The sequence below is a fragment of the Hemicordylus capensis genome, chromosome 1, assembly GCF_027244095.1.
Source record: "Hemicordylus capensis ecotype Gifberg chromosome 1, rHemCap1.1.pri, whole genome shotgun sequence".
In the NCBI taxonomy this organism is placed as follows: Eukaryota; Metazoa; Chordata; class Lepidosauria; order Squamata; family Cordylidae; genus Hemicordylus; species Hemicordylus capensis.
The window spans coordinates 144,051,722-144,173,617 of record NC_069657.1 but is presented as its reverse complement, the minus strand read 5'-3'; the positions used below and the strand labels follow the sequence as shown (position 1 = coordinate 144,173,617).

At 45.3% G+C, this 121,896-nt stretch overlaps 4 protein-coding genes and 1 long non-coding RNA gene across 9 annotated transcripts; 3 read left to right on the top strand and 2 right to left on the bottom strand.

Moving 5' to 3' along the window:
* The first annotated feature begins 2,945 nt into the window (after nucleotides 1-2,945).
* Nucleotides 2,946-3,878, top strand: LOC128338946 (olfactory receptor 1009-like). Its single transcript, XM_053282217.1, has one exon. It carries the CDS (start codon nucleotides 2,949-2,951, stop codon nucleotides 3,876-3,878), a length of 930 nt encoding a protein of 309 aa, XP_053138192.1. The 5' UTR covers nucleotides 2,946-2,948.
* A 6,931-nt stretch (nucleotides 3,879-10,809) lies between these two features.
* On the top strand, nucleotides 10,810-70,317 carry LRRC55 (leucine rich repeat containing 55). 4 transcript variants are annotated; one of them, XM_053263375.1, is made up of 4 exons: nucleotides 10,869-10,924; nucleotides 50,320-50,447; nucleotides 51,127-52,815; nucleotides 58,682-70,317. In XM_053263375.1, the coding sequence occupies exons 3-4, from the start codon at nucleotides 52,146-52,148 to the stop codon at nucleotides 58,915-58,917; spliced, it is 906 nt and encodes a 301-aa protein (XP_053119350.1). In that variant the 5' UTR covers nucleotides 10,869-10,924; nucleotides 50,320-50,447; nucleotides 51,127-52,145; the 3' UTR covers nucleotides 58,918-70,317. The 4 variants fall into 4 exon arrangements, 3 of the variants coding, with proteins under 3 accessions (XP_053119361.1, XP_053119350.1, XP_053119339.1); XM_053263386.1 differs by lacking the exon at nucleotides 50,320-50,447 and having other exon boundaries at nucleotides 10,810-10,924; XM_053263364.1 differs by lacking the exons at nucleotides 10,869-10,924; nucleotides 50,320-50,447 and adding an exon at nucleotides 49,533-50,049.
* Nucleotides 10,826-24,982, top strand: LOC128330443 (olfactory receptor 1009-like). 2 transcript variants are annotated; one of them, XM_053263342.1, is made up of 3 exons: nucleotides 13,223-13,797; nucleotides 16,287-16,297; nucleotides 23,531-24,982. In XM_053263342.1, exons 1-3 carry the CDS (start codon nucleotides 13,223-13,225, stop codon nucleotides 24,466-24,468), a joined length of 1,524 nt encoding a protein of 507 aa, XP_053119317.1. In that variant the 3' UTR covers nucleotides 24,469-24,982. The 2 variants fall into 2 exon arrangements, with proteins under 2 accessions (XP_053119325.1, XP_053119317.1); XM_053263350.1 differs by lacking the exons at nucleotides 13,223-13,797; nucleotides 16,287-16,297 and adding an exon at nucleotides 10,826-10,924 and having other exon boundaries at nucleotides 23,522-24,982.
* On the bottom strand, nucleotides 67,553-73,597 carry LOC128330455 (uncharacterized). The gene is made up of 3 exons (XR_008310098.1): nucleotides 73,465-73,597; nucleotides 72,607-72,739; nucleotides 67,553-68,271 (listed from the first exon to the last, which is right to left on the bottom strand). It is a non-coding gene; the product is annotated as an uncharacterized LOC128330455 (long non-coding RNA).
* A 44,521-nt stretch (nucleotides 73,598-118,118) lies between these two features.
* Nucleotides 118,119-121,469, bottom strand: APLNR (apelin receptor). The gene has a single exon (XM_053283770.1). It carries the CDS (start codon nucleotides 121,315-121,317, stop codon nucleotides 120,199-120,201), a length of 1,119 nt encoding a protein of 372 aa, XP_053139745.1. The 5' UTR covers nucleotides 121,318-121,469; the 3' UTR covers nucleotides 118,119-120,198.
* Nucleotides 121,470-121,896: the final 427 nt, after the last annotated feature.

Genomic DNA, 121,896 nt, shown 5'->3' with positions numbered 1-121,896 from the left:
AGGGCTCTTGCAAGGATAATGGTGCAAGTGGTGTGAGGAAAGAGTTAAAATGTCATTTCCATGCTGAAAGTGAGTGATCTATGCCAAAAAGGCATGAGTGCACAGGGCACACCCCCTCGATGATTGTGGACTATGGTTGCCACTTCACTGATGCCCTGATGCCATGCACATGATTTCGCGACACACGCAATACAATACTTGGATGTAGCCTCGATGGACCATAAGAACAGCCCTGCTGGATTAGGCCAAAGGCTCATCTAGTACAGCATCCTGTTTCACACAGTGGCCCACCAGTCCCTCTGCTCAGAAGCCAGAGGTTGCGAAACCGTGGTTGAACAATCGATTGCATGGTGATTTCTGGGTTCACAGATTAACCACAGGTTTGTCTATCCGAGGTTTCATGCTATGTCCGAATATGCCCTATGAGTCACAGGAAGGCTCGTTTCTATGAGGTAAGATGAATCTATACCCTGGAGCCTAGATTCCAATTCCACAATCCAGCACAGATTTAGGCATACTTAGGTCTGTTGCTATCAGTGGGTTTCAGCACAATCAGCTCGCAACTGAATTATAAGTTCTTTGTACCAGATGAGTCATCCATACTCACCTACTTTCTAAGCAATGTTTCTATTTTGAAATAGTATTTTCAAATGATTTCTCAGGAGAATTAATTTCTATACCCAAAGGCATGAAGATAATTGTACTTGCTGAAAGTCAGTCAGTTCAAACTCTCGATATAAAGTCCCTTCAAAATAGCACACACCCTAAATGATCTTAAGGTGCTGCTCATAACAGGTAGTGCAGTGATAGTCAAGAATCTGTAAGTGTCATAACAACACAGTCATTCAGCCATCTTCTCTGTCTTATCACTGGAAATTGCACCCATGACAGAGTATGAAGCAAATAACAGAGAGATTCAACTTCATGCCTAGCTTCATCAATGAACCAGAACAAATTGAATACAAGAATTTCAAAATAACTGGAAGAGGAAAACATGCTAGCAGGATATAGGAGAATTGGTAGGTGAAAGAGCATTTCTAGTTTTTAATTTAAATTACACTTTATCACAGATAGCCAGGTACCCAAGAGACAAAGAGCAAGCACATTGTTCTTCTGTGTCCATCTCTACAAACTTTTTACTTCCCCCCGTCCCTTGCCAAATCAGATGAACAGGAGGAAAAAAGGTGGAAGCTCTTTGCTCCTTTCTGTCCTCCCCTACAGTCCTGCCCTGCCCTTCAGCTCAGCTGGCCTAGGTCAATTTATATCAAAGAGATTGTAAGTACAAAAAGGTAAGTGTCTTGATGAGAAACATCAATCAGATGAGAACGTTTGCAAGGAATGATTTTGTATCAAAGTGTACAGGTAACTGTTGAAGAGAAGATGAGACCATATCTGTAAAATATGTCATTGATGAAATAATGGCCGACATCCAGACTAGCAAAGTGTTCATGCAGCAATGTTGTCCTGGTGCTATGAGGGAGGGGTGATTTCCATCAATCTCCCCTTTCCCCTGAAGTTGTGGTCCACATAAATATGTACCTGAGGGCTACACAGCCCTCAGTGGTGACTTCAGAGGGCAGGAGAGATTGATGAAAACTGCTCCTCCCCCTTAGCACCAGTTCAACATTGGCAGCATCAGCACTTCATTAGTCTGAATGTCTGTCATCATCATCATTGTCATCGTTATTGTTTATAGTCTACTTTTCAGCAGCAAAAAAAATTCTCAAAGTGATTTACATAGGGGAAAAATAAAACAAAGATGACCCTTGCTCCCTTAGGGCTCACAATATAAAAATGAACACAAGGTAGACACCAGCAACATCCACTGGGAGGGATGCTGTGGTTAAATGGAAACTATTACTTTCCCACTGCTAAATAGAAGAGAACCACTACTTTTAAAGGTGCCTATCTATACCTTACTTTTAAAAGAGGGGCTGTACTCAGGTTTAGGGGTGTGCAAATTGATTCGAATTTGAATCAATTCAACTCAAATCTAGGTGGTTCGAGTGATTCGAATTCAAATCGGATCACCCCTTTAAAAGGCAATTTGATTCAAATTCAAATTGAATTTTTGAAATTTGATTCAAATTCTATTTGAGAGCATTTGGCAATTTTAAAAAACCATTCAGGCCCCCAGGTGGTTTAAAAAGGCACCAAATCAAATTTTTGGACCAGATTTGAATTGGATTCAATTTCTAAATGAATTGAAAAATTTGTTTCATGCACATCTCTACTCAGGCTTACTTTTAAAATGAAAGCATGAACAAGTCACACAAAAACACATACACATATAAGCAAACACGTATATGCTGCAAAGAGGGCTGTGCAAGTGGTCTTCCACTCAAGCAACTCCTGCAACTCCCACCTACACAATGCTTTTAAAATGTTAATCACATGACAGAGGAACAATGCTCAGATTGTCACCTGTAAAGCCACATACAATGCATGTAGCCTACCCAGTGTGAGGAGTAGAATGACTATCTGGCATGTACTGGGAATGTGTTTGAGGTGAAACGAACCAACCTCTTAAATCCATAAGAGCAATACAAGAATGACTTGTTCAATCTCTGAGTCTTTTGAAAAGTCATTCTTGTATTTCCCCCTCTCCTAATTGCCAGAGAAACTACAACCATATCTGTGTTTCTTTTTAGGCACATGCAATTCACCATTTTCTTTTACATTAAAGCTAAGAATTACCCAAATTCAGCTCTAAAAAGATGTACTGTATCTAAAAGAGAGGTTCATTGTCACACCTTCTCAAGAAGCTTATTCTCGTACTTCAGGGCAACAGCTATAAAGGTCTTTTTCCTAAAAGTTGCTGGTAGTTTTTCCCTTATTGAGGAGAGCTAGAGCAGAGCCTTCCACCAGATCTGTGTGGGTGAGAAGGAACAAATTAGAAGTATATAATTGTTTCTTTTTCTTCTGCACAGTTACAAGAAGATGTGACAATGGAAAATCATACCACAGTGGATGAATTCATTTTTACCGGATTCACTGACTCTTCAAAACTGCAGATTCCTCTCTTCACATTCTTCCTGGTGGTATATGTTATCACCCTCACTGGAAATCTTGGGGTGATCCTTTTAATAAGTGTTAGCTCACAACTTCACACCCCTATGTATTTCTTCCTTAGCAACCTGTCCTTGGTAGATGTCTGCTACTCCACAGTTGTCACACCCAAAATGCTGATGGACTTGGTTATGAGCAGAAAGGTGATTTCATTGACTGGATGTGCTGTACAAATGTGGTTTTTTGGTCTTTTTTTAGCCACGGAATGTTTTCTCTTGGCAGCAATGGCTTATGATCGGTATGTTGCCATTTCCAAACCCCTGCTCTATTCAGTAGTTATGTCACGAAGAGTCTGTGCCCAGCTGGTAATCACCCCCTATCTCGTAGGAGTGTTGAATGCCACAACACACACAGCCTTATCTTTTCAGTTAATCTTCTGCAATGCCAACATAATCAACCATTTCTTTTGTGACATCCCTGCAGTCATAGCACTCTCCTGTTCTGATACCCAACTCAACAATATGGTGCTTTTTGGTCTGTCTTGCACTTTTGGCATTGTGAGTACCTCTATGATCATTGTTTCTTATATATACATTGTTAGTGCCATCCTGAAAATTCATTCCAATGCAGGCAGGCGCAAAGCTTTCTCTACCTGCTCCACCCACCTCACAGTTGTGTCTATCTTTTATGGAACGCTCTTCTTCATATATGTGCGTCCCAGCTCCAATTCATCAATAGATGAGGACAAAATGGTCGCCATGTTCTACACAGTGATGATCCCTATGCTGAACCCCTTGATCTACAGTCTTAGAAACAAAGAGGTGAAAGACGCAGTGAGGCGACTGATCAGAGGGAAAAACCTCTCATAGAACAGAAAATTTAAAAACTCCCATTTTTCCCTCATGGAAAGTAAGTTAGGAATGCATCCAGATGTCAAAGAAAGAATTGATGCTTTCAATGCATTTGTTAGAGTATTTCAGTTCCATTCAGCACATAATTATGTTGGAAACATTTTGACATAAAAATGGAAAATTTTAAATAAAGGGTCTTGAATTGTCCAGCAAACTGCAGGAAATCTGCCTTTTAATTGTTTAATTTCTTGTTTATCGTTGTATGTATCATTACTTTTAGATTATAACAAAAAGAGTAAATCTATCTAATATTAAATCCTACAGGAAACCTGGTATGAAGAAGGGTACATAGGCTGATTGATTGTTAGACTAAATCAAGAAAAGCAGAAAACCACTGTCACTACCAGAACTCTTCTTTATGACTAGGCGTTCTGTTAATCTCAGTGGTACACATTGTTTTTTCTTACTGGTATCTACATTTTCAACTGCTCATTTGCATCAATACAAAAGACACAACATATTGCTCACAAGCTGAGGCTATTCTCATGTGCACCCTAACCCAGGCTTGCTCTGGTGGCTTTTGTGGAATCTACAACCTTACTCAAATGACTGTCATTTGCACAGCTTAACAAAGAGGGTACTGGGAAGACCAAATATATGATTTATTTATCCACAAATGGAACATAGGAAGCTGCCACATACTGAGTCAGACCATTGGTCTATCTAGCTCAGTATTGTCTTCACAGACTGGCAGCGGCTTCTCCAAGGTTTCAGGCAGGAATCTCTCTGTCTCAGCCCTATCTTGGAGAAGGCAGGGAAGGAACTTGAAACCTTCTGCTCTTCCCAGAGCGGCTCCATCCCCTAAGGGAAATATCTTACAGTGCTCACACATCAAGTCTCCCATTCATATGCAACCAGGGCAGACCCTGCTTAGCTAAGGGGACAAGTCATGCTTGCTACCACAAGACCAGCTCTCTTCCCATAAGAGAGATGATTGCATAGATTTAGAGCACCTGCTGGGAGAAGCTTTATTCTGTTTGAAAGTCAAGCCTAAGAAGTTTTCACAATCCTGATGAGAGCCTAGGTAGGAAAGAGAGATACACTTATAGTCAGAGGGAGTGGACCCCTCCCTTTCCTCATTGCCTTTCCACAGTGGCTGTGGTAAGCTACTGTGGGTTACCACAGCCACTATGGTAACACCACAGCTGCTGAAGACTCTTTGAGCATTGATCTGCTATGTGGTTCCTGGGACTGCACAGCAACTCATAGCACTAGGGATGTGCGGACCAGACTGGCAGTCCGGTCCAGGGGTTCAGGGGTTCGTGGTCGAACCACCCACCCACCCCAGTTCTGTCGGACTGGAACCGGACCGCTGGGTCCAGTCCAGCAGGTCCGCAAACTTGAAAAAAAAATTAAGTTCATGAAGTACCTGTAGCCCCTCCGGGGGGCTTGCTGAGGCTGGCAGGGGGAGAGGGAACCCGCGCGGACACCACCACCACCCTGCAGCCTCAGCAAGCCCCCCAGAGGGGCTACAGGTACTTCATTAACTTTAAAAAAAAAAAAGTTCTCGGACCGGTCTGGGACCAGATCAGACCGGGGGGGGGGTTCAATGGGGGGCCGGACCAGACTGGCCCAGTTCTATTCGAGGCCTCAAACCGAACTGGGCCAGGCGGTTCCGTGCACACCCCTACATAGCACAACTGGGCCCAGTGCCTGCTGAAAGATATGGTACTCCTCCTACATTTAACTGGCTTTTGCATGCCCACTAAGGCTGATCTGCCAATGACATCTGGTTCCACATTACATTATCTATTTTTTCAGCTGTATCATTAATGTGGTCTGAAGTAATTTCTGCACTAGAAACAGAGGATCTTTAAAAAAAAAAAAGATGAGAGTGGGGCTAGGAATGAATTAGCTCTTGAGATCAACAGATGTGAACTGGAATTTTTAAACAAGGTATGCTTCGTTCTCAGAGCAGAGTCAACACTGTATAAATAAATGTATAATAATGTGTTTATTCTTATTCCATATCATGTCTATCTGTTTTCGGGGAGCGGGGGGGGGCCTGGTCTATGTGTTGTGCCAGTATTTTTAGACCTAAAATTAGCACATCAGTGAGACACATGAAGAACAGAGGCTGGCAGAAGGGGGTGGGATAGTTGCCAAGCTATACTTTTCATGAAAGCTGTGGGAACACCATCACAACTGTTGTGGCAGCATGCAGTTGAGAAAGGGGAGGATAAATTTAGAATTGGTCCCTTATGAGGAAATGTGAAGTAGTCACCTTAGGCAATTTGGGAGGCACCAGAGGTGTGGCAAAATGCTCCCCTGCTCCCTCACCTACCTATCTCTACCATCTGCCAGCACCAGAGAAGCTCTTTGATGAGTGGCAGCATAGTCACCACTCAGCAACAAAGAGCCACTTTGAGATGGTCCTCCACCACCACCACCACCTCCTCTTCCTGGGAGGCAGGAGCATGAGCATTGAGCCAGGAAAAGGACGTAATGGCAGAGTGGGGGAGGGAGGTGTTTGCTCACACTGTTATGCATGCATCTAGCAAAATAGCAGCTGATACTGCCATAAACAGAAAAAGGAGGTGCATTTGGGTGAGGAGGTACATTTGGCACTTTGCCTCAGGCATGTTGTGGTCATGAGCTGCCATCAGTTCTAGGGATGTGCAAACCAGTTCGAATTCGAACCAGTTTGGTTCGACGGTTCCAATTCGGACCAAACTGGGCATTGGGTTTCCAATGCTGGTCCGAATTCAAACTGATCAAGCCTGGTTCAGTTCAAGCTGGTTTGAATGGGCTCAAGCCAGTTCGGAGCCTCTAGGGTCCATTTTAGGTCTTGTCTTCCATTTTGTGATACTTGTTTTGCTAGTTTGCATTGGCCGAGCTATTGCTTCTGTGATTGGCCAGAAAAGTCTGGCTCTGTGGTAGGCTGTGTACTGTGCCATTGCTTGAGAGCTGGCACCCTATTGGCCAGGGGGGGAGGGCAAAGGTGGGGGCTCCCAAAGGAGGGAGTTTCAAATCATATATAAAGCCAAGCCTCTGGCCTTGCAAATCACTCTGGTTGCAGTTGCTGCTTGGCTTTCTTCTGGGCCTCTGCAGTGCTCTGTAGCTGCCGGTGAGTCTGCCTTGCAGAGCTTTTTTTCTCCCATCCGCTGTTCCCTTGCCTTTTCTCTCTGTCCTGCCTGCTTTAAACCTTCTTTTCCCACTGTTCTGTGTGTTTTATTTTTTTATCCCCTGTGTCTCTGTCTCTCTCTCCCGCTCTCCTCTGGGCCAGGAAGACCCACCCAGGCCTTTGGGCCTGAGGCCTCTGGCCCAGCCATTTATTATTTCTCCAACCCCATCCCCCCGCCACATGTCCTGTATTGCTTTTCTGTTTCTCTCTCTGTGTGTGTCCAAGTCCCTTTAAACCTTATGTTCTGTGTGTGTATTTCTGCATTTAATTTTTCTATCCCCCTGAGTGTCTCTCTCTATCTCCCCTCTCCTCTGTGCCGAGGGGCTCACCCAGGCCTTTGTGCCTGAGGCCTCTGACCCATTCATTTATTATTTCTCCAAACCCATCCTGCCCACCTGTCCTGTATTGTTTTTATGTTTCTCTCTTTCTCTGCCCCAGTACCTTTAAAACCCATGCTCCCATTCCCACAGCCTTACCACCAGCCTTTTAATTTATTTTCTAAGTGTTTATTTTAAGTTGTTTGGGCGGGTGAGTTGCTGAAAAGCTTCTCATTCTGCCCTTCCCCTTGTCCCCAGCTGTGCCAGCCTGTGCCGCTCTGTGCTGTGTGCCAGCTTCTGCTGCCACTGGTCTCGGATTCCTTCCCTTCTTTTTTGTCCTTTGATCAGTGTGTACAGCAGAAGATTCTGGACGAAGAGGGGTGAGTCTTTACTTTCTGTTGTCCTCTTTTCCCCCTAGTGGTTTTTAAATAGGGCCTCCTTTTGCATTTGGGTGTGGGGAGGGATATTTTCTGTGTTTTTTCTTTGCAGGTTGTTTCTTGTTTTTACAGGTGTCCCCCTCCCAATTGTGTAGTAGTTTATTGATAGCTTTTTTTGTTTTTATTGTATTGCATTGTTGTGGGTGGGTGGGCATTTGTTAAAAGGTGTTTATATTAAAGTGGGTCTGGGGGTATGGCAGGGCTGGCCTCAACTCCCCCCCCCCCCAGGCACCCCCAAGTTGATAGGATTTTTTGTTCTTTATTCAGGAACTTTTATAAATATTTTTTGCCTCCATTGGAAAGCATTGGGAGAGTCTATCCCATTCATAGAACATTGTGTACTATAACCTTAATTACTTCATTGCTATGAACTGTGAACTCAGAGGTCACAGCAATGAAGTAATTAAGGCCAGTAGATGATATTTGTGAATTAGAAGTGTCTCAATGTTTTCCAATGGAAGCAAAAAAAAATTATAAAAATTCCTGATTAATAATAATAATAATAATTATTATTATTATTTGATTTCTATACCACCCTTCCAAAAATGGCTCAGGGCAGTTTACACAGAGAAATAATAAATGAATAAGATGGATCCCTGTCCCCAAAGGGCTCACAATCTAAAAGAAACACAAGACAGACACCAGCAACAGTCACTGGAGGTAGTGTGCTGGGGGTGGATAGGGCCAGTTGCTCTCCCCCTGCTAAATAAAGAGAATCACCACATTAAAAGGTGCCTTTTTGCCAAGTTCGAAGGGGTTAACTTGAATAAAGAACAATAAATCCTATCAACTTGGGGGTGGCTGGGGGGAGTTGAGGCTGGCCCTGCCATGCCCCCAGACCCACTTTGGGGTGCCCTGGAGCCCCTCAAAGGGGGGTGGAGCTGCCTCAAATTTTCATTATTCCCTATGGGAGGAAGTAAAAAAAAATGAAAAAACCTCAAAAATTAAGCAATAATCACAGAAGTGTCTGATTGCCTTGGGGTTTGATGGGTGGTAGGCACCCCTGGGTGCCTACCACTCATCCCACTTTTGTGCCCCTAGGTGCTCTGCATGGGTTATAATGGGCCAGTTTGAGTCCTCGTTATACCTTTTAGAACTTTCGAGTTGGGTTCAAATTCAAACTGAACCAAAGGGGGGTTCGATCAAAACCCAAACCAAACCTGCTCATCCTGGTTCAAAGCCGGTTTGAATTTGAACCGAACCAGGCAAACTGGTTTTGTGCACATCCCTAATCAGTTCTAGATGATAAAGAGGATATTTCACCTGAGATGGTGTTACCTGAGCAAATGACCATTGACACGGATAGTGAAAGAGACAAAGGTTTATTTCTCAGCGCTGAGGACAACCCCTGGTGCCTTTTGGCAAAAGTCCAAGGAGCGTACCTCTTACAGACTAACAAGAGTTTATAAAGATTTTCCTCCACCCCTAGGCATCAACATTCAGCCCCAAAGAACCAATCAGTTCATTACATTCGTACATATGCTTGCATAGAGGCTGGACTTTGCGCTCTAAGTTTCTAAGTTTCTATTTCACAGCAGAGAGATAATTAATTAATAGGAGAAGCCTTCACATTCCTAGAACAATACAGTTACTATTCAGGGGAGCCTATCTCTCCCCGCTGCTGCAAACCCCCACTTATTCTGCTCTGGGCAGATAGCTGACCCAACACTTTCGTTTGGTCTGTACTTTTCCATCCCACAGAGGCACTGACTTGCAAACACACTTTCTACAAAGCAATTACAAAGCAGCTTTCTATTAATGCTACACATGTCACAATGGGAAGCCATCATAACTATTGGACTGGCCAGCCACACTGGCATAGAGATATTTCATAGGAGAAAAAAATGGTGGTGTTTAATTGCATAGATGTGCCAGGTCATGGAGAAAGAGTTCTATGTTGTCCATGAGGAAAGCTGCAAGCAAAGACTAGAGTTTGCTTTGGCAGTTGGTGCTTTTTGGAATCAGACTCTGAAATATCTTGCATAGCCTTGCATAGTCTAGCTGTAAGGGCTACTGTTTGCCATCTATTTCTTCTTTGTATACAAACATAAATCAGGCTTTTACCAAAGATTCAAGATATTCCATTGCTTTCTTCTGTACATAAACTGCTAAAATCCATCCCCTGGGGAAGGCCAATCACTTTGCATGCAGAAGAAACCAGAAGTATGTAGAGAACAGTTATGAATTTGAGTATATGGCACTGGTCTAGGTGCACCAATAGCTTGCGTCGCAAGGCAGCTTCATATGCTTTTCCTCAAAGAAGCCTTGCAGGGACATTTAATCATTACAGGGCCTGTTCATACAACCTTGCAGCTGCAGTTTTAACGAGAAGTTTGACTGGTACTAAGCCTCAACTGAACCCCTGCAAATTAGGCATCTGAAAATGTCAGTTCATTATTCCCCAAAACCATGGTCTCCCTACGTGTTTGACCAGATGCTTGATGAAATAGAAAGGTGATCCACTCTCACCACAAATCAGACTTTTAAAATCATTTGACTAAGTATGCTTTTTTCTTTGCATAATTTGCATAAAGTGGGAGCTGGCTTTGATGTACTACATTGTCCAAACCATCTCATTGACTTCCAAAACAGGGCCCATATTAGCCTCATCAGAAGAAACATACACACATGTTCCTCCAGTGCTGTACAATAATAACCGTTCAATTACACAAGCTTTTGTATCTTTGATATATTTGTTATTGGGAGCCAACGTCTATATTTTTCCCCATGGACATTAGCAGTACAGCGTGTGCAATGGAGGTAGAGTTGATCTGAGGTAGAATCGATACATTTTAGAACAGCTAAAAAAATCTTTTCTGCACAGTTCTGCTTCCTAATACAAGGCACATAGAGAACTGCAACTGCCACATGAGCCTTCAAATACTTCAGAGACCACAACTTGAATTCCCAGAAGAAGGTCTTGTGTCATGGGAACACTTTAATTATATCTCCTCTAGAAATTGCTGCAGCAATAAAAGCAAGTAGCAAGGTGCAAGTGTTCAACGTCAAATGATGTACTCTCCATCTGAACACAGACATGTTTGAGAAAGGAGTTTTAGAATAAATGAGGGAATGAAGAATGAGGGAATGAGATTGCAAAACCATCAGAACATGCATAGGCTACAGGTAATTCCTGGTTTGTACTATATATTGTACTATATTAGGAGAAGGAATGTGTGCAGTTGGAGACAGCTGGTGTTTTGCATCCTTCTGTTGTATGCAAATATTCTATATGTGTCACTGCAATGAACAGGGCAGGTACTACTGCTGGTGAATATATCATACTTATTCCACAGTGTCCTAACTTTGAAAATATTGACTTCAAATGTGAACATCCTGAGTCAGACTTGAGATGGTTTACTACATGTAACCTATCTCTCTACACCCATACATGTAAGGCTCAGTGGGGGCAAACAAGCTGAAATTTAATCTGGATTAGACAAGTGCTCTGGGTTGGTAAAACTGTTCATCCAAAGAGTGAGGTAAATTTGGTCTTGGATGGGGTCACACTCCTCCTGAAAGAAAAAGTCCACAGCTTTGGGGTGCTTTTGGACCCAGCACTGTCCTTGGAGGTATAGGTGGCAGTTGCAGCGGTGTGCAGAAGTGCTTTTTACCTGCTACAGTGGTACATCATCTGTGACCCTACTTGGAGAAGTCAGACCTGAACTTAGTCACTCATGGCTTTGGTGACATTCAGATTGAATAATTGAAACATGCTCTGCCTGGGGTTGACCGTGAAGATAGTTCAGAAGTTTCAGCTGGTCCAGAATGATGCTGCAAGGATGTTCATGGGTACAGTCATTTTACGAGTGTTACACCCATCCGACGGCAGCTGCACTGATTACCAGTCTGCTTCTGGGCTAGATTCAAAGTGCTGGCCTTGACATTTAAAGCCCTACATGGCTTGGGACCAGGGTATCTGTGGGACTGCATTTGCCCATATGAACCTGCCAGGGTCCTCCATTTGGCATCTCAGATCCTGCTCACGGCCCTACCACTAAAAGAGAACTGGTTGGCAGGGCTAGAGCCAGGGCCTTTTCGGTTTTGGCCCCCTGACTTTTGAACACCCTCCTGGAAGAGCTTCTCCATGCTCCCTCCCTCAGTGCTTTTAAAAAACAATTAGGCACATCTTTTTAGAGAGGCTTTCTAATGTTTTATTTACTGCTTATATCTGGTAGGTTTTTAAGCTTTTTATTTCTTCGTTTTTAGCTTTTTACTAATAACTCTTAATATGAAACTTTTAAAAGTGATTTTAAATGCAGTTTTAGCTTTTATGTAGTTTAGGTCTTTTAACTTGTTATATATATATATATATATATATATATATATATATATATATATATATAACCTATTTTATTAATGTTGTGAGATGCCTCTAGCAGTAGCGTACTAGAGAGATGGGGTATAAATAAACAACAAGAAGCACATTAATAATAATATAGGTGGTGTTGGGTAGGGAAGCACTACCCTGCACAAGTAGCTCACACACCCTCCACTTGCTCCCCCATTGCTGAATTCCTCCGGTTACTTAAAGGAAAGATACTTTTCACATACTCTGATTTTTTTTTTTAATGATCATCAATCAACATATATGAAATGCATTTATATACAGAAAGAACAGTTCCCTATGGACTGTTGTATTTAGGATGGGAGCATTAATGTGAAATATGGCATTGTTATCTTTAAGAAATCTAACATGTAGGACAAAGCCCACCCTCAGAAATGCAGTTTTCCATTCCATACCTGTCCACATTTTTATTTTATTTTAATGCGACTTGCTAAAATTGTTTTTTCTACCATGATGCGGGGGATCAAGTGAATAAATCGCTTATGACAAAAGCTGACATGCATCTTTGGTTTCTGAATGATTCAGCATATATGTGCAGATCTTAGTTCAGACTGTGCTGTAAAATAAGAGCAGTGTTGCCCTTTATGCAATGTGTATGTGTTGTCGTGGCTGTCTTAGTGATGCACTGGTATTCCATGCATCAGATATGTAAAGATCAAAAGGCCATCCCTGGAACTTCCTTTGAGGACAGATCCAGTCTTGTTAAGCTGCAGCAATTCTAATGGGCAGCTGGAGTTTTGGTTGTTACCTGTTTGCCATTAACAGAGTCATTCCTCCCCACTGCATCTGGCTGAAGGCAGCATTAGCCATTGCATTGATACCATTAGTAGCTTTCAAAACTCAGAACACACGGTTTTATTAGCTCCATAACGGATACAGGAGGACACAGATAAAAACTTTCCCACACAGCTCAACCAGCAACCAGATGCCAGAATCTTAGTATGATTTGAATAAAAGCATGGCAGTCATAATATCCAGAAGCACTCCCAGATTCAACATTTGATATTATTTGTAGTCTCTGTCTATGTTATTTTATTACAGAAATTACTTCTCTTTTCTACACAGAACAAAGAGAAATGTCAATGGAAAATCACACCATGGTGCATATGTTCATCTTTTGGGGGTTCAGTGACTCTCCAGAGCTGCAGCTCCCACTCTTCATATCCTTCCTAGTGGTCTACCTCATCACCTTGGTAGGGAATCTGGGGATGATCCTATTAATCAGGTTTGATTCCCGACTCCACACTCCCATGTACTTCTTCCTCAGCAACCTGTCCTTTGTGGACCTCTGCTATTCTTCTGTGGTCACCCCCAAGATCTTGATAGATTTGGTAGTAGAAAGCAAAACTATTTCCTTGGCCGGATGTGCAGCACAGATGTGCGTTTTTTGTTTCTTTGTAGCCACAGAATGTCTTGTTTTGGCAACAATGGCTTATGATCGATACGTGGCTATTTCTAGCCCACTGCTGTATACAGTCATTATGTCTAGGAAAGTTTGTGCCCAGCTGCTGGCAGCTCCGTATCTTTTTGGGCTACTAAATGCTGCTACCCACACAAGCTTGACTTTCCAGTTAACCTTCTGCAAGTCCACCATCCACCATTTCTTCTGTGACATTCCTGCAGTGATATCACTCTCCTGCTCCGATACAAGGTTCAACATGAAAGTGCTTTTTGGTCTCTCCTGCACACTTGGTACTCTCAGCAGCTCTATTGTCATCATATCTTACATCTACATCCTCAGTGCCATCCTGAGGATCCACTCCAGTGAGGGAAGACGCAAGGCTTTCTCCACCTGCTCATTCCATCTCACTGCTGTTTCTCTTTTCTTTGGGACCCTTTTCTTTATATACGTGCGCCCCAGTTCTGGCTCATCAGTACAAGAAGACATGATGGTCTCTGTGTTCTACACTGTGGTGATCCCCATGTTAAATCCCTTGATCTATAGCCTAAGAAACAAAGAGGTGAAAGATGCAGTGAAGAGAGTGTTCAGAGGGAAACATTTCTCTTGATAAACATTTGTTTCCTTCTGCCAAAAAGTAGATTTTGCCGATCATTTGTATTTATAATATTTCAATTCCATACACTGCTATGCACTGCCTCTTTAAGAGCCAAGCCCAGAAGGCCTCAAAATAAGACCAACCACCGATCTGCAGCCCCACCTCCCTTGTGTGCACCACACTTCTTCATCTGCCAACTCCATCGTTCGGGGCAGCCAGGCTGTTAAACTTGCATATCGCCACTGGTTTTAAACAGGCAGTAGCGAGGGAGGTGACTCCATGAGAACAGAGCTTTTAACTTTGCTAGACGGATGTCTGTAGATGGAAGGCATGAAGTGGAAGAGATCAAGAGAGAATGCGTCTGTCTAGGGAAGCTAGAAGCTACGTTCCTGCCGGGTTACCTCATTGCCAATCTTTAAAATCCCAGATGCATAGAAGGTTACAGCAGCATGCAAGGGCAGCATGTGTGATGAAGGTGACCACCCACTGACACTGGCTCAGCCTGACCAGTAGGTGGGGGTGAACAGGAAGGGAAGGTAGCAAAATGTTGAGGAGCTGCAGTAGTAGCTGGCAGGTGAGGTGATGCCCACAGGTGATGACGGCTAGGGCAGGATACCCACACCACCTCATGGCACAGGCACTGCCTGAGGTCATTGCCTCACCTGGCCTCGTAGATGAGCCACCCCTGAGAAAAGCAGGCAGTTATCCAGTGCACCTACTGAGCTGAGCTTGGTGGTGTTGAGTGTACTGTTCCCATTGGGGGGCAGGGAGGCACTCCTTAACTCAGACACTGCTTATCCTAGGGATGGCTCAAGAGTCCAGCAGCTGCTTTTACTAGAAAAAAGCAGCTTCGAGGCAAGCTATGGAGTGACAAAGGCTGTTGGACATTTTACCCATCCCTCATGCACCACTTCTCTGTTCCAAATCCCTCCCCAGCCCCCTTTTCCCCTGCAGCTTTCAAGATGTATTTTTCAAATGGCAAACACACATTCTGAAGCATTCCAGAGGGTAAGGGGCTCAGGGACCATTTATTTATTTAATCATTCATTTGTTCATTCGTTCATTCATTCATTCATTCGATTTCTAATAGCTCGGGGCAGTTTACACAGAGAAATAATAAATAAATAAGGTGGACCCTTGTCCCCAAAGGGCTCATAATCTAAAAAGAAACATAAGATAGACACCAGCAACAGTCACTGGAGGTACTGTTCTGGGAGTGGATAGGGCCAGTTACTCTCCACCTGCTAAATAAAGAGAATCACCACATTAAAAGGTGCCTCTTTGCCAAGTTAGGAGGGGTAAAAGTAGAGAATCTGTGGGTAGCAAAGGGTTAAGCATGCACACACACACACACACACACATACACACTTGCAAGTAAGTCTCTGCTCTAAATTCCCCTCCAAAAGCTGCTGTTCCTCAAGACCTTTAGTTACCGCCGCTGGCTCTACATGTATACATGTAGTTAAGTCCCCAAAGGGGCAAACTCGTGTGTAGGTTAGGTTGGGTATGGTGGAAAATATATGAAGGATTTTTGTAATTTGTATTGAACATAAGTATTTGTAAACAAAAGAGAAGTTAATAAACTGTATGTAAGATAAAATAGTTAACTATGTACTTCGTTGTTGTTGTTGTTACTGCTTAACTATTAATAGGGTTTTTTTAAAAAAATCTCCAAGGAGGAGGGAGAAGAATCTACAATGGTCTGATAAGAAAAAGGGGAAACAGAACAAAATCAGGGAAGTTAAGGCAGGGGGCCTGGAAGTGCTTTTAAAGTGTAGGGGCCCAAAGCAATGAGGACATAATGGCTGCTGTGCAACTATGCATCAAACAACTTTTTAAAAAAACATTACTTTGAGAACAATAAAATTGCCACTTTTTTCTTATAAAATGTTTATGTATTTCATATATATTCACACACACACACACACACACACACACAAAATCAGGTGAACCTGGGGTGTGATGGGGACTTCCTGGCAGCCACAGGAAGAAGGGGAAGAAAGGCAACTGGGTGTGTGACCATCTCCCAAACAGAGCAGAACAGCAAGGCTTGGGTAGGGATCATGCCCTGCTGTTTGCTGCCCAACCACCCCAATGGTGACTGAGCTAGCCAGTCCTCTCCTCCTCCTCTTACTCACAGAAGGTGGAAGGAGAGTGTATGAGCCACTTAGGACAACTGAAGTACTCCACTTCTCTTTCTGCAAGCAGGAAAGGGGGGAAAGCAGGCAAGGGCCAACAGACTGTGTGGGGCAGGACAAGTCTACAGCCACCCCCACCTCCAAGCCTGCTGTCTGAGGTGACCACTTCAGCCTGCTTCATGCTAGGGGAGCCTTTGGGGACTGGGGGAGAACAAGACTTATCTTAAGAAAGGTGGAGGAAAGGAAGAGCGAGGAACATATCTGTGTCTGTTTTGTTCTCTTCCTTCCTAGATCTTTTGGCATTAGAGACACGTCTCTATCTATCTATGTGCATTTTTTTTCATCCTTTAAGTTTGGAACCTAACTAGCTTCTTTCCCAACTGCAGACACAGCACACTTCATCCAGAAATAGCCAAGGCCTACACAACAGCCACTTAATGAGCTACATTCCTATGCATATTTATCTAGGAGTAAAGCCTACTGAACTCAGTGGCACTTACTTCTGAGTAAATATGCATATGATGGACAGTAAGATTAGCTGAAGCCTGTTGGAACTAGGACCCTGGCAGCATCAGCTCTCAGCTGCAATGTCTCATAGTGACTACCGGGGGGTGGGGACCTAGCTTTTATATGGATAAAAGTGCTGGACTCCTCCCCTCTTTGTCCTCATTTTGTCTCTCCAGAGATGGCTGTTTGTTTTGGTCTCTCTCTTCAGCCATGAGCTACAGCTGAAATTAAGCTGCAAGCTTTTTCACATTTGTTTGTAACCTTTTCTTTAAATAAATCTCTGTAGTTCTTCAGTACTAAAGAACTGTCTCAAGACCTCTTGCTTTGCTGCTTTCTCACCAAACTGTTTTTGCTGTGCTATTTGGGGACTGAACGGCCATTTTTCCCCTACAAAGCCTACCTTATTCAAAATGTGAGGGTCAGGAGCATAGCTATAATTCAACAAGGGGAGAGGGGGACAATTGTCCCTGGGTCCTTGGGGGGGGGACCTGCCAGCTGAGTGATAGCTTGCACTTCACTCTTCCCTTCCTGATTCTGAGGAGGAAGAGGCGGGAGGACTCCAGCAGACAGCAAATGGGTCCAATTAAATTAAAATTTACATTTGAATGCAATCTCAGCCAAGGCAAACTCAATCACTCTGAGCTCTCCTCTGAACCTTCGCTTTCTCTCCTACACATGATCTCTACACACAATAGCTCTCTGTGGGGTCTATCTATACAACAATTTATTGAATACAAATTGCAACAAGAGATTTTCTGGGGAATCCAAATGACATTTAAACACATTATGCAATTTCTTAGCACCATCTGCTGGTCATTTGCTGAAAACTGGTGAAAAAACCCTCCTTTTTTAATAATACTGTACTAAAATATCAATGCTCACCAAATATTACTGTTTCTGGAAAACATGGAAGGTTATTTGTTCAGTATATTTCTTGCCTGCTTTATGTTCTCTAAAAACATCAAAGAAGATACATCATAAAAACTATCTCAACATTATGATTAAACACAGAACACTTAAAAAGCATTTCATCAACATTCCAAATGCCTTCTGAAAAAGGCTCTCAGGGGTGTTTTGCAGATTACACGCTGCCACATGTCCCATAAGTGCCCCTCCGTATTGCCAGTGTTTTGACATTGTGCTTGCTGCGCTGTCAGCAGGGTGCCATCCATATTTCCAATGCCTTGTTTCAAATTTTAATGATGTATTATGGATCTATTATGTGGTAATAGTGTTGCAGGAACATAGCCATATTTTTCCGTGGTAGGGAGGCTTACAACAGAGTTTATGCATTGCAGCATGTCGCAGTTTGGACAGTTCCTCTCCCATACACACACCTGTGCTTACTTCCTCCGCCCCCGCCCCACCCCCCCACCCCCACCGCAGGAAGAGAAACAGACAGGAAGAAATCTTGGCTTTCCCTTCCTTTCCTCCCCACAGATCCCAAACCCCACACCTCCCTCCTCCTCCGCTTGCTTCCTAGATAATAAAACTAGAGCTTGTCAACACAGAAGGGGAGGGGTGATGGGGGGAGGGAGGAAATCAGAGGAGTATTATTATTATTCCACAGGGTTATTTTATGCAGTCCCTTTTAAAGTTGATACTTTGCCCAGAGACACATACTGGTGCAGGTGAGCAGATTTCTGAATCCAACCCTTTCTTGTGCACTTTTACTGAAGAGGAAGCCCATTGAACTAAATTATTGACTTCTGTGCAATCCAGCTTGCACACTACAAGGCAAAGGGAGGGAGGGAGAACAGTCACTTACTTAAAAGGAAGCCCATTGAACTGAATCATGATTCATTTACTTCTTTGCAATCCCACAGTCCTCACTGGAGGCGTATTCACCTCCCCTCCTTGACACCGCCTCCTCCCTCCTATCTATCTATCTATCTATCTATCTATCTATTTATTTATTTCTCTGGAGGTGTGCCAGTTCCTGTCTTTCCCCCTTCCTGGCTCGCCACAGGATTCCCTTTTGCTCCCCGCCCCAAGCAGTTCCCTTGTTTTGTCACTCCAAACGATCTCTTCATGCACCCCACTCCCCCTTTTCTTTTTTAAATTTCCCCTGCTTATTGCATGCACAAAACTGGAATGATGCAAGACAAGGTTAAGAACATAGGAACATAAGAACAGCCCTGCTGGATCAGGCCCATGGCCCATCTGGTCCAGCATCCTGTTTCACACAGTGGCCCACCAGATGCCGCTGGAAGCCACAGACAGGAGTTGAGGGCATGCCCTCTCTCCTGCCATTACTCCCCTGCAACTGGTACTCAGAGGCACCCTGCCCTTGAGGCTGGAGGTGGCCCACAGCCCTCTGACTAGTAGCCATTGTTAGACCTCTCCTCCATGAAGTCATCCAAACCCCTCTTAAAGCCATCCAGGTTGTTGGCTGTCACCACATCCTGTGGCAGAGAGTTCCACAAGTGGATCACGCGTTGTGTGAAAAAGTACTTCCATTTGTTGGTCCTAGACCTCCTGGCAATCAATTTCATGGAGTGACTCCTGGTTCTAGTGTTGTGTGAGAGGGGAAAAAATCTCTCTCTCTCCACTTTTTCCATGCCATGCATGATTTTATAGACCTCTATCATGTCTCCCCGCAGACGTCTTTTTTCTAAACTAAAACGCCCCAGGTGTTGTAGTCTTGCCTCATAAGAAAGGTGCTCTAGCTCCCTGATCATCTTGGTTGCCCTCTTCTGTACCTTCTCCAGTTCAACAATGTCCTTTTTAAGATGTGGTGACCAGAATTGTACGCAGTACTCCAAGTGTGGTCGCACCATAGTTTTGTATAAGGGCATTATAATGTTAGCTGTTTTATTTTCAATCCCCTTTCTAATGATCCCTAGCATGGAATTTGCCTTTTTCACAGCTGCCGCACATTGAGTCAACACTTTCAATGAGCTGTCAACAACAACCCCAAGATCCCTCTCCTGCACAGTCACTGACAGCTCGGATCCCATCAGCATATACTTGAAGTTGGGGTTTTTTGTCCCAATGTGCATCACTTTACACTTGCTAACATTGAACCGCATTTGCCATTTTGTCACCCACTCCCCCAGTTTGGAGAGATCCTTTTGGAGCTGCTCACAATCCGTTTCGGATTTCACTACCCGGAAGAGTTTGGTATCATCTGCAAATTTGGCCACATCGCTGCTTACCCCTGCTTCTAGATCATTTATGAATAAATTAAAAAGCACCGGTCCCAGTACAGATCCCTGGGGGACCCCACTTCTTACTTCCCTCCATTGTGAAAACTCTCCATTTATACCTACCCTCTGTTTCCTGTCTTTCAACCAGTTAGCAATCCACACATGTACTTGTCCCCTTATCCCATGACCGCTAAGTTTCCTCTGGAGTCTTTGATGAGGAACTTTGTCAAAAGCTTTTTGGAAGTCCAGGTAGACTATGTCAACTGGATCACCTTGATCCACACACTCGTTGACACTCTCAAAGAAGTCTAAAAGGTTGGTGGGCAAGATTTACCTTTGCGGAAGCCATGCTGGCTCACTCCGAGCAGGGCCTGTTCTTCTAGGTGCTTTACAATTTTATCATTGAGGATGCTTTCCATCAATTTGCCCGGAACAGACGTTAGGCTAACCAGCCTGTAATTCCCCGGACGCCCCTGGATCCCTTTTTGAAAATCGGTGTTACATTTGCTACTCTCCAGGCCTCTGGTACAGAGCCCAATTTCAGGGATAAGTTAAATATTTTAGCAAGGAGGTCGGCAATTTCACATTTGAGTTCTTTGAGGACTCTTGGATGGATGCCATCCGGCCCTGGTGATTTGTTAGCTTTCAGTTTTTCCAAACAGTTTAGAACATCATCCCTTGTCACTTCTATCTGACTCAGCTCTCTATCCTCCATCCCTAAAAAGCCTGGTTCAGGAACAGGCATATGCTCAGTATCCTCTGCCGTGAAGACAGACGCAAAGAACTCATTCAGTTTCTCTGCAACTTCCATATCCTCCTTAATAATCCCTTTCACTCCCTCATTGTCTAATGGCCCAACCGCCTCCCTGGCAGGTTTCCTGCTTCTGATGTACTTAAAGAAGTTTTTGTTATTCCCCATGATACTTTTGGCTAAATGTTCCTCAAACTCTCTTTTTGCCTCCCTTATTGTCACCTTGCATTTCTTTTGCCAGAGTTTGTGTTCCTTTCTGTTCTCTTCGTTTGGACAGGCCTTCCAATTTCGGAAGGAAGTCTTCTTCCCTTTTATGGCTTCTTTGACAGTACCCGTTAACCACGCTGGCATCCTCCTGGACTTAGTGGTACCTTTCCTCCTTTTGGGTATACAAGCTGACTGGGCTTCTAGTATTGTGGTTTTGAGTAAACGCCATGCATTCTGGAGCGAAGTGACTCTCCTGATTTCCCCCCTCAGCTTTCTTTTCACCATACTCCTCATTTTGGAGAAGTTTCCTCTTCTGAAATTCAAAATGTCTGTGTTTGACATCCTTGGTGATTCTCTCCCCGCATGTATGCTGAATTTGATGGCACTGTGGTCACTGTTCCCTAAAGGGTCGATGACACTGACATCACGCACCAGGTCCTGGGTGTCACTCAGAATTAGATCCAAGGTCGCCTTCTCTCTGGTCGGTTCCATGACCAACTGTTCTAGGGCACAGTCATTTAGCATATCTAGAAATTTGACCTCTTTGTCCTGACTTGAATGTGAATTTACCCAGTCTATGTGTGGGTAGTTGAAATCACCCATAATTACAGCCCTGCCTCTCCGTGACGCCTCCCTGATTTCCTCCTGCAACTCCCAGTCACTGTCGGCATTATGATCCAGAGGGCGATAGCATGTCCCCAGTAGCACGTTCCCTTTCCGGCCTTGTATAGTCACCCACAGGGTTTCTGTGGAGGACTCCAGTCCACTTAGGTTTTCTAGCTTGTTAGATTCTATCCCTTCTTTAACATACAGTTAAAGGTTAAATTTTTGTTTTGAAATGGTGCTTCCCCCTGCTGGTGGATTTGCAAAAGGCAATAAAGAAGTTACCAAAAAAACCCAATTCATATCACACACACACACCCCACCACAACTCCATTGGCCCAAATGGAGCAGGAGAAGGGGCAGATAAACGCATTTCAAGGAGAATATGGACAGTCCTGCCTTGAAAACACATTGCAATGGATGGAAAATATGAATGGCCACCAGCCTGCAATGAAGCATTGAATAACACTTTACTCTCTGTTTTAAACTGTTGCACTATTCTGTCACACTTTGCAATGCGTTACCCGTTGCAAATCTCATAGTCCAGAAAACTCCAGGGAGGAGAACTATTCTTCTGATAGCAAGCATGAATTGTTCCTTTTGCTAAGCAGAGTCCATCCTGGTTTGCATTTGAATGAGATACACGTGTGAGCGCTGTAAGATATTTCCCTTAGGGGATTGGGGGCCACTCAGGGAAGAGCACCTGCATGTTTGCATACAGAAGGCTCCAAGCTCTCTCCCTGGCAACATCTCCAAGATAGGGCTGGGAGAGATTCCTGCCTGCAACCTTGGAGAAGCCCCTGCCAGACTGTGTAGACAATAGTGAGCTAGATGGACCAATGATCTGACTCAGAATAAGGCAGCTCCCTATGTTCCTATGTCTGAGAAGCAATCAAGGACTGAGCAGTCTGAAGGCCTCAAAGGAGTCTATGTCAAAAGCAAGTGGAAATCTCTTCCAGACTCCCCAAACTCCAGACTTGTTCTGTATACTGAATGTGAGTGACATTACAGGGCACATTCTTGTTTTGCAAGGACAGCAAATGAGGAAAATGCACTTTATCATGGCTGACACATTTTCAAATGAAAACATTTTCAGTTCAATTAATTTCCATACCCAGTGGAACAAAAGATAATTGCAGCTGACTACCTGACAGTACGGTACAGTCTCACAGCTCCAAGCGCAACTGTTCAAAATATAAAGGCTTTGGCTGTGGTGCAGCATTGGAACTGTCATGTAGAAGACTGTAGCATCTCGAGAATTGCTAGGTCCAGCAGACAAATTCATCATTTCATCCTTCCCATCAGTGTTGATTATATTAGTGAAGGAAGAAGCAATAAACATTCTGCGGGTTGTATCCTAAGAACAATTTCTGGAAACAGAAGAAGTTCTATCGTGCAAGGGGGAAGGGTTGGAAAACTTTCAGGAGCAGATTTTCAAGGGGCACAGAGGGCTGCAAAAGGAGGGGGGATTGATGGAATTTCTTCCATTCTTAGAATCCAACTCCAAATCACAATGCTAAGCAGACCAAGGCATACCGTATTTGGGACAAGTGTTTTTTTTTAAAGTGAAATAAATTTTAAAAACTGGTTGAATCTTAGCAAGATGAAAAGGGGTCATCTTTAGTTTTTGCTTCAAATTGCATTATGTGGACTAATTGAAAAGACATTTTTTTCCTCTTTTTCTCAAACAGGAAATATTTCAACTCTCTCATTCTATCAGCACTCCTCCTTCTAATAGCTTTTCATTTCTCCCAACATAACCTAGAGACTTAACTTCCTAAAACAAGTTAATTACACAATAAATTGGGGCTGCAAGATGAATCCTGTAAAAAAGAGAAGCAGAATACATTTTGATTGTGTTATAGGTATCATGGTTTGGGACTTTAAGAAATGTTTCAAAACAGAAGACTTCTGAAAATATGCAACTGCTGGAGTAGAAAGTTAGAAGCATCCATAGTATCCATATTTTGTAAGTGCTATTATCTACATCATAAAAGAACATTCCTACTTTTTATCTACACAGCAAGGAAAGCAATGGCAAAAGAAAATCACACCATGGTGTATGAATTCATCCTCCTGGGATTCACTGGCTCTCCAGAGCTGCAGATTATGCTCTTCATCTTCTTCCTGGTGGTCTACCTCATCACCTTGGTAGGAAATCTTGGGATGCTCCTGTTAATCAAGATTGACTCCCGACTCCACACCCCAATGTACTTCTTCCTCAGCAACCTGTCCTTTGTGGACCTCTGCTATTCTTCTGTTGTCACTCCCAAGATGTTGATGGATTTTATAGTGAAAAGCAAAACTATTTCCTTGGCTGGGTGTGCAGCACAGATGTGGTTTTTTGGTCTTTTCCTGGGTGTTGAATGTTACCTTTTGGCTTCAATGGCATATGATCGGTATGTAGCCATTTCTAACCCACTGCTGTATACAGTCATTATGTCAAGGAAAGTATGTGTCCAGTTGTTGGCTGGTCCCTATTTTGTAGGACTCTTAAATGCTGTTACACATACAAGTTTAACTTTCCAGTTAACCTTCTGCAAGTCAAGGATCAATCACTTCTTCTGTGACATACCTGCTGTAATATCCCTGTCGTGCTCTGACACACGAATCAATGAGGTCGTCCTTTTTGTCATGTCCTGTACACTTGGCACTCTCAGCAGCTCCCTTGTTATCATTTCCTACATCTACATCTTTGCAGCCATCCTGAAGATCCACTCAGTGGAGGGCTGGCGCAAGACTTTCTCCACCTGCTTGTCCCACCTGACCACCGTTTCAATCTTCTTTGGGACTCTCTTCTTTATCTATGTGATACAGCCCAGCTGCAACTTCTCAGTAGATCAGGGTAAGATGGTCTCCATGTTCTACACAGTGTTGATCCCCATGTTGAATCCCTTGATCTACAGTGTAAGAAACAAGGATGTGAAGGACTCTTTGAGGAGAGTGATCAGGAGAAAGGGGTTTCTTTAAGGCAATAAATGTTTCACAGGATTGTCTCTGAACTTATCTTTACCATTTTTGTGCCAAAACAAAAGAACACACACAAAAATGAGGGCTTTCAACATTTCGTGTTTGTGTCATATCAATTCTACACAAAGAGAGTTCCTCAAAGGAGGCGTGTGCAAAGTCCTATGATATGGTGCCATTATCAACATTGTTTTTTGGGGGGAGGGCATTGATTTACGAATATGTATATATGTTGCATTCATCATTCTGTGTTGTATTCAGGCTTAATTGGATTGGAGGAAGGCACACTTAAAATATACCATGTATGATCTCAACTTACTGTTGTGTTCACAGAAGCTCCTTCTGTGAATAGGAAGAAATATGCACTCACACAAGGACTCCATCCATGCCTCTCCTGTTCATAAGTTTGGGTCCACCTTGTTATCTCACAAATCTTTTTAAGGATATACATGTTAAATGAGAAAGCTTTTCTGCATGTATATAGTAAGCTATAGCTGGGGAAACAACTGTAAGAAACCCAGACAACATTCACACAATTAAAAACTGTGTTCTATCTGGGTTTGGGAGCTGTGTGTACTCCCAATTTTCAGTTGTGTGGAAACAAGGTAGAAAGAAAACCATATTTTCCTCTTTTCCAGGTTTTCCTTTTACCTTGCTTCCACACAACTGAAAATTGGGAGCACACACAGCTCCCAAACCCGATAGAGCACAGTTTTTGATTGTGTGAATGACCTCCCAAGGTTATATCACTTTATATTTATAAGAAATGCAACTAACCCTCAAAAAAGAAATGCAAGCACAAAGTCTTAATGATAATGTATGGTGATAATGTTGAAACAGGAGAAAAAAAGGCCAGATAAGCATTTGAATGTAGCGGAATAGCTGGTTGACATACGTTGTGCATTTAGCACACTGCATGTGCTGCTGTGTCTTCATAATGATAGTTGCAAAACAGCACATTTGCACAAATGCTGAAATTGTGCAAGGGAGCTGCATAATCACACAGCCATTGGAAATAATGGTTGTGTGAATATGCAAATCTCTTGCACAATTTTGGCATTTGCACGTGTGCAGTTTCAAAATTGTCATTAGGATGACACAGCAGCACCCTCAGTGTGAGCATGGAAGACTGTGTGGTATGTCAGCCATTGTCTTATATGGAGTCCCTCAGGGCTCCATTCTGTCACCAACACTTTTTAACATCTACCAAAAAAAAGGTGAGGTCATCAGGAGATTTGGTGCAGGATGTTACCAGTATGCTGATGACACCCAAATCTGTTTCACCTTATCTTCATCATCATCAGGAAATGGCATTCACTCCCTAAATGCCTGCCTACGGGCAGTAATGGGCTGGATGAGAAACAACAAATTGAAGCTGCATCCAAGCAAAATGATCATTGTGGGGGATCAGAATTTGAGGGATGAGTTAGATCTTCCTGTATGGGGTGGGGTTACACTCCCCAAGAAGGAACAGATATGCAGCTTGGGAATGCTCTTGGATCCAGGCCTCACCCTGGAACCTCAGGTGGAGTCTATGGCCAGGAGCACTTTCCATCAACTTTGGCTGATTCGACAGCTGCATCCATTCCTTGAAGAGAACGATCTCAAAACAGTGGTGCATCAGCTGGTAACCTCCCAGCTTGACTACTGCAATGCGCTCTACATGGGGCTGCCTTTGTATGTAGTCCAGAAACTTCAGTTAGTTCAGAATGCGGAAGCCAGATTGGTCTCTGGGGTGACCCAGAGAGACCATATTATGCCTGTTCTCAAACAATTGCATTGGTTGCCAATATGTTTCAGAGCAAAATACAAAGTGCTGGTTATCACCTTTAAAGCCTGAATGGCTTAAGCCTGAATGGTTACCTTAGAGAGCACCTTCTTCTGTATGATCCCCATTGTACACTGAGGTCATCTGGAGAGGTCTGTCTCCAGTTAGCATCAGCATGTCTGGTGTGGACTCGGAACTGGGCCTTCTCTGCAGCTGCTCCTGGTCTGTGGAATACAGTCCGGGCAGATGTCCGTAGTTGGGCTCGTTGTTGGCGTTCAAGAGAGCTCTAAAGACTTATTTGTTTGGCCTGGCATTCCAAGGTTTTTAAATTGTTCTTAAGTATTTTTAATTGGTTTTAAATGGCTCTGAACTGTTTTAAATTTGTTTTTATATTGTTTTAAGCAGTTTGTGTGTTTCAAATGGTGTTTGTTTTTGTTTTTTACTTGCTATGCACTGCCCAGAGCCTTTGGATGGAGCAATATAGAAATGTAATAACTAAATAGATAAATAAATAAATAAATTTGTTATAAATAATAAATGTATAATTTATTATACATAATCTATTATACACTGTATAATATGTAGTTTGATCTCTAGTCTAAGATCTTTAGTAGCTTCTGTTGAAAGGAGAGCAAATGCTCTTTACAAATGACTCTGCTGTTATTTGTAATGCTCTGACCATCTGTAAGTGACTTTCCCAAAGTTCATACAAATATTCTGAGCCAGAAGGGGTATTGAGAATTGCAATGCTGTTCTGACTTCCTCCCCTCTTCTATGTGGCCCTTTGCACTTCTGACTTCTCCCACAGCCCCCAACACTAGCACAACCTTAAGCCCAAAGTTCATTGCCTGGTATCAGCCAACCCTTGCATGCCATTTTCCTAGCCCTGCCCACAGCCCCACCCATTTTCCTCCTCCCACCAATGGGAGGTAGATAAATGCTTCCTGACATTTGCAGGATACTTGCAAGCGCTGAGACTTGGGGATGATCCACTATGGGTGATCCAGACAAGCAGCAGGTGGGGTGAGACATATTTCCTCTTTGAGAGCCAAGGCAGAGAGAAGACAGCCACAAGCGGCAAGAAAGAGCTGCTCAGTATTCTGCCCTTTGGCTTATGCTGATTGCTGCTGATGAAGTGCTGGGGAGAGGAGGCCAGGGTGAGGAAGGAGAAATTCAAAGTTGACATGTGTGAGTTGGCATGGATCATGAGGGCCAAGTCAACAGTGGGGAGAAGACGAAAGCCCTCCATCTGCAGGGGGCCTGATTCATCTGCTATGGGGGTGGGGGGCAGGAGACACAAGAATGCTAAGCATGTGGGAAATGCCTCATTTAACTGGATCCTTAGGTGGCTTGGAGAAAGCTGAAGAGAAAAGCCATGGTGGGATGTGTTGGGAATTCTCTTTGGTAAGAGATACCCTTCTATTACAGCAGAGTGCACAGAGGCAAAACACAGCGAAGTCTGCCTAGGCATGCATGTATACTGAGAGTAAAAGAAACTTGGAGCCAGTTCATAGTTTCAAATCAATATAAGGAGTCTTTATTGGAGAACTCCATTCTAGATAGGAAAGTGTAGAGATAGTATCTCTAATATAGCTAGCTAGATGGATGCAGACTGATGCTGTCTGCATCTCTGTACACACATGGTGCAGGGAGAGAGGAGTGTGTGTGTTGCAAGGGAGAAGAAAGGGAAGAGGAAGCGGCAGGAAGGAAGGAAGTCCCTGAGAGTAGCAATCTGCATGTCAAAGGGATAGTGTCAGAGCAGTAGAGAATGGATGACCAATGTCTTGACCCCTCTAGCCCTCTGACTCACTAATCTGTCCCCCTCTGTCATTGAGACATGAGACAGTGCAGAGTCCTTCACTTCCAAAAGAATGGATGGTAAAGGCCATTGGAAAGGGGGCCCTTGGAAAGGGGGTATGTGTATGCATGTGTGTGCGTGTGCATGTGAGCATGTGCATGTGGGGAGTTTGTAGAAAGAGAATTACAATGCTGTATGTGTCAGTCCACTTCTTATTGCTTCATTTTGTGTCCATCATGCTTACAAAGACATTGAGGCTATTCCCACAATCAGCCAAAAGCCTAGTCCGATTTCAGATGATCATGGGAGCCACCGGGCTCGCAGCCGAGTCCGGTTGCCTCCCGGTGGTTAACCCACCTAAGTACCCCTCCCCTGAAACCAGGCTTGCGGAGTGTGTGCTCCACAAACCCAGTTTTTCTGATTGTGAGTAGCCATGGTGCAGCTCTGAGCCACAGCTACTCACAAGTAGGCCCCCGGAGGGGAGGCGAAAAGCTGCCTCCCGGCTCTGGGGGTCTCCCCAGTATGCCCTGCGCACTTGCGCAGGGCATACTGGAGCTTCTGGGGGCCATGCAGCCCACGAACTCCCCAGCCCCCACCAGCTCCATCACAGAGCCTGCAATCGTGTGGGCGGCCAATCCAGCCACCCAGGGCTCCCACCCTACACATGTGTGGGGAGAGCGGGCTTAGCCTGCTCTCCCCGCTTCCCTTCCCAAACCAGGTCTCACTGATCATGAGACTCAGCTCATCGACTACCTATTTCATTAAGGCATGTTCTTATTTGTCAATGTGTGTATGTGTGCGTGCACGCAGAGATGACCCACCAATGGCTGGAGGTTGTTAATTTTTACCCAAGTGGGTAAAACAGCAGAGCACTAAGGAATGGGCACACACTCCAGTTACAGAGTGCATAGCAGAGAATGGTTTCATTGTTGCAGCTATTTAGAGAAAACACATGGAGATCCTTGTAGAACTAAACACTAAGTATTTATTGGTTAAGTACACCTGGATAGGAAAGACCTAAAACTAATCTAAAGAACTACATAATGAATAGGTAAGGAGGGAGAGAGATGTTTCCATTTGCTCTCTAGGAGGAAAGGAAGGGTTGTGACTCAGCACAAGAAGTGTGGAAGAGTCAGATCAGGGGTCATAGAGTGGAGAGAGGTAAAACAGTTAGGAAGACACACTATTTCTACTCCCAATGCCCCTGGTAGTCATTAGGATAGTTGGTGCAAAAGGTTGATGCACTAGAAGTCCATCTCCAGCACCAATAGGCAAATGGAAGCTGCATGAGATGCTGAAGAAGTGTGTTTACCAGCACTCCCATCTTTCATCTGGTGGTTGTTGAAAACTGCAGTTCGGCTCATCTCCCATCTCCCAGAGAACAGAAGCCCCATACATCCAATAAGTTAGGGACAAGGGGTGGAGAGGCTCAGGAGAGAAGAACTGGAAGGCTCCAGATTATGCCAACATCTGGGCTATTCCAAACATCTGGGCAAACAGAGTGTGCGTGTGTGGACTGAACAGCTGCTGGTGGCAAAACTGGAGCAGATTTATTGAACTATTTATTTTCCATTCAGTTCTTTGAGTAGTTACCAAATAAACAAGTGGAGGTGAGAAAGAGAAGTGAGAAAGGAGAACATATTTTTAGTGCACATGCTGGCAAAAATATCTGTCTTGACAAATTTTGAATCACCTCATTTGGCACAAAGCAAAAAAAAAAAAAAGGATGTGGATAATTCAGACATCTTAGTGTAAAGCAGATCAGCATCCTTTTCTTCATGTCCTTGTCCCATTTCATCTTCAACTTTGGCAACAGAATCTCCCCCACCCTGATCAGATTGTAGGGATATGGCTACATCACTTGTTTTCCAGACAATTCATATTGCCGTGCATGGGCATAGCGTCCATTGCATGAGGGGGTTCAAGTATCCCTGGGCCAGGAGGTCAAGGGGCCCACAAGGGCCCTGCTGCCCCACCACCACCCAGCCGCCTCCTCGCCCACCACCATTTCCCACTATTTACCCATGGTGGTGGCAGCAGTGAGTGGGCTTCTCCCCCCTCCCCGTCCAGTGCACAGGCCTTCCCATTCCCCAGCCAGCACTCCAGCCTCTCTCATGCCTGCATAGTTTGAGTAGGGAGAGCATTGTGTGCTGTGGCACACAATGCTCTCCCTACTCAAACTGCACAGGCATGAGAGAAGCCAGCACACCGGCCAGGGAATGGGGAGGCCCATGCGCTGGCCAAGGAGAAGCCAGCCAGCCCACCCACCGAGAAGCCAGGCTGCCCACCAGGCCACCAAGAATCCCGCCCACCAGCCACTGCCACAGGTGGCAGATGGAGAAGTGGGGTGGGGCTTGGAAGCAGGGGACATGGCTTCTGTGCTGGGGAACACATGCACAAAGCATGCACAAGGGAGCCCCCAAAACAACTTTGTCCCCGGGCAACTGGGAGCCTCCCTACACCACTGTTTTGGTGTACTCCAGAAAGCTATCAAGGCAGCACTTCAGCCCTCCCCTCCTCTGTCCTAATTAGTGCTCCTCTTCTACATTTTACAGCCTAGCTTTTATTGAGGAATGTTGCACATATTTGTGATTTGTTTTCATTTGTTTAATGTGTGTTGCAAAGTCATTGGATCTGTCCAGGCATGGCTATAATTGAACAAAGGGACAAATGTCCCTGGGCCCTTAAGGGAGGGGACCTGGGCCCACCAGTTAGATGACAGCTTGCTCTTTGCTCTCCCCCTCATGCCTCTCTGAAGAAGAAGGAGGAGGAAGAGGAGGGGGGAGGAGGAGAGGAGGCAGAGGTCATCTTCACTTTTTGTCCCAGGGCCCATTCCAACCTTGCTATGCCCCTGGGATCTATGGATGCTTTAGGATGCCCCCAATGCATTTTGCAATGAAGTACAGAATGCAAAATCTTAGCAGAGCACATCAAGTACAGCAAACTGCGCTATTTGCTGGAATGAAAAAGAGTGACAAGGGCATTTGCTGAGGGTGCAACTTTCAGAGAGTGCAAAGGGAGTAGGCACAATGCAAAGCCCAACACTGGATCTCTTTCATTCCACTTGGATACTTCACCAAGGTATTTAGCCTGCCGTATCTGCTACGTGTTGCTCACATCGAGACAGCTTATGGTGCCACACCCTGTTTGCTGCGGCCATTGTTCTGCAGAAAAGGACCAAGATGGGTGTTGAGAGCAGCAGTCAGTACAAGAAATTCAAGAGGGAAAACACCTTGTTTCCATGGAGGAGCGAGTTGGTGGTTCTTGATGTAATAAGGCTGAAGCTGATTCCTAGTTCCCAGATCTTTAAGCTTACTTCCCAGTTCCTTATTCAGCACAGAGCTGCATGAGCAGCCTGAATAAGGAACTAAAGCACACATATTCTCACATCCCAATATCAACTTGGGGATAGCCTATATCATATACTCACAAAACGGTCCCCTTCAAGATGCAAAAGCATTATCTCTAACCCAATGTTGTTTTTGTGCAACATGCTTTAATGGATGAGGAACTGGAGGGGTTTACACCCCCCAAATAAGCTTTGGGCCACTCTAAATGACACTCCACAAACACATGCTACTGGAACACCACCAACTTGCATTCTGTGCAGTGCCCTGCCAGTCCAAGTGTGATTGGAACCAATCATACCAAGTTATTGGTTCTGTTAGATTCTAAAGTCCGTCCATGCTGCCCATGAATGTGGAAAGGCTCCGTAGCTACCAAGAATTGTGTCCTCATTTCAGTGATGCTTCTCCCATTGGAAATGATGGGGAAATCATTGCTGTAATGATGACACAATTCTTAACAGCCACAGAGCCTCTCTACGTTCACTAGCAGCATGGTAGGGGTGTGCATGGAACCGTCTGGCCCGGTTTGGTTCGAGGCTGGACCGGCCTCAAATGGAACCAGGCCAGTTCGGGCCCATCGAACCCTCCCTAGTCCAGTCCGGTCCTGGACTGGTCTGCTAATTTTTTGTGTTTAGTTTTAATTAAAGTAGCTTTTAAATACCTTTAGCCCCTTCAGGGGGCTTGCTGAAGCCGCGGGGGGGGGGCGGGTTCCCTCTCCCCTTGCCAGCCTTCCTCATCACCGCCGTGGCTGGGTAACTGAGCATTTTCAGCCTTTTCAGGCCTCTGTATAAGCGCGCAGCTGCCATTTTGACGGCCACCGCGCATGCGCCAATGCCCTCTGCGAGGCCACAAGCTCCTCCAGCTCCTCCAAAATGGTGGCCGCATGCTCATATGGAGGCCCAAAAGGGCTGAAAATGCTCCCTTGAGGGTGACTGGCCTGCACCCCCTAGTTCGGGTGAATATGAGGAATTTAGCTCAAAGAGGGAGAGAATGAGCCTCAGCTCCAAGGAGCCTTAATTTGTGCAAGCATATGAACTCAAGAAAATTGACTTGAGAGAGAGCTTTTCATTAAATCAAAAAGGAATTTATTAAAACTAAAATCAGACTAAATTACTATGTGGCCCTAGTTTAAAGACACTACAGATATGCTAAGAAATAGACTATTGTAAGGCACATTTAGCTTAAAGTTCCAAATTATGTGTAAATCCCCAGGAGGGCTAGAGAGGTACTTTAAGATAGAGGGGCAAGATTTCAGAAATAAGAGAAAGGTTCAGCCCTGAAGAAGCCGGGCAAGAGGCTATATCACCTGTCCTGAAGAGGGGAACACTAAGGTGAAGTGTCTTGTTGCAGTCCGCTGGGGTCCAGAGTGAGAGGCACAAGGGAACACTGAGATGTTTCGCAGTGGGAGTCCCAGGTGTAATATACATGAGGAAGCAGCCTGGGTCATGGAATTAGGGATACTTATATCCCAAAACGTGCCTTGAGGGCACTTGTCTTTTGTCCTGCTCTGCTGAACAGGGGAGCCCAGACTACCTTTTTTTTTTAATGCATTGTGTTTTAGTCCTTCCTGGGTAGGAATGTGTGTGAATCGCCCATGGCATTCAAGGCTGATGGCAAGGACAATTGGAGTGTGCAGGTGTGTTTAAAGAATATCCTGTGCTGGGAAGGGCCTCCGAATAATTCTATCAAAAGTTTCGATGGGCACCTCTTCAAATTTCCATCACCAACTCATCCCTATTGTAATGGAGGCTGCAGTTGCACTTGTCTTATCTGTCTGTTCTCCCTGGCTTGCGAGAGGAAGAGGGGAGTTTAGATGGCTGAAATGATCTTAGATGCCAGACACTTGCAGTAGCCAGTCCTGGGAGTCTGATTAGCTGGGCACTCATAGAGATTGTGTAGCTAATCCCCTTTCCAATGTGTGGGGCTTGTAGTCAAATCTAGGGGCAACCAGTCCACTGCCAACTAAGTGACTTGTCCCCATGTATAACATAGACTGCGAGCTCACATTGGCAAATCACATTTGGCAGAGCAAAGGTGCAGTCTCCAAGTCTGGAGATGCAGTTGCAACCAAGGAGGCTTCTGGGAGCGGGCAGAATAAGCTCAGCTGGTAACACAGCAAACATGATACCCTGCTTTTGCATCAGTGGGGTGCTGCACAGAATCTAAACCACTGTCCCCTATGTAGGGTTCCCTGTGCCTTTGGGGCTGTAGCTCAATAATAACGCACATGCTTTGCAAGCAGAAGTCTAAAGTTCAGTCCCTGACATCTCCAGGTTAGGGTGGGAAAGATCCCAGGCTGACCTGGAGAGCTGATGTAGCCTGACAGTGTAAATAATACTGAGTTAGGTGGGCCAATGGCCTTAGTATAAGGCAGATTTCTATGCCATATATATGGGGGATCTCAAAGTTTATTTGGGGGTGCAAGGGAGCATAAACTTCAGTTTCTTATTCAGACTATATGTGTAGCTCTGTGTCCAACAAGAAGCCAAGAATTAACTTCCGTCTTCTCTTGGTGTGAAGCTAAGGAAGCTGGATTCCAACATGGGGACGGGGGAAGTTGTTCATCAAAAGAGAATGCTTGTCATGAAGCTTCAGAGTGAGGAGCACATGGCAAGGAAGGGGAGAGATGGTGTCTCTGGAGGTCAGGAACCAGGAGAAGACAAATGTGACATCGAAGTAGTTGTAAGGCACCTTGGCAAAGGAGAGTTCCTGGGAATGGTGTCAGTGGAAGTCTAGAGAAGGGGGCTTAAGTGTCTGGGAAGGGTGAAAGAAATACATGGGGTGGGGGCCTGGATGAGGATACAAGTTTAGTGGAGGAAAGCCTATACATCGGAGGTGGAGAGTCTGAAAGGCAAGGGCAGTGAACTGATGGGTAAGCTAAAGAAAACAGAAGGGGCTAAAAGGCTTGGCACTGGCAGGATAAAAGGAGTGATGGTCTTAATGGTCCCACAAGAGACAAGACTTCAAAGCTCTATTATATAGGGAAGAGGAGAATAATAGGTCTGCTGAGCAAGGAAAACACTATTTCAAATCAAATAGTAATGCATTGTTTAAACAAAAGATCTTTACACTGTCAGAGAAAAAGTAAACTGACTAGAAATAATGGTCACAGTTAATTCCTTTCTGAAGACTTTGCCAAAACACATTTAAAATGAATTCCTCTACAGTGAACAGCATTTGTTTTGATAAACTTCTCAGCTTCTGAGCTGCAATGATAAATTTTGCAACTTTAAGCATGGTCCCAAAAAACGATTTTCAACTTTTGGCTAATCACTAATAGTTGCAATACAAGTCTTCAGTTCAGACATACATTTCCTCCCAAGTTCCGCATATATTGAGCAAGTATAATAGGTAATGGCAGAAGTCGTCAGTGGACTGATGCACAGCTGTTCGTATGTGGGACCCTCATGCAAAAGAAATTGGCTGCAGTCCAAAGATCAGTGAGCAAGTGGGGAAAGCACTCCGTGAACTCTTGTGCAAGCACTAGGTAGGGGCAGTGTTCACAATGCAGAGCCAGAACTTCTTGAAGGTTACAAGAAACAGTTATGAATTAGAAAGATAGTGAGGCTATCCACACACCTGTGCAAAACTGGGCTAAGGAAGCCAAGTTTTGTTTTGCATGCACATATGTACCACCAGGATCAGGCCCGATCCCGGCAGCACTGTGGCAGCAATCCCACCTATGAAGCCACACTGTTAAATGAGGTTAGAAGAGCGAGCACTCTCCTAACCCCGTTTTACTGATCATCAGCCAGCCGGGCCTGCTTGCAGCCGCAGCTGGCAGACGGTGGAGCTCCGGACCAGCTCCAGGGAGGGGAGGGGAGGGAGAATCCCCATAATGCACCATACATTTGCACAGTGCATTACTGGAGCTCTGGTGGGCAGGACAACGCAAGGACCCGGACCCTCAGAGCTATTGGCAGCAGTGAGTGATCGTCTGGGTGTGCCGCCCACCCAAAGGAAGGAACCTGTTCGTCTACATGAAGGTATGCTTTTTAAGGCTTCCTCCCCGCTAACCCTCTTGCCCTTCCTCACTGCTTGTGAGAAAGGTCTCACAGTCCGTAACATGGTAGTGGACCATTCATGCTGTTTGAATAGTTGTGCAAAGTCTTACACAAGAGTTTGCACAAGCAAAGGAACTCCTCTGGATCTGGGATCACTTTTCTCATGCGACATTCTTCCCCTAAGCCAGAAACAGCCCTTCTGTAAGCGGAAGGTGCTTTCAGCTTAGAGAAGGGCACTTTTAGAGACCAGTGCCCAAAAGGCCCTTCCAAGGCTGTAAAGGGATATATTGTGACAATAATATTCTAGTGTGTGTCACTTTGATAAAACATAATAGGCTGGTTCACACGATTATGAATAGGGTAGGAGAAGTCTCCTACCTGAGTTTGGGAGCTGTGCACATGCCCGGTTTTTCTTCATGTGTGCTTTATTTATTTATTTTATTGTATTTATTTAAAATATTTCTATACCACCCAAAACCTGCGTCTCTGGGCGTTGAACACAAGGTTGGAGGTGCTGGCAGTGATCATATGCTAAGCAGCAGCAGCTGGGTTGGAGCTTTTGTCCTCCCACCCAGCAGCTGTAGCCAAGTCTTTGTTAGAGGTTGTTGATTTTTACCCACAATAGGTAAAACAGCAGAGCACTAAGGAATGAGCACACACTCCAGTTACAGAGTAGGTAGCAGAGGATGGTTCAGATATTGCAGCTATTTAGAGAAAACACATGGAGATCCTTGTGTGACTAAACACTAAACATTTATTGGTTAAATACACTTAGATAGGAAAGACCTATCTCTAATCTAAAGAACTACATAGTGGATAGGTAAGGAGAGAGAGAGAGATGTTTCCATCTGCTCTCTAGGAGGAAAGGAAGGATTGTGGCTCAGCACAGGAAGTGCTGCAGAGTCAGTTCAGGGGTCATAGAGTAGGGACAGATAGGGAGACTCTGACTCACTGTCTCTACTCCCAATGCCCCTAGTGGTCATTAGGATAGTTGTTGCAAAAGGTCGATGCTCTAGAAGTTCATCTCCAACAGTCTTTAACAAGGTATGAGGAAAACTCCTCTGATCCCGCTGCCCAGCTACCAAACCTGAGTAGGAGGGGTCTCCTACCCCATTAATGGTCATGAAAACAGCCCTACTATGGAGGACAGCCTGAGATCTGAACCAATTCCATATCCTGGTGCATGTTGAGTATCTAGGCTACATTTTTGTTTTGTTTTATTTTATTTTATTTTATTTTATGTATATACCATCTGACTGCAAAGGCTCTAGGCAGTTCACAAAAACAAACAAAAGAAAAACAAAATAAAGCCAACTATTAAAAACAGCAGTTTAAAAATTTAAAACACTCAGAAATTACTAACGGCCTGGCTGGAAAAAAAAACTGTCTTAAGGGCACTTTTGAAGGCTGTCAAAGATATTAAACCACGAATGTTGATAGGGATCACATTCCATAGCCCAGGAGTGACTACGGAGAAGGCCAGCTCCCGAGTCATCACCAGACAAGCCAGCGGCATACAGAGACAGACCTCTCTTGATGAGAGATTTTGCTTCTGCACTGCTGCTCTCCTCCATCCAATTAAACTTAAAATCATATAGGTGCCATAATAATCCAGCTGTCAGTTGGCATGAACCCTACTTCCTCTTTTAGATGAGTCCAGGAGTTCCCAGTTGTAATCATAGCACAGATCTTCACAATTTATTCTGAAGAATGTCAAGTTGTTTTATCACAATAAGAATCCATTATTCCCACTCAAGCTGATTGCCCTCCCCCTCCCTTATACCTAGAAGAAGACACTCGGCCTTTCCAGCACTTATTAGTGTACACGAAATCCACCTTCAAATTACTTATGGAGAAGACTGTGAGGCTGTTCTCACACGTGGGTGAAAATGGGCTAAGGAAGCCCGGTCTGGTTTTGCCTGTGCATGAGAATTGCTGGGAGCCACTCAGCTCCCAGCGGTGGCACGGTGACAAGCCCACCTCCAGAGTTCACCTACAAAATGAGGTTAAGGGAGGAAGCACTCCCATAACCTCATTTTGGTGATCAGCTGCCAGCGAGGCTTGGAGACTATGTGTGGCTCCTGGCCAGCCTCCAGGGGATCCCCATAATGACCTGTGCACTAGCTGGGATGCTCCCAGCCCCCCGACCCTCCACGCTGCTTGAGGAGGCAGCTGCACATCTGGGTGCATCTCCACACCCAGACTTTTCAAGAGGATCATCTGCAGGGGAGGTGAGCTTTTGAAGGCTCCCTTGCCTCACCCCTTTTGAGCCCTTTCTCCGGTCGCGAGAAAGGGCTCATTGACCCTTTGAGCTAATTCCGACATGATGTTCGATCTGAATTCTGTCTGTGCTGCTGCTTCCCTCATATTTACATACACAGGGACATGAGCTTCGAGCTTATGGAGATCAGCAGTAGCACCTTCAAACAGCACTAGTCATATCTTTTTGAATGTGCAGTCAGAGATCAAAGAGGTAGATGATAGACAATCTCTGGCTCACCTCAGCATAATATGGGAACCCTCTCTTTTGCCCTAAAGCTGGCAAATTCTGCATCTGGTTGTTGTTCCCAGAAAAGTACAGCAGGTGGCAATAGTGCACCACAACATCTTGATGCTCTCAGAAATGACCACCCATTGATGTCTCAGTACTTGCAAGATTGTTACGCATATGAGTGCTTGACTGCTGTCAGCCTGTCAACTTATTTATCAGAGGGCAACTGATGCGAAACGCTCTAGGCCTGGCACTGGCAAACAAGTAGTGTGTTGTGTGACTGGAATTCAAATAAACAGCCAGCTCCCCCAAATTCCCACAAATGTTTTCTAGCAAGCCCTTTGAAGAGCCTGCCTTCTGAAACTAAACATGCTGTCATTCATTTTATTTGTGTGTTTCGTTTCACATGCATCTCTGCCTTTGGAACTGACATCTGCTCTTTAGTAAGGCCAATCGGTGCCACCCACCAGCTTCCATGGAAACCTCCCACTGAGCATGAGACAGAGCGGGCCAGTGTGGTCGGGCAGCCAGAGACCAAGCTGCTGGAGCTCTTGAAGCATGGCAGGGCCAAGTCTTCCTCCAGCTGCCGTGCTATCCCCAAATGTCACAAGGGGATTTGGGATTTTGTAAAAAGTGGTCAGAAATGGAAGTCATAGAAGCTCTTCCTAAGATCTGTGAGAAGAGCTTCTGTCAAGTCTGCGGGGAGAGCGAGCTTAGCCCACTCTCTCCACAGACTATCAAAGTGCAGCCCGGGGCATCCGGATCGGCCACGCCCATGACTGCCGGCTCTGTCACGGCTCTTCCCCACCCCCACGTCCTGTGGGGATCATCCCACCCCACATCCTGGAGAGACCCCCAAGCCTGGGAGGCTTGCTGCAGCCTCCCAGTCAGTGGTCTACTTGTGAGTTGCCACGCACCGCGGCAACACACAAGCCAAAAAATGACGCGAATGGAGCACTCACTCCATTAACCTCATTTAAGGGTTAACCTCTGTTAACCTCATTTAAGCTCCCTTAGCCCACTTCCCAGTGATCGTAGGAATAGCCTCATAGTTTCACTCGGATGTGGGTGCTGTTTGCTTTCCATGTGTTTATTGGTTCATGTTTTCATTTTTCAAAATCTGCAAGCAAACAAGGCTTTTGATTAAATTCTCACTTCTTAGAGCAATTTTTTTTAAAAATTATTTTCAAAGATGAATTTTAGAACAGAAGAACAAAGGGTGAGTTGGTTGGTTGGTTTGTTCAGAGTGATGAATTATAGTCACATTTTTAAAAAAGAAAAGTATTTTGGAGCATCTACTACTACTACTAGGGATGTGCTCAAAATACGATTCGAGCTCCAAATCACAGCACAGTCCCTGCACGTTTAACAGGGAGGAGAGCAGGTCCAGTGGTGCTCCTCCCAGCTAAGATCATGCGCCAGTGGGGCATCTCCTAGGTGCCCTTGTGTGACACCTGCACACACATGGCCTGAGCTGGTCTTGTGGTAGCAAGCATGACTTGTCCCCTTAGCTAAGCAGGGTCTGCCCTGGTTGCATTTGAATGGGAGACTAGAAGTGTGAGTGCTGTCAAATACTCCATTCAGGGCATGGAGCTGCTTTGGGAAGAGCAGAAGATTTCAAGTTCCCTCCCTGGCATCTCCAAGATAGGGCTGAGAGAGACTCCTGCCTGCAACCTTGAAGAAGCCGCTTCCAGTCTGTGAAGACAATACTGAGCTAGATAGACCAATGGTCTGACTCAGTATATGGCAGCTTCCTATGTTCTGCGCATGCACAGAGGTCATATGCATGCCAGTGTTGCATGAGGGCAGCTGGGAGATGCCCTGCCAGTATGCAATCTTAACTGGGGGGAGCGCCACATAACTTCCTGTGGTGGAGGAGGAGCAGGTATGGACCAAGTGGAGAAGGAGCAGGTTAGGTGCAGGGACTGTGCCATGACTCGAAGCTCGACTCTCATTTCGAGCACATCCCTAAGTACTACTACTATGACTTTAACTACAAATATTTATATACCACTTTTCAACAAAAGTGCTCAGAGCAGCTTATACAGAAAAATAATAAATAAGATGGCTCTCTGTCCCAAAAGGGCTCACAATTTAAAAAGAAACTTATGTCTACCTTATGACACCAACAACCACCATTGCAGGGATGTTGTGCTGGAGTTGGATAGGGAGTTGCTATCCAATTCCCTCCCCCCCCCCACAAAATCCCCCCTATCCACCTCACTAAAAATAAGAGAATCAGCACTTCAAAAGGTGCCTCTTGCTCAGCTAGCGTCTCTGAGTTTGCACTTTGTTTTCTTGTCTCAAGAGTGTTTCTCACTGCCATTTCTGGCTCATTTTGCTTCTCATAGATAATAATATCCAATTACTCAGTTCATTTGCACATTCGAGCCCAATCCACAGCGCCAGTGCCAGGAGCCTTAATGCTGCCAACACTGTCCTCAGCTGAGCTTCCTGTTCTCATGCCTTGTGTTAACATTAGTCTCCGGCATCTTAAAAGCTGATCTCAGGCAACAGGAAGAGTGCAATACTTCCCAACAAGCACGCTGTATCCACATTGCGTACTGTACCACATCCAACACTGTACTGGACCACAATGGCTTTCTTAGGACCAAGCTGGACAAGATGAAGGAGATACATGAATGTATCTCCACTCTCTTTAACCCTTGGGGAAAGCAGCCATACAGGAGCCTGATCCAGATCAGGACTGCAGCACAAGAGAGGATTGTAACCCTGTATCCCCTGTGCTGTTTCCCAAGAGCATTGCCCACACCCTCATTTCACAAAGCCGCTTTTTGCCCAGTTAAGAAAAGGAATGCTGTGCACATGTTTTTCCTAATGGGACAAAAAGCAGTTTCAGATGGATAATTTTCAGTTGGAACATGGCCCAATGGCAGAGGGTTAAAACCCCTTTTCTTGCTCTATGGTCCTGATCCTCATCCCCACTTCAAATGTTGACAAGTTTAAACTGATCAGAGATGCATTTGCATAGCCCCAAAATCTAATTTAGTTTGTCCCTCAGTTCAGGAGCTAATTTCCCTCTTTAGACAGAATCTCACTACACATTGAAGCTCTTCTACCTCCACCAACATCCTCCTTGCCCTGACACTTTTCACCTTCTGTCAGTTCTCTACAGAACCATTTCCTCCAAAGATCTAGATTACCAGCTAAAGGACATGTACCTTTACTCTCAATACCTTGCTCTTCTCTCAGATGTGACAGCAGCACCCTGAGGCCAATGAGTCAAGATATGAAGAGGTTTCCGATTGACCATTATTTTGTTATCTCTGCACTTCCAGTCTCTGAAGCCCTGCTATTCCCCCAACCTTGGTACAAAACCAAGACAAGTGAAGCAATGGACAGCTATCATGCAGTCATACAGACCCACTTGCAGGCACCAACAGAAGTACATGAATAGAGTATATCTACACTTCCAACTGAACAAGTGTTTTCTGCTGCTCTGTCATGACTTTCCATCAGAGAATTCAGGGAATTGTTGTTTGGTGGAGGTAATGTGAACTGGGGGTAACTGCAGGTTCCATTCGGGCCAAGACATGCATTTACCTGTGAGGTAGGTTAGGCTGAGAGATAAGTGACTGGCCCAGAGTCACTCATTGTGGCTTGGCTTGGCTGCCCTTGAGAACCGCCGAGATCCACACAGATCCCAGCAGTGCTGTGGCACTAAACCCAGTACCGAAGCCCAGCTCTTAGCCAAGATTAAGGTCGCAAACATGCCCTTAACGCAGCTCCTGGGATTGTGTGTCAGCACGAGCTGCTTGCTAGAGCACCCATCCCCTGGGGGAATTGTCCAATGCACTGTGCTCAGCACATGTGGTGCACTGTAAAATCCTATATGGATGCTGGACAAGTCCTGGCCTCTGTTTACCTACACTGCCAGCATGGATAGTCATCCATGCTACTTTCGGTAGTGCTGGTAGTGTGGGTACATGGCATGCACACTGCTGGGGCTCAGAGAGGTCATCTGGGGGAAGGTAGGTTGAACCCTGTCTTCCCTCCCTCCCCCCAACTGACCGACCATGTGCACGGTCTCCTTGCATAAAACCTTCATATCTTTATCTGGCAACTGTTCAACATGAAGCCTTAGAAAGAATGCCCAATTTCCATAACTGCACCACCTTCCTTCTGGCAGCCACAGCAGGAACTTCTCCCTGGGTCAAGAAGACATTGCTTTCTTTTTTCCACAGAGGAATTGCCAACCTTTATATCTTTTATCCAGCTCTTCCTTCTGATCATGATGTTTCTGCAGGTGAGCTGACCACATAGCTAGTCAGGTGATGCTCTGGTAGGTCAGGGAATCACCTGGCTGAGTCATACAATGCACTTGTAGGTCAGCTGCCCATACAGTTATATCACCATGGCTTACCTTTTTGGTCTCTGTCAGCTCTGCAATTTTAGCAGATGGTTGTCTCATATTTGGCAATACACATTATGAAAGACACCCTCACCATACTGAGATAAACTCAAGGGCTTTGCATATGAGACATTTTGTACTCAGGAATAGATCTGAGCATATCACATGAGTTATCAAGTGAGCTCAGTCAACATATATAAATGGTGGCTTTTCCCAACATGAGCACGAGTCCTATCCTTTCTTGGTCAGTGCTCACATTTATTTTTAAGGCAAAAACTAGCCACCCTTTTAAACTGACATGTTATTTGGGCATTTTGTTCCCAGTAATCTATTATCAAGTACAAAATGTCTGCTATGGAATGGCCTCAGATGCACATGCAATCTGCCAACATATATTTCCTCCTAGATACAACAAAGTGATGGAAATCCTCCCAGAGGCATAGCGTCAACATCCAAACTGATAGGCTCAACAAACTAACATAAATCCATGTTGTTGTGTGTGTGTGTGTGTGTGTGTGTGTGTGTGTGTGTGTGTGTGTGTGTGTGTGAGAGAGAGAGAGAGAGAGAGAGAGAGAGAGAGAGAGAGATCAGCCTTTCTGCCAAAAACACCCCAGAACTCTCCAGCACAGATCCATCTAGCATCCATCTATCAAACTAACTCACAAATTACAACCTACACTAATTACATACACAGATGTAACACATGATAAGCACAATAGAGATTCAGAAATGACAGCACTCAAATCACACACTTATATGTCTACATGACAACCTGGCACAATTCCGGTGCTGTACCACAACCCATCATTCCTTAAAACCATGACACATTAGCTTTCTTTAGTCCCTTTAGGGCAGGGAACCATTTTCTCGGCTATGTAAACCACTTTGAGTGTGTTTTTTGTTGAAAAAGTGGTGTGTGGGGGTGTAAATATAACAATCATATTTATTTATTTATTTATTGGCACTTCCATACTGTCCTTTGTTCTAAGACCCCAAGGTGGTGAACAAGAAACCTTAAAACCTTAAAAAGAGCAGATAAAACAATAATAAATTTTTCATTAGAAATACAGTAAACATAACAAACAATACCAGGGAAATAGAGGGGAGCTACTTCTTAACCAAAAGCCTGATACAAAAGCTATCTCAGATGAGGAGGAGGAGGAGGAGGAGGAGGAGGAGGAGGAGATGGAGCTCAGAAATCAGGATACTAGTTGCACTGCAGGTTTGCCACAAGGATCAGGAAGCAATTTTCACTTGTCTCCCTCCTCACAAAAGCCCTGTTCACTGCCATGAATATGTCTCTGAGGGCTACATATGGAACAACAACACAGTATCCTTAGGTATAGATGATCTTAGCATTATTTTTGCATCTTTTTGAGGCTTGGTTTTGACTTGTGCACTGATTTTTCCAGAGGCTGAGCCCTAGCAGCATGCCTCTTCAGTTTCCTACCTGGGTGCACTGTCATCATTATCTTTTCAGTTCCCATCAGGTGCCATTTTAGCAGCACATTTATTTTCAGTGACTTTTAATTAGTACTATAACACATCCCCAATGGTTTGTTTTTTTTAAAAAATGTTGAAGTATTTGGACTATAGTGCTAAAGTATAATTCTGCTTTTTTTAAAAAAAAGAATGAATAAATAGTGGAGTTAAGGAAACCCTTGAAAGATGGGGGATAGACGGAAATGGTTTCAGGGAACAATTAATTAATACATAATTGCAACATTGTCAGGAGAAACAGGAACTACTTTTAAAGCCCCTCAAAGGACACACGTTTGCTGACTGAACGTTACAGTTCTGCAGTTTTAAGTATACTTTCTGTGCATGCCCAGGAACAAGTTGTTCTAGTAAGAACTAATCAGCCTACTTTCCTTTCACTGTCTCTACATCTGGGCTAAATTTGGTGCAAATCCAAGTCCATAAATTAGATCTCTTGAACCTCAAATGTCCATGTGTCTGCCAACTTGGATAGGGGTGGATGTCATCATTACAAACTGCACCATTGAGGTGTCCCTATGTGTCACTCACTACAGCTGTTCCAAATTTGGTTCAAATCAGTTAGACAGTCCTCAGGTTAGTGTACTTGCACCTCAAAAGTTTATGCATCTGCCATCTTGGATCGGGGTGGATGACATCATCACAGTCTTCACCGTTGAGGTGCCCCTATGTGTCCTTACAGCTGCAGTAAATTTGGTTCAAATTGATTAGACTGTCCACAAGTTAGTGCACTTGCACCTCAAAGGTTTACGTCTCCACCATCTTGAATTGGGGTGGATGACATCATCACAATCTTCACCGTTCCCTATGTGTCCCTACAGCTGCAGTAAATTTGGTTCAAATTGGTTAAGCGGTTCACAAGTTAGCCCACTTGCACCTCAAAAGTTTATGCATCCGCCATTTTGGATCGATGTGGATGACATTATTACAAATTATGCCATTGAAGTGTCCCTGTGTGTCACTCACTGCAACAGTACCCCATTTGGTTCAAATGGGTTAGGCAGTGCCCAAATTAGCCAACTTGCTCCTCAGATGTTCATGCTGCCTCCATCTTGAATTGGAGTGGATGACATCATCACACACCACACCATTAGGACATCTCTATGTGTCCCTAGAGCTGTAGCATATTTGGTTCAAATCGGTTAAGTGGTTCTCAAGTTAGCCCACTTGTGCCTCAAAAGTTTACATATCCGCCATCTTGGATCAAGGTAGATGACATCAACACAAACAATGCCATTTAGGTGTTCCTATGTGTCCCTACAACTGTACCTGATTTGGTTCATATTGGTTAATGACCTGCGAAGTTGATAGGGACACACACACACGGACGGACACAAGAACACACACAGAGAATGCTGGGAGATCTCATAAGCCTACTGGAAAGTAGGAATAAAAAAACACTGGAGGAGGGAAAAGAGGAGAAAAGCTGAAGGTACAATTTACAGTTTTACAGCCATGCACTCTCCATCCATTATGGTACAACTACCAGTCTGGCTAGAACACAAGGTCATTCACACAATCAAAAACTGTGTTCTACCCAGGTTTGAGAGCAAGGTGCTTCCACACAAGTCAAAATTGGGAGCACACACAGCTCCCAAACCTGGGTAAAACACAGTTTTTGATCATGTGAATGACCCCAATGGGATATACATTACACACACACACACACACACACACACACACACACAGCCCTATACCTTGCAAGTATACAAAATCGAAATTCTGGATGCCTCTGCGAGTGGAAATGCAACCAATATATATTAATGGGCAAAATGATAAATCTAGCCACAGTGAGGCTTCTCTTCTGCAAAGGGGGAGATCTGCAAGAGAAGTGTGGTGCATATATGTTGCGGAAGTCTACCCCACTCATTACTTTTCTCTTGCAAACTCCCCACCCCCCAACCACCCCACTTGTGGTCTCCAGTTGCATTTTTGCTGCATCAAGTGAGGAAAAGAAGCTGCCCACAGTGGAGGAGAAAAGCAGTAGATGTGGAAAGGCTTAAGTATTACCACAACACTGCTTTGCCCCTGTAAACCGCCAATTTGCAAGGCAGAAGTGACAGTCTCCATTCCTAGACCCATGGAAAAATACTCTGATTCCCCCAGATTTCTCACCTTGCACAGAAGAGCTGGATCCCAAGCTGCCTTATCACATTCCACCTTCATTCTGTGGTTGTCTCTGGTCCCCTGCCATTATGCTTGAGTTCTTGGTCTATGTCTTTTTCATCTCGTTTTGTCTTGACCCCACAAACCTCTGCTTGAAAAGGACCCTGGGGCTTCCTAGGTTTTTAGCTGCTGATACCAGCACAGTCTTGTTTCCTGGCTGTCATAAAACTGCTGGTCCATGAAAGGTAGTGACAGGTACATCTAAGAGAAAGGAAGAGGGAAAGGAAAGGAATGTGGGTGGAGAATGTCAGGTGCTTATGGAAGTACAAGTTTCTGTGTGACAGGCAATTGCAGTCTTGAAAGATCAATCCAGTGTTTGGACTAAGACTGTAGTGTTGTAAGTCATTTTCATAACACTTTCTGGTTGCATTCTTCATGCAGATTAAATGAATGGAAGGACGTTTATAAAGGCCTTCTAATATTCATTGTTCCAAAAGAAACAAATGGACTGCATACTTTCTCAAAACTTTAAGTGAGGATTGTAGATTCCAAAGGCATGTGCACATCACAAATTTATTTAAACATGGAGGCTGACTGACATCCAGAAGAGCACTGCATGGGTGCAGCATGCTGAGTTCCGGACTATTGCTGTTCTGTTGCATAAGCAGAAGGAGAGGTGATTTTTGCCCATCTCTTATTCCCTCTCAAGCCCAGAAAATCACAAAAACCACACAAATGTATCCCTGAGAGTTGTGCAACAGTGCACAGGCAGTATTGAACACATCTGCATCATGCAGTGCTACTCTGGATGAGAGCCATTGTGTTTCCAACATTATTTGGCTATTCTTTAATGTCTGATTCAGCATTCATTCTCCAGTGCTCTGGAGTATCTTCAGAAGGACACTGTAGAACTGGAGAAGGTACAGAAGAGGTCAACCAAGATGATCAGAGGCCTAGAGCACCTTCCTTGTGAGGCAAGGCTACAGCATCTGGGCCTATTTAGTTTGTAAGAAAGATGACTACAGGGAGAAATGATAGAGGTCTATAAAATTATGCATGCAGTAGATAGAGCGGATAGAGAGAAATTTTTCTCCCTCTCTCACAACCCTAGAACCAGGGGTCATCTCATGAAACTGATTGCCAGGAAATTTAGGACCAACAAAAGGAAGTATTTTTTCACACAGTGCATAATTAATCTGTGGAATTCTCTACCACAAAATGTGATGATGTCCATGAGCTTGGATGGCTTTAAAAGGAGCTTAGACAAATTCATGGAGGATAGTCTACCAATGGCTAATTGTCTGGTGGCTATATGCCACCTCCAGGCAAGATGGCTCTAGATACCAGTTGCAGGGAAGCAACACTAGAAGAGAGGGCACAGCCTCACCTCTGGCCAGTGGGCTTCTCAGAGGCATCTGGTGGGCCACTGTGTGAAACAGGATGCTGGACTAGATAGGCCTTGGGCCTGATCCAGCAGGGCTGTTCTTGTGAGTACAATCTACCATTTGTTGTAAGTGTAGTTTATCATTTTTTCTGCTTCTTGTTCTCTGCCAATGTCTAGCAAAAGCAGAACAAATTATACAAAATAAGCAAATGTATATTCTTAATTTACATTGTTGATTCAGGCTTCCCCACCAAGGAACATACCTGGTGCACGTATTTTGGTGCAAAAATTGTATTAAACAAAACAAAACAAAACCAGAGTATTCCGATCTATAACACACCAAGAACTAGGTTAACATGTTGCTCCTGTAACATGCAGATTCTCTGAAGCAGAGGGGATTGACTACAAAAAAACAAGAGAAGGAATCTGGTTTGTCTGGGGGACATAGGACACTAGTCCCATGTGGCAGAGAACAAAGTTACTGGCATTTCTATAGTGCACTTCTTCTTCTGCAGTACTTCTTCACACAATGCATAGTTAATTCATGTCATTGGTTGTTTTGAGATGTGGTCCTAGCTTAGATTACTTTAGAAGTGGATTAGACAAATTCATGGAAGACAATGAAGCTGTTCACATGAGCAGCCCTACCCAAACTTTTAAATTGTGAATTGCTGCATCACAGCTCTGCACCGCGGCTACTCATGAGGAAACCCCCGACTGGGAGGCTCAAAAGCAGCCTCCCAGCTCTGGGGTCTCTCCAGCATGCCTTGCACACTTGCGTAGGGCATGCTGGAGTTTCCGGGGGCCACACAGCCACCAAACTCCCCAGCCCTGGCCAGCTCCTGTCTGCTTGTCTGCGGGGAGAGCGGGCTAAGCCTGCTTTCCCCGCAAACCCCCTAGAAGCTCTTCTCACTGATCGTGAGAAGAGCCTCACTGTGTTCTACCCGGCTTTGGGAGCTGTGTGTGCTTCCTGTTTGGGGTTGTGTGAAAGCAAGGTTAGAGGAACACCTGGGTAGAAGTGATTGTATAGAAACAAGGCAGGAGGAAAACCTGGATAGCTTCTCCTCCTACCTTGCTTCCACACAATAACTTCTACCCAGTTTTTCCTCTAATCTTGCTTCCGCACAACCGAAAATTGGGAGCACACACAGCTCCCAAACCTGGGTAGAACACATTTTTTATTGTGTGGATGCCCGCATTGGCTGTTAGTCATGATGGCAATGAACCTCCATGTTCAGAGGCACTATACCTCTGAATACTAATTCTGCGCAGAATGAAAGGCAAAAAGAGGAGAGGGCTATTGCTTTCATGCCCTGTTTGTGAGCTTCCCATAGGCATCTCATTGGTCTCTTGGGAAACATAATACAAGAGTGGGTAAACCTTTGGACTGATCCAGCAAGACTCTTTCTCCATTCTTGTTTAATTCCAAAACCTGGCTGTAGTTTTCAGGCCATAGTTCTCCCTGATGGCTGGACAAATGGCAAAACCCATCAGGAACAGTCTGTGACATTTGGCAGGTTTAGCTCAGGGTTGCACCTAGGGATGCTTCTAAATTAGCCCAAGCAGAATTATGTTCATCTGAAGCAGGAAATTTGGAGGCATTTACCTACTACTGTGCCTTTTGAGGGCTAGTCATCAAGAGACAGATCTGCATTTCTGAAGTCCATTTCATGCAGGAGGTTCCTTTGCAACCTAGAGGGATCTTGAAATGAGACCCAATTAATATCTACCCCAGGGAGAGCTCCATGCTGAACACAAAAAGCCAACCTCTCTCCTAGGTGTTTGCACCATCTGTCTCTCCACCAGATGCCAGAGAGGCAAGAATGAGAAAACAGACATGAAACAGCCCCTAATAGGTGTCAAACCCCCACAGGGAAAGAAGGAAAATAACCCCCCAAGAGGGGAATGATAAATTACTAATCAAAAGCTCCTATAAGGCAGTGGTAGGTCACAAAAAGACCTGGAGGGGGTGGGGAAGAACCAATATGGCTGCTGGGCAGTGTGTGTCAGCAGCTGGCAAAGAGGAGAAAAGAATGGCTCTCTGGACAAGGCCACACTCTGGTAAGACTGTCCTTTGCAGTAAGGGATTACCTTCTGGCCATCGATTTATACTTCCCTCTAAAAACCACCAGCCAGCAACAAGAAGCTGCCTTTCTGGCATCTCTTATTTATTCCAAGTCTATTTTTTCCTCATTTCTCTGCATGCGTCTCTGTGTGTGTGTGTGTCCCTGTCTGCCTCATCTTTTTCTGCCCATGTCTGTCTCCCAGATCTCCAGCCGCCCTGCTGTCTGCCTGGTTCTGTTTCCCCCCTCCCCCAGGATGTGTGTGTCCTCACTCGCTATCTCTGGGATCCCGTGGGTGGGCTTTTTTATTCCATCAATTGCTTCATCTTCTCTCCCTCCCCACCCCCCTCAGCTCAGTGGGGTCTGCAGCCGGCTCTCCTGTTGCTCAGAGATGAGGAGGCAGTTGCTAAGAGACAGTGAAACGTCAGTACCTGGCCCTCAAGGAAAAACCAAGAGGAGGGGAGAAGGAAGAGAAGGGAAGAGGAGGTGGGGAAAGACCTGGCTGAAATCACACACACACACACACACACACACAGAGAGAGAGCATCAGCAGATGCAATTCAATGAGAGACTGAAATTCCCTCAGCTTCTGTGACTTCCATGGGTGCAGATGAAAACAGAGTGAAGGGAGGCAAGAGGCACTGTGGAAGGGGAAGGAATAGCCCCTGTCGTGAAAAAGAGGAACTCCTCGTGGATTAAAGCAACCCAAGTCAGCATCAGAGCTGAGCTGAGCTGCAAAAATCCACTTCTTAGAGTAAGTATCTCTTTCGGACAAAACAAAACAAAATAGATGATGCTTTGGGGAGAAATAAAGAGAGAATCCATGCTTGCTGCGTGTCTGTGGGAAAAGTAAGATTTCGGTGTTCAGTGTATTGTGAGCAGGGTGTGTCTGGTAGGTGTAGATTGACAATACATCTGAAGAGGCACCCGGGTGTCATCAGAGATGACAATGGAAAGGATGATGGGTGAGGGCAAGTAAGATGTGAGTTCTTCAGGGCAGTGATTTTGCTTGCTTGTTGTTCAGGGGAAGCAGGAGGTGAAAGAAAGAGAGAAGGGAAAACTCCAAGAGAAAGCATGGATATTTCAGAGGAAGAAAGCAATGGGAAGACACAGGCATCTGAAGTAAGAGGCAGGAACAGAAGTGTGCTTCAGGTCAGAGATGTGTAGAAGCTCAAAAATAATGAAGAGGGGTGTGGGGATTTGGAAACACGGGGCCATTTCTCCAGCAGAATAAAATTCAAGTGTTTGTGTGAAGGCCACAAATTGCTAAACAGTTAAGGGTGATGCAAGGAGAACTGAGATGCCTCAGCAGACCTCTGTGGATAGGCGGTGCCCTTCAGCTGGGCCTAGAATAGTCAAAGATAATGTAGGTCATCGTGACTGAGACACATTGACAAGGTTATGCGGACTATCAGGGCCACAAAAGTCTTAGCTGTAGAATTGAAGTCTGTGAGGCCTTCCCTTTGTCTTAGCTCAAGCTGAACTTTGCATTTTGATTTGCTCTTTAGGCAATTATCATAAATTAACTCTTTAGCCAAATACACTTTCCAAAACTACCTTCTCAGGTCTTGGCTACAATGGCAGGAGCATGTGAACTAAGCCATGTGGAGAACCCAGAGATATGTCTCAGTCAGGACTTCAGCCATGATTTGTGAAGAAGGCATAGAAGGTTGATATGGTAAGGGTGAATGAAGAGGGAGGAGTAAGGAGTAGAAGAATGCACAAGAAGAATGAGGAAAAGACTGTGGTTGCAGCAGGGTCAGGGGAAATATGATAGCTGATCAATGACATATTTGCTGAATCTTTGATCTCTGTTTTGTTTCATTGACAGTTTTACACAGTAAGAGTCCTGTTGCTGCCTTCTGGGAAAGAAGACCAGGCTTAAAGGACAACTTTGCACCTCTCATCATAGGAGTCCAAGCCTTTCTGTTCCACTGGCTTCTTGTAGACATCATTGCTTCACATATATGGCTTCTAGGTCACCATTTCAAAGTAAGGAGCCTCATGGATCCAGGCAACCAATTCTGTGGAATTCAGTGGTTCTTTCGTAGTTTCGAAGAATGGAATGTTCTCTTCAGTTGAGTGATGACTATTAACCTGCTTCATCCACAACAAAAAACATGGACCCCTAAGCGGCTCATGTCCAGCCTTAACTCGTCCTGACCTTTCCAAAAGGGCCTCAGCTCCTCCAGAACAGCAGCAGATTGTCAAGAGTATCCTCTCCTGACAGCACTCTGGAATATTGACCAAGAGAGGGCATAGAGCCCTGCCAACCCATATTTCATTGATAAATGCTCCTTTCTAAAGACACCTCAGTAACTCCAGGAGAAGACCCTTTCAGTTCTGTGGAACTGCAAATGGAGTTACTAGGCCAACAAAATGTATTGGCCTGATTATATTCTTCTAATATGACAAGAACTTCTGTGAGAGGCGTTAGCAGGCCTATGCCTCCAATGGACAACACAAGGTAATAACAGACATTGGGTAAAAGCCACTATCTTTATTTATATATCTTTATTTTGACCATACGTTTTGATATGTGACCAAGGTGGTCACTTGCGTGTGTATGTAGGTTGATTTCTCTTTTTTGCTTCACCCTCCTGCAAGGGAAAGGTTATACAGGCAGCTAAACAGATGACTAAAAATTTCAGCTTCTGGCCCAATTTATCTGTTATAGTACATACTTCTCCTATAGGTGCCTCAAGGTCAGGACAAACTGGGGTTCATGGTCCTAATTTTCTCCTAACCAGAATGTAGCAGGCTTTAAGCATTAGTGATTCCCATTCACTGTGTTCCCTCCTGTTCCTGATTCCATGCCTCCCTCTGCCATATAGCTCCTAGCTGGCTAAGATGAGCGCAGACTGTATCCAGATGGGAGGAGAGCAGTTTGCACCCCACTGCTACCCTGCCATGTTACTGAGCCCTTTGCTTGTAGCAGTGGTAGTGGTTTTTGCCAGTGCCGTCACTGGCTGCCCTGTCCTGTGCACCTGCCGCAGCCAGGTTGTGGATTGCAGTGGGCTTCGGCTCTTTTCGGTACCACCAGATCTCCCCTTGGACACCAGGAACCTGAGCCTAGCACATAACCGCATCACGACTATCCCTCCTGGATATCTTTCCTGCTATTCTGAGCTGAGGGTGCTGGACTTGCGGAACAACTCTCTGGTTGAACTACCTTCCGGACTCTTTTTGACATCCAAACGCCTGTCCCACTTGGACTTGAGCTATAACAACTTGACTCATGTAGTGGCTGATATGTTCCAGGAGGCCTATAATCTGGTGCACATTGACTTGAGCCACAACCCCTGGCTGAGGAAGGTGCACCCCCAAGCTTTCCAAGGCTTGGTCCAACTCCGGGACCTTGATCTCAGCTATGGGGGCCTGTCTTTCCTCAGCCTTGAAGCCCTGGAGGGTCTCACAGGTCTGGTGACTCTTCAGATTGGAGGCAATCCCTGGGTGTGTGGCTGTACCATGGAGCCACTGCTGAAATGGCTGAGAAATAGGATCCAGAGATGTATGTCAGGTAGGTAAAATCAAACCATGGTCGTGGGGCTAATTTCAGATTCATGTTTCTGGTCATCCTATTCCCTTTCCCACTGCTTAACTCTCTGGGACCTCCTGGGCAAAATGCTGAGCCTCTCCCTTGACTGAAAACAAGACCAGCAACTCCTTCAGGGTTGTGTTGATTGCTACAAAATATTGTTGGATCATGAAATGCTGACCCCAGGGAAAGACATTCTTTTCTTCTGTACCCGACTTGAGCACTTTCCAAACAAATCCATGCCCTGGGAATGTGCTTTCCCTACACAATTACTAGGAATTCTAAACCAGGCCATTTAATAATAATAAAGATGGTGGCTGACATACTGCGAAAGCAAAGTATGCATCAACCCAATAACGCTGCATGCACGCAAGTTTTGCAATTGCACAAATTCATAAATTGTGCAAGTGATGTTACATAAAAGCGAGCCCATTGGAAATTATGGGCTTACTCTTGTGCAACATTTATGCAATTTTTGCATTTGCCCAATTTGGACAGTTGTGCAAGTTGCATGCACACAAAATTACTGGGCTGACATAACCTTGTTCAGATTACTACTGGAGATATTCTGAAGTTTCACCAAGTGAATACAGAGACAAAAAATCACTAGATTTCAGTTCTGTGTTAAGTCTTTGGTTGTAATTAGTTAAAATCATTGTAAAAAAATTCAGATTATTATTAGTAGTAATAGTAGTAGTAATTCGATTTCTATACCGCCCTTTCAAATATGGCTCAGGGTGGTTTACACAGAGAAATAATACATAAATAAGATGGATCCCTGTCCCCAAAGGGCTCACAATCTAAAAAGAAACATAAGATAGACACCAGCAACAGTCACTGGAGGTACTGTGCTGGGGGTGAAAAGGGCCAGTTACTCTCCCCCTGCTAAATAAAGAGAATCACCACGTTAAAAGGTGCCTCTTTGCCAAGTTAGCAGGGGTCAGTTAGCAGGTGAAGTTAGCAGATGAAGAATAGATTATGCTTGATAAAAGAGACCAGTCTTCTTACCTTCTGATTGGCCAGCTTAAGTTGCCATCAGAATTTCTTTTTTAGAACTGCAAGACAATAGCACTTACATAGCACTTACATTTATATGCCGCTTTATAGCCGGAGCTCTCTAAGCAGTTTACAATGATTTAGCATATTGCCCCCAACATCCTGGGTACTCATTTTACCGACCTCGGAAGGATGGAAGGCTGAATCAACCTTGAGCCCCTGGTCAGGATCAAACTTGTAACCTTCTGGTTACAAGGCAGCAGTTTTACCACTGCGCCACCAGGGCAGGGAAGGTCTCTGAGGAGTTGACAGAACCATGTGGAATCCAGGAGTGGGAGAAAAGAGAGGCTACGAGAGAGTAAGGGGAGAATACATCAGCAGAACAGGGTGGAGGCTAGTGGCAGGACAACCCTTTCAAAGAAGCAAGTGTAGTGTGCTGAGTGCAGAGAAGCCATGTGGCAGCTCTAGGTATATGGAGAGCCAGTCATCCTTAGCTTCCAGCTGCACTGTGAAGTGAGCATTACCACCACTTGACCTTTCACTTCCACACATTTCCAAGAACATAGCGGTGGTCACTCATCATGGGTCCATAGGCTACAGATTACTGACTGCCTATGCAATTAAGGTCACCACAGGATGGTGAGAGCTTCAGGGGGAAATAGCCATTTGCAAGAACCCCCTGGGGAAACCAGGATAACCGTGGTAGTGCAACACTAGCTTCATCACATAGCCGAAGATGCCTGTGAGAACCAGCTCTCCACAGAGTTGAGTGCCACATGGGGAGTGTTTCAGTGGCTGAACCACAAAGCTGCATATGGCCTTGTGCCATCACTCAGAGGCTGTCAGAGCTGGCTAGGAAGGAGATGTCCCTGTATGAGATGCACTTGCAATGTGCCATCATGCTGCTCTGCTCTCGCCGTGTCCTTGTAGTGACAGATCCCCGGCTTGCACAGGGAATCATAAATCAGCGTCCTCTCCCACTCTCTATTGATTTTTTTTTTCTGACATTAGTCCTTTCCTGACCTTCTTGCTTATCTCACAAGCTACAAGCTGGAGGGCCTGGGGACAGGAAATCCTGTCCGTGCGGAGCCTGCAGAAGGCAGTTCTGCTTTAACAATCGCCCTCAGCTCCTTATAACATCCTTAGAGTATTGATTCTGTGCACACTTTGCAAACATATCTTTGATTGATGCATTGCAGACAATGAAGGGGAAGAGGGCCACCTGTCTTCAGTGTGGGCAGAATCATTTGAAACATGCTAAGACTTTTTGATCTGATTTGATGCCTTACTCCAGTCACTTGCATTAGGAGGGATACCAAGGCCAAACCTCCCAGAGGATTTTCCTCAGTACAACTGCTATTTAATGCTAAATTAGTATTTACCTAATTTTCCTGTATAGATGGGCTCTATCAAGAAGATGGTGGGAAACTAATCCACACATGTCAGCAGTTATGTGATATAGCTTTTCTTGGATTATGTCACTTCAGGTTGCAGGTGAGGGCTGTAGATCTGAATGCTCTGCCTAAAAAAAGAAAAAGCCGGTGCACAAAAGTTGATTTATCTAAAAGAAAAGAGAAAGAATTTTCTGCCATGGGATATGGTGATGGCCACCAGTTTGGATGGCTTTAAAAGGGGGTTAGACAAATTCATGGAGGACAAGTCTATCAATGGCTACTAGTCTTAATGACTATAGGCTACCTCCAGGTTCAAAGGTGGGATTCCTCCAAATACCAGTTGCAAGGAAGCAACAGCAGGAGAGATGACATGCCCTCACCTCTTGCCTGTGGGATTCTCAGCAGCATCTGGTGGACCATTGTGAGAAACAGGATGTTGGACTAGTGCAACACTCATTTGGAGCAGAAGCTACTGACTTGGTGGAACTAGCTAGCGCAACATCCACACACTATAGCAAACGTGTTTACTCTAGTGCAGCATTAGTCTGGATGTAAGCCAGGGTGTTTTTCATTCAAGAGCCTTTCAGGTATGACACATACATGCACGCACACATACACACCTGCAACATAGTGTGATACATCCAGGAAATGCTGAACAGTGTGATTGTGCTGCATTTGTAAACTGGTTCCTACCTTCTGTATTATAGATCAAAAAGGCATATAAGTTTGAGTCAGGGGCTGATAATGAGCAATGGAATGAAAGACAAATCATATTGAAAGAGTAGCTAAGGAGCCTTTTCTCACGATCATTGAGAAGGGCTAGAGTGGGGTCTGCAGGGAAGGCAGGTTAAACTTACCTTCCCCACAAATGATCAAGCCAGCATTGCTGGGCACACTCCCCATACACCCAGACAATTCCCCACGTGCCGAGGCAGCGGGGAGGGTCAGGGACTGGGATGTGTCATCCCGGCCCCCGGAAACACCATGATGCCCATGCGAGTGCTACATAGGCGAGTTTGCTGCCATGTTGCCACTGGGATCAGGCCTGATCCTGGCAGTTCACACACATGTGCAAAACCAAGCTGGGCTCCCTCAGCCCAGTTTTGCACGTGTGTGTGTGTGTGTGTGTGTGTGTGTGTGTGTGTGTGTGTGTGCATAGCCTCAAGGTGAGCCTGTGATACAGCTCAGTAAAGCTTTGTATTAAAAAATTGTTAAAGCATCCTGTGGCTGCTTCCAAATATATTTTGACATGAGATTTCCTAGGCTAGTACCCACTTCATCAAATACATTTATTTATTGTTAAATTTGTATACCGCCTTTTATTAAAACAATCCCAAGGCGGTTCACACAGAAAAATTAAAACAAGACTATAATGATTACACAATTAAAATATTAAGCTAGAACATAAAAACATAGATCTGACTAAAAAGATTTAAAATACAGGCACAATATAATTATACAAAATACAAAGCAGTAGAGTAGAACATAAAGTAGCTTGGGATCTGCTGGGTTTATATAAAGGAGAAACAATATTATACCATGTGGCTAAAAGAGATACAAACTGAAAGAGATTCAGATATAATCAAATCAGGTGTGACTGTGTACCAATAGAACTGGTAGTTTAAAAATGCAGACAAATACTGACCACACACAGATGAATACATTATCCAGATGAATACACATCCCTTTCCCACTGAAGCCCTATTCAGACTAGGGATGGGCAGAACCGGTTTGATCGCAAACCAGAACACCAGGAACCGGACCGGTTTGAGTGGTTCTATCGCAATCCACTCCAAACCATTTAGAGCTGGTTCGGCAAACCCACCAGCCCAGCCGATCAGTTGGACCAAAATGATTCACTTACCCACGGTTCGGTCCAAATTTGGACCAAACCACACCAAACGGCCCATGCCCATCCATCCCTAATTCAGACGTCATTTTTAAAAAGCTATGCACAATTTGCCTCTTCAGATAAATGCTGTGATAACTGTGAAGCGCATGAGCAGGCAAGTGAACAATGCACAGGGTAGAAGTTCCATTGTGTTTTGGAACAGCTGTACTTGTGTACACAGAGGCACTCTTATCCCTGGACTTCGGGGCCAAAGTCCAGGGCCTCCACAGCCCCAGGGGGCCTCCAAAACCTCTTTAGTCTTTCCCGGATGGTGTGATCGCCCAGCCAAGTATGATGATGCTTAATTTGCAGGGGGGAGGGTCTCTAAAGGCCTCTAGATCCAGGCTCCAAGATTACCTAGATACACCTCTGTGTGTATAGATGTTTTTAAATAACATCTGAATAGGGCTTCAGTGGGAAAGGAATGTGTGTTCAGCTGGATCATATATGCCTATCTGAATAGGACTTGAATATTTTTCCTTTGAAGATTTCCTATCTTGAACAAGTGGATTTGGAGGAACCACTTAAAGAGTAGCCTGGACCAGGGAGAGGTTGCAAGGCCTAGGTCCATTTACAGTATAGAATAGATTGAGCAAATCACTATGTCCTGGTCTTAGTTCTCTATTTGTTATATTGTATGAATAGCTGACCTCCACTGTAGTGTTCTTATGAAGGGTACATATAAAAACTGGAAAGAATTATTGCAAGAATGTGACCTATAAGTAATAGCAATAGGTAAAGGACAAATGAAAGTGGTTTAAAGTATAGAAAGGGAGAAGCTGTTATAGAAGATAGTTGTATAAGAGAGGATACAGAACCTGGGATTTTGGAAGGAGACAAAAATGACTGTTTGATGACTGTTTGCCTGTATTAAATGCCTTAGTTTCTTGACACTAGCCAACATGTTTCACAGTATTATGGTTATGGAAGAACACTGCAGTAGCACAGCACTCATGTGCAAGAGAATGCCACTGCACTAGGAGCTCACATTGCTAGCTAATGTTTCCACTTGTGCAACTGTGATAGCGCAAGAAATAAGCCAGTGCTAACACAGTGTGTGACCTGTGCACATGTGCAAGAGGAATTAGCAGTCCAGGCTGTACTTTCACGAGGTGTTGGACATGCTGCAGCTAAGGTACCTTCTTGTGCTTGGGCAAATTCCTGGCTTCTGCCAGAGTAGCATTGTGCAAGGTATCAGCTATTGAATTTCAAGCCCACAGGTGGTAGTCACTTGCATGTCGAACTACACAAAAATTCTAGATGTTCTGAGAATTAATTATGTCATGAAAAATTTGTTTATTTTTAATCATCCAGTCTACTCCAGAATTACCGTTGTAGTCTGGGGCAAGTGGTTGGGAAGAGAAGGGAAATCCCCCGCTTTTTAAAGCAAAGGCACATCACTTCAGTCCTCCAGCTGTTGTTGAACTACAACTCCCATCATCCTCAACTATTAACCACTGTGGCTGGGGATGATGGAAGTTGTAGTCTAGCCACAGCTGGAGGGTCCAAGTTGTGTGGTCCTGTTTAAAGCTTTGCTATGCATGATCCCTGCTGGTTGTTCTTGCAGATACTCAACTGGCAGAGTGCCGAGAGCCACCTGAAGTGGAGGGAGCCCCTTTGTTCTCACTGACGGAAGAGAGCTTCAAGGCCTGCCACCTGACCTTAACACTGGATGATTATCTCTTCATTGCCTTTGTGGGCTTTGTGGTCTCCATTGCTTCAGTGGCCACCAACTTCCTGCTGGGCATCACTGCCAACTGTTGCCACCGCTGGAGCAAGGCGAGTGAGGATGAAGAGATGTAGCCGCATGGCCTGATCCTTTCTGCTCCTGCATTGCCTGCTGTCAGAAGGGAAGCCAAGGGCTATCAAGTTCAGGGAAGGAAAAATCACTTGTCTTTGCTCTGCTCTGCTCTTTTCTTGCGCCTCCCATCCATCAACCCCTATACAACAGAACCAGACTGCTATTACGTTTCTTTCTTACTAGGGGCAGGGGGCAAGGCCAGCAAGAGTAGGGAGATTGAAGTGTGCCTTGTACAATCCTCTTTACACTGGAAACAGCCAGCAAGCCATGTCTTGGAAAAGGATGGAAGCATGTCACCAAACACTTCGATCCATTCTTCATCCATTGCCTTCCATGTCGCTCCTTGCATACACACACAGACAAACACACACCCTATTCCCATGCATCTTTTTCAGTAAGTGCTTTGAATGAACAGCTTTAGCATCTGCACACGCACGTGCATGCACACACACAGACACAGACACACACACTTTACATTCATATTATCCTGACCACTGATGGACATGGGGAAAAATAAACTATTTTCCTCTTGTAGGGCAGAAGCTCCCTGGTTTTCTAACCATCCCATTCCATTATCCATTGAATTGGATAGTTGTGTTTCTCAAGAGTGGGGAAACTGCACTTTGAACCACTCCAGTAAGTTCCAGAGGCCCACTCTTGGTAGTGCTGTGTGCAGAGCATGCAGCTCTGCCAAGATGCCCAAGAAGAGTTTGAAGACAAACATGACAGCCAGATAAACCCACAGACAACAAATGCTTTCCCACCCCAGTTGCTAATCATTTGGCATAGATGGTGCTACAGTTAACACAACTATCTGCTTTTGTATGACTAGCCCCTTGCTAGACATATGGCTTTTGGTGTTTGTGGTTGTCAGGGGCACGTGCCCACAAAAGGATCCCAATAGAGAGAGAATAACTATGTAACAGTACAGGGAATCTCCAATAGGTCCTTTTGTAAGATATGAAGTGAATGCATAGCACAGAAGAGAAGGGACAGTGCGCCTTCTGGCAAAGCTGGCTTGGAGAGCACAGTGCTGAGGTTAGACGAAGGCTGCAGTTCAGAACTGATCTCTGCAGACTTGCTTTGGGTGGGCATATCTAGGACCAGATGAGCTGTGGCAGTAGGGAGTGTGACTGTGGAGAACAGCAAAAGCCACCTGCACTATAACTTGCTAGAATTAAGTTTTCAATGGAAATCGCATAATAAGGTTCTCCCCCTAATGAAGAATACATTGTTTAGGATACAATAAAATTATGGCTAGTAAGTTATTCACACTGTCCGCAACTTTGTTTTTCTTCAGCACTCTTTAGCCACATCCGCACTACGAAGTTATATCAGCTTTATTCCAGTTTAAGTGTCATGGCTTTCCCCAAGGAATCCTGGGAACTGTCATTGGCTGAGGGTCGTGAGAATTCTCTAGATTCCTAGCTCCAGAGTGATTCAAGTCTATAGTATAGATACATCCTTTGTGTGCTGCAGTGACCAGTCCTGGGTTTTGTTTTTGGTATTTACTTTAGTAGCAGGTGGGGGGGCTCTGTGTGTGTGATACGAGTCAGGACTGAAAGAGCCATAACATGATGCAAGTGAGTGAGAAGTTGAAAGGACAAAGAAAGCTTAGTTTTTGCAGAAACTCTTTCTTGATCACAAAAAACTGAAATAAGTTAAGAAAGTCTGTGTTGAAAAGGAGGTAGAGTGATTCTGGCCATTCCATCTGGTTCTTATGCCTCCCCCTTTACTATCCAAATACTGTGTAATAAAGCAGACCATAAGGACATTTAATGTACATTTTTCCTCACAAAAGCCTCAAGCCATGAGTAAAGGGGCTAACTCATACGAGAGAGGGGAGAAAGAAGAGGCCAGGATGCAGTGCATTTCCCCAGGCCACATAGAGATCCAATGGCAGGGGTAGGAATAACATCTCATGTTAGCATCAGACCATTCCATATGAAGTCTTCAGTTTGCAAAGCCAACTTGTAGAAAGAGGTCTAAAAGCAGGAAAGATGCAACCAAGGACATTCATTGACTGCTCATCGTGTGTTCATCCAGCCTCACCATACTCATGGTAAGGAAGCTAGATATGAGGATTAAAATGTCTGGCTGGCATATCCGACTTGAAGACTATAGCCAGTGTTCCCAGGAGGGGAACTCTCTTATAAAGCCTATAACTATCTCCTAGAGATCTCTGTGTGCTCCAATTATAGTTAATGTATTTTAAAACCTGTAAAATGTTTATTTTTGCATAGAAATATGACCAAACAAGATTCTGAATGCTGCTGGGGAGAGACTGGGGAGAGCAAGAGGATGGAGACCTCCTTCCACTGTTCTCAGTCTCGCCAAAATCAGAAAGATCACAGGGAAAACTGTCCTTAAAGGGCAGAACCCTTTCAGAGTGCACTCACATAAATAATCCTTTTTCTAGCATGCTGCGATATTTCTCCCCAACCACTCCATGGTGAGATCTACTTTGCAACTGAGTCTCCAGGCCTGCCGTCCCTCAAGTAGGGAGAGGCAGCCTACCTCAAGCAGAAGGTTTGGGAGGCACCTCTGAGATTTTCAACCTCAGATATCACCATGTCTCGAGCCCTCTCTGACACCTTAACATAACCATGTTATGATTATGTCCTTCACAAGATCATATTTCAACTCTGATCTCACCACAGAGTGACTGAGGGGAAAATAACACTGTGAGGGATGGGCAGATTGCGGGGAGGAGGCCATGTCAAATGACCCTTAAACTTTGTGTTTATGTGGCTTTCAGATGTGTCTGAAAACTGGTTGATGCAGGGCTAATATCATATAGGCCTTCATTTTCAGGACAGAATCGTATTATGTTCATGTCCCCACACTCCTTGTGAATTGCCTGCATTTAGCCATCATGTGCGGCAGAGGAATGTTTCAGGGTATAATTAAGGGTACCTAGTTCCTGTGCAGTCCTTCTTGGTATTAAAGTGGCTGTCATTCTAATTATGTGCCAAGCAAACAGGGCTTTCACCCTGCAGGGCCAGACATACTATACATCCCTATCTGTGTCCACAGAGAGTCATAACCAACTGCAGCTTTCAGTTTTGTATCAAAAGTTCGGGTTGTATGTTATTTCTGTTTCTATGGGCATCATAGGAGCAGCCCCATCCCAAAGTGTTCATGCCACCCCAGTGAAAGGATTCATTGGAGAGGATTCTGGCCTTCAAAAAAGCATAGATCTCTTCTAGGAAATGACTATACAGAAATAGCATCTGGCACTTCTTTTTCCCTTGTGTATAATGAGAATAACGTCAAGGGATGTGCAAATTGATTCAGGTACAAATCAATTTGTACCCAAATCTGGGTGATTTGGAGACAAAACAAATCACCCCTGTGGTCCATTGGCTAGATTTGGGTGCAAATCAAATCACGCCTAATTCAATTTGAATCCATTCAAGATTCTAATCCCTCCTATTAATTCTCCCAGATTCCCAGCTTTCATTTAAAAAAAAAAAAAAAGCTCTAGCCCTTGTAGAAGTGGAGTTATGGAGCAAAATGTGTGGTCACTATTTTTCAAGTGTTTGGATTTTTTGGAGTATAATTACTTTCACTCAATGAATCCCTATGAGGATTCATTACATACCTTCATTGCTTCTATTCATTTTGACTGTCTTTTCGACAGCGCCAACTGTCAACTGCCATGTGCCAACTACACCCCACTCCCACCTGCAAGGCAGTGGGGTACAACTCAGTTTATGGTTTAGGATTTTTTCCCCAAGTGTTTAGGCTCTTTGGTGTCTAAGAACCTTTCCTCATAATGAATCCCTATGAGGATTCATTACACACCAAAGAGTCTAAACACCTCGAAAATTCCTAAAATATAAACTGAGTACCCAGTGGCTTGTGAAGTAGTTGGAACATGAGATGCCACTAATTCCCCACCCCCACCTGCAAAGCAGTGGGGTCAAAATGAACAGAAGAAATGAAGGTGTGTAATGAAGACACCAAAGAATCTAAACACTTCAAAAATACCTAAAAAATAAACTGAGTATCCCAGTGTGTGTTTGGGGGGGGGTGTAGTAGACACCTGACAGTTGGCACTGTCCAATGATAGTCAAAATGAACAGAAGAAGCAAAGGTATATAATGAATCCTCATAGGGATTCATTATGAGGAAAAGTTATTATACACCAAAAAATCCAAACACCTGAAAAATGACTGCACATTTTGCTCCATAACGCCACTTCTGCAAGGGCTAGAGCTTAGCTTTAAAAAAAATGAAAGCTGGTAATCCGTTTTAGGGTTAGGATATGGCAACTTCGAATCCCCATTGTTTCCTATGGCAGAAATATTCAAAATCAATAAAAACATTTTAAAAAATCATTAAACATCAACCAAGTGTCCCACTGCCTTGAAATTTGGGTGGTAGGTGGCACCCTTGGGGACCTATCCACCACCCAAATGTGGTGCCCCTAGGACCTTGTTAAGAGGTCTGAATCAGTCCAAATCTGAATCAAAGCAAATACAAATCGAATCTGGGGTGATTTGGAGGGGGTAGATTTGGATACAAAACAAATCAGGAGTGATTTGTTTTGGGCACAAATCAAATAAAAAAATTGATTTGTGCACATTCCTAATAACTTCCACTAGCCAATGACTAGTATTCATTCTAGTTTTGCACAACTATTTAAAAAGAAGTGGATATCATCCATTCCTAAGCAAGGATTCCTTGATTCTAAATTGATGTGACCCATCCAAACTCAGGCCCAAACAACCACATCATGTATGCATCAGGGTGCCAGCAAATGCTTTTCAGGCTGTGTCTTCATTTTCGGTTGTGCTGTTAGGTACTTGTGGAAGAGAAGCAATGTGGGTACCCAATTGCCAAACCAGCATTTTAAGACCATGAGCAGAATGGTTCTGTCCCGAGTTCCACTTGTGTCATGTGTGACTCTTTGTGACATGCTCAACATATGCAAGCTGTGCAGTGGAGCAATACATCTGAGCTTGGCAGGTGCTGAAGTATGCACACAACCATCTCAGCACATGGCAAACTGCACCAATATTCTCAGCTTCCAACAGCATCAAGTTCATTGTCCCAGATGTAGTGTAGGAACCAGCACTGATCCTAAAAACATAAGAAGCTACCTTTTATTGAGTGAGATCACTGGTCCATCTAGTTCAGTATCGTCTACATAGACTGGCAGGCAGTGGCTTCTCCAAGGTTAAAGGCAGGAGTCTGTCCCAGCCCTTTCTGGAGATTCCAGAGAAAACTTGGGACCTTCTGCTCTTCCCAAAGTGGCCCCATCATCAAAGGGGAATATCCTAAAATGCTCACATGTAGTCTCCTCTATATTGAAGCTCACCTGCAACAATTTAGTGGGCAGCTGACCTGCAACGTTGTTGTGGTGGTGCAGATGCAACTGTGAAATTATCTTCTTGGTAAGAATAATTATTCTAGTTTATCTGATCCCAGAGGCTGAAATCGACTTCTTAACATTATATTATTTAAATATATGGGCGTCTTTTCACATGTCAGGTCTTTAGAAGAGCAAATGTAGTGAGTGAATGGCAAAACGCACTCAGCCAGTTCATATGATTGTTAATGGGGTAGGGCGCTTGTCCTACCCAGCTTCAGGAACTGTGCGTGCTCCTGATTTTCATGTGTGTTAGCAAAAACCTAGTAGTAGGGGGAGTGATGATCATCTGTGAGACCAGAACTGGGTACAACGGCTTTTCCTCCTACCTCATTAAAGTGCTGTATACACGTGCTAGGTACAATGGTGCCATCCTACCTAGCTCCTCCGGCCTTACAGAAGATCATGCCCACCACCACCCCAACCCCCCACCCCCCACACACACTCCTCCTATCTAGGTTTTTGCTACCACATGGCTGAAAACTGGGAGCTCGCACAGTTCCCAAGGCTGGGTACGATGCTTGTCCTACCACGCTAACGATCATGTGAACCGGCTTACTACGTGTCTGGAAGAACATAAAAGAACCCCATTCCCTCTGCACTAATTGCATGTACTGTCCTCCCAAATTTATACATTTTAATGTATGTTTTCAAGCACAGGAATTATTTGCAAGAAAACATTTCTGGTCTTTAAGATACCCAGTGAAAAGCAGTAGCTGAGCATCTAGGGCTCCCAGCTGGATTAAAAACAAGCTTGTAGGGTGAGCACATTTGCTAGGGCATCCACATAAGGAGGTCATTCAAACAATCAAAAACTGTGTCCTACCCAGGTTTGGGAGCTGTGTGTACTCCCAATTCTCAGTTGTGTGGAAGCAAGATAGGAGGAGGAGAACCTGGGTAGCTTTTCCTCCTATCTTGCTTCCACACAATCAATTCTACCCAGGTTTTCCTCTTACCTTGCTTCCACACAACCAAAAATTGGGAGCACACACAGCTCCCAAACCTGGATCGAACACAGTTTTTGATTGTGTGAATGACCTCATTGTATTTTCAAGCATACCCATGTTGTCAGAGTAATGTCCATAGATGCATGTCTGTACAGCATGTGTACATATGTATGTTGCTTAAAATGTGCTGTGGTCTGAGCACTAACTCCTGTTAATACTTGTTCAGGTGCCACTGATTATTTCATACTGTATAAGGGAACATACTGCACCACTTGATCATACCCCTTGTGCCAATACCGAGGAGGCTAAAGCAGAAAAGTCACAGCATGCCTAATTCAGCCAAGCAAATTGCCACTTGATGCAGCAATCATCAAGTGAAGAATATGCATGTATGAACCAACCCTTAAGTCACAAAAAAGCCTTCTTCTTGTCCCACTGCTTTGGGTGCAGTGATTGTGGAAGGCTGTGAGCTAGTCTGCATCTTCATACTTCGCTTGATTAGCGGGGCCTTACTGAGACAGTTCTCAAGGGTGCTTGGTGATACAGCTAATATGCATTTTCCAGCCAAGCATAAAGAGGCTCCTCTTTTCCTCCAAATATCTCACCTTTAGCTTTTGAGAGATTTGCTCCTATTGTTGTAAGACACAAGTTGCAAAACGTTCTCCAAAAATGTTTTGGAGACTGTGGTGTCTGATCCCATGAAATACTGTGCAGCAAAGTGTTTGCTCATGGAGTCAGAGGTGTATTCTGTCACACTTTTCATAGCTTTGAAATAAATTGTAAGGAATTTCAGTATTTGGAGCATTATGAAGCAAAGGCAGCTGTTCTCTGATGATTAGGGCAGCTAAGCTGCTTGTTCACTGGAGATAAATGGAGCTGTGATGATGGCTTTTATGGAGCTTAAGAAAACTTGTAAGATCGAATTCAAATTTGCCCCTTGGAATGAGCAAATGTCCATATTTTGCTATGAAATGCAGCTTTGGGTGCAGAAGCATCAATATTTAAGGGCCTGGGATCTCACACCATTAACATTTGACTGTTGTGAAATTCAGAATGTTCCAAAGTTTTATATATACATTTGGCAACTGTGAATTTGGGAAAATTATCAAAAGTATGGGTAGACTTTTTAAAGAGCATCTTGTTTTGACTCTGTAAAGCTCTGTGGGCCTGGATCATCTGTTTTGTTGCTTCACACAGAGTGCTGTGACTGAAACAAATGATTAAGTACCCCTCAAAATTCAAAGCATCTGGCAATGACACAATCAGTGTCAGAGGAAGGGGAGAAGTAAACAAGATCTAGAAGTCAACAAGAATACAAACAAGAACTTTTAAATAAATATATAGGGTGGAATCCAAACCTTTAACTGAGCAATGCTCCATCAGTGGAGGCTCCTTCCATGACTAGAAGGTCCATTAAAGGTCTGGATGCTGCCCATAGTTATTTTTGAGGGTCAAACTAGATGTTATAGTGGCATGTCCATGTATTACAATGTAGGTCAAGTCAATTTTCTATAAAGCATAAGGAGGCATTAAGGCACAGTCTAGACTGGCAGAAGGGAGTCCTAAACTCTCACCACCACCACCACCCAAACACATACACACTTCTCCTCAAAACCACTTCTCTCCAGCTATTTTTCTCCTGGTAGTACTCCAAATACTGGAACACAAGAACATATGGCTGGAACATAAGAACATAAGATCTGCAATGACTGGCAGCCGTTCACCAAAGTTTCAGGCAGGAGTCTTCCCAAGTCCTATCTGGAGATGCCAGGGATTGAACCTGGCACCTTCTGCCTAAGAGCAAAGCAATTGCTCTACCACTGAGCTATGGCCCCATCACTAAAGCAACCCCTGCTGGGGGGAAACTCCTGGAAATAAGTTATGGAGCAGGGAGCCCAGACCTGAAAAGAATTCATCACACACACCTTTCCACCTATCCATGCTTTGCTTAAGTGCTCTCCAGGTCCCACCCTCATGTGACAGGAAATCAGCACAGTCTGCTTTATAATATAAAGAACTTGCTGCCACAAATTTAGTTTGGACTTCAGACAACGGAAGAAAGAGAACATGTCATTACATCACAAATGATTGGTCACTTTATTCATAAATATACATGATAAGGCTTTGCACCCTGCATAATTAGACAGAAATATCCAATCAGGTTTTCAAAACTTTTTAAAGTCAAACAACCTAGGGAAAATTGGGGCTGGACAGATCTCTCCCTGTAACAGCAAGATTTGAAAAATAATCAACACACATTGCTAAGTATCCAGTAAATGCAGATGGACACAAACTCTGTGCAAGCATGGTTGGTTTTTTTTTTAAATTCTATTTATTTTTCATATCCAGATTGGATCTCGCCATTAAAATGCAAAGGGACTTCTGCATGGAGGAGCTCCATGCACCCACTGTAATACACTCAGAATACTCGATTAGGGAAATTAATTTCCCATCAACTGATTTCCCCCCCCACCGTTCTTTTTTAAGTGCAGCTCTTGACACCATGTCTGTAAATTGCACCCCCACTGCACCCCAAATCAAACCCAGAATGGATAATCAACTTTCTTTGCTAAAATCAAAGATTTTTCTAGATGTAAACACCAACTTTTTAGGGTTTGGCACCTTTGGTTGCCAACCAAATCCAAACACACTTAGCATTCTAGCATGAACTAAGAGGAGGTGGTATTTTTAAAAAAATCCTTCTATAAACAATCTTGGCTTTTGTTACACGTCCTCCTCGTTACATAACTTGAGTCATCCCTTCCTACCCTCTGCTCCTCCACATTAATCTTTGTTATGGCTCTGTTCCATACATGGTCACAACAACTGATTCAACTTGAAACATGTAAATGTTTTCCAAAGTGAATCCAAATGTCCTTCGTTTTTTATCTGTATTATCAGTTAATAAAGTAGATATTTGCCTTAGCTCCATGCAAACATTTGGTCTGTATAAATCTCTTGTGTGTGGAGAAAGGAGAAGGCTGGATCACACTCAATGGTCCCATCCCCTCTCTGTGCTGACCTGCATGTGTCTGAGAAACAGAACAGAACAGAAGATACATCTCAACATGTGCAGAAAATACAACCTGTGCCTTGCAAAAAAGTGGACTGCAGATTTCATGTACAGAGACTGCACATGTTGGGATGCCTGCATGGAGGCCCAACGTGCAGATGGGACCCTGAATACATGGAGATGGCTCAGTTAGGAGGCAGGGCCAGTGGACACTATCCCAGCCCACTCTCTGTGGCTATAGGTCTACACAGATCAAATATCTGCACAGAGCTCTGTATTCTCTTATCCATTTTACCTAGACACATTAATCTATGATATTTGGGTATGACAATGCTTAATAATCAGTTTGGCTAATGGTCTTACTGTTTCTATTGTAACTGCTATAATCAAATTGTCACTCCTATAAATGTCTGTGCTATAATCATTCAAGTAGAAATTAAATCAGAAAAGGAATTTTGGTCTGAACATTTCATCAGCTTTAACTGGGAGGGTTAATTTTGGTTTCTTTTTCTCTCCATGTTTCCCTTTCACTGTAGAAAACAGAAAAAGGAGGTGGAATTTTAAGAGTCTGCTTTCCACATAGTCTCATGACTCTATGTAGTCATTAATGACAGGGGGGGGGGGGAATCTCCGCATAATGACTCTTCCCTGTCATTCTCAGATATTATAATCAACTTACATTAAGCTATCTCTCCTCCACATTGTCAAATTACATTTCATGCCATTGCAAAAATGTTTTATTCTTGAACGTAGTTGAAAACATAATGAAATATAGAAATGTTCAAAAGAAGCCTTCACCATGGAGGATGGCAAAAAAAAAAAAAGCACATGGAGACTCTTCCTGTCCAAAATTATTTGGTATGCTCTCTCATTCCTAGTCTATGCTCAGCTTGCTCCCATCAGAAGGAAGGGAACAAAAAGGAGACAAGAAGCATGAAAAGTAACTCCAAAATATACTTCATTTTTTAAAATAAATAGTGACAATTCAATTGGAATAAAAAACAAGTTTTAAAAATATTTCAAAATGCAACTGGTTTCATTTTTCCATTAAAAGAAGTGGGGGAGGGGATCAAGTAGTTAAGGAGTTGCCTCTTTAACTAGGGGGCAAGGGGTTTAATAGATACACTCATAATGAGTAAAGGAATTTCCCATGGTCACTTACTCTCCAGTATGACCACAGGTCACACCAGTCTGAAAGATACTGCCAGGCAAGTGGTGGAAGAAATCTGGAGAAATGAGATCTACCCCTCTCTGTCTGGATTGGTAGACTCTCTAGAGCTGCCCACCTTTTCTAAGAGCTTTTGAGCCATGATAGTTGCTTGGGGTGGAGGGAGATGGGAAAGGTAAGGACCTTTGTATGTTGATTTTATAAATGTGGATTTTTGTAATTGTGCTACTTTTTTCATAAATGTACACTATCAATAAAAAAGTAACTAGTTTAATGAGGTGCAGATGTTGGGTGTGTGCAAAAGAAAAAGAACGTTTAAAAATTATGACTACTGCTGGTGGTGGTGGTGGTGGTGGTGGTGATGGTGACAATTTGCCATACCTCTAAAGCATCCCCTCATGTTTAAGATAGGGGGCACGTCCTGTGACCCACCAAGCTAAATGCAGCCTACCATCCATGATTTGTGGCCTGCTAGATGCTTGACAACCTGCATCTTCCATGTTTACAATCATAGATAAGAAACAAAAACACAACATTTCGCCAGCATGTGGTGGACTGTCATACAAGACTGGTGGGCTGCATTTGGCTTGGTGAGTCACACATTGTGGATGCCTGAATGTGGTGGAGCTACTAGAGCCCCATGCTGTTGTAACTCTCATAGCCCCACTTTCTAGCCTGTTGCTCAGACAAAAAGCTTCCCCAGATAGCCCCTGCATTCTCCATCCACTCTCTTCTTGCCCATGTCACATCAGTCCAATGTGTGGGTCCTATGCCCATAAAAGTTATCAGAATGTCCATGTTTGTAAGAGAGCCTGTTCTAGCTGTTGTTTATTACTTTATGTGTACTCTATCATGGCTTTTAGAATAAATGACAATAAAACATTATCTTATACTGGACTGCAGCATCAAATGGTAGCTTTCATGTGTGAACCAACCATTTACTGATACAATATCACAGAAGAAGGACATTCATATCATTTCATCTCACCTCCATTAGAAACCTTTTCAATAGAGTCTGTTCACATGTTCAGCATGATGAAAAATCAAGTGATAAGAAAACTAGTGAAGTCTATCATGCATGAACCACCCCACTGTGTGCACACATCACATAACATGGAGTTTGGCATCTGTATGGAGATGCAACCCATGCAAGAGTCCTTTTTTGTGTGTGACTGTCTATGCAGCCTGCGTGTGCATAACTTTGTGCATGATGCCTGCATAAGTGCATGCAGCTTGCATGCGCACTCATCATCTTGTGTCTTCCTTGAGCAAAAGGATGTTCAAAGAAACAAATGCTTATAAGGATCAGGCAGACTCTTCCTTACTATACATGTGCCTTCCTGCTCACACAAGGTCCCAACAGTCAACCGGAAAGGAAAGCCCTTCTGTAGCTATAAGGGGGGGAAAACAATAGCCATATGCAGTCTGGAGAAGGAATTAACAGTGTTTTCTCTGGTCCTTTCTCCTAATCACACTTCCTGTTATTCCTACAGCAGAGCCTTATGACCATAGCCAAACGAAAAAGGAACTGGATGCATTGAACAGATAGCATTTGCTATGGCATAGAAACTGAGTTGCAAAGTCTGCAGAAGCTAATCTGAAAACACCATCAGTTTTAACTGTGAGTTAATTTGGGGGTTCCTTTTCCCTGCCCTTTCCTTCCCAAAATCTACAAAAGAAAGTAGGAAGAAATCAGGGAGGAAATGTTGAAATTATAAAGCACTGCCCCCATATTTTGGGAGAATTAATAATTTCCATCATCTTTCCCCTGTTATTCTCTGATAGTTAATCTTTTTAAATTAATGTAACTGCAACATGTGGCCAGATTTATATTCTCCCACAAGAGGTTATTTTGATTGGAAAATATGGTGAAATACAAACCTGACCACATGAGTGTTCTTTTGCAAACAAAGCTTGATCATGAGAGAAATAACAGGAGAAAGTCATCACATGGAGATCTCTTTCTGCCAAAAATGATATCTAGATACTCACCCCATATGACCCTGTATCTTGGGGCAAATTCACATAAAGTTCTGTTCTTTATGACATACTTAAACAATTCATTTTCTCCAATACCATGTCCAGTTAAAATGTGCTTGATCACCTACAATATGAGAAACCATTAGGAACATAAGTGCTAATAAAGCAAACTCACTACTTTTGCTCAGGGTTTGTCTTTTTACTTAGAGGGCAGGCATCCAAGGACCCAACACAGAAATAAGTGACATATGGGGGAGATACATATAACTGAGAATGTAAAAACTTAGAAAATGACTGCATAAAGCAAAGGATCTGAACACACTGTAAGGTCGTGCGCACGGCCAAACACGCAGGTGGAGTGGAGGCTGGTGGGAAGACAGGCCCCTGCTTGCCTCCCCGCAAACAAATGACTGCCATTTATAGGCTTGGTCGCTTACTGCAGCACAGAGTTGGAGCTGCAGCGAGCAGCAGAGCAGGGAGCCGAAGGAGGAAGTCCTCCAACATCCCTCAATGCACAGTGCCAGGAGCAGAATGCATTGAGGGATCCTCCCTCAGTCGGGCACTCTTGCTGCCCAGCTCTATGTGTGTGCACGGGCTGCCTGTTGCCCCCGAACCTGGGTTAAGGGGGCCCTTGCACCCTTAAGCCCATGTTAAAGCCTGGGCTAAATTCCCTGGCTTGGGCTTGATTCTGGCGCTTCATATGGGCAGCAAAGCCTAGGCTTGGCTGTTCATGAGAACAGCCTCTGTAGGTTTTTCATTTAATTATACATTAGTAAAGCCCAGTGTCTGAGAGGTGTCACTTCAATATCCAGTCCCATTGTATACGGCATCTCTCCTACTTCCCACCCCCATCATCTAAAATGGGTGCTGGGGCTGAGCAAAACATGCATGCATACCAAATTTAATGCTGCTATCTCAGTGTTACCTATTATATTAACATACATCAGGCCTTAGCAAATTTTCTTTGGATCTGGGAGGCAGGCCAAAACTTTGGGAGCCAGACAGTGGGCACTTAACAAAATTTCCAGACTTAGTGATGGGCATTGCGGAGGGAGGGGGTAATGGGCTTCTCTTTATCCCCTTTGCAAGTCACATGCTTAGAACAGAACCAAAGGTGCCTGGGACAAAGGTTGCCTGCCTTTGATATAACTCACTTGTTTGACACTATTGGCCCATACAAACAAGTGAAACAGAGGGTAGGCTTACCTGAGATTAACCTCGGAAGCTAAGAATCATACCGCAGATGATCAGGCAGCTGCAGTTCCATGGCCTCCGCCTGCAATTCCCCTCCCTCTTCCTCTTCTGCTGCACGCTGTCACTTGCCCAGCAACTATTGGCCCTGATATGAGACATGACATATTTGTGGGAGGAGCTTAAGCGCAAACCCCAGGTCACTGCATTCAAACAACACAATGGGGTCAGTGGAGCTCTGGTGCCAGCAAGCTACCTAACTTCAAACCAAGGGTTCTGTAGTGGATTAAAGCCTTTGTCTTTGAGCAAGCTCACGTGAGGGAAAGAAATGCTGAACCATCCCTGCTGAGCTGCATAACTAGGCTTCTGAAACTCTTCTATTTTTGGTAGGTTCAAAAATGGCTGCTGCCGCCGCCCCGTTTTGTTACAGAGTTTGAACCTCCCTGGACTTGGGGTAGAATCCCAGGGAAAACTCTCATTCTTTTGCTATTGGAAAAGTACCCTAAAATCCTCCATGTGCAAGCCTACAGGTGGTGAGAAAACTGGTAGTTGCTGGACATCTGAGGATGTGCTTGCACCAGAGTAAGACCCCTTCCAGCCCACCCCCCTTCTCCCAAGTTAAAAATCAGATATGTAGGAAAGTACAAAAGCATATTTAAAAGCTTCCAGAGTCTTTTGCAACGCCCTGGCTGGATGGTTAAGGCTAGTGTTTCTTAGTTTAGTTACATTATAGGTAAACAGTCATAGAACAGTTTCAGGGATATACAAAGCACACACCAAAGAAACAGAAAGTCTAACACAAAATCTGACTAAAAAAACTTTCCCTAGACTAAACTTCCCAAAGCCAATGCCCTACCTTTGTCCTGAACTCACCAAATCCTGGATGAAAATTCAAGCTCCTGCAGTTCTGTCTTCCAAGAATCCAAGAACTGCAGTCATCCTCCAGCAGCCATCCTCCCTGGCCACATGAGTTCCAGTTTGCACCCCCAGCCAGCTTCTTCTCACAAAGAATCTCTCCTTCCTCCCAACAGCTCTCTAGGGCCCACCCACCTGGTATGCTGATTGGCTGAGCCCTGGAGTTCACCAGCCTCTCAGTCAGGACAGGGTTCACTTCCATTTAACTCTTTAGGGTGGGGTCCTGAGGATCAGTACAGATTCAATCTTCAGTTTGAAGGTGACAACAGAACCACGGTTGCAGGATTTCCCCACATTTGGATGATGCGGAATGCCATCTTCAAGTGCATGTAATTGAGGGTTGCTGTGTCATCCGAACTGGCCCTATGTGTATATGACACGGCTTGACAAATCCCAGGTGCCAGGGAGCCGTGGCACCTAGAAATTTAGCTGTGGTGCCTAGGATATTCAGAGGCAGAGCTGTTTAATAAACTCTTTATTTGCCTGCAGGGAGGTAAGCTTTTTATTTATTGATTGATTTGATTTGATTTGATTTGATTTGTATACCACCCTTCCAAAATGGCTCAGGGTGCTTTACAATTAAAAACAAACCACTAAAACAATAAAAAGCTAAAACAAAAATTAAAAACAATATAACAACAGTTAACAATTTTAAAACGTCTTAAAAGAATTAAACAATTGCAGTAATTAAAACACCCAAAGTCGGGTTAAAATATTAAAACCGATTTTAAAACCCTGGAAAGCCAGGCCAAACAAATACGTTTTAAGGCTTCCTCCCTGCTGACCCTGTAGCTCTTTCTCACCAGTTGTGAAAAAGGGCTAACTGTTTCACATATGCATTTTGTTCATGTGATAACAGTAAGTAGACAGGAACTATTTTAAAATCAAAAACCAGTCTTACATTTAACCTACTAAGGATAATGCTCAGACATACATGGATACAACTGAATGTTCCCACACTGCTATCGCTTTGGTTTCCAAAACCTTGGGGAAAGTTATATTTAGACAAATGAAATATTTCAAACACCAAAAAGCTGGATTTTCTGAGAGTTTAGATCACAATACAAACTTGTAAGTTAGAAAGTAAGCAGCTAGGACTTTTGGAAATAAAAATAAGTTTATAAAAGCTGCACAATGTTTCTGCCTTGAAGTGTATAGAATTAAGATATTGGCTGCATATACACTTTAAATTTCAATAGATTGGAAAAAGCAACTTTTGCTGATTGCCGCATGGCTTCTAACCAGCTGAGTGCTTATCCATCAGTTATACAGACACTGATAAGACACTGAGCCAGTGGAGCTGAGAAAGGCAGGACGGAGGAGAGGTGGATGGCGGCTGGTTTCTATTTTAAAGTTTCCTTCTATTTGGAACCCCTGTCAGCATCTGAAGATTAGCAGCAGTCAGAGGTCACCACAAACATTGTGTCTTGGGAGGCTGAAAGGACAGGGAGGTCAAACAGCAGCTGGCACTCATGTCCTGACACAGGCTGCCTTCCTAAGGCTTACCTTGCCCTGCTCTCCCCCCAGGGAGAAACCATGCATGTCCTCATCCCCAGATGCTGTAGGCTGGCAATGGATCTATTTATTCACTTCTCTAATTGTGGAGAAATCTTGCCAAGGAGCCTGGGGAAGTAATAAGAGGAAAGGCCAAACATTGGGAGGAAGGTTTATATGGCTATCTGATTGAGGGTGTCCCCTCGTGTATCTTTTTAATGCTTGATTAATTAGTCCTGACTCTCAGTCCAGTCCTAGGAATGTAGGAGTCAGACCATCAGTCCACCTAGTTCAATATTGTGTGCACTGACTGGTAGCAGCTCTCCAAGGTTACAGGAAAGAGTCTTTCCCATGCCTATCTGGAGATGCCAGGCAGGAACTGATCCAGGAAGCTTCTGCATGCAAAGCAGATGCCTAGGAAGATCTACATATTCTCTTATTTCCCTATTACAATTACAAATACAACAAATATTTCTATACCACTATAATATTTCTAACTGCCCAGAGACTAAAGTTTGGGGCAGTGTACAAATTCGATTAAATAAATAAATAAATAAGCGTTCCCAAAGCCATTTACATAGATAGAAATAAATACATAAATAAATAAAATGGCCCCTGTTCCCAAAGGGCTCACAATCTAAAACTACACTGTGTGTTCTAGCCATCCCATATACCCCTGAGAAAGGGCACTGGAGACCAAAGGGATGTCCTGTTTGTAAATACCTGTTCTTGCCTGTTTGGCCTAATGGACAAATAGTGGCTGGCATCCTGACTAACAAAGCACCAGTGCCACTGTAGAAGCACAGGCGTAGAGCCAGTTAGGCGTGTGCACAAAACTGGAAAATCCGGTTCAGTTTGAGTAGAAGCAGACTCAAGCCGATCCGGGTGTGGTCCAGTTCTGTGCACACGAGAGCCATGCCCGATCTGGCTCAAGTCCAAACTGGTTTGGGCTTGGCTCGGGGGTGGAGGGAGAAAAAAATAACTAAAAGAAATGGTGGACTTACCACCACTGCAGGGCTTCAGAGGTGCTGCAGCAGCCGGGGGTGTGTGTGTGTTTCTCCTGAAGTCCCCCTCCCCCTGCCAGCCTCTCCCCAGTCTCAAACGGCCCATTTGGGGCCATTTTCGGCCCATTCCGGGCCTATGTGCACTGGCGGTGGCCATTTTGGAGGCCGCCACACATGCACACTGACCATTTGCATGGCCAGGTCATGACCTGGGGAAGTGGTTTAGATTTGTTAGGCACTGGGACACATTTTGGGGCAAGCAAGGCCTGTACAAAAGGGATGGGCTGCACTTGAACCAAGATGGAACCAGACTGCTGGCACTTAAAATCAAAAAGGTTGCAGAGCAGCTTTTCAAATGATGCCTGGGGAATAGCCGACAGGAGCTGGGCAGTATTTGGTTTGGCAAATGCCATCCTTTAAAGTGCAATGGTGCAAAGGATTCAGATAAAACTGAAGGGGACAGAGCAGAACCATATAAAGGGCAGACTGTGCCCACTGGTCAAAGAGTCAAAAGAAAGATAGCATACATCAGGTGAGAGATTCAGCGTATAAGTGCTTATATGCCAATGCCAGAAGCCTCCGAGCCAAGATGGGTGATCTGGAGTGCTTGGTTGTTAACGCAGAAAAAGATATAGTGGGCATATCAGAAACATGGTGGACCAGTGGGACACTGTTATCCCTGGATATAAACTCTATAGAAAGGACAGGGAGGGGCACCTTGGAGGTGGAGTAGCACTGTATGTTAGAGAAAGGATAGAATGTAACAAGCTAGAAAACCTAGGTGGAGCCGAGTCCTCCACAGAAACCCTGTGGGTGACAATACAAGGCCTGAAAGGGAACGTGCTACTGGGGACGTGCTATCGCCCTCCGGATCAAAACACTGACAGTGACTGGGAGTTGCAGCAGGAAATCAGGGAGGTGTCAAGGAGAGGCAGGGCTGTAACAACGGGTCACTTAAATTACCCATACATAGACTGGGTAAATGAACAGTCAGGTAATGACAGAGAAATCAAATTTCTAGATACGTTGAATGGCTGTGCCCTGGAACAGTTGGTCTCGGAACCAACCAGAGAGAAGGCGACCTTGGACTTATTATTATTACTAGCTGACCCTGCACAGAGCATCTGTGCAGTTGTGTACTGAGCCTGTGATAGCCCCCGCAGCTCGCTCACTTGCTTTCCCCGCCGCAGCTCGCTCGCTCACTCTACCCCCACAGCTTGCGTGCACGCTCTCCCCCTGCAGCTCGCGCGTTCTCCCTCCCCCCGCAGCTCACTCGCTCTTCCCCCCGCAGCTCGCTCACTCGCTCTCCCCCCCCGCAGTTCGATTGCTCGCTCTCCCCTCCCCCGCAGCTCTCCCCATTGGGCCAGCCAGGGCCAGGCCATCCCACCACCGCCTCCCACCTTCTCCTCCCAGCTCGTAGGGATTCACCCACCGTCCACCCACCTCTTCTGGACGGAGGGGCTTCGCCTGCCGGCCCTCCACCTCTGCATCCTGACCGCTGCCATTATTTCTCTCCGCTTCAATGCTGGAACTCTTGCATGCTCTAGAGCATCTGCGCGTTAGTACTTGATTGCTCCCCTCACCTCAGAGATCTCCCCACCCTCACCTGAGCTGCACTCCTGCTCCTCCTCCATCCCATTGCTTCCATCCTCCTCACCCTTCTGGGTCGTGGCTGCAGCATTGCTGCCGCCTATTGGCCAAGCTGCAGCCCCCTATCCCCAGAGACTTCCCCACCCTCACCCTAGCCCTGCTCCTGCTCCTCCCTCCAGGAGCAGCAGCAGTGGTTGACCAGGCCATTCCTCGCTGCTGCCACCACCATGGCCGCTCGTTCCCCTCAGGCCACTGACAGGCCCAGGCCCATCCTTTGCCTGACTGCTTCCCTCTTACAATGGCCTCAGTAGCCCCAAACAGCAGCAGTGGTTGCCTGGACCCTTCCTTGCTGCCAGTGCCACCATGACCACTCATTCCTCTCAAGCTGCTGACAGCTCAGGCCCATCCCTTGCCCTTCCTTCTGTCTCTCTTCCCCCTCCCTTCTTTTTATCTTTCTCTCTCCTCCACTCGCTCTTCTCCACTCTTCCTTCCCCCTCCCTTCATGTTTTTTCTTCCTCCCTCCCTGAGTTAACAGATTTTGTTCATTTACACAACGGCATCCTCCTTCTCCTGAAGGGGCTCTTTCCTCCCTCAGGACCTGTCTTTTTGAAGACCCCTGCCTGCTATCCTTTTATATCCAGAACATCTTCCGACCAGTAACAGCTGCATTCCAACTGACCTTAACCATCACAGGCCCCTCCTCCTTATCTGCATAGGGAATCCCCACTGCCCAGTCAGGCGCTTCTGCTTGCAAACTCTGCATATGGAATCCCCACTGCCCAATCAGGTGCTTCTGCTTGCAAACTCAGCCAATCGCCACCTTCCTACCGCGAAATAAGTATATAGATTATTTTACATTTATATCCTGCTCTTCCTCCAAGGAGCCCAAAGCGGTGTACTACATACTTAAGTTTCTCCTCACAACAACCCTGTGAAGTAGGTTAGGCTGAGAGAAAAGTGACTGGCCCAGAGTCACCCAGCGAGTATTTGGCTGAATGGGGATTTGAACTCGGGTCTCCCCAGTCCTAGTCCAGCACTCTAACCACTACACCACGCTGACTTAATCCTGAGTGGCACCCAGAACCTGGTCCGTGATGTCAGTATCATCAACCCTTTAGGGAGCAGTGACCATAGTGCAATCAAATTCAGCAAACGTGTGCGGAGAGAGTCACCAAAAAAGTCTAACACAGATATTTTGAATTTCAGAAAAGGAAACTTCTCCAAAATGAGGAGTATGGTGAAAAGAAAGCTGAAAGGGAAAATCAGGAGAGTCACTTCGCTCCAGAATGCATGGAATTTACTCAAAACCACAATACTAGAAGCCCAGTTAGACTGTATACCCCAAAGGAGGAAAGGTACCACTAAGTCCAGGAAGATGTCAGCATGGCTAACAGGTACCGTCAAGGAAGCCATAAAAGGGAAGAAGACTTCCTTCTGAAATTGGAAGGCCTGTCCAAATGAAGAGAACAAAAAGAAACACAAACTCGAGCAAAATAAAAGCAAGGTGAAAATAAGGGAGGCAAAACGAGAGTCTGAGGAACATTTAGCTAAAATGTTCCTCAAATGTGAGGAGCTCAAATGTGAAATTGCCGACCTCCTTCCTAAAATATATAACTTATCCCTGAAATAAGGCTCTGTACTGGAGGACTGGAAAGTAGTAAATGTAACACTGGTTTTCAAAAAGGGATCCAGGGGTGATCGGGGAAATTACAGGCTAGTTAGCTTAACGTCCATTCCAAGCAAATTGATGGACAGCATCCTCAAGGATAAAATTGTAAAGCACATAGAACAACAGACCCTGCTGGGAGAGAATCAGCATGGCTTCTGCAAAGGGAAATCTTGCCACACCAACCTTTTGGAGTTCTTTGAGAGTGTCAACAAGTGTGTGGATCAAGGTGATCCAGTTGACATAGTATACCTGGACTTCCAAAAAGCTTTCAACAACGTTCCTCATCAAAGACTCCTGAGGAAACTTAGCAGTCATGGGATAAGGGGACAAGTACATGTATGGATTTCAAACTGGTTGAAAGATGGGAAACAAAGTAGGAATAAATGGAGAGTTTTCACAATGGAGCGAAGTAAGAAATGGGGACCCCCAAGGATCTGTACTGGGACTGGTGCTTTTTAATTGATTCACAAATGATCTAGAAGTAGGGGTAAGCAGCGAGGTGGTCAAATTTGCGGATGATACCAAACTCTTACGGGTAGTGAAATCCAAAACGGATTGTGAGGAGCTCCAAAAGTATCTCTCCAAACTGGGTGAGTGGGCAACAAAATGGCAAATGTGGTTCAATGTTGGCAAGAGTAATGTCATGCACATTGGGACGAAAACCCCCAACTTCAAGTATATGCTGATGGGATCTGAGCTGTCAGTGACTGAGCAGGAAAGGGATCCTGGGGTCATGGTGGACAGCTCGTTGAAAGTGTCGACTCAATGTGCAGCAGCTGTGAAAAAGGCCAATTCCATACTAGGGATCATTCGGAAGGGGACTGAAAATAAAACAGCTAATATTATAATGCCCTTATACAAAACTATGGTGTGGCCACACCTGGAGTACTGTGTACAATTCTAGTCACCACATCTAAAAAAGGACATTGTAGAACTGGAAAAGGTGCAGAAGAGGGCAACCAAGATGATCAGGGAGCTAGAGCACCTTTCTTATGAGACAAGGCTACAACACCTGGACTCTTTAGTTTAGAAAAAAGACTGCGGGGAGACATGATAGAGGTCTATAAAATAATGCATAGTGTGGAGAAAGTGGATAGAGAGAAATTCTTCTCCCTCCCACATAACACTAGAACCAGGGGTCACCCCATGAAATTGATTGCCAGGAAATCTAGGAACAGCAAATGGAAGTACATTTTCACACAACACATAATCAACTTGTGGAATCCTCTGCCACAAGATAGTGACAGCCAAAAACCTGGATGGCTTTAAGAAGGGTTTGGATAAGCATGGAGGAGAGGTCTATCATCGGCTACTAGTTGGAGGGCTATAGGCCACCTCCAATCACAAAGGCAGGATGCCTCTGAGTACCAGTTGCAGGGGAGTAACAGCAGGAGGGAGGGCATGCCCTCAACTCCTGCCTGTAGGTTTCCAGCGGCATCTGGAGGGCCACTGTGTGAAACAGGATGCTGGACTAGATAGGCCTTGGGTCTGATCCAGCAGGGCTGTTTTAATGTTCTTATGTTCTAACCCCACCCCCCACCCCCGGCTCTTTGGTGTGGTGAGTGATGTTTTTAAAATATATATTTTTAACTCACCCACTCTGGTCATGACGCAGGCCATGCAGAGGCCCATAGGGCATGTGCAGCGTCCTCCAAAATGCCCACCACCATGCAGGACAGACCCGGAACAGGCCGAAGTCTGCCCAGACTGGGTGATTTTGACTATAATGCAGGCCAGCAGGAGGAAAGGGGAACTCTGGCGACCACCCCCCATGGCCTCGGAGAAGCCCCCCCCCCGGAGGGCGTGAGTAAAATAAATAAATGTGTGTTTTTTAAAAGATCGCGAATCCCCCCTCAGAACCGTGGGGTGCAGAACCCAACTGGCTTTGTCCAGTTGGTCCAGTTCAGAGTTGAACCAAACTGGACCAGCCAGTTTTGTGCACACCCCTACAAGGGACATTTGTGTCTGCCCCCGCCCACACAGACACACCTTGCTCAACTGTAACTACAGCCCCTGGTACAGTGGGAGGGTCTGCTATTTTTTTCAGGCCCTGAAACCCTTTGGCCAGAATTCCTACCTCTGCTGTTTTTGAGCTGGTGGACCTCACACATACAGCAATCTAGTAAATCAAAGAGGAACTTCAGAATTGCATTTGCATCCTTTTGCCTGTCACCTTATCCTGCTCACACCCGTTGATATATTTGTTCTTCCTGTTTGTCCATGTCATAGACTTGACTGATTTAATGTCACCATCAAAAGGCCATGTAGCACTGACTCACAGATGTTGAAAAAGACAGAAGTCTCCTCCCAAGGGAGCATTAATACTGAAGAGACAGGCTGCAGAAGGTTCCTGTTGCAAGTGTGCCAACTATTTATCAGCCACACAGCTTCTGTTGCTTCCTAAAGGGAATCAGTCTTAGACCCACTACGGTGGAGGGGTGCCATTTCAAGTTTCCAAAATCAGGGAGAGAAGAGATTTTTTCTGGGGTGGTTGTTGGGGGGGTGGTGGGATTCAGCAACTTCAAAAAAGACAAGGAAAGGAGGTGAAGCCAAATTGCCAAATTGATTCAGTTTTGCTGGAAAATGGACCTCAGCGTGATGCTTCTTTCCAGGGAGAGCTGGTCTACTAATTGGGATTTGCAGGTAGACCAAGCCTCCGCTTTGGACTTTGTGTGTCAGCCCACCTTGAAGGGCAGGTCTACCTGTCCTCGGAAAAACAGGAGAGCTGGACTACTAATTGGGATTGGTGGGTAGACCAACTCTCCACTCCAGACTTAGTGTGTCAGCCTGCCTCAGAGGACAGGCCAACTGGGTAGACCAGTCCTCCAGGGCAGGCAAATGTGCTAAGTCCAGAGCAGAGGGTTGGTCTAACCTCCAATCCCAATTGGTAGGTCTGCTGTCCCCAGCTAAAGAGCCATTTTGAGGCCCTTTTCCCCCAGCAAAATGGGCTTCAAAATGGTGTGCAAATGATGCAAATTGATTTGGGTGATTCATGGCTGATTTGGCTGCTTTTGACAAATCAGTTTTGATGGGGGGCTGTCTGTGATTCGATTCAACCTCAAATTGAATCACAGATTTTTATTTGTGCACACCCCTACTGAGCAGCCCTACTCCCAATACTGGCCATGCCCCTTGAATCTGATGTTGATGCAGGGGGTGTGATTAGGGCATGCAAATTGGCATACATACACCAATTTGCTGGAGTGGAGTCTGCTGGATGGACCCTGTCTCCCAGCCAGCCACCAGTGAGCTTCCTTTACCCCTGCTCTAGTTTGGGGAAACAAAGAGGTGGTAAAGAACGTTATTAGGGGAGAGAGGATTTAGCTATACATATTTTAAATAAACTAACATTAATTATCTTAACTCTAAGTTAAGATAATTAATGTTAGTTTATTTAAAATTAATGAAGCTTAGGATGTCTGTTGTGACAAGCAGCACTTCTTCTTGATCTGAAGAATCTGACAACTTTTTTTCAATAAAAAGTCCATTAATTGGTAATTCATCATGCGGTGCCTCAGGTAATTTTTCACTTGTCAAAAGCATGAAAATGTTTTTTTCACAAGCAGCACTTGATGCAGGTAATTTTTCACTTGTCAAAGGCATGAAAATGTTTTTTCACAAGCAGCACTTGATGCACACCAATCACACATAATTTGTGACATTCATGGGCGGCATATTTGTATCTATTTAAAAAAACAAACCCAAGCAGTTGTAGCCGATCATCAATTTTGGATTTCTGCTCTTCTTCACAGCAGGGGCGTAACTACTATTAGGCAAGGGGAGGCGGCTGCCTGGGGGCCCCCACGCCTCGAGGGGGGCCCCAGAGGCAAGTCACATGACTATCTATTGTGAAGTGTGTGTGTGTGTGTGTGTGTGTGTGTGTGTATCAGCGAGGGGCCCATTTTAAAATTTTGTCTCTGGGCCCACTCCAGCCTTGGTAAGCCCCTGCTTCACAGTGTTTAATTAAGAACAAAAGAATAGCCTTTCTGGATCAAGGCAAAGGCCCATCTGGTCCAGCATTCTGTTTGATGCAGTGACCAACCAGTATTCTCAGATAAGCCCCCAAGTGAGGAAAAAAGGGCAACCGCCCCCTCCCATTGGTGTACAGGGTCATGTCCCCTCTGATCCTGGTGGAACTATACATTTAGTAGCCATTTATGGCCTTATCCTCCATGCATTAATTTGTCTAATCCCTTTTGAAAATCATTTAGATTGGCAGCCATCACTACATTCAGTAGTAACAAATTGCTGTTGGCAAGAGTCAAAGTCCAATCAGGGGGATGGCGGAGCGAAAGTGGGAGTGGGAAATATTGGGGGAGGAGCACCTACTATGTGAGACTACTATTCAAGCCCTCCCTAAGTGTCACGGCATTGGGTAGCTGGCAGCAGTCTCACATATATCAAATAAGCCATGAGGCTGGCTTGATGGTTTGAGACTCACAAACAGGGGCATGATTAGGCCCAAACCTGGGAGACTAGGTCCATGCGCCCTCTCTCCTAGAAGGTCCCATGATTTTCCGCAAGGGAAAAGAGGGGCCCCTATATATTTTCAGAATGGGTTCTGATGTAGGACAGATTAGCAGGACTCTGTGTGATTATTTTTAAGCAGATCAACCAATCTATTGATTTTTAATGGAGTTTAAAAAAAAAAAAAAGCTCTATAAATGGCTTGTTTCATGGCAGAAAATTACAAAAACTTCTGGAACTGAAGCACCTCCCTTGGATCATCATTCCGCTCCCATGTGAAGGAATCTGCCCTTTGCCTTCATAAAAATGTGCCCCTCCTTTGCCCAGCCCTTTACATTTCAAGAATTGCTGGCTTAGAGTACTTAAATTGGGCACACATGTAGCCCAAGATGACAGGACTCTGTACTGTATACTTTTATTTCAAGGGAATCAGTCAAATCTATGATTTTTAATGATTTTTCCCTTATTGCAATAAAGCTGCCAGAAAGAATTATCACTGTCCATTGCACTTCACACCTAGTGAATGTGGAACAAATTGCTACATCTGAATAAATATTCTTTTATAAAAATTATAAATGCACTATGCTCAAGTTGTTTGTGATCCAAAAGGTCTGCATGGCAACTGTGAAGCAGTTAGTGGGGCATTAGTTGTAGTTTTATTTATTTAAATGCACTATATATTGAAGTTGGTTTTCTGTTTAAACTGTGGAGCAAGGGACACGTGTTGTGTCCCAGTTAGTTTGTGAATGGTAAAGAAGCTGTGAGGGGGTTGCTTGTGTAGACTTTGTGGGGTGGGTGGGGGTGCAAATGCACTTTGGCCCAGATCTGTGGGTTTGTGGTGAATGGTCACAAAGGTGCATGATCCTTTGGGGGTTGTGAAGACTTTCCCCTCTCAAATACACTCTGACCCAGACCTGTGGCTTGGTGGTGAAAAAACCTAGAGGTTACCAGTAGTCGAGCCTGGAGGTCTTAAGGTCACTTACTTCCAAAAAAAAGGGTGCAGTTGGTGAACCAGTTGAGGCAGATAGAAAGCACTCCTGGCCACTGCCTCCACCTGAGGTAACAGAGAGAGGGTGGGTCCAGAGGTAATCCCAAACTGCGAGCCTGTTCTTTCTGGGGGAGCATAATCCCATCCAAAACAAGCAGATCTATCTCATTTCCCGAACTGCAGCTTCCTACAGTGAACACCTCCATCTTGTTTGGATTCAATCTCAGTTTGTTATCCCTCATCCAGCCCATTACTACCTCAAAGCAGGCATTTAGGGAAGTTATGCCATTGCCTAATGAAGGTGACATGGAGAAGTAGATTTGGGTGTCAACCACATGCTGCTAACATCCTGCACCAAATCCCCTGATGATCTCTCCCAGCAGCTTCATGTAGATTTTTAAAAGCATTGGAGACAAGATGGAGCCCTGAGGGACACCATACAAAACTCTTGCTTTGTAGGGCAGCAGTCTCCAAGTAACACTTTCTGAAATCTGCCCAAGAGGTATGAGCAGAACTATGGCAAAGCACTGCCCCCTAAAGCCAGTCACCATAGGAGATCCAGAAGGATACCATCGTCAATGGTATCGAAAGCTGCCAAGGGATCCAAAAGTACCAACAGAGTCACTGTCCCTCTGACAGTTCCCTTTTGGAGATAATCCCTCAGGCCAACCAAAGCAGTCTCCACCTAATAACCTGCCCAACAGCCAGTTTGAAATGGGTCTAGATAATCTGTTTCATCCAAGACTGCCTGGAGTTGAGAGGCCACCACCCTCTCAATCACCTTGGCCAACCATGGAGACAGGCCTATAATTGCCTAACTCCATGGGATCAAGTGTAGGCTTCTTTAAAAGAGGTCTGTTAACTGCCTCCTTTAAACAAGGAGACATTCTACCTTCCCTTAGAGAAGCATTAATGATCTCAACCAGGCCCTCTCCAACAATCTCCCTGCTTGATAATATAAGCCATGTCAAGGGTCAAGAGAACAGGTGGTAGGACACAGTTCCAAGCAGCTTGTTTGTGTCCTCAGAAGTGGTAACACTGCACCCTAACACGGCGGGGGGGGGGGATGATGTTCACCAATCTCCCCTTCCCTCTGAAGCCCACTGGACCTCCCCAAAATATATTCTTGAGAGCTGCACAACCCTCAGGGACATACCTTCAGGAGGCATAATGTTGCTTGAGAGGGAAGGAGAGATTGGCAAAAATTGCAATCCCCCAGCTGTGCTATGGCATAGTGTTAGTCTGGATGTCAACACTGTTGTACCAGTACAGTACTAATCAGGATGTCAGCCAAAGATTTTAAACCAGAAATATCAAAAGCAATGAACAATAACTATCAAATAAAAATATAAAGCACAGTAATAAGTTCTACTAATTATACATTCCAACAGCATCAGAAATGCTCTTAACAATCTATCTAAGCTAAATATTCTGTATTTTTTCCCCTGCAAAAGCTGGGTAGAACAGAAAAGTCTTAACTAAACATCAAAAGATGTAAAGTGTGGTGGTCAGGCAGGGCCCCTTTGGAAATCGACTCCAGAACTATGATACTACCACAGAACAGAGAGAAGGTCTCGCAAACACACACCACAGAATTCCCCATAGATGTGGCTTTGCATGTCAAAGAGGTAGATGAACATACTTTGGTAAGATGCCAACTCAGTTTCATGAGTTGAGAGGGCTTTGATATTTTCCTCTCAAAAACGACCATTTTCAAGAAAGAGCTTGGGGTTGGGGTTCAAAATGAAGCCTCAAGAGTTGGGCCAGTCTTACTGCCCAACAGTGGGAAGACCTAGTAATCAGGGAGGTTCTTATGAATATGTATCCAGCAAAATCACACACAAAAAACTATTTCAGAAGCATTTATTTGCAAGAACTAGATGTTCCCAAAAACACTTCTGTCTTAGAACTAAGAATGATTTAGTAATAAGAATCTATATATATATTTCTCCTAGGTGTGCCTGGGGAAAATGCGTCCCAGCAGCCCAGCTGATTGGCTGGGCTGCGGAGGCGCCTGATTGGCTGGCACACCCAGGAGGAGGAGAATTGGCTGGCCCACGCTGGCGGGCCTGGCCTGGTGGCCGTGGTGGCCGTTCCCCAAAAGTATCTGCACCCTGGCTCTGTCTTGACAGAAGCTTTAGTCCTTGAACACCAGAATCCTATGCAGTTTCCTTCTGGCTTTTGATATTTTTCAGGTACCTTCTGGCTTTTGATTGCCTGATTTTATCAGGCAATGCCTTTCAGACTCTAGCGAGCGAGAGAGGCTGGTGGGGGGGGAGACAGAGTGAGCGAAGGAGGCGCGCGGGGTGGAGGAGAGACAGAGCGAGCGAGAGGCGCGCAGGGAGGGGGAGACAGAGCGAGCAAGAGAGGCACACGGGGGGAGAGACAGCGAGAGAGGCGTGGGGGGAGAGAGAGAGCGCGAGTGAGGGGGGAGCGAGAGTGAGAGAGGCCCGTGGGGGGGAGAGAGCGAGAGAGGCGCGTGGGGAAGAGAGAGTGCAAGCGAAAGAGGCGTGGGGGGAGAGACAGCGTGAGCGAGAGAGGAGCGGGGGGAGACAGCGCGAGCGAGAGAGACGCGGGGAGAGACAGCGCGAGCGAGAGAGACGCGGGGAGAGACAGCGCGAGCGAGAGAGGCGCGGGGGAGAGACAGCGTGAGAGAGAGAGGCGCGGGGGAGAGACAGCGCGAGAGAGAGAGGCGCGGGGGGGAGAGACAGAGCGAGCGAGAGAGCCACGGGGGGGAGAGACAGAGCGAGTGAGACAGTCGCACGGGGGAGAGACAGAGCGAGAGAGGCAGGGGGAAAGACAGAGCAAGAGAGGCACAGTGGGGGGAGAGACAGAGCGAGTGAGACAGTCGCACGGGGGAGAGACAGAGTGAGAGAGGCAGGGGGAGAGACAGAGCGAGAGAGGCACAGTGGGGGGAGAGACAGAGCGAGCGAGAGAGGCGCGGGGGGGAAGACAGAGCGAGCGAGAGAGCCACGGGGGGAGAGACAGAGCGAGTGAGACAGTCGCACGGGGGAGAGACAGAGCGAGAGAGGCAGGGGGAGAGACAGAGCGAGAGAGGCACAGTGGGGGGAGAGACAGAGCGAGCGAGAGAGGCGCGGGGGGGAAGACAGAGCGAGCGAGAGAGCCACAGGGGGGAGAGACAGAGCGAGTGAGACAGTCGCACGGGGGAGAGACAGAGCGAGAGAGGCACAGTGGGGGGAGAGACAGAGCGAGTGAGACAGTCGCACAGGGGAGAGACAGAGCGAGAGAGGCAGGGGGAAAGACAGAGCGAGAGAGGCACAGTGGGGGGAGAGACAGAGCGAGTGAGACAGTCGCACGGGGGAGAGACAGAGCGAGAGAGGCACAGTGGGGGAGAGAAAGAGCGAGCGAGAGAGGTGCAGAGGGGAGAGAGACAGAGCGAGCGAGAGAGGCGGTGTGGGGAGGGGCAGAGCGAGCAAGAGAGCTGTTGTGGGGGGCACAGAGCAAGTGAGAGAGCTGTGGGAGGACCAGCCAAACAAATTCTCCCAACTAACCCCAAAAAGGAAGTGAACTACAGCACAGATGCTCTGTGTGGGTTCAGCTAGTAACTAATAATTAATACTTAGAAGAACCCTAATATTTAGAATAATTTTCATCCCTTGATTGGATACCATACTATGCTACTGAAAATAGAAGGTTAACCCAAAGAAGTGGCTAGAATGAGCAATGTACCACCACCATCATCACAACTCCATAACTGACTGGAGAAATGACACCAACAGCACAAAAATAGTCCCTACCATTACTACTACTGCTGCTATTACTATTGCTATTGCTACTGCAACTACTACTACTACTATTTATATACCACTTTTCAACAAAAGAATTCTCAAAGCATTGTGGAAGTGGTGGTGGTGGTGTGGTTGTTCCTTGTCCCCCATAGGGCTCACAGTCTAAGAAGAAACACAAGGCAGCCACAGCAACAGCCACTAGAGGCATTCTATGCTGAGGTTGAATAGGGCCAGTTGCTCTTCCCCTGTATAATAGAAAGACAATCTCCACTTTGAAAGGTGCCTCTTTGCCTAATTAGCAGGGGATTAGCCCTACCACTCCAGGCATGATCTTAAAACTAGAAAACATGTTACAGGTTGTCATGGGGATGATGCCACCAAGAACATCCTCCTAGTTGTGACTCATTACTGCCTTGGCCATGAAATGTAGAAGGGCTCACCATGTAAATCAGAACCATCCCATCCCATCCCATTTCCAGCAGCCATTGGGTGAGCCTGTAATAATACAGTGGGGCCTTGCAAATGATCATGGGGATGGTTTAGGGTAGGGAAGAGGCCTTAGCCAGTTCCCCACAGATGACCAGAGCTTCCATTTGGCTCTCCTAACTCGCCACCCAGACTGTTGCAACTACTGAGAGCTGGAACAAGGGAAGATATTCCGAATATCAGGAGAAGCCTCCCACAATGCACCGCACTGTCAGCAGTAGGGAAACTCTCATTACACAATCAACAATCCAAGGTAGAGTGGCTTCTACTCTTCACAAACCTGGGTTAAGATTGAGAGTTAGAAGCAGGGTTACCCAGATTTGGACTACCAGAGTTTGGGGGATGTGCTTTGTTTCACAGGAGCATGCAACCCTGGGTTATCTGTCTCTAACCAGATTTAGATGATGGTGTAAAGAGACTTAAAGGCTGTTCACACAGCCGGGAGAAGAGGAGGGTGGTTGGAAAGATGTGCAAAACTTAGCTTCTCCCCAGATGATCCAGCAATGCTGGTGGGAAGTGTGGACTACGCTCCCACATGATCACGCTGCTACACATAGCAATAGCAATAGCAATAGCACTTACATTTATATACCGCTCTATAGTCGGAGCTCTCTAAGTGGTTTACAATGATTTAGCATATTGCCCCCAACCTTCTGGGTACTCATTTTACCGACCTCGGAAGGATGGAAGGCTGAGTCAACCTTGAGCCCCTGGTCAGGATCGAACTTGTAACCTTCTGGTTACAGGGCGGCAGTTTTTACCACTGCGCCACTAGGGGCGGAACCAGCACGGAACTCTGGAGGCCAGGACCATGCATCCCAGCCTCCACATATCCCACACTGAACCATGTGACGAGCAAGGTGCATTGGGGGATACCCCTGTGAGATGGGTGTTCTAGGCGCCCGTCTCACACATCATCCCAGTGCAAGGGTTAAGTCTGCACTCATGCCCTCAGCCTTGGCTAAAGGCTGGGCTCCAAAGTGGGGTTAGGCAGGTGGGCAGTGCCAGGATCCATGCAGATCCCGGCACTGCACACGGGCAGCCTAACCGAGGCCGGGCTATCCTAGCCTGGGTTAGGCTGCTCGTGAGAACAGACTTTTGGTGTCTTCAACCTCCATGGAGAGTACTCCTGCATTTTGTGGCCTTCACTACAGGGAAGTCATAGCAAGTTACCTCAGTCTGGTTGGTTGTTAAACTTGTCCTAGTCCTAAACAATTGCCAATTTAAACACAGCATCCTTTAAATGAACTAACTCATAGAAATGAGAAATAGAGCATGTCATATCTTTTCTTTACTGGGAAACTCAGGCATCTACTTTATCCCCTCAGTCATACATCTTAATCCTGAGTATGAGTAACAGGATTTGCCACCATACAAACGTCTCTCCAAATTGTTAATTTGAGTAGCAAAACTCAGAATTCCTTGTATAGCCATCTGCATGTTATTTATCCTGCCAAGCAGTATTTGTCTTTCCTGTTTGTGTAAGTGAGAGGCCTGGAAGCTAATTTTCTTCAGCCTTCTTTCCCAGTTTACTGTTAGCTGTTTCATTTCCCTCAGGGAATCCTGATCCCTAACAGCTGGGGCTAGGTTTATACACACACGCCTTTGTGGGGCCCTTTGATGTGGAAAGGAGAGTGTGAAAGCAGGCTTGAAATTCCTCACCTTGTCTCCCAAGGAAGGGGAAACAAAAAGCCTGGATTTTATTTTGCTTACAGAGAGGCCTTGAGGGTCCACATTTAATTCAGTTCAATGGCACTTTCCTAGCAAGACCAGTTCAACCCACCGGTCTCCGTCAAAGCCAGATATGCCCACATCAAGGTGTCCTCACACCTTGTCAGCCTTGCCAGCTAGCAGCTGCCTCTCCTTCTGAGGGACATCTCCTACTCTGAAGTGTCGCAGTTCCTCACTTAACTCTACCAAAGAGACTCTACAGCTCCACAGGGTTTCTTATAAAACGTTAATCCGTCACATCCATGGTCAGACCCTTGGTTCAGCATCTAATCTAGTTTGTGTCTATTCTCCAGGCAGGCACTTCATAATGTAATGACATCCTTGTTTTTCCTTCCAGTGGGTTTTGCATGTACAGTTCAGAAGTGCCTTATTTTGGACCTTTGCTTAGGGGCAAATGACACAGTACCTTACATGGGTCGTTTGGCCCTGGATTGTGTGTGCGTGCTCTGTGTGTGTGTGTGTGTGTGTGTGTGTGAGAGAGAGAGAGAGAGAGAGAGAGAGAGAGAGAGAGAGAGAGAGAACATAAATAGCAGTCAACTGTGGCTGGTGGGGGGATTAGGCTGGGACTGCAGTACATGGGGTATTTAACCCTTTTCCTTTGTGCTACAGTTCTAAGGAAAATGACTGCAACTGAAAGGGCTATTTGTTTTATGAAGGGCAATGAGAGTTTCCCTCTTGAGGCTGTTTGTTTATCATCTTTCAACAAAAAAAAAGTTCTCCTTTGCTTTGTAAAGCACAGCAAAGCACTTTTGAAGGCTAAGCAGGCCTTCTGAATTACACAAATGACTGAGGCCTCTGTCAAGAACTAATTATCACCACACACATCTGCATACTTTATTTCCACCACAGCTTTCTTCATATGTATGAAAATCAGAGTCAACCTGCAGAGGCGAAAACAGTTGTTAGGGGAGGACCTGCAAATTCTTCCCAGAGTCCCTTGGGAGTGAGCCTCACCCTGACTGGGTGAGGACGGCGAATGTCCCAATTGTTGCAACTGTCTTGAGCAGGCCTGCTCAACTTAGGTCCCCCAGCTGTTTTTGGACTGCAAGTCTCATAATCCCCAGTCACAGTGACTAATAGCCAAGGATTATGGGAATTGTAGGCCAACATCTGCAGGAGGGCTGAAGTTGAGCAGCCCTGGTCTTAAGTGAGCTATGTCCCATGTGTTGATTGACAGCCCTTGAAGCCAATAAGGTAGTTCTTGGGGCTATTCTCATGACCAGCAAAAATCGGGCTAGGAGAGCCTAGCCCGATTTTTGCTGGTCGTGTAAACCACCGGGCTCGCAGGCGAGCCCAGTGGTTTACAAGCGGGTAACCTGCTTAATTGCCCCTGCCCTTAGCCGAGGTTAGCAGAGCAAGTGCTCCGCTAACCCTGTCTTTGTGCTCATGTGTTGCTGTGGCACGGCTCCGCGCCGTGGCAACTCATGAGTAGACCCATGACCGGGAGTCTAAAAAGCAGCCTCCCAGCTTTGAGGCCTCTCCAGTATGCCCTGTGCACTCATGCAGGGCATGCTGGAGCTTCTGGGGGCCATTTGGCCCCCGATCCCTGCAGGCCCTGCCGACTCCGTAACGGACCTGGCAGTCGTGTGGGCAGCTGCTGCAGCTGCCCAGGGCTACTTCCCTGCTCATCTGTGGGGAGAGCAGGTTTAGCCTGCTCCATCCAAACCCCATCCAGGCTCTTCTCACTAATTGTGAGAAGAGCCTCCTTGTTTAAAGTCTGTGTGGTGTTTTTGACTGAAGCATTCTGTAAGCTTACAGATTCATCCTATGTTTTTCTTCTAATTCTCTAACCATGGCCAGAAGACAAAAGTAATTACTACCCATTACCTATGCCAGTTTTATACTGTTTGTTGTTGTTCCCAATGGCAGGAGTGGTGCTGGAGCAAAAAACACATGGCTCAGTGCACATGTAGCAGACCCACTAGCAGCAGAGATAGGCTCTTGGCTGCTTCAGAAGCCACACAATTGCATCCCCCTTCCACAGGCAGCACACTGAGCTGTATGAAAGCCGCTGTTTGAGAGAGAGTGAGAGTGAGAGTGAGAGAGAGAGAGGAGATTCTCACGATCGGGCAAAAGCAGGCTAAGGGTGCCTAGCCCGCTTTTGCCCGATCGTCTGCTGCCACAGGAGCCACGCAGCTCCCGGCAGCAAACCCTCCTAATTCCCCCTCCCCTTAGACGAGGTTAGCGGAGTGAGCGCTCCACTAACCCCATCTGTTTGCTCGTATATTGCCACGGCGCGACTCTGCAGCAACACACAAGCAGACCCCCGCCAGGAGGTTGAAACAAGCCTCCCAGCCCTGGGGGTCTCTCCAGGGTGCCCCGTGCACTTCCATGGGGCATCCTGGAACTTTCAGGAGCCGTGCGGCCCCCGATCCCTGCAGCCCCCGCCAGTTCCGTGATGGAGCTGGCAGTTGTGTGGGCAGCCGATCCGGCCACCCAGGACTGTCTGAGGATCGTCTGCGGGGAGGCAAACCCTTTTAAGGTGGGTCTCACTGATCGTGAGACTCTCCTTAGAGTATTTTTAGCCTACCTTCCAGTAGGCTTATGAGATCACCTGGCATTCCATGTGTCCATGTGTGTGTCCCTCTCGCCATCAATACTGCAGTGCCTGGACCAATATGAACCAAATCAGGTACACACAGGGACACCTCAATGGCATAGTTTGTGATGATGTTATGCACCCCAATTCAAGATCGCAGATGCATAAACATTTGAGGCACAAGTGCACTAACTTGTGAACCACCTAACTGATTTTAATCAAATTTTCTACAGCTGTAGGAACACAGGGATGCCTCAGTGGTGTAGTTTGTGATGATATCTTCCATCCTGATTCAAGATGGCAGATGCATGAGCATTTGAGGTGCAAGTGACTAACTTGAGGACTGTCTCACTGATCTAAACCAAGTTTGGTACAGCTGTAGTGAGTGACACACAGAGATTCCTCAATGGTGTAGTTTGTGATGATGTCATCCACCCCAATTCAAGATAGCAGATTTGTAAAAGTTTGAGGTACTAGCGGTCTAACTTGTGCACACCTAACCGATTTGAACCAAATTTGCTACAACTGTCGGGATACATAGGGACACCGGATGTAATCCACCCCAGTTCAAGATGACAGATGCGTAAACATTTGAAATGCAAGTGGGCTACCTTGTGAACTGCCTAACTATTTTGAACCAAATTTGCTACCACTGTAGGAACACGTAGGGACACCTCAAATGCATATTTTGTGATGATGTCATCCACCCCAATCCAAAATGGTGGACATGAAAGTTTGAAGCGTAAGTGGGCTAATTTGCGAACTGCCTAAATGATTTGGATCAAATTTAGTCCAGTTTCAGGTATAGTAAAAGGAAAGTAGGCAGATTAGTTCTTACTAGAATAACTTGTTATATTTTTTAAGTCTGAGAAGGAAGGAAGAAACTTCCATTTCAAAATATCTTAAATTAAAACTTTAGTATTGTATATTGGAGTTATGCAGGGAACTTTATCCTGAACAAAATCTGGTAGCTAGCTATAGCACAGAAAAGCAATTATTGTGGCATTAATAACATTTATATCATTTCTTATCGTGTCCTCATCTTCTATAAGAATCAAGAAGAGATTGAATGTATTTTTCCAAACTAGTAAAGAACATGCATTTCCAAATTTTTGACAAAAAGTAAACCAAATCCTGGCCAACTGTAGTAAAATAATCCCATCATTCATCCTTGGCTGACATCCAGACTAACAAAGCACTTCTGCAATGAACAAAATTGAATTAGTGCAAGAATACTGCATAGCTGTGTGAATTTTGAAAAGAGAATTTTCAAAATTGTACCATTGAGCAAATGTTCCCTGCAAAACACACAGGTTGTACCACAGGTTGTATCCCTTGTGCACAAACAGGTTTGCACTAGCACAACACTAGTTTGGAACACAAGCTCCAGACTTAATGCAATTAGCTAGCACAGCAGCCTTGTACTAGTGCAACATATTTGCACATGTGCTTTGTCAGTCTGGATGCCTGTGTTTGTCTCTTCTCTGCGAGGAGAAAAGGTTAAGCTACCTCTTCTGTACTCAGGCCTCTTTGTTGTAACACTGATACAAATAAAATGAGGTGCTTCATTGCACAATAAGGGTCACAACTCTGAACACTGCTAGACTGCCTCAGATATTGTTGAACTTGAACTCCCATAATTCCCAGCTACAATGGGAATGTTTTCTCAGTCTCAATCAATAACAAGTGACTAACTATCACAAGCTCCTGGCTAAGTGCTTGAGTGAACAAGGAATGTATGGAAGTGTAGGGACTTACCAGCTACTTTTGGACTGATGAAAAATTGAGTGATTAGAAGAAGACAGGACCAGGAAAACCCCTCATTACAACTTGGCTATAAGGATTATGATGGAGGAACAATTGGAGATGTCATCGCAACATAGGGGGATAGTGTGCAGAATCAGAAGCTTCTCTCCTCCCTACCAGAATGGTGCCAGCTGATTCTGGGTCTCTGGCTAAGTAACGGGTTAGCTTGTAAAGTGATCTTTGTGTGCATTTGCTTGAAGCTGCAACTAGGGTTTTTTAGTTAGATTTGCCTTTGTATTATTCCATTTGTGATTCTCATATTATTGGTTCTATTACTCTGCTTGTAGCTTGTCTGTTATAGTCAATAAAAGTACATGAAAGGTGTCAAGCTTAAACAGGCTGTCCAGTGATTTCTTCCTCCAGAAAGTTCTTGCATGTGAGATTACCCCAAATATTGCATAATAGGACCTCAATTTGAGAAGCCCTGCCATAGAAGTTGAAACCCACTGTAGGGCACCCAACATAATTTACTCCATAAGATACATACAGTTTGTGTGTTTCAAGGTAGATTTGTGCCTAGAATGAAGAAGAAGAAATCACTGCTTCAAGGGGGGTTCTTTAATTATAGTAACATGTTTAAAATAACATGACATTATATAATTCAATGGTATAAGAGTCATTGAAGAAGGCCACTGGAGAGACTGCTGTGGTGTTGTTTTAACACACAACCACTAAAAGTGCATTCTGCTTATTTTACAGCTATAATCATAATGTGAATGTAAACCACACATTATCAAATTATATTTCCTTAGTGCCCCCCACCCCTCTACATTTCCCCATATATCCCAATCATTCTCTTCTATCGTGTATGGTATGCTAAGTTAACATATCGTGGTATGTAGTAGGAAACCATTTTGTAGTTTCCTCCTCTATTCCTCTTCTTGAGTCATTATATAGATCTAGAGCCTCTCTCCTTTGCTTTCTGCAGCACTATTAATATTGTCTTTTCTAATAAACTCCATTCTGGCCATTTCCCTCCTTGAAGGGAAATAGAAAAATGAAGAGGCTGGATAACAAATGTAATAATGTCACATTGGACTGAAAATAGCTACATCCCCATTTCGGGGGAAAGGTCTGACAAGCTCAACTCTCTCACAGAGTCATTAGTTCTATGGAGAGACTTTGTTCATTGTCCATAAATAATTTCATGTATTCCAAAAGTTGTCAGGTGAACATAGATTTCTTTGACACTATGCAAAGCGGGGGGGGGGGCAGAATTACACCACCACCCTAAGAGGGTGCTTACATTTCCAACTTCTCATTATTCGATTCTACCAGCAATGGATATCTTATGGTGACAACAATCCTTTGTCTTCAGGAAGTCACCTAAATAATATGCAACCAATAATATTTACTGTGAGTGAAAACATTTCTAAGTAGAAAACCCTACATGGGACCCACTTAATGGAAGAAACAGGTATCCCCTGCAGGAAGTAATCTATACTGAGAGATGAAAGCAGGATTAGAGGTAGTACAGTATTAGTCTTGAAGCCAATCTTCTACAAGTTTTCTCAGAAGTAAGTCCTATGGATTCAATGGGACTTGTTCCCAAAAAAGTGTGAAAAGCTGCAGCCATAATGTAAAAATGCCTTCATCAGTCAACCAGTCCAATCAGATGAGCAAGGTGCAAGCTAGGTCACTGTGGTACACTGCCTCATGGAATGAGCAGAAGTATCAAAAGAAATATTTCTTCTAGGTGTGCCTGGGGAAAATGCATCCTGGCCGCCCAGCTGATTGGCTGGGCTGCGGAGGCGCCTGATTGGCTGGCACACCCAGGAGGAGGAGAATTGGCCGGCCCACACTGGCGGGCCTGGCCTGGCGACCGTTGTGGCCATTCCCCAAAAGTATCTGCACCCTGGCTCTGTCTTGACAGAAGCTTTAGTCCTTGAACACCAGAATCCTGTGCAGTTTCCTTCTGGCTTTTGATATTTTTCAGGTACCTTCTGGCTTTTGATTGCCTGATTTTATCAGGCAATGCCTTTCAGAGTCTAGCGAGCGAGAGAGGCAGGGTGGGGGGGGGAGACAGAGTGAGCAAAGGAGGCGCGCGGGTGGGAGAGACAGAGTGACCAAGAGAGGCGCGGGGGGGACAGAGCGAGCAAGAGAGGCGCGCGGGGGGAGAGACAGCGAGAGAGGCGCGGGGGAGAGAGCGAGAGAGGCGCATGGGGGGGAGAGCGCAAGCGAGAGAGGCGCATGGGGAAGAGAGAGCGCGAGCGAGAGAGGCGCGGGGGGAGACAGCGAGAGCGAGAGAGGCGCGCGGGAGAGAGACAGCGCGAGCGAGAGAGGCACATGGGGGAGAGAAAGCACGAGCGAGAGAGGCACGGGGAGGAGAGACAGAGCAAGCGAGAGAGGCGTGGGGTGGAGAGACAGCGTGAGCACGAGAGGCGCGTGGGGGGGAGACAGCGCGAGCAAGAGAGGCACGCGGGGGAGAGACAGCGCGAGAGAGGTGCGCGGGAGAGAGAGAGAGAGGCGCGTGGGGGAGAGATAGAGCAAGCGAGAGAGGCGCGGGGGAGAGACAGAGCGAGCGAGAGAGGCGCGGGGGAGAGACAGAGCGAGCAAGAGAGGCGCGGGGGAGAGACAGAGTGAGCGAGAGAGCCGCAGGGGGGAGAGGCAGAGCGAGAGAGGTGCAGGGGGAGAGACAGCATGAGCGAGAGAGGCGCGGGGGAGAGACAGCACAAGCGAGAGATGCGCACGGGGGGGAGACAGAGCGAGCGAGACAGGAGCGTGGGGGAGAGACAGAGCGAACGAGACAGGCGCGTGGGGGAGAGACAGAGTGAGAGAGGCAGGGGGAGAGACAGAGCGAGAGAGGCACGGTGGGGGGAGAGACAGAGCGAGCGAGAGAGGCGCAGAGGGGAGAGAGACAGAGCGAGCGAGAGAGGCGGTGTCGGAGGGCAGAGCGAGCAAGAGAGCTGTTTTGGGGGGCACAGAGTGAGTGAGAGAGCTGTGGTAGGACCAGCCAAACCAATTCTCCCAACTAACCCCCAAAAGGAAGTGAACTACTGCACAGATGCTCTGTGCGGGTTCAGCTAGTCAAAAGAAAAGTACATAGAGGAAGAGTATAAAGATGCCCACAGGAACACAGAAAGCTGTTGTATACCGAGTAAGACCACTGGTCCATCTAGCTCAGTATTGTCTACACTGTTTGGCCGTGGCTCTCCAATGTCAGGCGGGAGTCTTTCCCAGCCCTACCTGGTAATGCCTATTCACAGTTTTGAGTGGCTAGAAGTGACCCAGAAATTACTTCTGATGTCATTTCTGGCTGCCATTTAACAATGTAGAGCCATTATGCGGCTCTTTTTAAAAAAAGAACCCACTAATTTTTGTGAAAATGGGAGGGATTGGGATTGTGTTGGGCATTGCTAGAGAGCAAGGTAGAGTACTTTATTTCTCTTATTTATGCTCCCTCCCAATCTATTTTAATTGTTTTTACTCTTTTATATTGTGTTTTAAATTTTATACACTGCCTAGAGATGTACATATCAGGGGGCATAAAAATGAGATACAGAGAGAGAGCGCGATTTAACCCTTTTCTGTGTATAGGAACCTAATCCCTCGATTCCCACAGGGTTAAGATTTTGTTATTTGCGGTTTTCATATTCATGCCTTTAGGCAAGAACAGAACCCCCATGAAGAATGAGTACCACCTGCACTAGCACCTGTGTCTCTTATTTTCATTAAGAAACCTTAGAAGGTTTGGGCTTTTTTACCCTGAGGTATTTTATACAAGGCTGTTTGGGAGTTTGTCTGAAGAATTATGTTGCAACAGATCACACAGCATAAGTAATCTATATATATAATTCTCTAAGGTGTACCCATGGCTAATACCGTGTGTGGCAGCTCTCGCGAGAGTTCGCAAGCAGAAACACCTGAATGGGCAGAGGGGATTCCATATGCAGATAGGGAGGAGGAGCCTGTGGCACCGTTGTGATTGGTCAGCGGGGATTCCATATGTAGATAGGGAGAAGGAGCCTGTGATGGTTAAGGTCAGTTGGAATGCAAATGTTACTGGTCGGAAGATGTTCTTGATTGTAGAGGAGAGGAAGATAGATAGATAGATAGATAGATAGATAGATAGATAGATAGATAGATAGATAGATAGAGAGCAGGGATCTGCAAAGAGAGGGGTCATAAGGGAGGAAAGAGCCCCTTCAGGAGAAGGGGACTGCCATTGTGTGAATTAGATGAGGAAACAATATGAACAAGGTCTGTTAACCCAGGAAGGGAGGAGGGGAGAGTGAGTGGAAGACATAGGGAGGGGAAGAGAGAAAGATGGAAGGGTGAGGGACGGACCCAAGCTTGTCAGCAGCCTGAGGAGAACGAGCAGCCATGGCCCCGGTGGCAGTGACGAAGGGCCCAGTCAACCACTGCTGCTGTTTGGGGCTACCGAGGCCATTGGCAGAAGGAGGTAGGCAGCCAAGGGACAGGCCTGAGCCTGTCAGCAGCCTGTGGAGAACGAACGGCCTTGGTGGTGGAGGCAGCAAGGAAGGGCCTGGTCAACCGCTGCTGCTGCTGCTCCTGTGGGAAGGAGCAAGAGTGGGGCTCAGGTGAGGGTGGAGAGGTCTCTGGGGATAGGAGGCTACAGCTTGGCCAATAGGTGCCAGCAGTGCTGCAGCCACTACCAAGAGGGGTGAAGGGGATGGAGTAAAGGGATGAAGGAGTGACCCAGAAGGGTGAGGGGGATGGAAGCAACTGGATGGAGGAGGAGTAGCAGTAGTATGGCTCAGGTGAGGGTGGAGAGATCTCTGTGGAGAGGGGGGATGTGGCAAGGAGTGAAAGGATCAATCAAGTACTAGTGCGCAGATGCTCTGTGTGGGTTAAGCTAGTTGAAGGTAGAACCGAGAGCTGTAACACTCACAGCCAGATTCTGTGCACTCAGTTCAGAGGAAGGCTCATCACAAAAGGACTCATCTCTCACACATACAATTTGCCGCCCCTCAAAATTTGCCACTGTAGGCAAGTGCCTGCTTTGCCTATGTGTTAATTTGCTCCTGGTCAGCCTCCCTGCTCTGTCACAGCACAGCTTCCTTACAAAGAGGGCACCACCCAGATGCTGAAGGTGGTCCATGAAGGGATGTTATAGTTGGGAGAAAGCAGTTGGAGCAGCTGGTGGAAGCTGGCATTCTCCACCACTTTGAATGGCTAGTCATCCAAAGTTCTCCTCTCCCCAGTGGCCTGGATGAGAAGATCAGGCTCTGGGCAACCAGATAGCTTGCCCACTGTGGAGGAACAGCTATCCCCCATGCTACCATGGGTGACAGATCTCACCTCTGTCACCACATGTGGAGGAACAGCCCATGTGTGGAGGAACAGCCCTAACCCTTTTACTGCTGCCCCCAAGTGAACTTTTGGTATGGCTGGATCCACTACAACAGCCCTTCATATATCAAAAATTTAAAAAACAAACCCCCAAACAAACCTCAGTAGTACAGAAAAGCTTATAGGTGTGGGGTGGAGACAATCAACAAGCTTCTAAATTTTTTAACAAGAACATTTACTTTAGAAAAATTGGTTCAATTAAAACAGTTCTTTTACAGAAAAAATACAAGCTCAAAACAGTTACTTACAGAACAGGTCAGGGAAAATAAAAAGCTGGAGAAACACAATCAATACCTGGCTCAAAACAGGACTCAGAGTCCTCTTGTACTCTCTTTCTTCTCAGCTTTGGCTCTGCTGGGCAGACTATTTGCTCTGATTATGGCACAGGTCTGGGGCTCAGTTTAGTCTGGCTCTTCCTTTTCTTCAGTGATTGCAGCTCAAAGGCTTCTCTTCTTCTTGCTGGCTGCTCACTCTCTGCAGACTACCAAACTCTGCTGCCAGGTCTCTCCCTCAGGACTCTCTCTTAGGACTCAATCCCAGGACTCTGTTGACTTCACTTTTAGGACTGACTCTTTCTAGCAGACTTGACTTCTCTGGCTTCCAAGACTCTCTCTTGGACTCTTTACTCCTCTATCCAGAAGACTCTTGAGGCGGGTCTCATGATCAATGAGACCCACCTGGGGAGGGTCTCGGCAGCCCTGGGTGGCTGGATTGGCCACCCACACAACTGCCGGCTCTGTGACGGAGCCAGCAGGGGCTGGGGAGTTTGGGAGCCGCGCAACCCCCGGAAGCTCCAGTATGCCCTGCGTGGGTCCGCAGGGCATACTGGAGAGACCCCCAAGCCAGGGGGCTGCTTTTAAGCCTCCCGGCTGGGGGTCTACTCGTGAGTAGCCACAGCGCAGAGCTGCGCTGTGGCTACTCACAAGCAAAAAAACTGGGTTTAAGGGGAGGGTTAGTTTGGCGGGTTAACCACTTGGAAGCTCCCACAATCAGGTGAAATCGGGCTAGGCTCCCCTAGCCCAATTTCGCCTGATCGTGGGAATAGCCCCTCTTGACTTCTCCATCTTCCAGGACTTGGACTCAGACTCCTTAGTCCTCTCTCCAGCAGACTCCTGTTGACTTCCCTCCTAGGATTCTCTCTTCCCTGTCTAAACGCTCCCAATATATGCATTTTCTCTGCCCATCAGTTCCTCAGCCTAGCCAATCAGAACAAACAAAAAATTCCCTCTCTTTTTTTTGAAATCTCATTTCCCTCCAAACACCAAGTGTCAAAATGCTAAAACACAAGTGAAACAAGAATGAACTTTTGACCCTGCCAGCCTTCTCCATGCACAGGGATTTCCAACCACAAAATCCTATTTACAATAATGAAGTTTTGGGAATATAATCATTTTGGCAAACAGAGAGAGCCTGGGCAGGCTGGGCACCACACAGAAGACACAGAACACCAGCCTGCCCCCACCCCCCAAAAAAGCAATCAAATCAAGGCAGGCAGGCACACAGCAGCAGTAGCAGCAAAGAGATGCAGCTTGGGGCTGCAAAGGGGGAGGGGAGCACAGCACCCAGTTATTAAAGCCACTGGGGGCTGGTTTCAAGGAATAAAGAAAAAAATCCACACAAGGAAAAAAATTCAAAGTGGCACCCAGATAAAGTCCCTGGAGCTGCTGGTACAATTTTAAAACATGGGGGGTGGGTGGCGGAATCAGCACAGTATCCCAGTTATTAAAGCCATTGGAGGCTGGCTACAAGAAGAAAAATCCAAAGAAGAAAAAAGCAGTACCCAGTTAAAGCCACTGGGGCTGCTGGTACAATTAACAATAAATTAGAGGTGGGGGGAGTAAAGCAGGCAGGCAGGACCCAGGCCACCACTCTGCTCTCCATTGCTGCTGTGCTGCTGCAGTCTTTGTCCTTCCTGTCTCCTGATGTATCCTTCTTCTGGCTCACTGTAAGGGCTCTCTGCCTCCCAGGCCCTTAAGTACCTTTTTAAACTCCCTCCTTTGACCTCCCCACTCCCTCCTCCAAGCCAGTGGGGGTACAGTTGCCCATGCCAACACTTGATTTGAATGATAACAAGCCAACCAAGAAGCAAGGAGATCTCAAGCCAATTGGAAGCCAGTTCCAGAAAACCAATCAGCAAGGGGGAAAAGGGACTCAAAATGGTGCTCAAATAACTTGAATCAATTCAGTCAAATAAATCATTTTATTTATTTATTTGGGAACTTTTGTTCATCATTGTAATATTCTTCATCATCGTCATATTTGAGCTCAAAACGGGGTCATTTTGATTCAAACTTGAAACAGTCACTTTATTTTAAGGGCATTTTGTTTTGAGATCAAATCACTTGAAATGGCCCCTTTCAAGCTCAAATCTATTCAAATAAAATTGTTTGGTACAGCTCTAGAATCAACAAAAATATAAATTCTATGTGGATCAGAAATGGGGTGCAAAACAGCGAACATTTCAGTCAGGGGACTTGGAGTATCAATCAATTCCTTTATTACAGTCACAGACCAGCAGAGTTTACAAACAGAAGCCCAACCAAAAAACCCTACATAACCTACAGGGTTATGATACAGTAGTTAAGCACATAGTTAAGCATAAAGATCTGTTAACAATGATTCTTAATGAACTCCTGGTGAATTTTACTGGCTATTAAACAGAACTTAGCCACATTATAAGATCTCAAGTCATTCTGGTCAGTTAAAAGATAATCAAGATAAAAAGAATCTGTACAACCTAGATGGAAGCTAATAAAAGGGGATATATGTTTATGCCGTATATCTCAGTATCATTGACAATAAAGGAGCATATGAGCCATTATTTCAATATCTCCCGATTTTCGGAGACATGTTCTTTGTAAGGGATTTTTTGATATCTCCCTTCCAGGGCTGCTGTTTGCAAGGCTTTGCATCATTCTTGTGTCAGAATTCTGCAATATTTTGGGACAGTTATCTGGTTTAGGTATCTGGCAGGGTTGAAATTCAGAACTTGGTTGCCCAAATGGACACCAATAGAAATAGAGCCCTGATCAATTTGACACTCCATATCATATATTCTTTGTCTGAGTTTGACCCTAGCATTTTCATTCCCCAGAATTATTAGTGCAAAAGGAGGAGATAAACCATAATGATGCAGCCCTTCCTCCAGCTCTCTTTTCCACCTGGAGTGATAGATATCCTTTAGAACAAGTGGATCTAGACCTGCAGGGTGGAATACCAGCTTCAGCGAGAATTTGAAGATATTAATCCATGCTCTGACCTCTACTTTAAGCAGTCCTACTTCCAGATTAAGGACAGCACTGGGCACACGTCGGGGCACCTGAAAAATGTTCCTCAGGAACTTAGATTGCATTGCTTCCACTTTAGAGAAGTTAGAGTACATGCCAATATATGTACTCCATATAGTACATACTACTATATGGAGTAGAGCTCCATATAGGAGAGGTTCATACCTCTCCCCACGCAAAAAAATTAAATGAGGAGTTATTCCTCAAGCTTTCCCTCAATCTGCACCCCTGGTTGATACTGGCTGACATACTGCACAATGTTATGCATGGAGTGGAACCTAACAGTTGTGCAAGTGCACTGTTGTATAAGCAAAAAAAAATTCTCAGAGTTGCACAACAATGAATCCATTGGCTGACATACTGCACAACAGTATGTCAGCCTAGTCACTTTGCAGGTATGCAAGTTGTGCAAATGCAAAATTTGTGCAAATGATGTTACAGGAGAGTAAGTAAGAAGAGTAAGGTCATTGGAAATAATGGGCTTCTTTGCCTAATTTGCACAACTTATGTGCATACAAAGTTACTAGGTTGATGTACTGTTGCACAATGTGTCAGCCACCATATATAATGGCTTCATCATTGGACAACTCCATTCTGCAATATTTGCACTTGCGCAACTGCACAAACATCAAGTTTCGCTGCATGCATAACATGGCACAAAATGTCAGTCACTATCCCTACTTTCTGTTAATGGCTGCTCTGGATTTCCAGCACGAAAGATCCCACACACAAAAATGTGTGTGTATATATTTTTAATGAATTAAACTTTAAAACACATAATAAGAGAAAAAAATGCAGGTCAGCTCTTTGGTCATACCTTGGAAAGGATGCAGGGCTATTACTGGCTGTAAGCTTTCTTTTGTTCAGTCTTGTTTGTGCAGCTTTTCTTGTCACTGTGATCTAATGTTTTTTGTACTTCGTGCCCAATTCATAACTCCACTGTGACTAATTTGACTCAGATAATGAGTCAAATTAATCTCAGAGGAGATATGAATTGGGCACAAATTGAAAAAAGAAATCATACCACTACTACAAAACAATCTACTGTGCCTTCCCTTTAATATTTTGTTTTATTAGATCAGATCAAAATCCAAAGTTAAAGTCAGGGCACAGCTGGTTGTTTTGTATGTAACTTACTATATGGATAGTCAAGTAGCAATCTCCAGACAATTCACCTTTGACACAGCAGACATGTTTCCTACATACATTGTGCATCTCACTGTAAGCTCTATAAAGTGTGAACAGTAAAATGACACTCTTTAATGGAGGACAGGGCAGCAGTTGGCTCCAGCTCCCTAAAACAGATCTACTGCACATTTACAGGAATGTAGCTTCCCATTACACTTTGCAGGAATCCCCACAGCACATAGTGGTGTACACACAGCAAAAAAAAAAACCCCAAAAAACCCTGCCCTGTGAAATGTTAATTAAAGTACTTTGAGACTGGGTGCTTAGTCTGGGATTGTAACAACTTGTTCACTCAGTCTTTTTGGTAGGTTCTCATAAGAACATAAGAACAACCCTGCTGGATCATGCCCAAAGCCTATCTAGTCCAGCATCCTGTTTCACACAGTGGCCCACCAGTTGCCTCTGAGAAGCCCACAGGCATGAGGTGAGGGTATGACCTCTCTCTTGATGTTGTTCCCCTGCAACTAGTATTGAGTGGCATCGTGCCTCTGAGGCTGGAGGTGGCCTACAGCCACCAGACTAGTGGCTATTGATAGACCTATCCTCCATGAAATTCTCTTCTTAAAGCCATCCAGGCTGTTGGCTGCCACCACATCCTGTGGCAGATAATTCCGTAGGTTTGTTTGTTTGTTTGTTTGTTTGTTTGTTTGATTTTTATACCGGTTATGTGTTGTGTGAAAAAGTACTTCCTTTTGTCAGTCCTAAATTTCTTGGCAATCAGTTTCATGGGATGACCCCTGGTTCTAGTGTTATGCCAGAAAAATTTCTCTATCAATTTTCTCCACACCATTCATGATTTTATAGAACTCTGTCATGTCTCCCCATAGTTGCCTCTTTTCCAAACTAAAAAGCCCTAGGTGTTGTAGCCTTGCCTCATAAGGAAGGTGCTCCAGGCCCCTGATCATTTTGGTTGCCCTCTTCTGCACCTTCTCCAGTTCTACAATGTAAGCCTGATCCATCTTTTGCCAACCTTTACTTCCCCCAAGCTTAAATTGTCACATCTACTAATGCAAAAGATCAGACTTTAAAAAAAACAACAACAGAGGTACAGCTATGTACCACTTATTAGTGAAAGGACCCCCAAATATGCTATTTTTCTTGTGATGTGGAACAAATGTTGCAATTCTGCTTGTGTCAGGGTGCAGAGGAGCAACTCCTCTCATAATTGTAGGGGGAAGGAAAACCAGATTTGGGAGTTCAGTAAAATGCGGGGGCTCCTCAGATGCTTAGGGGGGATCTGCACTTCTGTTCTCATGACTGAAAGTGGGAATATAATGATTGGAAGATTCTATTATAATTATTTCTTGTTTACACAGTCAGACAGGTGTTATTGGCTGGTTTGTTTTATCCAGACATCGAGTCCTTCCCAAGGACCTGGGATGACTGAATTTTATTGTCAATTGTTATAGATATTGTCGCAGAATATAGGCTGTTCCCAGTAAAGCTGCTTTTTGTAATTGGCTGATGGTGATTTCTGTGGCCCCTATGGTGTTGAGGTGCTCTTCAAGGTCTTTTGGGACTGCACCCAGGGCTCCAATTACCACTGGGATTATTTGGGTCTTTTTCTGCCACAGCCTTTCAATTTCAATTTGTAGATCTTTGTATTTGGTGATTTTTTCTATTTCTTTTTCTTCTATTCTGCTATCCCCTGGTATTGCTATGTCGATTATTTTGACTTGTTTTTCTTTCTTCTCGACTACAGTGATATCTGGTGTATTGTGTGGCAGATGTTTGTCTGTTTGTAGTCGGAAGTCCCATAATATTTTTACATCTTCATTTTCTTCAACTTTTTCAATTTTATGGTCCCACCAATTTTTGGCTACAGGTAGCTTCTATTTTTTGCAGATGTTCCAGTGTATCATCCCTGCTACCTTGTCACGCCTTTGTTTGTAGTTAGTCTGTGCGATCTTTTTACAACAGCTGATTAGGTGGTCCACGGTTTCATCTGCTTCTTTATAAAGGCAGCACTTGCTGTTTGTGGTTGACTTTTCTACTTTTGCTCTTATTGCATTTGTTCTTAGTGCCTGTTCTTGTGCAGCCAGTATTAAACCCTCTGTTTCTTTCTTCAAGTTGCCATTCTTAAGCCATTGCCAGGTCTTGGTGATGTCTGATTTTCCACTTATATTGTGCAAATATTGACCATGCAGGGGCTTCTTTTTCCTTTTTTCTGCTCGGTTCTTGACTGGTTCTTTCTTGTAGGCCTGCTTTCTTTCATTGGTGTTGAATAGTTTCGCGTTATTGACCATTTGAAGTGCATCTTCTTCACTGTCCTTGATATATTCTTCAAGGCCTCTTTTCTCCTCCTCTACTGTTTGATGGACTTGCAGCATTCCTCTTCCACCTGAGCTGCCAGGGAGGTATAGCCTATCGACATCACTGTGGGGGTGCAGAGCATGCTTGATGGTCATGATTTTCCTGGTCTTACGATCCAGCATCTCTAGCTCTGCCTGGGTCCAGTCTATTATTCCTGCAGTGTATCTGATAACAGGTATAGCCCAGGTGTTTATGGCTTGTATGGTGTTCCCACCATTGAGTTTGGACTTGAGGATTTTTCTAACTCTCCTGATGTATTCACTTCCAATTTTTATTATTATTATTTATTTACATTTTATAGCCGCTCTTCCTCCAAGGAGCCCAGAGCAGTGTACTACATACTTACAGTAAGTTTCTCCTCACAACAACCCCGTGAAGTAGGTTAGGCTTTGCTCCTCCAAAGGGGCACCTCTGAAAGTGCCCTTAAGGAACTCTGATTGAGCCAGATACTTTGCCGGCCCAGCATGTGCAAAAAGGATGTGTGGGGGATGAAATGAAGATGTTGTGGGGCGGGGGGGAGAGACAGGGAAAACTAGGGGCGCAGATGCTCTGTGCCAGGTCAGCTAGTTGGAAATAATAGGCGAGATCTTCATAGGGATTCATTAAGAGAACTCATACAGCCACCAAGAACCCAATTTGTGTTTGGACTTGCTGTGTATGAGTTCTCTCAATGAATCCCTATGAAGATCTCGCCATACACATGTATATACAGACCAGAGAAGCTACTCTGATAGAGATAGACTTGTTAAAAGGACAATAACTGGGAAAAATTCAGGGGGGGGTGGCATGAGCCCCACCAGCTTGGGGCTGCCTGGGGGAGTTGTTGCACAACCCACTGTGCCCCCACACCCACTTTGGGGTGCCCTGGCACTCCCCAAAGGGGGGAAATGGGCCTGCTGGGCTGCCTCAAATCCCCATTATTCCCTATGGAAGAAATGCAAAAATTGGAAAAAATCTTTTAAAAATTCATTAAAACCGAAACGGGGCGGGGGGAGGTCGAGCAAAACCAAAGCTGAACCTACCCACCCTGGTTCGAAGCTGGTTCAAATTCAAACCAAACAGGCCAAGCAGGTTTTGTGCACATCCCTAGCCCTCATATACATATTCACTCCTAGGAAGAAATCGTGATCCCTTCCTGGAGTAATGGAAAACTAGTGCTCCTCGCCATCCCCCAATGTCAGTAATTGTGCTTGTGTGAGACTGTATGGCTGCAGGGCTCTTGCAAGGGCAGTAGTGCACGTGGAGTGAGGAAAGGGTTAAAAGGCTTTTTCCCTGCTAAGGGCAAGTGAGCAGTGCCAAAAAGGCACAATCGCACTGGGCATGCCACCTCAAAGATCATGACCCATGGTTGCCATTTTACTGACATCCTGACACCTTGGTCTGGCAGTGCGCGTGGAATGGAGCTTGCTGGGATGCAGCCTCAGCAGAGCAGGAAGAGGGAGGGGTCCCTCTGCCCAGAAGCCAGAGTTTGCCGAATCATGGTTGAAGAATCATCTGCAGGATGATTCCCAGGTTCACAGATTATCCACAGGTTCGTCTACGGAAGGGTTCACACTGTGTCCAAATGTGCCCACTGACTACTAGGTGTAACCTCCTAGCCACTCTCACCGGAAAGGCCAGTGGTTGCCTGGAGACTAATAACCCCAAACAGCAACCTCTAACACTTAAGAGTCAAAACAACTCAGGAATAGTTGTCAGTGTTTCTTTATCTCCTAAATGGCAGGAGGTAGATTTCCTTTCAAAGTGCCCCTCCCGTTGTTGCAGTCTAGAGCAACACTTCCCTCTCCCCGGAGTGTGGCCTGACATAGGAGCATGGAAGTGGTGATTTGAACATCTCTCTCTCTCAAATAGCATCAGGTTTTTCATTTCTGTCAGCAGCAGCCACAACAAGGCAGAACTTGTGCCTTACTGCTGTTTGCTGCCCTGCTGGTAAGCAGAGGTCCTTTAAGGCCCCAAGCATTGTCTATCAACACTTGAATATACTTCAAAACTGTCTTTACTTCCTTTCTCCCTGCTATTGGCCTGTTGCGCTCAATTAGCCCAGCCAAAAATACTACTGAGGTCTCATTGCCTTATTAGGTTTCAGTAGGCTATGTGTTTTTTTCCCTTTCCAAATGCTATCTTTAGTATGATTTCAATAAGCAACTGTCAATGTTTGGTGTTTTGCTTAGTTGGGAAAAAAAAGTGGGGGGGAGCACTTGAATTAACCCAGCTGCAGCCTTCAAACTTTTCTTAAGATAAGATACAAACAACAGCACAAATACTCCCACAGACCGAGCTTTCATATGCGTGGGCAGTAATTGCCTGACTAGGCTCACAGCAGCATGTCGAGGCCTTACATAAACATATATTGCAAGCAGGATCAAATTAGCTGGCATCTCGCAGTTTTACTAGTCACGTCTTTGTCTCAGATCCCTAATCTACACAACAAGAAAACTATGGGGAGCATGGGTGTGTGCAGCGGGGCAAGAGGGTGGTTGGCCCCTGGATTCATGACTGGATGAAAGTTAAACTGTGTACATATTTTATGTAGATATTTGTATGTATATTCCTGCAGACACCCATGCAAGGGAGGGGACTCTCTGACACATGTTAAGTCACCTCGCCCCTGCTCTAACATGTGTCTGAAGAGAGAAATGCTGTACTCATGGAGAGATTCTTTCCATAATGTGGACCTATGCAACTAAGGAAAAATGCCCTGAGTCATTATTACATCTGCTGGGGCTAATAAACAAAATATCAACTGAACCAGTCCCCTGTTGAGTGATAAGAAGAATTTTACCACACATCAAGTATACATGTGTGGTTAAATGGTTGATAGGTTGAGATATATACACTGCCATTACCTCTTGGAAAAGGGGTGCCTAGATTGATTCAGTCACCCACATAATGGGGAATAAAGTGGGCCTTGTTACCTACCTACAGCTGTACTGCTGGTTTTGAAAATCCCACTTACTTCAGGCTGTGCCCTCTGATTATGAAGGCCGAACTGTGTCTCCACTATTTGGAGTTTTGGTCATAGTGGTCAGCTCGTTGAAAATGACTGAAAGTGGGTGAAAATCACTGAAAGTGGGTGACTGGGCAACAAAATGGCAAATGTGGTTCAGTGTTGGCGAGAGCAATGTCATGAACATTGGGACGAAAAAACCCCATGTATACGCTGATGGGATCTGAGCTGTCAGTGACTGACCAGTTGAGGGATCTTGGGGTCGTGGTGGACAGCTCGTTGAAAGTGTCGACTCAATGTGCAGCAGCTGTGAAAAAGGCCAATTCCATGCTAGGGATCATTAGGAAGGGGACTGAAAATAAAACAGCTAATATTATAATGCCCTTATACAAAACTATGGTGTGGCCACACCTGGAGTACTGTGTACAATTCTAGTCACCACATCTAAAAAAGGACATTGTAGAACTGGAATAGATGCAGAAGAGGGCAACCAAGATGATCAGGAGCCTAGAGCACCTTTCTTATGAGACAAGGCTACACCTGGGCTATTTAGTTTAGAAAAAAGACGACTGCGGGGAGACATGATAGAGGTCTATAAAATCATGCATGGAGTGGAGAGAGTGGATAGAGAGAAATTCTTCTCACTCTTCCATAACACTAGAACCAGGGGTCATCCCATGAAATTGATTACCAGGAAATCTAGGACCAGCAAACGGAAGTACTTTTCCCCACAATGCATAATCAACTTGTGGAATTCTCTGCCACAAGATGTGGTGACAGCCAACGACCTGGATGGCTTTAAGAGGGTCTTTAGATAACTTCATGGAGGAGAGGTCTATCATCAGCTACTAGTCGGAGGGCTATAGGCCACTTCCAGCCTCAAAGGCAGGATGCCTCTGAGTACCAGTTGCAGGGGAGTAACAGCAGGAGAGAAGGCATGCCCTCAACTCCTGCTCTAGGCTTCCAGAGGCATCTGATGGGCCACTGTGCGAAACATGATGCTGGACTAGATGGGCCTTGGGCCTGATCCAGCGGGGCTGTTCTTATGAGTTAAAATATCAAATTTAAGCCAACAAAACCAGTGTTTAACTTATAAGCAAATAAGTTATTATTTGCATTAATTTCACATTATATTCCAAAAGGTATGCTAAAAGCAAAAACAGACCTGTTTAGAAGTTATGTATGTGGGTACAGGGATAACATGCTTGTACAGGGATAGCATGATGCAATCTAAACTTGTACCCTCCCCTGCAAATGAACTCCATATTCATGCCCCACTGCTCTCCCCAAGTCAGTGGTGGAGCCACCATTGGGCGAATGGGTTCAAAGAACCCGGGCTGCCATCAATCAGGGGCCGCGAGCACGGCCCCAGACATGCCCTCTGAGTCTGATGTCAGACATTGGGGGGGCATTATTTCGGTCCTGAACGGGGCCACAGGGCCTCGCGGGCTTGTTTGGAGCCAAAATTGGCTCATGCTGTGTTGGCAGTGTGGCTAGAGTGACTCTCCCTGCCTTAAAGGCAGGGAGAACCGCTCCTGGTCTCGCTGTCAACGCAATGGGGCCAATTGATCTCTCTCCCGAATGGAGCCACGCGGCCCCATTTAGGAGAGAGATCAGTCTGCGCTGCAATGACTAGCCGGGGCCCTGAGTCTGATGTCAGAGGCACAGGCGGGGTCAGGGGTCCGCGGTAGCATCCACACATGGGCCACTGCCAACCTCCCTATGCTGCTGCCCCAAGTACATTATTTGTAGTGGAAAACACTGTTCCTAGGGAGAATTTCTCCCTACTAGCATTCCAGTTATTTCAGGGAGAAACTTCCCCAGGAGGTTTTACACACAGCAGATTTTAACGCAGGTTTACCAGGAGACTTTACTGCAAACTTAAAGCTGTCTCAAAAAAACAGTGAAACCAGTGGAGTTTTTTACTCCAGAGATAAATCGGGCTACACTTGGGTGCAGTGGAAAACCCAAATTGCATGTGTGGACTGCTCCCTGATAACTCGCAAGGACTTTGGGGGAAATCTGGCCAATATATGTACTTGCACCCTCCATTCCGGAGGAGATGCGAGCTAAAAGCAAAAACCTCGCAATAAAACTGCTGTGCGTAAAACTTCCTAGCACAGCATTTGCCTCTCCAGAAAAAAGAAAAAAAACACCAGAACTCAGGCAGAGTGGAGTTGCATGGCTACAAAGTGTGCCAGGTAGATAACTTCTGAACAGGGCCTAAGATACTTCATATTGCCACACTTTAAAGCAAATGATCTAACCTTGCTTGTAAAACCAATCTTGGCATCTCTGATAGTAAAGGAATTAAGATCTCACAGCAAAATATTAAAACTGTGTACTAAACTACTTAGCAGCTCAGTTTAACAGTGTTTCTTTTCTTTCTCTTTTGGAAATTGAAGCCATGAAAGAAATTCTGCCTTGATCTTGCTGTTCAAATTTGGCAGTTCTATACATGTGGGAAATAATGAGGCTCTACACACGATTGGTGTGTAGAGCTAGGAGGGGTTTGGCAGGAGAGCGGGTCAAGCCCACTCTCCCCATGGATGATCTATCATTGCCTAGGTGGCCAGATTGGCCACCCACACCACTACCGGCTCCGTCATGGAGCCATAGGAGCGGCGGGGATCAGGGGACACCCGGCCCCTGCAAGTCCCAGGAGGATGCCCTGTGCAAGTGTGTGGGGCACTCTGGGGAGACTCCCAACACCGGGAGGCTTGTTTTAGCCTCCTGGCCAGGGATCTCCTCACAAGTTGCCACGCCGCAGAGCTGCATTACGGCGACTCATGATCAAAGAAACGGGAGCACTCGCTCTGCTAACCTCGTTTAAGGGAAGGGCTACTTTGGTGGGCTAGCCGCCATTGAACCACCAAGCTCACCTGCGAGCCCGGTGGTTCTCACGATGGAGGGATACCAGGCTGGGATCCCTTAGCCCAGTTTTCCTCCATGGTGTGAATAGCCTCAATGTCTGAAATCAAACCCAAGTTTGCTTTGCTGCCACTTTTATCCATTAGGGTTTTCAAAATGCAGTTCAGAGATTCTGCTAGTCCAGAGGCAGCCAAAGAATAAGCACTCCCTAGGGAACCCACCCTGTTTCTCAAATGGTCTCCTTGTCCCCCTCCATTATAGCAAGCGCATCTACGGCACCGTTAGTAATCATTGCATTCTTGGACTTTGGTAAATGTTGATTCCCTAAGGCTCTCGTGCACCTGCTTCATTTTAAAGAACATTTTGGGGCTATATACAACAAATTAATCATTTATCATACATGCTAAACCATGACAAAAACCTATTAAGGTTGTTTACATGGCCGAAAGCCCTGGTGGCTAGGGTGGGCAGAGCGGGGGAGGAATGGGAGTACACCTACCTTCCCGCACAAGATCAACTTGATGCCATTGCCACACCACTTCACCGCACACACGATCGCCACTTCACAGCACACGCAATCACACACACAGCGGAGCATTCTGGAGGCCAGGGAAATGCTTCTTGGCCTCCAGAAGTCCCACAATGCTAGGAGCGCAGTGCATTGGAAGATTTCCCCCTCCATGTCATCTAGAGGACACCTAGAGCATCCAGTTCTGTGTCTGCTTGGGCTGCAGGTAGCCCGAACAGATATGCAACTGGGAACCCCAGTAAAAGGGCAAGCTTGCACCCTCTACCTGGGTATAGCCCAGGGAAAATCCCTTGGCTACCCGGCAGGGCAGCACAAGGATCAGCTACGATCCCAGCACTTCTCATGAGCAGCCCTACCCTGGTAGGGCTGTGCAAGCCTGGGTAGGGCTGCTTGTGTGAACAGCCTCATTGTGTTTGGCTTTGATGCAACTAGCCATTCCTGTTTTACTCAAGTATTTTTTTTTTCTTCAGTGCAGCTGCATATATTGAACTGGGAAGCCTGAATTAAATGCATAAATTTAAATGAATTGAATTGAATTAAATAAATTAAATTAAATGGGAAAATTCCAATTTGCTTTAACTGAAGGCTCTCCAGCTGTAGGCTATTTGGCAGATAGGTTGAATGTGCAGCCCTTCCAAGCATAGTATCCAAACCATTTAGTAGTTCTTTGGCTTGTTTGGATTGCTAAGACCAGTGTTGGCTCCTGGTCTGAGGTTGGGGGCGGGGACGGCTTGGGCAATATACTCTCAGTAGGCCCCTCTCTCAGAGTGGCCCACCTCCTCCTTACTGCTGTCATCACTGCCCGTTGGATTGATTCCTCCCTCTGAGCCCAATCTGCACTGCCACCCCAGGGAAGAGTGCAAGATGAATAGAGGCAAGTTGCACCTTCTTCTCTTTTTTTGTCACTGATCCCTCTGAGACAAGTAAACAGGGAGCAGCAGGGTTGCTGTCCCTCTGGGAATTGGCAGTGGGTGCTCTACTGGGATGTGGGCCTTGGAAGGTGGCCAGTGATGCGAGGCCCCTGACACCTGCTCTGTCCAACACTATAGACCTATTCAGCCATGATGTACCTGAATATACTCAAGTACAGGAGGAATAGAAGCACACCAGCTCTCCCTCCCTGCTCCAATGGTGGCTCAAGGCCTCTGTGCGCATGAGGCAGGGTGCCAGCTGCCAACCCCTTGTGTGCACCCTCCTTACCTCCCCCCACTTTTTTTTTTAAGGAGAAGGCAGAAGGGCCTCCTAACTGGTGCCCCAATAATCTGCTGCCTAAGGCCGACCACCTCACCTCACCTCACCTCACCTCCTAAAAGGGTTGCCTCTGCCCTGCCCCCTGCATTGACATGCTCCTCAGCCATACCCCCAAGGGCATAGGGTTGCCATATTCTGGCTTTCCAAATCCGGGTGCCTAATTTCCATATTATTTAAATTGGCTTCAAAATAATTTTTGAGCAGAATAGCAACTGCACGTTTTGCTCCATAACTCTGCTTCTACAAGGGCTAGAGCTTAGCTTAAAAAAAAAAAAAAAAGCTGAAATCCAGACAAATCTGGGTGAGATGCTTAAAATCTGGGTAAAACCCAGAATTGGGGGGGGGGGCATGGCAACTCCACCAAGGGGGCATCACTGAGCTGGGGGCACTGATTTGCCAGCATACCTTTCCAAATCACAGGGAGAAAGCACCCCCAGATTCAGTGCTGTCCTCAGACAAAAACTCAACCTAGCGACATGGGGGGGGGTGGCATAACTAAGAAGTGCATCAGGGCAGGGCTGGAGCTATCTGGTGTGTTCCCATTCCTTAAAGTCATTCACATGACTGGTTTCCTGGTGCTTGGAGAGGGCTTTCAGGGAAGCAGGCTCCTACTTGCCTCCCCGCAGACAAACAGCACATTCCACAAAAACGTGGCCACTTGTGTGCCCTCATAAGCACCAGGGTAGCGAACAACAGAGCACACACATGCAACGTGTGACGTGTGCGGTGCATGCACGCATGGTGGCGACGGGCACGCGTGCACCACAACAGGCGCATGCATGCACTCAACTTCCCTTTTTGCCAGGCAATGGGGCGGCAGGGAGGAACACTGACACCAACCCAAAAACTTTGCTAAAATGTCGAGTGCCAGAGGGGGGGAAGCAGCAGGAGGAGTAAGTACTACCCACCTCCCCCACCCCCGGACTGGCCCCAATCTGGACCAGTTCGGAGGCCTCTACCACAGCCCCAGACCAGTCCGGTGCACATCCCTACCACAGACTTGAGGATGTAAGTGATGCACATCTACCTGTAATCAGGATCAGATGCAGTCAGATAAATTTACTGGCAGTGAAAGGTATAAAACAAATGGTCAATGTTTGCGTGCTGGAAGGGGTGATTGCCTGTGATGTGTTAGGAGATCTGGCTTCCCATGGGATCTTTGTGAGGAGAAGGCAGAAACAGAAATGCCTCCAGAGGGTCTGAAGGACTACTTTGAAATGCTTTCTGGGGCACAGCCCTTTGAAATTAATGAACCGGCAAGAGAAATGGGAAAGAAATGGGTTGCCTTTTGTCAGCTCCACCTCATGGAAATAAAAGAGTTTTCTTCAGCTACTGGTGACTTGACAAGGTCACACCAGCAAATGTGTCACACAGAGGCACAACCTGAGGATTTTTTTAGAACACCATTTGCACATCTTTATTTTCAGGAGAGGAGAGGCAGGAAGGCTGCAGTGGAGGGCTCAAATTTATTATTTATTTATTTATTATTTAACATATTGGTATACTGCCCAAAATGCAAGTCTCTGGGCAGTTTACAACAAAACAAAATGTATAGGCAGGTTTGCTAGGGGACACCAAATTGATGGTGAATGTATAAAACACTTCCATGATAATTGGTTGCATTTCAGGTGATAAGAGAGCTCTATCTTTGGTGCCTGGCCTATGGCAACTGACTGTTTCATCCATACAAGTCATCATCACTTGATGGTGCCATCATAAGCATGCATGTGTGAAGTTAGCCTTGCTAGGTAGAAATGGAAGTGAGCATGTCTGGATCTTGAGAGGATTTCTGAATCTTTTCAAGTTACATAGAAGGGGAAACCTCTCCTAGTGCTTGTTCTCCTGTCACTTGATATATTGTTATAGCGTAAAGCCAATAGAGTTGACTTCTACATTCTATCTAACTCTTACAAATATGGGAGTTTCCCCAGGATCTCCTCATTATCCTCAAATAATGATACTTAGCAAGGATCACCAACCTTAAACATAACAATACTTAGCACATATATAGCACTTTTCATAAGTGGTGCACATGTTATTGTACTCATCTTTACAACAACCCTGTAAGGTAGACAAATGTTATTTATAATAGAGTCCATATTACTTCCCAAATACTAGAACTGCCCAGATATTGGAGGAGCTCCAGTTCAGTGAAGTCCTCCTTCATATCTGTCCACTTTCTCTGTTCTTGGCACTTACTTTCCATGCCCTTCCTTTCCTCTTTTTCACCTTCCCAATCTCTTTGGTTTACAGGCGTGTCTTCCCTCCACATCCTTACACTTTTGCCCTGCTCAGATACACTGTCTATATGTCACCCTGCTTAGTTGACTGAAGACATGCACATGTGCAAGGAGCTGTATGACCCCCTTCTTTGAAGATGGAGGGAGTTGGCCATTATCTCACCAGTATAGATTGGGGCAGCTGGAGGTAAAACCCACAATATATATTTGACTGGGGAAGTGCTCTCTACTGCTTCCTGTCCTACAAAGAATGGTCAACTGTGCACAAAAAATGCAAGGAAAAGCTCAAAAGGCACTTTTCCATTTCCTGTGTGGAATTCCTCTAAGGCTTTTTGTCTTCTCACCCTAGTCCTGGAAACCAGTTTGGACAACGATCGTGTGCTTTCTCTCCTAGGACAGGGCTTGTCTGTTCCTTCTGCCAATATGTATGACTACATCCCGCACATCACTGGCCCTAATTGATAGCAATGTCCTGGCTCCTATCCAACCACCTGCCTCTGCTATGCTTTGCTTAATGATGAAGAACAAGAACATAATATAATATAGGCTCATTTTATGCATTCAGCAGAATCAAATAGGAAACCTTTTCCTGGATTGTGGGGGTTCATATTGGAATCTACCGCATCTAACACAAGCTCTCTCCCTCCCTCCCCTTCTCTCTCTCTCCCTCACCAGGTTCCGCCTGCTCTTTCCCCCCACATGCTATTCTGTACTCAGGAAGGCTTTTTCATGAAGAAATCAAACATGAAAACTCCCACCTGCAGTCTAAAAGTGCAACAATAGAAACTGTACAATTTGATTCTGTTGAATGTATAATCTGGACCACAGACAGCAACATATTCTCATTCCACACAAAAGTTATCTGAACAACAATTTTTACTGCTTCATCAACAATTTTTTAATTTATTAAAAACAAAAGCAAAGGAGACTGACACCCCCTATAAAGATACGATGATATAATTACAATTAAACCTATCCCAGGGTCAGGGGGGCACATGAGAGAAGACCTTTAAGGCCCACTCCAGAATTCTATAATTTCACAATCGGGCATTAGGATCCAGAGCACACAGCTGAGAAAAGATGGAGGCTATGAAGGGAGGAGGGAGAACCCAAATACTACTTTTGTTTCAAAAGGATCAACATGGCAATATTTGAATTTTCCATTTTGTTATTCTTTATTCAAAGAGAATATTTAGTTGCTGAAAGACACTTTTTCTATTATTTTTCAGCATTTGTCAAAATTTTAAGAGTTCAGAGTAAGCTTTACATTTTAAAAGTTTCAGAATATAAAAAGAAAATTCTTTTTAAAACATTCATTCGGATATAAAAATATAGTTAGGGAGAGTTTCAAACTTTTTTGTCCCAGTTTGTACCAAGTCCCTTGGTTAAGAAAACAATGCACTTGAAAAAGGAAAAAAAAAAAGTCATCCCACACATAAACATTTTTACAACAGAGATTCCATAATATCATAGAGAAATGCTCATAGCATTTTACTGCACGGTATAATACATTACACTGGTGAATAAGCACAAAACACAAGTGTAGACCCTCTCTGTTACTTCCCATGCAAAGTGATGATGTCTTACCAATTCTCCTTATATTAACTGCAAAAGGGAGGTGATGTATGCAGTCCCTTATTCCAGGAGAAACCAGCTCCCAGTAATGGTGGAAAAGAGAAGTTATACTGCAGCCCTATTCAGACATCACATTGTACATGCACACAGGTGTCTGTACACATATACATCTGCATGTGTGAATGTCACTGTGTGCATTTTAAAAGTGAACCTGGGTACAGGTCCCCTCGAATGCATGGTACGGATAGCAAGTATACTGCTGCCCGTGCACTGAAAGTGTGATTAATTGTGCACACAGATCTGTACATGCATACAAATTGTATTGCTTTGAACGTTAGGTGCGGATAAGGCTTATGAGAAACGGACAAAAAAAGACTCTGCTGCTAAAACACACATATGGAAAAAGAATTGCCTTTAACACCTCAGAGCCCTTTGAGTGGCAGGAAGCAAGGAGGAGGAGGTTTAAGGAAAGGAAAAGGGAAGAACAACAACAGAGGGGGAAATAATTTTACATTCGTTTCATGGTGTCTCATGATATTATTCATCCATGGGAAGAAAAAGACTCTTAGTATGCCAAGTCTTCTGTCATAGTTCCAGTCCTGGTGCTAGATGTTAAAAGTTCCCCCTTCTTGAGCTGTGATGATTTCTTCCTAGACGTCGAATAGGGTATTTGAGAGCAGCAGTGATAGTGTCTCTGAGAACAAGAAAAAATGCAGCCGGGTGTGTGGGTGGAAACATTTCTGAGACATGCAAGAGTCCTAACCACTAGCCAGCTTCAGATAATACTTCAGAAAACTACAGATAATAAATAACTATTGTTGGAGCTGTGAGTATTTCATGTCAACTTGGGCAAAAAGAGGAACCAGTTAAACATCCCAGCCCAAGTTTCAATGCTAAGCATTTTGACTTTGAAGTCAGTCCAGCTGAACTCATTCAGATCCACAGTGTGATCCTCTCTACCTCCACCCAGAAGTAAACCCCATAATATGCATCCTATTATCAGCTTATTATTTCTACTCAAAGATTTAAATAGTGTGGTAGAAGCTTTTCACTCCCACCGCCACAATTCTGAAGCTCAGGTGTGCAAAACATTGTTCTGGCCTAGAATGCAAACATTTCTTACCCCCTAGAACAGCTGGTCACCCCTGCCAGAACTTCTCTCTACCTCCACTGGCATAATATCCTGTTGCCTGTGAGAAATACTCTTTTCTTATTCTACAACTGGGAAACAGAGGCATAAGTGTGACTAGGTTAAAAATGTTCATGGTCAGCAGACACATTGGAATCATTGGAAATGCCAAGTGGATCCACACCAGCACAGTGGCCAATAGACCAGCCAGTTTTAGTACAATGCAAAAAGCTATAGTTGTTCTGAGGATCCACAGCTTATCCCAGTACTGCAGGATGTTGCTTATTATACATAATAAGAGGCTAAGTTACAAGACACAGAAGTTAGAATGGACAATCCAGCAAGGGAAGGGGGGGAAAGGAGGAGGAGGGCAGAATGTGATGAAGCCATAAGGAGGGGGGAGGAGACTAATTGAGAAAATGGTATTAGAAAGGGAAGGTCATACAATGAGAAGAAAAGGTGGCTTTTTGAAAGGCTCATTACGTCCAAAGTCCTATATAATTGCTTGTTGTCATCCTTTGTACTTTTACCCACGGAGCAGAAACTCCTGGGTCTCTGGACTCAGTTTCTCCTTCAGTGGCTCCCCACCTTTCCCCAGATGGTTCTGGCTATGGCCTGAGGAATAACTGGCTGATTTGTCCCCACCAGTTCCTGCCAAATGCCCTGAGGTGCAGCTGAGGATGGCCGCACAGGACTGTCGGAAGCGGGGGTCAAAGAAGGCATAGAGGAAAGGGTTGAGGCAACTGTTGACATAGGCCAAACCGACGCAGTAAGGGTGAAGATTGCTGAGGAAGACATGGAAGCCACAGGACATGGGCATCACCTCCCAGTCCATTAGCATATAGATGGTTTTCACCAGGTGGTAGGGCAGCCAACACACAACGAAGGTGGCCACAAGGACAATGATAATGGTCAGCAGACGCTTCCGCTTTCTAAGTCCTTCACTGCGCTCCTTTCGGAAGTGGCCAGCGATGGTGCGGGCAATGAAGAAGTAGCAGATCAGCATGATGGCAAAGGGGAAGACGAAGCCCATCAGAGTGGAGGACAAGCCTAGCCCTGCCTCCCAGACCGCCTCTGTCTTGTTGGTTGCGACACTCGAGTAGTCCATGAAGCAGGACACTTTGCCATCCTCGAATTCATCTGTACTCCGAAAGATCATTGCTGGCAAGGCCAGAAGAGCTGCCAAGGCCCAAAGAATAATGGTCCCTAAAAGCCCACAAGCCTTTGATCTCAGCTTGGCATTCTCCATAGGCCGGACAATGGCCAAGTAGCGGTCAAAGCTAAGCCCGGTGAGGCAGAAGACGCTGGCATACATGTTGACAAAGATCAGGTAGCTACTGAGTTTGCAGGCAAAGGAGCCAAAGGGCCAGTGGTAGTCCAGTATGGCATAGGTAGCCCAGAGTGGCAAGGTCACCACAAAGGTCAGGTCAGCCACTGCCAGATTGGCAATGAACATGTCTGCCGACCGTCGTTTCTCCTTATTTCCCCGGAATATGGTCCATAGCACTAGGCCATTGCCTGCAGTGCCTAGGAGGAAAACCAGAAAGTAGATAGAAGGAATGAGGATCTTGGAGGAACTCCATTCATCATAGTCACAGTTTTCAAAGGCTGACTGGTTATATGTGTCGTAGCTGAACTCCTCCATGCCTACTCTTGAAGGAAAAGAAGGTGTGCTGGGAAAGGGATTTTCCTCTAGTCCAGGATGACCCTCCTCTGCTGATCTGGATCTTCCACACTTTCCAGGTTCCGTCTCGGCTGCAAGATAGGAAGCTCTCCTCAGTCTCTTAGCTCATTTGTGTGTCCCTCCTTCTGCTCTTCCTTTTCAAACCGTTGAGTTGAAGTGGCCAGTGCCCTGTTCAGGCTGTGTGTCATTTCTCTCTCATGCTCCCAGAGATAGCTGTTCCTTCCTTTTGACTAATCTTGAAGTCTGTAGGTTGCAGCCCCCTTTCCCACCCCTCCCCTTGCTTTCACCCAACATCCTTCTGTGAATGGGATGAATTGATCCCTGTGGTGCTGGGGGCAGCTCCATTTGTTATTTGTATCCTCCCCTTACCCGCCACACCACACACACACCACATCGCACATCTACACATACAGGACTGCAGCGTAAGGTCAGCCAGAGATGCTTGGAGGAAAGGGCAGGGGGAGGGGAATGAGTGAAAATTCCCCCAGTCTCTCAGCTTGGGAATATTTGGATCCACCCCTCACTCTGGAAGCTGCTCCT

Excerpts from the sequence above, each read along its gene's own strand:
- LOC128338946 (XM_053282217.1), top strand. The coding sequence starts at position 2,949 with ATGGAAAATCATACCACAGTGGATGAATTCATTTTTACCGGATTCACT.
- LOC128330443 (XM_053263342.1), top strand. The coding sequence starts at position 13,223 with ATGTCAATGGAAAATCACACCATGGTGCATATGTTCATCTTTTGGGGG.
- APLNR (XM_053283770.1), bottom strand. The coding sequence starts at position 121,317 with ATGGAGGAGTTCAGCTACGACACATATAACCAGTCAGCCTTTGAAAAC.
- LRRC55 (XM_053263386.1), top strand. The coding sequence starts at position 52,146 with ATGAGCGCAGACTGTATCCAGATGGGAGGAGAGCAGTTTGCACCCCAC. Across the intron at positions 52,816-58,681 it reads GATCCAGAGATGTATGTCAG|ATACTCAACTGGCAGAGTGC; the intron begins GTAGGTAAAATC and ends TTGTTCTTGCAG.